At 39.1% G+C, this 144,179-nt stretch overlaps 1 protein-coding gene across 4 annotated transcripts; it reads right to left on the bottom strand.

The window, feature by feature from the left end:
- Positions 1-64,062: 64,062 nt before the first annotated feature.
- On the bottom strand, positions 64,063-126,175 carry LOC110612851 (indole-3-acetaldehyde oxidase). Of its 4 annotated transcripts, XM_021753675.2 has the most exons (12): positions 125,591-126,175; positions 122,923-123,126; positions 122,615-122,828; positions 104,370-106,064; positions 81,885-82,144; positions 81,524-81,733; positions 81,160-81,378; positions 66,686-67,651; positions 66,258-66,353; positions 65,758-65,856; positions 65,376-65,565; positions 64,063-64,441 (listed from the first exon to the last, which is right to left on the bottom strand). In XM_021753675.2, exons 3-12 carry the CDS (start codon positions 122,769-122,771, stop codon positions 64,224-64,226), a joined length of 4,110 nt encoding a protein of 1,369 aa, XP_021609367.1. In that variant the 5' UTR covers positions 122,772-122,828; positions 122,923-123,126; positions 125,591-126,175; the 3' UTR covers positions 64,063-64,223. The 4 variants fall into 4 exon arrangements, with proteins under 4 accessions (XP_021609367.1, XP_043811841.1, XP_043811842.1 ...); XM_043955906.1 differs by lacking the exon at positions 125,591-126,175 and having other exon boundaries at positions 122,923-123,443; XM_043955907.1 differs by lacking the exons at positions 122,923-123,126; positions 125,591-126,175 and adding an exon at positions 122,479-122,547 and having other exon boundaries at positions 122,615-122,754.
- Between the last annotated feature and the right edge of the window lie 18,004 nt (positions 126,176-144,179).

Below are 144,179 nucleotides of genomic sequence, written 5' to 3'. Positions count from 1 at the left end.
CCTTCTAGACATCTATGAGCCCGACACTCTAGGTTCGACCATATGAACCTAGGGCTCTGATACCAATCTATAACGACCCGAAAATCGGACCGCTACCGGCGCTAGGATCCGGGTCGATTTAAGGCCGCCGGGACCCGTAGCATGCCTAACATAAAACCTGTATACATGTTAAATCCCATACATGATCAATATATAAATAAAAATTTTAAACTTTTCTTCTCATTCATTCACTAAACTCAACCTGTACATATACTATTCATAATCATAAACATTAACCCCACCTTGGAGTCCTCATCAATGCTCCAATGGGGTGACATAACATGTATTAAGTTTGGTTTACATAAAACATCATTAAACCATTACATTTAAAAAATCATGTAACCAAAGGGATAAACATACCAGCTAGGGTCAAGCACAACTCTAATCCTCAATATCACCATTATATTACATAATTGTTCAATACTGTTTATGACATTACTAAACAATACATTACATTCAATAATTTATCATGTCCACCACTAGCTATTTCACCAACATGACTTTATTCTAGCTGACCTCCTAGTCTGTCCCGTACCTGCAAACCTGGGATTAATGGAGTGGGGTGAGCTACTAGAGCCCAGTGAGCAGAATAATAAAACATTGTATTTAAAACATATGCTATCATGGAATGCATCACAACACAGACAAATCACATCAAGGATGAACTTGTCACCATTTAGCCCTCCATACTATCTAATCATGCCAGGGGCGTAGTGCAGGCACGCTTGGACTTCCATATCATAACATACATATCCAATAGTGCTGGGGGCGTAGTGCAGGCACGCCCGAACTTTCTCTTACATAGTGCCAGGGGCATAGTGCAGGCACGCCTGGACTTCCATATCATATCATCATGTCATAACATATGAGGGCTAATGGATCATCCAACATTCATCCACATCAACAACATAATATGCAATGCAACATATTCGTGAATTCTAATGCAAGCATCCTAATATATCTCATGGCATTCATGATGCGTGAATCATGTAAAACTTTCATTATTTCCTTTGAAACATAAAGAGTTATTTCACTCACCTCTGGCTAGCTCTGACAAGACACTGAAGCAGCTGACTCACTGCTGGGGTCCTCGGTTCCTCGGGTCCGAACCTACATAGGTGGACTCAAATGAGGGACCAAACATACATAAACATGACTCTAATATACTCCCCAAAAACCCCCTAAAACACCTTAAAATAATCATAGAAATCATGCAAAGGAAGGCTGGACAGGGCACTTTCGGCGGCAGGTTCGGCGGCTGAAAGTCCCTCCAGAGACAAAAGTCATGCACCTTCGGCGGCACTTTCGGCGCCCGAAGGTTCCTTCCAGAGACGAAACTCATGCATGTTCGGCGGCACCTTCGGCGGCCGAAACTCCCTTCCAGAGCCGAAAGTCCACTTTCGGGGGCAAGGTTCGGCAGCCAAAGGTTTGCCTCCAGAGGCAGGTTCGGCGGCCGAAAGTCCCTTCGGCTGCCGAACCTGAGTTCCTCCCAAGGGCAGAAACTCAGCCTCTAACATGCACAAAGCCTCTCAACTCATTCAAACATGCATTTACCTATTCTACAACATGCAAACTCAAGCACATAAGCTCCTAGGGGCTTCAAACTATCCTAAACCCCAACTACAACACATCAAACATACATAAACATCATACATTGCTCAATAACTCAACAAAAACCCATAAACTCAAAAATAACCTAAACATGCATTTCTACCCCATAAAACTTCATGAAACTTACTTAGAACATAAAATGAGTTAAAGATCTACTCTTACCTCTTGAAGATCGAGAGGGGAGGCGATCTAACTCGGAGATGGGAGAGATCTCGCTCCTTTGGTCCCCAAGTTCCAAAATTTGCTCTTTTGCTCAAAAATCTTCAAACCAAGTCAAAACTCATAAGAAATCATGAAAACTCGAAGGAAGAAGCTCAAAATCAACAAGGGACGGCGGAGAGCTCACCTTGGCCGAAAATGGAGAGAAAAGCTCGCCCGTTTCGGACAAGGGACCCTTTTATAGGTGGCTGGCCAGGCCACTTTCGGGGGCCTAACGTGCCTCCGCATGCATGCCATGTTCGGCGGCCGAACATAAGGTTCGGCGGCAGAACCTGGACTTCCCTCACTTATGCCTTCGGGGGCCTAAAGCACTCCCGAAGCGCATGCTCGTTCGGCGGCCGAACCTGGGTCTTCCTCCAAGGTTGTTTTCATACAAAAACTCATTTTCTTATTTGCTTAAGAACATAAAATACATTAAAACATTTCATGAAAACATAATTTTACCCTTCTAGAGGTCTCCGACATCCGAGATTCTACCGGACGGTAGGAATTCTGATACCGGAGTCTAGCCGGGTATTACACTATGATTCAGTTATTACCAGCTTGGAGTTATGCTAGTAGTTCCTCTAAGTAGCTCGGGGTAACCTAGCACCTCCTCTAATGCCACTTGCTCTAATAGTGAAATAACCTAACTCATATCTAGTCATGTCACTATTCCTGACTATGGGTTTCAGGATGTTACACATTCATTCTGAATACTACATTAGAAAGATAAGAAAAAGAAATAGTTTTATTTTTCTTAAAATTTATGGGTCCAATTTCAGCCATCATTTTTTTTTTATGTCTTTTATGGTCTTATATGGATTAGGAGTCAAATTGACATTATTGACTAATAAAATTTTTCTATATGAAAGAAGGATTTTGGCATGCTAGAAGGATGGATAAATTTCACTATCCTATATTAAGTAGAAGACCTTCAACATTTCTCTATCCTTTCAAAAGTGGCAATTATGGAAGGAAGTGGATTTTTATTTATATTCTAGTTAGATTATGATTTATTATTATTATTATTCTTTTATTAATAGTATTAGATTTAGTTTTTCTTATTCAAATATGATTACATTATATTTTTCTATTTTAATTAGGATTTATTTTATATTTCTATTTCAATTAAGATTTGTCTTGTTTTCCTATTCCAACTAAGATTAGAAGATATTTGACTATAAGTAGTCTTTATTTTCTACGTAGGAGGAAGTTAAAATAATAAGTTATAATTTGATATTTTTCTTCATAATTAGAATTTATTCTTAGAACTATATTTCTTTGTTTGGAAACTTATTAAAGTTCAACTTTGTAGCGTTCTAATATGGATTTTATTATTTCATGCTTAGTTAATTTATCAAGAATTTCTTGTGGCTGTAACGACCCGGAAATCGGACCGCTACCAGCGCTAGGATCCAGATCGGCTTAAGGCCGCCGGGACCCGTAGCAAGCCTAACATACATCCTGTATACCTGTTTAATCCCATATATGACCAATCATTTACATAAAAATTTAAACTTTTTCTTTCATTCACCAAGCTTAACCTGTGCATACACAACTCATAAGCATAAACATCAAACCCCACACTGGAGCCCTCCTCAAATGCTCCAATGGGGTAACATAACATACATTAAGCCTGGTTTACATAAACATTGATAAAACATTTTATAGATCATGAACAAAGGGATTAACCAACATACTAGGGTCAAGCACAACTCTAAACTTCAATAAACATCATTACATTACATTATTGTACTGTACTTTGCATTACAATGTCTTTCTCATGTCCACAGTTAGCTATTACATAAAACATAACTTTACTCTTGTTGACTTCCTGATCTATCCCGTACCTGCAAACCTGGGGGATTTAGGGAATGGGGTGAGCTACTAGAGCCCAGTGAGCAGAATAGTAAAAACATTATATTAAAATTCATGCTTTCATGACATGCACCACGTCACAAACAAATCACATTAAGGATGGACTTATCACCAATAGCCCTCTACATAATCCAATCATGCCAGGGGCGTAGTGCAGGCCACACCTGGTCTTTCTCTTACACATAACATATCATACATATCAAATCGTGCCGGGGGAGTAGTGCAGGCCACACCCGGACTTTCTCTCACACTGTGCCAGGGGCGTAGGGCAGGCCACACCTGGACTTCCATATCATATCATATTCCATCTCATCATATCGAGGACTAATGGGTCATCCAACATCCATCCACATCAACAACATAACATGCAATGCAATATATTCATGAATTCTAATGCAAGCACCCTAATATATCTCATGGCATTCATGATGCGTGTGTAATACCCGGCTAGAGTCCGGCATCAGAATTCCTGTCGTCCGGTGGAATCCAGGATGCCAGAATTCTCTAGAAGGGTAGGATTTATGTTTTTCTAAAGTCATATAGTATGTTTTAATGTTTCAAGTTAAACTACAATGAGTTTTTGAAAGAAAAGAACCAAGGCAGAAAAGCCAGGTTCGGCCGCCGAACATGCATGGCTTTCAGTTTCACGATAGGCCACCGAAGGTGGTCTGGCCAGCCACCTATAAAAGGCCCTCAGTCGGTTGAAAGGATAAGTATTGCCGTTTCCTTTCACTTTCTGGGGTGAGACCCTGTCCTTTTGAAGTTCTCTTCATGTTTTCATCAAATCATGCAAAGGTTTGATTGATTTTTATGTTATTTTGAAGGTTTTGAGCTAAAAACACAAAGTTTTGACGTTGGGCGAGTTTGAAGGAGAGTTGCTCCAAAACTCCACGTTAAGATCATTCATCTTCTTGGTTTCAAGAGGTAAGTGAAGATCCTGAGCTTGTTTTCATGAGTTATGGAAGATTTTTGAGGTTTTGGGGAGAGGTGCATGATTAGGGTAAAAGAGAGGTTTTTTTTATACTTTTGTGAGAAAGCTTGTATATGTGTTATATGTTTTGTGTTGTTGGGGTTTTTAGGTAGGTTCTGACCCCTTTGAGCATATACTTGGGTGTATGCATGTTGAGGAGTTGAGGTGTTTACGTTTGGAAAGCTTTGGTGCATATTGGCGTGAGGCAGAGCAAGGTTCTGCCTTGCTGATGAACCCAGCTTCGGCCGCTGAAGAATGGTTCGGCCGCCGAATGTGCTGAGGAGGTGGCTTCGGTTGCCTAAGCTTGCCCCCGAGCCTTTGGACTTTCGGCTCTAGAGGGGAGTTTCGGCCGCCGAAGATGCCCCCGAAGGTTAGAGACTTTCGTCTCTAGAGTGCCTTTCAGCCCCCGAAACTTGCCCCCGAAAGGGTTCGGCTGCCGAAAGGTGAGATTCGGCCGCCGAAGGTGCATGAGTTTCGGCTCTGGAGAGGACTTTCGGCCGCCGAACCTGCCGCCGAAAGTGTTCTGTCCGGCCTTCCTTTGCATGCTTTGCATGGATGTTTGAGTGAGTATAAGGGGATTCTTGGGGAGTTTAATAGAGTTGTTCATAAGCTAGTTTGGCCCTCATTTGAGTCCATCTGTGTAGGCACAAACCAGAGGAACCAGAGAGAGCAGCAGTGAGTACTGCTCCAGAGTTTACAGAGCCTGCAGAGTCAGTCCAGATAGCCAGAGGTGAGTGGAACTAAACTTAATTCTTTTAATTGAGAACGGAAATGCTTTTAGCATCATTCATGCATCATGAGTATGCAGTAGGTTGTTTGCATTAGAATCCACGAATATGTTGCATTGCATAGTTATTTGTTAATGTGGGTGAATGCTGAATGATCCAATAGTTCCAGACAGGAAGTCCAGGACCCCATTCTACGGCCTGGCAGGTATAGTAAAGACCAGGTGCCCAGTCTACGCCCTGGCAAATGGTAAGTACAGGTGTTATATACACATATACATGTACAGTATAGGAAGACCAGGACCCCAGTCTACGGCCTGGCACGGAACAGTTACTGGGACTATGTGGTGACAGGTTTACCCGTGATGTTAATTGTCTGTGATATGATGCATTCTATAAGATCATGTTTTACCGACCTGTTTTACTATTCTACTCACTGGGCTATAGAGCTCATCCCACTCCCTTAACCCCAGTCTTGCAGGTTCAGTGTACAGTGTACAAGGGAAGTCCAGCAGAGTACAGGAAGAGAGAAGGGTGTTGTAATAGACGATTGTGGACATGTAATATTAAAGAGATGTAACAGTTGTGTATAAAGTTAGAATTGTGCTTGACTTAGTTATGTTTGTGTTGTAAATCTTTTGTATACATGGTCTGTTTATATAACTATTTTACAGAATATGTGAAAAACCAGACTTAACAGGTATGAATTAACCCATCTAGAGCAAGCTCTAGTCAGGGGTACAGAGTACAGAGATAGTGCATGCACAGGTTAAGTCTTGGTCTAGAGAAAAGTTTTATTTTCACAGAAAATGTATGACCATGTATGACATTTTACAGGTACTCAGAGAGTATAGCAGGCTTGCTACGGGTTCTGGCGGCCTTAAGCCTATCTGAATCCTAGCGCCGGTGACGGTCCATTTTGGGGTCGTTACAGATTGGTATTAGAGCCCTAGGTTCACATGATCAGACCTATAGAGAGAGTGTTGGGCTCATAGAGGTTAGAGGAAGTCAAGCACAATAGGGAATCATGTCCACTAAGATAGGATGTTGCGTCCTGTCTATTTGATGTTATGCAATGCCATGATATTGAGATATATGAGTTTACTATATGTTGATATGCTATGTTATGTGTTGATTTCCAGAGTTAAAATGCGAGGAACTCGTCGATCAGCTCGATTGACTGGAGTCCCACCAGATAGTGAGAGAATAGCTGCTCGTCCTCCTCCATTGCCAAGGGCAAGGTCACAGAGATCTAGCAGGGAAGGTACGTCAATAGACCCTAGAAGGTCTGTAGACGAGAGCAGAAGAGGTACAGTGAGAGGAGGAAGATCAGAGGAAGTGAGAGAGGCTATGGAGATTGACCAGTCTATAGATGAAAGCATGAGTGTAGGCAGATCTGAAGAAGGTATGGGAGAGTCGCAGGGAGGCGCTCAGGCCTCAGGTTTTGACTATCCATCCTTTCCTCAGGACCCAGGGTATCCGATGGGAGGTATGTCGGAGTACTCTAGTTTTTCCCCATATCCTACTTACATGCCATATATGCCTTATCCTCATTATTACCCACCATATCCTATGTATCCACCTTCACCTAGTCATCCAAGTGCAGCACACCCAGAGCTAAATGAACCAGTACCTCCACCACCACAACCAGAACCAGTAGCTCCTGTTGTTGCAGCACAGCAACCTAGCTCATCTGGAAGTAAGGTGCAAATGACAGAGTACTTGAAATTGGATGCTCCTAAATTCAATCCAGGAGATGATCCATTTGAGTATCTTAGAACTGTGAAGATGATCACTGATGAGTTGGGAGCAGATGATAGCAGAGCCATAGAAATGGCAGGGTTTACACTTAAGTGTAAGAAAGCTCGAGAATGGTTCAAGAACTATATGGAGCCCAGGATGGACAGTATGTCATGGGGAGAGTTCGCCAATGAGTTTGCAGGGTGGTCTTTTCCTGACAGTTCTAGGGAGATGAAAGTAATAGAATTTGAGTAGTTGAGACAGACAGATGAGATGAGTGTTGACGAGTTTACAGATAAGTTCCTGGATTTGCTTCAGTATGTGGGTCAAGCCTATGATACTGATCAAAAGAAGGCAAGGAGATATACTATTAGATTGCATCCCAGGTATTATTCCTTGATTCTTCTAGCAGAAAAGGAGAGTTTACGTTTGGGAAGCTTTGGTGCATTTCGGCATGAGGCAAAGTAAGGTTCTGCCTTGCTGATGAACCCAGCTTCGGCCGCCGAAGAATGGTTCAGCCGCCGAATGTGTTGAGGAGGTGGCTTCGGTTGCCTAAGCTTGCCCCCGAGCATTTGGACTTTCGGCTCTGGAGGGGAGTTTCAGCCGCCGAAGATGCCCCCGAAGGTTAGAGACTTTCATCTTTGGAGTGCCTTTCAGCCCCCGAAACTTGCCCCCGAAAGGGTTCGGCTGCCGAAAGGTGAGATTCGGCCGCCGAAGGTGCATGAGTTTCGGCTCTGGAGAGGACTTTCGGCCGCCGAACCTGCCGCCGAAAGTGTTCTGTCCAGCCTTCCTTTGCATGCTTTGCATGGATGTTTCAGTGAGTATAAGGGGATTCTTGCGGAGTTTAATAGAGTTGTTCATAAGCTAGTTTGGTCCCTCATTTGAGTCCATCTGTGTAGGCACAGACCAGAGGAACCAGAGAGAGTAGCAGTGAGTACTGCTCTAGAGTTTACAGAGCCTGCAGAGTCAGTCCAGATAGCCATAGGTGAGTGGAACTAAACTTAATTCTTTTAATTGAGAACGAAAATGCTTTTAGCATCATTCATGCATCATGAGTATGCAGTAGGTTGTTTGCATTAGAATCCATGAATATGTTGCATTGCATAGTTATTTGTTGATGTGGGTGAATGCTGAATGATCCAATAGTTCCAGACAGGAAGTCCAGGACCCCATTCTACGGCCTGGCAAGTATAGAAAAGTCCAGGACCCCGTTCTACGGCCTGGGAGGTATAGTAAAGACCAGGTGCCCAGTCTACGCCCTGGCAAATGGTAAGTACAGGCGTTATATACACATATACATATACAGTACAGGAAGACCAGGACTCCAGTCTATGGCCTGGCACGGAACAGTTACTGGGACTATGTGGTGACAGGTTTACCTGTGATGTGAACTGTCTGTGATATGATGCATTCTATAAGATCATGTTTTACTGACCTGTTTTACTATTCCACTCACTGGGCTATAGAGCTCATCCCACTCCCTTAACCCCAGTCTTGCAGGTTCAGTGTACAGTGTACAGGGGAAGTCCAGCAGAGTACAGGAAGAGAGAAGAGTGTTGTAATAAACGATTGTGGACATGTAATATTAAAGAGATATAACAGTTGTGTATAAAGTTAGAATTGTGCTTGACTTAGTTATGTTTGTGTTGCAAATCTTTTCTATACATGGTCTATTTATATAACTGTTTTACAGAATATGTGAAAAACCAGACTTAACAGGTATGAATTAACCCATCTAGAGCAAGCTCTAGTCAGGGGTACAGAGTACAGAGATAGTGCATGCACAGGTTAAGTCTTGGTCTAGAGAAAAGTTTTATTTTCACAGAAAATGTATGACCATGTATGAGATTTTACAGGTACTCAGAGAGTATAGCAGGCTTGCTACGGTTTCTGGCGGCCTTAAGCCGATCTGAATCCTAGCGCCAGTGACGGTGCATTTTGGGGTCATTACAGATTGGTATTAGAGCCCTAGGTTCACATGATCGGACCTATAGAGAGAGTGTTGGGCTCACAGAGGTTAGAGGAAGTCAAGCACAATAGGGAATCATGTCCACTAGGATAGGATGTTGCGTCCTGTCTATTTGATGTTATGCAATGCCGTGATATTGAGATATATGAGTTTACTATATGCTGATATGCTATGTTATGTGTTGATTTCCAGAATTAAAATGCGAGGAACTCGTCGATCAGCTCGATTGACTGGAGTCCCACCAGATAGTGAGAGAATAGCTGCTCGTCCTCCTGCATTGCCAAGGGCAAGGTCACAGAGATCTAGCAGGGAAGGTACGTCAATAGACCCTAGAAGGTCTGTAGACGAGAGCAGAAGAGGTACAGTGAGAGGAGGAAGATCAGAGGAAGTGAGAGAGGCTATGGAGATTGATCAGTCTATAGATGAAAGCATGAGTGTAGGCAGATCTGAAGAAGGTATGGGAGAGTCGCAGGGAGGCGCTCAGGCCTCAGGTTTTGACTATCCATCCTTTCCTCAGGACCCAGGGTATCCGATGGGAGGTATGTCGGAGTACTCTAGTTTTGCCCCATATCCTACTTACATGCCATATATGCCTTATCCTCATTATTACCCACCATATCCTATGTATCCACCTTCACCTAGTCATCCAAGTGCAGCACACCCAGAGCTAAATGAACCAGTACCTCCACCACCACAACCAGAACCAGTAGCTCCTGTTATTGCAGCACAGCAACCTAGCTCATCTGGAAGTAAGGTGCAAATGACAGAGTACTTGAAATTGGATGCTCCTAAATTCAATCCAGGAGATGATCCATTTGAGTATCTTAGAACTGTGAAGATGATCACTGATGAGTTGGGAGCAGATGATAGCAGAGCCATAGAAATGGCAGGGTTTACACTTAAGTGTAAGAAAGCTCGAGAATGGTTCAAGAACTATATGGAGCCCAGGATGGACAGTATGTCATGGGGAGAGTTCGCCAATGAGTTTGCAGGGTGGGCTTTTCCTGACAGTTCTAGGGAGATGAAAGTAATAGAATTTGAGCAGTTGAGATAGACAGACGAGATGAGTGTTGACGAGTTTACAGATAAGTTCCTGGATTTGCTTCAGTATGTGGGTCAAGCCTATGATACTGATCAAAAAAAGGCAAGGAGATATACTATTAGATTGCATCCCAGGTATTCTTCCTTGATTCTTCTAGCAGAAAAGGAGAGTTTACGTTTGGAAAGCTTTGGTGCATTTTGGCATGAGGCAGAGCAAGGTTCTGCCTTGCTGATGAACCCAGCTTCGGCCGCCGAAGAATGGTTCGGCCACCGAATGTGTTGAGGAGGTGGCTTCGGTTGCCTAAGCTTGCCCCCGAGCCTTTGGACTTTCGGCTCTGGAGGGGAGTTTCGGCCGCCGAAGATGCCCCCGAAGGTTAGAGACTTTCGTCTTTGGAGTGCTTTTCAGCCCCCAAAACTTGCCTCCGAAAGGGTTCGGCTGCCGAAAGGTGAGATTCGGCCGCCGAAGGTGCATGAGTTTCGGCTCTGGAGAAGACTTTCGGCCGCCGAACCTGCCGCCGAAAGTGTTCTGTCCAGCCTTCCTTTGCATGCTTTGCATGGATGTTTGAGTGAGTATAAGGGGATTCTTGGGGAGTTTAATAGAGTTGTTTATAAGCTAGTTTGGTCCCTCATTTGAGTCCATCTGTGTAGGCACAGACCAGAGGAACCAGAGAGAACAGCAGTGAGTACTGTTCTAGAGTTTACAGAGCCTGCAGAGTCAGTCCAGATAGCCAGAGGTGAATGGAACTAAACTTAATTCTTTTAAATGAGAACGGAAATGCTTTTAGCATCATTCATGCATCATGAGTATGCAGTAGGTTGTTTGCATTAGAATCCACGAATATGTTGCATTGCATAGTTATTTGTTGATGTGGGTGAATGTTGAATGATCTAATAGTTCCAGACAGGAAGTCCAGGACCCCATTCTACGGCCTGGCAAGTATAGAAAAGTCCAGGACCCCATTCTACGGCCTGGCAGGTATAGTAAAGACCAGGTGCCCAGTCTACGCCCTGGCAAATGGTAAGTACAGGTGTTATATACACATATACATATACAGTACAGGAAGACCAGGACTCCAGTCTACGGCCTGGCACGGAACAGTTACTGGGACTATGTGGTGACAGGTTTACCTGTGATGTGAATTGTCTGTGATATGATGCATTCCATAAGATCATGTTTTACTGACCTGTTTTACTATTCTACTCACTGGGCTATAGAGCTCATCCCACTCCCTTAACCCCAGTCTTGCAGGTTCAGTGTACAGTGTATAGGGGAAGTCCAGCAGAGTACAGGAAGAGAGAAGAGTGTTGTAATAGACGATTGTGGACATGTAATATTAAAGAGATGTAACAGTTGTGTATAAAGTTAGAATTGTGCTTGACTTAGTTATGTTTGTGTTGTAAATCTTTTGTATACATGGTCTGTTTATATAACTGTTTTACAGAATATGTGAAAAACCAGACTTAACAGGTATGAATTAACCCATCTAGAGCAAGCTCTAGTCAGGGGTACAGAGTACAGAGATAGTGCATGCACAGGTTAAGTCTTGGTCCAGAGAAAAGTTTTATTTTCACAGAAAATGTATGACCATGTATGAGATTTTACAGGTACTCAGAGAGTATAGCAGGCTTGCTACGGGTTCTGGCGGCCTTAAGCCGATCTGAATCCTAGCGCCGGTGACGGTCCATTTTGGGGTCTTTACAGATTGGAATCAGAGCCCTAGGTTCACATGATCGGACCTATAGAGAGAGTGTTGGGCTCATAGAGGTTAGAGGAAGTTAAGCACAATAGGGAATCATGTCCACTAGGATAGGATGTTGCGTCCTGTCTATTTGATGTTATGGAATGCCATGATATTGAGATATATGAGTTTACTATATGCTGATATGCTATGTTATGTGTTGATTTCTAGAGTTAAAATGCGAGGAACTCGTCGATCAGCTCGATTGACTGGAGTCCCACCAGATAGTGAGAGAACAGCTGCTCGTCCTCCTGCATTGCCAAGGGCAAGGTCACAGAGATCTAGCAGGGAAGGTACGTCAATAGACCCTAGAAGGTCTTTAGACGAGAGCAGAAGAGGTACAATGAGAGGAGGAAGATCAGAGGAAGTGAGGGAGGCTATGGAGATTGACCAGTCTATAGATGAAAGCATGAGTGTAGGCAGATCTGAAAAAGGTATGGGAGAGTCGCAGGGAGGCGCTCAGGCCTCAGGTTTTGACTATCCATCCTTTCCTCAGGACCCAGGGTATCCGATGGGAGGTATGTCGGAGTACTCTAGTTTTGCCCCATATCCTACTTACATGCCATATATGCCTTATCCTCATTATTACCCACCATATCCTATGTATCCACCTTCACCTAGTCATCCAAGTGCAGCACACCCAGAGCTAAATGAACCAGTACCTCCACCACCACAACCAGAACCAGTAGCTCCTGTTATTGCAGCACAGCAACCTAGCTCATCTGGAAGTAAGGTGCAAATGACAGAGTACTTGAAATTGGATGCTCCTAAATTCAATCCAGGAGATGATCCATTTGAGTATCTTAGAACTGTGAAGATGATCACTGATGAGTTGGGAGCAGATGATAGCAGAGCCATAGAAATGGCAGGGTTTACACTTAAGTGTAAGAAAGCTCGAGAATGGTTCAAGAACTATATGGAGCCCAGGATGGACAGTATGTCATGGGGAGAGTTCGCCAATGAGTTTGCAGGGTGGGCTTTTCCTGACAGTTCTAGGGAGATGAAAGTAATAGAATTTGAGCAGTTGAGATAGACAGACGAGATGAGTGTTGACGAGTTTACAGATAAGTTCCTGGATTTGCTTCAGTATGTGGGTCAAGCCTATGATACTGATCAAAAAAAGGCAAGGAGATATACTATTAGATTGCATCCCAGGTATTCTTCCTTGATTCTTCTAGCAGAAAAGGAGAGTTTACGTTTGGAAAGCTTTGGTACATTTTGGCATGAGGCAGAGCAAGGTTCTGCCTTGCTGATGAACCCAGCTTCGGCCGCCGAAGAATGGTTCGGCCGCCGAATGTGTTGAGGAGGTGGCTTCGGTTGCCTAAGCTTGCCCCCGAGCCTTTGGACTTTCGGCTCTGGAGGGGAGTTTCGGCCGCCGAAGATGCCCCCGAAGGTTAGAGACTTTCGTCTTTGGAGTGCTTTTCAGCCCCCAAAACTTGCCTCCGAAAGGGTTCGGCTGCCGAAAGGTGAGATTCGGCCGCCGAAGGTGCATGAGTTTCGGCTCTGGAGAGGACTTTCGGCCGCCGAACCTGCCGTCGAAAGTGTTCTGTCCAGCCTTCCTTTGCATGCTTTGCATGGATGTTTGAGTGAGTATAAGGGGATTCTTGGGGAGTTTAATATAGTTGTTTATAAGCTAGTTTGGTCCCTCATTTGAGTCCATCTGTGTAGGCACAGACCAGAGGAACCAGAGAGAACAGCAGTGAGTACTGTTCCAGAGTTTACAGAGCCTGCAGAGTCAGTCCAGATAGCCAGAGGTGAATGGAACTAAACTTAATTCTTTTAATTGAGAACGGAAATGCTTTTAGCATCATTCATGCATCATGAGTATGCAGTAGGTTGTTTGCATTAGAATCCACGAATATGTTGCATTGCATAGTTATTTGTTGATGTGGGTGAATGCTGAATGATCTAATAGTTCCAGACAGGAAGTCCAGGACCCCATTATACGGCCTGGCAGGTATAGTAAAGACCAGGTGCCCAGTCTACGCCCTGGCAAATGGTAAGTACAGGTGTTATATACACATATACATATACAGTACAGGAAGACCAGGACTCCAGTCTACGGCCTGGCACGGAACAGTTACTGGGACTATGTGGTGACAGGTTTACCTGTGATGTGAATTGTCTGTGATATGATGCATTCCATAAGATCATGTTTTACTGACCTGTTTTACTATTCTACTCACTGGGCTATAGAGCTCATCCCACTCCCTTAACCCCAGTCTTGCAGGTTCAGTGTACAGTGTACAGGGGAAGTCCAGCAGAGTACAGGAAGAGAGAAGGGTGTTGTAATAGACGATTGTGGACATGTAATATTAAAGAGATGTAACAGTTGTGTATAAAGTTAGAATTGTGCTTGACTTGGTTATGTTTGTGTTGTAAATCTTTTATATACATGGTCTGTTTATATAACTGTTTTACATAATATGTGAAAAACCATACTTAACAGGTATGAATTAACCCATCTAGAGCAAGCTCTAGTCAGGGGTACAGAGTACTGAGATAGTGCATGCACAGGTTAAGTCTTAGTCTAGAGAAAAGTTTTATTTTCACAGAAAATGTATGACCATGTATGAGATTTTAGAGGTACTCAGAGAGTATAGTAGGCTTGTTACGGGTTCTGGCGGCCTTAAGCCGATCTGAATCCTAGCGCCGGTGACGGTCCATTTTGGGGTCGTTACAGCGTGAATCATGTTAAAACTTTCATTATTTACTTTGAAACATAAAGAGTCATTCTACTCACCTCAGGCTAGCTCTGAAAAGACTCGGAAGCAGCTATCTCACTACTGGGGTCCTCGGTTCCTCGGGTCCGAACCTACACAGGTGGACTCAAATAAGGGACCAAACATATACTAACATGACTCTAAACTACTCCCCAAAAACCCCCCTAAAACACCTTAAAACAATCATAGAAATCATGCAAAGAAAGGCTGAACAGGGCACTTTCGGCGGCAGGTTCGGTGGCCGAAAGTCCCTCCAAAGCTGAAAGTCATGCACCTTCGGCGGCACTTTCGGCGGCCGAAGGTTCCTTACAGATCCGAAACTCATGCATGTTCGGCGGCACCTTCGGCGGCCGAAACTCCCTTCCAGAGCCGAAAGTCCAACTTTCGGGGGCAGGGTTCGGCAGCCGAAATCTTGCCTCCACAGGCAGGTTCGGCGGTCGAAAGTTCCTTCGGCTGCCGAACCTGAGTTCTTCCAAAGGGCAGAACTCAGCCTCCACAATGCACACTTTGCCTCCCAAACCATTCAAACATGCATTTAGCTATTCTCCAACATGCATACATAAGCAGATAAGCATTTAGGGGTCTCAAACTATCCTAAACCCCAACACAAACACATAAAGCAACTCAAACAATATACATTACCCAAAAAATTCAACATTTACCCTAACAACAAACAACTAACTTATACATGCATTTCTACCCCATAAACTTTCATAAAACTCGTTTAAAACATGAAATGAGCTAAGGATCTACTCTTACCTCTTGAAGATCGAGAGGGGAGGCAATCTAAACTTGGAGGTGGGAGAAATCTAGCTCCTTGGGTCTCCAAGCTCCAAAACTTGATCTTAGCTCCAAAACTCTTCAAAACCAAGTTAGAACTCGTTAAAACTTGAAAGATTTGAGGAAAATCATCAAAACCAACCATGGGAGAGCATGAACTCACCTCTAGCCAGAAATGGGAAAGAAAACTCGCTCATTTTCGACCATGGGGCCTTTTATAGGTGGCTGCCAGACCACCTTCGAAAGCCTAAAGTGCCTCCAAAACTCATGCAAGTTCGGCGGCCGAACCTGGATTTCCCTCCATGGTCTTTTTCATTCAAAACTCAATTTCTTTCTTACTTAAAACCATAAAATACATGAAAACATTTTATAAAAAACATGGTTTTACCCTTCTAGAGGTTTCCGACATCCGAGATTCCACCGGACGGTAGGAATTCCGATACCGGAGTCTAACCGGGTATTACAGTGGCGTTCTCTAATTGGAATTTCCTGATTATCTATATTTCTAATCACATTAGTTGGTTAGAGGTATAGTAGAGTAATTTTTGGAAGATATTTTAGTCTTGTTCTTTGTCAAGTTGTGTGATGAAATTTTTTAATCACGAGTTAATCTTGGAGTTCCATATCAATTAATATCAATATTAATCTCAACATTTGCATTAGTATAAGTATTAACATCAACATCAATATTAGCATTATCATTAGCATTAACACCAAATCATTAAATAGTCGTTTCATGTTATCAACATTTGCTCTTCTAGGAAGATGCAAGCTTATTTGCCTTTTGGGGCCGCTCTGTGCATTGTGTATGACCAACATATTGGTTCCATAAATTGGAATGCCAACATTTGCTCTTTTGGAAGGGGCATGTCATCAATGCAACCCAAAGATGCCAGTAGATCTAACATAATACATACTTGAGTGTATGAGAAATGATGTTGTAATATTCAATTCTAAGGATATGAGAAAATTTGTTGTTGGTAATTATTAAGGATTAGACAATGAAATTGTTAGTTGGTTTAGAAAATAGAAGATACTTCAAGATAGTCTATATTAGTTATTGGAATTATATGTTTATTGTAATATGTATTAGGATCTTTATAATAGATTGGTGATTATGAATGATGAAAGTTAAGAAGTAGAATCTATAAAGGATAGGATATATATATATGGATGTATGTGTAAGTAGAGTTTAGCAATATACATAATAGATTTAAGTTATATGAGTTATTTTTTGTAGTACATATAAGATTATAAAGTGAACTCCAGTAATCAAAGTATTATATTTTATCTTATTTATTAGGTCAGGAAGTGATCGATATATGATAATTATTTGGAGTATATTGTAAAATAAAGTGTAATTCAGAGGAAGAATGGAGCTTCAAATTAGACATTTTGCTTCTTCAATTTATGAAATTTCGAGAACGAAATTCTTTTAAGAATGAGAGAAATTATAATGCACGAACTTTAGAAATTTAAGAAATAGAAAAAAAAAATAAATTATAAAATTTTAAGGATGAAGTTAGTTTGAATTTAGACTAAAAAATAATTAAATGATTAAATTGATTTGTGGTTTAAAATTGAGGGATTAAAATGTAAATTTATTTAAGAGGACAAGTGGTTAGTTGTCCACTTTAAATCCACATGAAAACTTCAAAAAGAAAAAGGGTAAAAGAAAAGAAGAGCCTAGAAAAGGAGTAGCGGCCATCGGGAAGAAGGGAAAAAGAAAAAAAAATGGAGATGAGGAAGTCTTATCCAGTCAATTTCTTAAAATACTGCACCTTAAGAAAAAAAAAAAAAAAAAAAGAACTTCTTCCCAACTCATCATTTTGTAGCCCATCACTATCATTGGATTTCACCTAAAAAAAGCACCATATATGAGCAAGGAATAAAGACTTCTGCATTGTTCCCAAATTTTTTACATTTGTTACTATCTATTGATTTCTTTTATATTTCTTGATTTAATCTTGGGTAAGAGAGAGAGAAGTATATAGAGAGAGAGCATTGATGATGGCAAACTCTTGGCATTACTCACAGTCATTGGATGGATTTGTTTTCTTTATGTGAGTTGTCTAAGATTTTCAAGTTTGAAATTTCAATAGACACCCATATGTGTATCGTCTTTATATTTAAGATACCTCAAAATTTCCTTCTCTTTATATAGTTTTCATCATCATCATCTTCCTTCTCTTTATATAGTCATCAATAATCATCATCATTATCATCGTGTCTTTTTTTTGGCTAATTCTAAGGCTTTAGACTTTAAAATGTGCTACCATTATGATAATCATTTTTTTCTTAGCTTGCTTCAAATCCTTTAGGCAACTAATTGAGTTATTAACTTAGATATACATGTATCAATTTTTATTTTTTATTTTTAGAGTACTTATATTTAGGAGAAAAAAGAAAACTTCAGCTGTTGCCGTAGCTCTAATTTCTTGCTGCAGAATTTACATATTGGGTATTTGGCAGCGTGGTTGCTACTCGAATAGTCTTTTTGTTGCTTTTGCTGCTCTAATCTCTCTTCTTATTGCAAAATTTACAGGTTGAGACAATCTGAGGGATGCAGTGTTTATATGACAGTGTCGTGCAAGAGTAGAGTCTTTTTTATGCTTTTAAATTGTTTTGTGAATAGTTTGGGATGATTGTGTTATTATAGCTAGGTATTAAATTTTTTTAGTTTTGTTGGTTGTATACGCTTATAAGTGAGATTTTAGATTCTGAAGGGGGATTATATACACGTATGTATGTATAGAAATTGTTATCCCATTTTCTATTAGGAATTGGATTGAGTAACATGTGTATACTTTTCTTTCACGTGACATATAATATTAATTAGGGTAAACTGCAATTTAGTCCCTCTGATTTAGTGAAATACAACATTTCGTCCCTCTGTTTTAAAAAACCTTCAATTTAGTCACTGTGATTTTTAAAAACTATACCATTGGTCCCTCCCGTTGGATTTTCAGTTAAATCATCGTTAATTTTAATTAAAAGACTAAAATACCCATAACAGCTTCTTCACTCCTGACATCACCTGCTTCCTCCCAAATGGTCACCATGTAAAAATGCATTCTTAATATCTAATTGGTGTAAAGGCCAATGCTGAGAAGCAGCTAGGGAGATGAACAAGTGGACTGAGGTCATTTTTGCCACAGGAGAAAAAATGTCAGAATAGTCAACGCCATAGGTTTGGGCATAACCTTTGGCGATAAGATGGGCCTTAAGCCTCGCTATGGAGCCATCTGGATTGACTTTGATGGCAAAAACCCATTTACAGCCCACAACCTTCTTGCCAAAGGGTCAATAAACTAATTTCCAAGTATGATTTTCATCTAGAGCCTTGATCTCCTCAAACATTGCATCAAGCCATCCAGAATGAGACAGGGCCTCTTTAACTGTCTTAGGCAAAGAAATGGAATCTAGAGATACAATTAAGGAGGTAGAAGAAGGAGACAGATGATCATAAAATAGAAAATTAGCAATAGAATAGATAGATTTACACTGTCGTTTACCTTTACAAAGACTAATGGGGAGGTCAAGGTCAATCGATGATGGATCTGATGGTAAAGAAGATTCTGGTGCAGGACATATATCATCAGGTACTGGTCTCTGAAAGTAAACTTGAATAACTGACGGGTTAATAAGAGGCTAAGTATTAGGGGGAGTATTACCATCAGATTGTGCAGCAGAAGGCATACTCGAAGAGGTCCCACCATCAGATATGGTTCTATAGATGAGCTACTCATCATCATCCTCTTGATTAGGAGAGATTTATGATAAGAGTATTTTTGAGATTATATTTATTCTCTTTCCTTTGACCAAGTGGAAATCATTGACTTAACATAAATTTTTGATAGAGGGATCTTGAATTTTGACGGAATTAAACTTCAAGAACGAAAGTGTTGAATTCTAAAAATAGAGGACAAATTCGTTAATTATGCTATACCTCAGGGACTAAAAAGTAATTTTTCCTTTAAAATATAGCTAACTATATAATTAGTAATACAATAATAAAGAAAGATGATAAAAATAACATAAAAATTTATGTGTTTCAGCTAGAGAGCCTATTTAAAAAAAAAAAAAAAAAAAACTTACAAACAAAAAAATCCTTTATAGAACATGAATTTCTATTTGTAATTCAATTTATTGCGGAATTATAAACAAAAAAAGTCTGTTTTTATATAACTTTTGCGCAATTTTGTTTTAAACGGATTAAAACGATCATTTATATTGCAAATTGATTTGCAAAAAAGAAAATCTATTAGTGTTGCTTACAGACGTAGTCGTCTGTTTGTAATTTCTATTTAGATTTTCTCACCCATTCACAAGCAGATCTCACTTCCAAATGGATTATGCCAACTTTGAATTCATTTATGAGATGTCATCCACAATCAATCCATTCGGTTATAATGCACAATAAATTATTCTAATTTAGGCATCGCACAAAAAATTCTACCTTTTCTAATGTTTGGAGCATTTACCTTTTCTAGTGTTTTGAGCATTCAGAAAAATTAGTCGATAAAAAATATTTTTCTAATTAAAAGAAAAATTAAATTATTTTTAAAGAAAATAACTTTTCCTTTTCCAAACAAGAAGTTATTCTCTGAACTTCGAAAATGTTATTAAGACCTTCATATATAAATGTATTAATATATTTTATTTTAAATTAAAATTTAATAATAAAAAATAAGTTATTTTATTGGAAAATACTTTTCATGAAAATATTTTTTACATAAAATATTTTTTAAATACAAATGATTTTTTTATAAATAAATGAAGGCTTAAAGTTAAACATAAATAATTTAGCATAATGACAAAGTAAAATGTAGTGTTAAAAGTAGTTTTTTAAAATAAAAATTTAAAATATCACAAAATATATATAATAAAATAAAAAAAAATAATCTAACAAAAATACTTAATGTTTTCATCATATCCATCTTCATTTGAGGTATGCTGGAAAGAACCTGATGGGGAACTATTGTACCATGTTGAGCCTGTAAAGTAATCATTGCAGGAATACTTACCTAATCTTGATGCGATGCACGATACTGAATTTATATGAATTTTCTTTAATCCATTAGTTATACATTTATATTAAGTTTATAAATCAACAATAATTCACCCAAACTATTAATACTAAATAAAATTCAAATCTAATTGAACTTGAGTAAAAATAAATTACTGGGTATAGAGTTTACTTTTGCAAAAATTGCAATTACTTCAAATATATGAGTATTATCTTAAATAAGTTTTCACGAAACTTGAATGATACATAACAGATATAAGCCTAGATAAGTTTAATTGCTGTAAAACTACTAGGTTATTTGTTGTAAAAATAAATCCCAAATAACACTACAAACTAGTTGTAAAAAGCCTACTAGATTGCTTTATAAAGTTGTAAAAGGCCTACTAGATTGCTCTATAATCTTAAAAATTATATGAATAAGATAAAATAAATTAGTAAAGTCTATCAATATTAATATCTTCTCTCGTTTTTGCTCTCTCCTTTTCCAGGGTTCTTCCTTGTTTAATTGCTGTGCACTAGCCTCCCCTTCCCTCTTCCTTTCCTTTCTCCCGATAATGGGTTTCCCTTCCCACTGTCAGGTGGGACTGTGAATAGTATTTAACTTTATTTTATGGCAACCGTTGCTTGATTTGAGAGGGTACGAGAGTTGCCTTTCATTTCTCTATTTTGTTTTTAGATCTTACTGTGGCTCTATTCTTGCTTGGGTTTTTGCATGTTAGAAGGAAGCTATGTCTTCAATATGCAAGCCTAGCTTAGAAACCATGATGGATGGTGCTTTTCTTCATTTCTCAGCAAACGGTTTCATCTAGCCTTTTTTGGGCATGGCTCCTACTATGATGCCCGCTGTTTCCAGCTTGCCTTCATTTCTCTTTCGTACTTTACCTCTAGTTCTCCTGAGCTGCTTGGTAACTGACCGACTATAATCAATTATGTGACACACTCTACTTGATTACAATATAGAACCGAGTAGAGAATGCTACATTTTATACTATAACTCTTATGTCTATAATTTTGTGGTTACTTACACTATTAAATTTACTATTGAGAAAATATGGTTTAACTAATCCTAATTATCATAGAATGCAGTTCATAGTGTTATTTAATTGAATATTCCTACTTTTAACATGTGATCAGACCTGCAAGTTAATTTAAACACAGTTAAATTTTTAAGCTAATTAATACTTCGCACTAAAGCCAAGTTTCTAACTCGTTTATAATAAAAGAAAATAAGTTTCACTACATTTATAAAATAAGAACTAAATTTTTTTAATGCAATGCAAAAACTTTTAGTTACTATTCACATATTTATATGTATATACCATCTATTCACAAATTTACACACACAAAAAAAAAAATACAAATTAGCAACCCTATAAGCTTTATTGATGTAATGCTGTGCAGATATCAAATCATTGTCTCTCCTTGAGAACAACTGTCTTTAATTTGTGTGAGGAAAGGAAGATATTCTACACACTAAGCTACTTTGCTTATTTATACTAAATGGGACATATAACAATTATATAGTAGAAGGCATGTTTAATAGTATATTAACAATAAATAAATCCAAATATTAAAATACATTTAGTCATAAATACACCACACGATAAATTAAGTTATAGAATCATCAAAATAAATTATGCATAAGTTAAAACTTAATATTTCAATATTATTATTTAAATATCAGCCCCTATAAGTTTAATAGACTTAACTAGCTAAATAAGAAATATATGTGTCCGTATGCACTAAGTGTTAACTGCAGGGCACTAAGTGTTAACTGCAGGGCATGAAGGCCAATTTCCATAATTATAGTGATAGGCATTGTTGTCATGCTGAATGATACCTCAATGTGATACTGTAATCATGTAAATTGTAGTGCAGTACTATTAACATATATAGTATACTACATCTTTATACTTATTCTTAATTTCTATCAAATTCACTAGGCCAATAATATTTTTTTAAAATATTCACTCATATTAGCATAATTGCACGTTTAATACTTTGCATTTTTCATCTATAATTATCATGCCAATTTCTTCCATCAATTTTCATGATAAAGATACTTGTATATACATTTGAAATTACAACCAGCATTAGCCATACTCTAATAATTTATATTGGTACATTATGCTTACATACTTTTTAACAACCAACCACAAAACAAATAATACTTTTTGAGTTTTCGTTCAAAGTTTAGCATTATAAATAATGTCATTATAGCTTTAAACAGTAAGAATATGATTCATAATGCATATACTAAGAGTATATGCATAAAAACATAGTAATTAAATATGTTCAATAAGTCAATTTTATACTTTCACTCATAGAAAGATTTTTTTTACCAATTTTGTAGCCAAGATTTGGCAAGGTTTGGGACATATGTAGGCTCATGCTTTCTCCATGAAAGTTGTTCCTCTATGTCTTAACTTTCTAAAGAGCTAAAGGTCATTTCACTTGGATTACTAGAACTCAAGTTATGATGAGTTTTCTCCAGACTACCAGTAGTGCAACTAGCAGCCATGGTTTAGGTTTTGTATTGGTTTGATTTTGAACAGTTTTAAACCTAAAGGTAACAATGTAATTTGGCAAAATGGCCTTCTACAAGCTTTTACTTCTATGTATTACTTTTATTTGAGATAAATTTCAAGTTAACACATTTTTAGCTCTGGTTATATTCATCTCTTAACTAGACATTATCACTCGAACTTAATTTTTAGTTTTAGTATTGTTCACTTGCACTGTACATTCTTATTTGAAGGGTAATTTTTATTAAGAACTAGGCCAAATTTCCTTCTACAAAGTTGTAGCACAATATCTTTTTGATTCATTTGGCACACGTTTCAGACTATGTAGAAACTAGTGCAAATTATTCTTTATTGTCCAATCACTATTTACAGGTTAAAAATACAACACTAGCAGCAAATTAAATATAACATATCTAATATTTGGTATATAATTGGACTTAACTCCCATCATAAACCTTTTTCCTTATTGTCTTAATTTTCTAATTTATTAAGAATCACTCAAATTTGATATTTATAACTTGACTTATAAGTAATTTAATCCAAACTGCCAGAAAATTCAAAACCGTTCCAGCAATGACATAGTAGTTCTTTAAGTCAACTTTAACTTTATTTTAAGATAGCTTAAACCCAGAATTTGACACTATGGTCCTCATGAACCTTTTAGTCTTATATCTCAAGATTTTTAGTATAAAGTTCACAGCCATCGGACACTTCTAGCACTAGTTAAAGTAAGCACAGTACAGACTGCCCAAAATAGATTCACCAATTTCAGCAACTTAAATTTATGTATTCTTGCCATTTTCATTCTAATTCAATACCAATCACTCAAGCACAATTAATTACAGCATAATTGTAACAGCCCGGAAACCGATACCCCTCTGTAACGGCCCGAACCGCCACCGGCGCTAGGATCCAGATCGGCTTAAGGCCGCCGGGACCCGTAGCAAGCCAAACATACATACTATTACCTGGTCAAATCCCATACATGATTAAAACTTAACCATAAAAACATGAAAATTGAACATCTGATGAACCCAAACCTGACCTGTGCATGTATCCTGACATGAAACATACATCATAAAATCATAAAACCTCCACTGGAGTCCTCATCATATACTCCAATGGGGTAACATTACATGCCTCAAGTTTGGTTCTCAACTCAACATAAAAACATTACATAACCATGCATCAACAGGGACTAACCAGTCTGTAGGGCCAAGCACAACTAATCCATAAACATTAACTCTACTATCAGTTACATACATCATCTCAAATTACATTACATCAACTTATATTACATGTCCACTTCTAAAACTACTAAACATAAACATAATCTAAGCTATTACAACATGCATATCTTAACCTTGACTTTACCCTGCAGCCTCTGGACTCTGACTTAAACCTGCAACACTGGGGTTAGGGGAAAGGGGTGAGCTAAAAAGCCCAGTGAATAGAAATAGCGAAAACAGTTCATTAATTACATGCTTTCATGAAATGCGTCATAACACAAGTAAATCACATCACTTTGTCCGTCTCGGGGCTCATGCAGATAACTATTCCCCACGGAGTGTTTTTAGAGAGTTCCTTTGAATTGCTAGCATCTTTACTCTCAAGGATCGGACATGACCCCAAAAATCCCTCTGTCGGTGCCCGGCTCCCCCAAAGGAGCTCACACAGGACTTTCACATACATGACGGGGTACCTAGTCCACAGAGAGCTCACAGTGACTTTCCTATATGTACTCGTCCGGCTCTCACAGGACTTACCCAAGACTCAATGACAGATATGGGCTATTGGAGTCGCCTTGGTCCAAACCTACCTCAACATCAACATGAAATAATGCAATGCAACATATTCGTGAACTAGTGCAGTCAGCCTACTATACATAATTATGATGCATGAACATGCTTTAGGCATTAGATTTTGTGCATAAAATATTAAGTTTAGTTCTACTCACCTCCTGGCAGACGCCGACTGACTCTGCACCTGCTAGCACTAATGGCCTCCTCGGTCTCTCGGGTCCGGTCCTACACAGGTGGACTCGAATGAGGTGCCAAACATACTCTAACAACTCATAAACATACTCCCCAAAAACCCTCTAAAACATCACTTAAACATGCATAGGAAACACCCAAGAAACGGCTGGACAGGGCACTTTCGGCGGCACCTTCGGCGGCCGAAAGTCCCCTCCAGAGACGAAACTCGGGCAGGTTCGGCGGCACCTTCGGCGGCCGAAACCTCAGGACAGAAACGAAAGTCCCTCCTTCGGGGGCATGTTCGGCAGCCTAAAGACTGCCTCCCATGCAGGTTCGGCGGCCGAAACTCCTTTCGGCGGCCGAACCTGGTCCCCTCTGGACGACAGGTCCGATTCTGCCAAGCCAAAAACCAAACTCAAATACCCCAAATCCTCACATACTCTCTCCCAAACATGCATACGCACTCCCACAAGCATAAAGGAGCATAAACTAACATAAACTCCTCAACACAAACATCACATAACATACATTGGGTATAAAACCCACATAAACCTTAAACATGCATTTCCACTCAAACTCAACCATCAAACTCTATAAAACTTACTTAAAACTTCATGAAAACACTAGGGAAGCAAGGATCTACACTTACCTCTTGAAGATCGAGGGTGGCGTGACCCCTAACTCGGAGGTGTGGAGAATCCAAGCTCCAAAAGCTCCAAGCTCCCAAAACTCCTTTTTAAGCTTTAAATCTTCAAACACAAGAGTAGAAATCATGAAAAACTTGAGAGATGGGTAGAGAAAACACGAAAACGACCAAAGGGAGGCATAAACTCACCTGAGCTCGAGAATGGGGAGAAAGCTCACCCATTTCCGATCTGAGGGCCCTTTATAGGTGGCCTGGTCAAAGACCTTCGGCAGCCTAACGTGCCCCCTAAACTCATGCATGTTCGGCGGCCGAACTTGACTTTCGGCGGCCGAACCTTGGCTCGTTTAAACAAGACTTTCGGAGGCCAAAGGCGCTCCCGAAGCCTTCCCATGTTCGGCGGCCGAACTTCACTTTCGGCGGCCGAACTTCACTTTCGGCGGCCGAACCTGGCAAACGCCTCCTTGGTCTTTTCTTTTCAAAACTCAATTCTTTTTCATTTAAAACCATGAAATCATGTGAAAAACATTTTAGAAAACACATTTTACCCCTTCTAGAGAGATCCAACACCCTAGATTCCGCCGGAAGGCAAGAATCCCGATGCCGGATTCTAGCCGGGTATTACATTCTACCCCCCTTACAAAAACATTCGTCCCCGAATGTTAAAACAACAAACACAAGCATGCAAGCAAGCAAGCGAATCCTAAAGCTTCTCTCCAAAGAGAGACACCAAACGCTGGAGTAAGAACTCCCAGGTTCCTAAACTCCACGAGCTTCTGCTGCGCTACTCTGATCCTTCTCTATCTTCCTCCTTCTCTGCTCTTACTCTTCTTATCTCATCTTTACTAACTGGCTTCTTCTCACTACTAACCCAAAGCTAACTCTAACTCTCACAGGTAGTACCCGAATTTCCGATCTACCTTGGAAAACAACCAGCTCTTACTAGCTGTCCCAATAGATCATCCATCCTACATGGGAATACCTGCCCTTGGTAGTGACCTTGTTTAACCGCTACAGTCGTTACAAAGTCTCAAGGATTCACCCTTCGTTTCCCACAACCACACTGGAACACACCAGGGTGAGGTACTAGGTCGGACAAAACCCCTTGTCTACCAAGTCTCGCCTCTACTCTACTGCTACCTCTCTCTATGCAGGCGCCATCCTATAGGGAAGGGTAGAAATGGTTCTGCGTCCAGACACCACTCCTAAACCAAACTCTAACTCCCTGACAGATGGTAAACCTGACAACTCGCCTGAGAAGACATCTAAGAATCCTCTCTAACAACTGGCACTGAGGCTGGTTCCCCGACCTGACTGCTGAACTCTCAAACAAGAGCTAGAATCCTCTGACAACCCCTCCTACGCACCCTACGAACCTTACAGGCTGACATCAAACCTCTAGGCGTCCCTACTGTGTCCCCTCAGAAGAAAATCTTTGACCCATCCTGTCCTCTGAACCTGGCCACCTAGTCTCTACGGACCAAAGTAGTACCACAAGTAGAAACCCAATCCATTCTGAAAGTGACGTCTGAACATTCAAGTCCAAGACCTCAAAATCGGGTGGATGGATTCTACCCTCAGCTGACACCTGAACTGAACCGGCAGACTAACTCTGCCTCAGATGGATCACACTTGGGTCCACTGACCCTGAGAGAACACTCTAGCCTAGAAGTTATCAACTCAACCTCTCGACGGCTCCTAGAGCAACTAAAGAAAGAGAAAAACACTAGGGTTCACAAAAACACACACATCAGAACATCTAAAAGTGAGCATACCTGGCACCACTGTGTTCGATGTGTCTGCCCCTTGCTGAGCTTGGGTGAAGATCCGAGCTGGAGCTGACGGACCTTCTCCACGGGAACCTGAAGAATGAGGGGCTGACCCTCTTCCTCTGCCTCGACTACTAACCTGAACCATGGCTGGAGCTGCTGGCTGGAACTGAGCCAACCTGGGCACAGTGGGACACTCACGTGCTATGTGTCCTTCCTGTCCACACCGAAAACAAGCTGTCGTCCCTACTCGACAGACTCCTTTGTGCGGCCTTCCGCACCTCATGCATCTTGGACTGCCTGAGCCAGAGCTTGAGCCACCAAAACCCAAACTAGCCTTCAAATTCTGCCAAAACTTCTTCTGCGACTTCCTGAGACCTCTCTTCCATTTCTTACCTCTCGTGGCAGCTGTACTCAGAGTGGAGGGATCAATCCCTCCTGAACCCGAGATTCTAGAATCCTGGGTCTGAGCATCTTCCTGAGAATCTCCCATGCCTTCTCCAAACATAGCCACATCCAAACTCATATCTCTCCTCTGAACATCCATCTCAGGCTCTCTCATACTAGCTGACATCCTCCTTAGATCCATACCTTCTCTGCTTGCATCAAAAGACCTCCTAGGGTCCCTTGATGTCCTCCATCTACTGACTCCCCACGACTGCGCTCTCGGCAGGGTAGGGGGAAAGGTGTCCATACCTTCCCTCTCTGACGGAACTCCTGTCGATTCCACAGATCGACGAGGACCCCACATCCTGACTCCTCTGAAGCACACACACAAGCATGCAAACAACATCAGCATCATACGGTCCATGTGGAAACACATGAACCTACATCATACATACATAGCATACATAACATGACATCATGGCATTACACATCATCAATCAAGACAGGACTCAACATCCTATCCTAGTGGACATGATTCTTCCTATTGTGCTTGCCCTTCTATGACATCTAAACCAACCTCTTTCCGATGTGGGATATCTCTAATCCTTGAGCATCTTTGCTCAACACACCGTACTTATGAGGCCCAAAGCTCTGATACCATTCTGTAACAGCCCGGAAACCGATACCCCTCTGTAACGGCCCGAACCGCCACCGGCGCTAGGATCCAGATCGGCTTAAGGCCGCCGGGACCCGTAGCAAGCCAAACATACATACTATTACCTGGTCAAATCCCATACATGATTAAAACTTAACCATAAAAACATGAAAATTGAACATCTGATGAACCCAAACCTGACCTGTGCATGTATCCTGACATGAAACATACATCATAAAATCATAAAACCTCCACTGGAGTCCTCATCATATACTCCAATGGGGTAACATTACATGCCTCAAGTTTGGTTCTCAACTCAACATAAAAACATTACATAACCATGCATCAACAGGGACTAACCAGTCTGTAGGGCCAAGCACAACTAATCCATAAACATTAACTCTACTATCAGTTACATACATCATCTCAAATTACATTACATCAACTTATATTACATGTCCACTTCTAAAACTACTAAACATAAACATAATCTAAGCTATTACAACATGCATATCTTAACCTTGACTTTACCCTGCAGCCTCTGGACTCTGACTTAAACCTGCAACACTGGGGTTAGGGGAAAGGGGTGAGCTAAAAAGCCCAGTGAATAGAAATAGCGAAAACAGTTCATTAATTACATGCTTTCATGAAATGCGTCATAACACAAGTAAATCACATCACTTTGTCCGTCTCGGGGCTCATGCAGATAACTATTCCCCACGGAGTGTTTTTAGAGAGTTCCTTTGAATTGCTAGCATCTTTACTCTCAAGGATCGGACATGACCCCAAAAATCCCTCTGTCGGTGCCCGGCTCCCCCAAAGGAGCTCACACAGGACTTTCACATACATGACGGGGTACCTAGTCCACAGAGAGCTCACAGTGACTTTCCTATATGTACTCGTCCGGCTCTCACAGGACTTACCCAAGACTCAATGACAGATATGGGCTATTGGAGTCGCCTTGGTCCAAACCTACCTCAACATCAACATGAAATAATGCAATGCAACATATTCGTGAACTAGTGCAGTCAGCCTACTATACATAATTATGATGCATGAACATGCTTTAGGCATTAGATTTTGTGCATAAAATATTAAGTTTAGTTCTACTCACCTCCTGGCAGACGCCGACTGACTCTGCACCTGCTAGCACTAATGGCCTCCTCGGTCTCTCGGGTCCGGTCCTACACAGGTGGACTCGAATGAGGTGCCAAACATACTCTAACAACTCATAAACATACTCCCCAAAAACCCTCTAAAACATCACTTAAACATGCATAGGAAACACCCAAGAAACGGCTGGACAGGGCACTTTCGGCGGCACCTTCGGCGGCCGAAAGTCCCCTCCAGAGACGAAACTCGGGCAGGTTCGGCGGCACCTTCGGCGGCCGAAACCTCAGGACAGAAACGAAAGTCCCTCCTTCGGGGGCATGTTCGGCAGCCTAAAGACTGCCTCCCATGCAGGTTCGGCGGCCGAAACTCCTTTCGGCGGCCGAACCTGGTCCCCTCTGGACGACAGGTCCGATTCTGCCAAGCCAAAAACCAAACTCAAATACCCCAAATCCTCACATACTCTCTCCCAAACATGCATACGCACTCCCACAAGCATAAAGGAGCATAAACTAACATAAACTCCTCAACACAAACATCACATAACATACATTGGGTATAAAACCCACATAAACCTTAAACATGCATTTCCACTCAAACTCAACCATCAAACTCTATAAAACTTACTTAAAACTTCATGAAAACACTAGGGAAGCAAGGATCTACACTTACCTCTTGAAGATCGAGGGTGGCGTGACCCCTAACTCGGAGGTGTGGAGAATCCAAGCTCCAAAAGCTCCAAGCTCCCAAAACTCCTTTTTAAGCTTTAAATCTTCAAACACAAGAGTAGAAATCATGAAAAACTTGAGAGATGGGTAGAGAAAACACGAAAACGACCAAAGGGAGGCATAAACTCACCTGAGCTCGAGAATGGGGAGAAAGCTCACCCATTTCCGATCTGAGGGCCCTTTATAGGTGGCCTGGTCAAAGACCTTCGGCAGCCTAACGTGCCCCCTAAACTCATGCATGTTCGGCGGCCGAACTTGACTTTCGGCGGCCGAACCTTGGCTCGTTTAAACAAGACTTTCGGAGGCCAAAGGCGCTCCCGAAGCCTTCCCATGTTCGGCGGCCGAACTTCACTTTCGGCGGCCGAACCTGGCAAACGCCTCCTTGGTCTTTTCTTTTCAAAACTCAATTCTTTTTCATTTAAAACCATGAAATCATGTGAAAAACATTTTAGAAAACACATTTTACCCCTTCTAGAGAGATCCAACACCCTAGATTCCGCCGGAAGGCAAGAATCCCGATGCCGGATTCTAGCCGGGTATTACAATAATATACATTTGAACACTATTAAGACGATTAATTAGTATATACAAAAATATATATTGAGTACAAATCAAAGTAGCTAAATACTCTTAGTTGACTTCTTTCTCCTTCTCCTTCCCCTTTGCCTTAGAGCTTTGGAAAGCTTATCTCTCTACAGTTTCAGCAACCAAAACAACACATTTAAATATAATTAAACTCCATTCAAGTCTTTTCTAAATTTATGCAAGACTAGGGAACAATTCCTACTTACTCTCCACACAAATTTCAATTACCCAAAGTTGTTTCTTTTACAATTGTTACACTAGACTTCCAATTCTACCTTGCTTGATCTTTAGCTTTCCCTAACCTTTTCTATATTTCTTCTCCATCTCTAAAACACCCATGGAAGAGAAGAAAGGAATTGAAGGAAGGTTGGAAGTCTTAGTCTTTGCTAGCCAAATTTCCCTCTCCTCCAAAAGCTTCAATTTCCTTTCAATTCTTCCTTCCTTGCTCTCTTAATTGCTACCGCACCTTCACTTGCTCTCTTTCTCTTTGATCTCCACTAATTTTTGGGTGTTGAATGAAGAAAAGTTTGCTGAAGACGTGAGGCTACGGCTGGCTGAAATTTGAAGGTGAAAGAAGGAGAAGAGAAAGAAATGTGGAGAAGAAAAAGGAAATGAAGATGGTGGAATGGTGATGTTCTCCACTAAGCATTAAACTAATACATTCTCATATTTAGTTTCTTCTTTCTCTTCTTTTTATAATTAATTAACAATTTTATTTATATTTATATACTATAAATTTTTGAAGTCTTAGTTTCACTATTCTAATTATTCCTTAGTCTAAACATGTGTATATACATATAACTTATCTTTTCTTTTTTTTTTTATTTAATTTCTTTGTCTAATTAATTATTTTATTAATATAAAATTTAATTCTGTATGACTAATATTCATTTTTAATTTAGTTTTCTTTATGAATCATTTTCCGAACTCCAAAATATTCTCTCAACTCAGCTAATGGATCTTTGGAATTTAAGGTGGTTACATATTCACCTTTTTGAGTCCTCTCTTGGGTAGTTGTTTCTGAGTTCTAGGCTGATGATTGTCTCTGCCTTTGATGAAGTTTGGACACACTAACTAGTTGGTGCAAAGGAGGGTGCTAGTTAAAGGTTTTGTCTAGGTCGGTTTGCCAGGTCAAGTTTTTAGGGTTCTAGGACTATGGATTGTTCTCCGGCAGACTTCTTTTGTGGGCCTAGAGCTTAGGTAGATGTGGCCCTATTTAGATGGGCTTTGTTTTTTTTTCAGTGTCTCTTGAGCCTCTGGCCTGTTTGTTGTTGTAGGCTTTGGGCTTTTTTTACCTTAATGAACTTTATCTTGGAAAAAAAAAGTTTAATTGCAAAAGGCCAGTTTAACTAATTGTATCAGCCAAACTAGTGCCAATCTGGATAGTCATCGATTGCCGATTTGAATTTCATATAATCAATCTTATGGATGTTCTTTCAGCATGGCCTTAATGAATAGAATTTGAATGACTTCGAGGAAAAAAAATTCAAGTTTAGCCAAACTACTAGCTTAGCCAGAAAAGTTGTCTCAACACTCAAATTTTCTAGCATGAACGGAGGAAATAAAAGAGTGGGAAGCGGAGGAAATAAAAGAGTGGAAGCGAAGGAACAAAAGATTACAAAATTTTCAGTGTTGGCCTTACTGCAGTATATGGTGGGATAGAAAATTAGGGACTATTTGGTTTAGCTAGTTATTACTATTGCTGATGATTCTCGCTGATATAATTTAGGTATTTAATAAATTATGTTTAATTATTACTATTGGTATATAAAATGACTATTAAAAATATATATCAATTTATTATATTTGTGAAATAAATATGAAAATATTAATTTATTTTATAATATATACCTAATTAATTAAAATATAATTATTTATTTAAAAAAATAAGAAAATAACTGCAGAAATTCATTAGTAAATGGTTGGTAATTTAATTGTCGATATTTTAGATGGTGGATAAATGATTAGTAATTTACTCTATCAACTACTTTTTTCACTGTTTATTTGATAAATTTCATCATTAATTTTTACTTTTCTTATAGTAATTTTTTTATTCTCATGTGTAATTTTTATCATGTAATAATGATTATTATAATTAGTTTAACTGATATTTATAGTATTTTTAATTTATGTATTATGTATTGTATATTTTAAATAATTTATTAATGGAAAAAATTTATTTTTAAAATATTATAATTAATGAATTGAAAAGGGTAATATAGTTTAAATAAAAAAAAATAAAACAACTATCGATTGTTAAAAACTCTAAAATTAGAGTTTATCAAATACAACTCATAGATCTCATATTGGTTGTTTATCGGCTATTCTTTACCTTTTGGAAAGTTTACCAAACACTTAATTTATAAGTGCATCTAACTGTTAAACTAAACATCCTTTAATCATTGTCATAGTTTCTAAATTTGGAAATTCTGAGCCCTTCTCCGTCTAAGTCACTAATCCTTATACATTGTACAGAATAAGACATGAATAGCAGATACTGCAATTTTCAACTTTTTAAAAGCACACAAGGATGTTAGGTTAAGTAAAGATTATAAGAGGAACTGACTTGATTCACTTAAATTGTTCAAAGCAGAAATAGTTTACTACAAGGAATAGGCCCTTCAAAACTACTAGCTTGAATCTCTCAGTTAGTATACCATTCAAAAGTATTTAGATTTCCTCTAGAATTTGAGATAGAAAAGTGCATAAAATTTCTGAAGATTTTTCCAGCTTTGATAAAACTGAGTATTTTCCAATAAATTCTACTGCATGTGACCCAATGCTAATCCTACTATTATATCAGTTGCAATAATTGAAGATTAGAATGCTCATCACAAGTAAATTTTTCCTAGCATAATCTGCAGGTCCTCAACTCTAACCTTTTGGGAGGATAATGTGCAACTTAGAGCATAGTTAAAATCTTATTACAGAGTATGCATTCAAAAAAACAAGTTAACAACTCAGTGTATGAGTAAGCTATTTCCTAGCACTAACGTATCTGTTGACATCAAATTATAATAAAAATAATGGGACATATTCTTATTGTTATATAATCCAAATAATTTAAATGTGCACTACTCACATGGAGATGATCCTTGTAGGATTAATATTTTTAAATTAACAATAAATGCATAAACAACATCCTATTACCTGTAAACCCTCAATTTTCTAGCTTTAAATCTCAAAAATAATAAACTTCTTTCAATCAAGGAAATGGTAAAAAATTAATATATTTATCATTTATTAAAAAAATGAATGATTTATTAAATGCAAATTGCAGGAAAGAAGACTATGGAGCTAAGAGAACAAGGTATGCTTGTTTGCAAAACAACATGAAATTAAGCCTTCTAATCATGTTGAAGAGCTACTCCTTTTCTCAAAAAGTCCTAAAGGGCCCACGGACAAGCAAGAAAACAATTCTATGCACACCCAGAAAATGATATTGTTGACCAACATAAAAAGTTCGTAATTAAGTTTGATTATAAAAATTTTATTCTTATTATAAATATTCCTAATTTAGGTTGATTCTTTATATATAAATACTCAAATCTTGTAAATATCAATTGAATTGGAATAGAATAAAAAATTTTCCTAAAATTCTTCATGGTATCATAGTTTTGTCAACATTATTTGATATAAGGATTCCTAGTACTGTTCACAGAGTTAGGATTTTTATAGATCAAGCTTCTAGGCGACTCTATAGAGGGAGTTAATCGACACCGCCTATATCAGGAGAATACCCATTGGATTTCTGGCCTTTTTTCGGCAATGCGCTTCCATTCCAGCCACGTGCATGATCTCACGCACCATCATAGTCTCGGCGTCATTTTCACACGCCGGCGCGTAGGTCCTTCTTTGGTGCCCTTTTCTGACGACGCTCCTTTCCGGCAACCTCCCCTTCACGTCATGCCTCTGACTAGTCCAGTCCCATGCTTTTTCGCCTCTGCTTCTTCAGTGAACAGTAGTTCTTTACCTATTTTGATTAAAAAAAAAAAAGGTTGTTTTTTCTTCTCCTTGAAATGGTAGACAAGAAAGTAACTAGTGTGAAAAATGTAAGGGTTTCTAATAATGCTTTCGTTTCATCTATTAATTTTACTCCATGGATTATTGATTCTGGCACAAATAGACACATGATGGGCTCTTCTAAGGGCTTCCTTAATTATCTTCTACGTCTACAGAAGAATACTGCCAGAATAACTGATGGTTCTTTCGCTCATGTCTCTGGAACCGATTCTATTGTTTGTACTCTAAATATTAAGCTATCCTTTATTTTTCATGTTCCTTATTAATCTTTTATCTATTCGTGTTCTCACCAAAATACTTAACTATAAAAGTGAATTCTTTTTTATGACCATTATGTTATTTAGGACCTTCAAACTCGGAAGTAGATTAACAATAGTAGACTGCATGATGGCTTATATATGTTGGAAGAGAATCTGAGTTTAAATTCATCTCGGGCTCTTTTTGAAAGAAATCAGGATGTTAACCAGGAAATCATACTGTGACATCGATGATTAGGATACTCATCCTTCTTTGTTTTAAAGAAACTTTATCCTAATTTATTTTTCAAGGCTCAATGTGTTTATTTAGTTTGTGATGCTTGTGAGTTGCTAAGCATATAAGAACCTCTTATCCCTCCAGTAACAATAAGAGTATGATCTCTTTTGTGACCATCCATTCTAATATTTAGGGACCTACTCAAACGGTCTTACTATCTGGTAATCGTTGGTTTGTTACTTTTATTGATTGCTGCACTCACATGACTTGGGTTTGTTTGATAAAGGCAAAGAGTGATGTTGTTTCTTTCTTTCAATCTTTTCACAAGATGATCTGTACTCAATTTGATATTAAGATAAAAGTTTTGAGAATTGATAATGGTATAGAGTACATGGATGGCCATTTTTCTGCTTATCTTGAGTCTAATGGGATAATGTATCAAACTAGTTGTCCTTACACTAGTGTCCAAAATGGTGTTGCCGAAAGAAAAAATAGGCACATGTTGGAAGTAGCTCAATTTTTCCTTTTCACCATGAATCTTCCAAAAACCTATTGGAGAGATGCAGTCTTAGCTGTAGCTTATCTCATTAATAGAATGCCTCTCAAAGCTCTTGCCTTTAAAAGCCCTTTAGAGGTGTTACAAGGGAAAAATGCTTATACTGTTCCACCAAAGGTGTTTGGATGCATGTGTTTTGTTCATACTAGGTCAGGTGGGAAATTCGATCCGAAAGCTCTTAAATGTGTGTTTGTTAGGTACTCTCTCACACATAATGGTTATAAGTGTTATCACCCTCCATCTAGAAAATACTTTGTCAATATAGATATTATGTTTAGAGAGACTGAACCTTACTTCAGTACTACCCATCACCTCTTCAAGGGGAGAACAATGAGAAAGAAGTGATAATTCCTAGTCCTATAACTCTAGAGCATTTTATTCTAGAGGAGACTACTATACAGGGGAAGACTATTGGTGATCAGGAAAAGATAATTGGGTGTGTGGATAAACTAGATTTAAGGAGATACTCAAGAAAATATACAACAGAAGCAGAAAAAGACATTATATGTAATATCTGGCTAGACTCCGGAGTCGAAATTCCAACCTTCCGACGGAATCCCCGTTGGAATCCAAAATCTCGGATGCCGGAACCTCTTAAAAGGGTAAAACAAGGTTTTTATAAAATGTTTTGGAAAATTTTAAGGTTTTAAGAAAGAAATAAAAGAGTTTTTGAAGAAAAAAAATGTTTTGGAAGGAAAACCCAGGTTCGGCCACCGAACATGGTGCTGCCGCGGGAGCTCTCCTTTCGGCCCCCGAAGGTGGTCTGGCCAGCCATCTATAAGAGACCTCTAGTCCGAAAATGGGAGAGTTTCTCTCTCCATTTTCGAGCAAAAGTGAGTTCTTGCCCTCCCATCGTTGATTTTGTTACTTTTCCTTAAAATCCTTTAAGCTATTCATGAGTTTTCTCTTGTTTTTGAAGTTTTAAGTTTGAATCCAAGATTTTAAAGTTTGGAGACCGTTTCTCCTCAACTCAAAGCTTGGGTTGCATCTACCTTAGATCTTCAAGAGGTAAGTGTAGATCCTCGCCTTTCTTATGTTTTAAGTAAGTTTTAAAAAGGATTAAGGGTTAAAAATGCATGAAATGGTTAGATATAATGTTATAGGGTTTGAGTTGGGTTGTTTATGGATGTTTGCTCTTATGATGTTTTAGTTGTTGTTTATTGGGATTTAGGCTAGTTTTTAACTCCCTTATGCTTAATGAGTGTGTATGCATGTTTTGAGGGGTTAGATGTGAGGTTTTGGAGAGTTTTGGTGGCTAAGTGCATAAGGCAGAATCGGGTTCTACCATTCTAGAGAACCCAGGTTCGGCCGCCAAAGCAGGGTTCAGCCGCTGAACCTGCCTATGGAGGCAGCCTTTGGCCGCCTAACCTGCCCCCGAAAGGATGGACTTTCGGATCTGGGAAGGCTTTGGGCCGCCGAACCTACTCCTGAAGGTTGGTGACTTTCGGATCTGTGGAGACCTTCGGCCGCCTAACCTACCCCCGAAAGTGTCTGACTTTCGGATCTGTTGGGACCTTCGACCGCCAAACCTACCGCCGAAAGTCCTCTGCCCAGCCTTCCTTTGCTTGATTCCTATGCATGTTTTGTTATGTTTTAGGGGGTTTTTGGGGAGTTGTTTAGAGTCATGTATTAGCTATGTTTAGTCCCTCATGGGAGTCCATCTGTGTAGGATCGGACCTGAGAGACCGTAGAGGCCAGCAGTGAGTCAGCTGCTATAGTATTAGGCAAGCGTCAGCTAGAGGTGAGTAAAACTAAACTAATCTATTGTTTTAAAATAATCAAACTTTTGAGCATGTTCATGAATTACAAATGTCATGTTATGTAATAGGTTGTTTGCATTAGAATTCACGAATATGATGCATTGCATAATTTACTGTTGTTGTAGATGGATATTGGATGACCCACTAGCCCTCGAGCAGGTTATGTTATGACAGATACGGAAGTCCATATGAGGCCCATTCTACGCTCCTGGCATTATGTAAGAGAAAGTCCAGGTGAGGCCCATTCTACGCCCCTGGCATATTGGATATGTTATGTTATGTTTAAGCGAAAGTCCTGAGGAGCACCCGTAGTGGGCCGGGCACATTGAATTATGTAGAGGGTTACTGGTGACAAGTCCATCTTGATGTGAATTATTTGTATTGTGACGCATTTCATATGAGCATAAGTTTATTAAACTGTTTTCATGTTCTGCTCACTAGGCTCTTGTAGCTTATCCCTTTCCCCTAACCCCAGGTTTGCAGGAGTGCAGATAGCTTGGGAGAGTCAGCATAGCTTTTGGTACAGTTTTAATGTAATAGAATAGTAGTGGACATGTAATATCTTATGGATTAGAATTGTGCTTCGCCCTAATGATAATTTTATAATCCCAGTTTACATGATCTTTATGTAATAGTTTTATGTTTATATTATGTTGAACCAAGTTGTGGCATGTATGTTGACCATACTGGAGCATTTGATGAGGGCTCTAGTATGGGTTTTATGTTTTCAATTTATAATACATGCACAGGTTAAGCTTGGTTTCATGAAAGGTTTAAGTTTTTATGTTGATGTATAATCATGTATGGGATTTTATCAGGTACACAGGATGTATAGTAGGCTTGCTACGGGTTCTGGCGATCTTAAGTCGATCTGAATCCTAGCGCCGGTAGCGGTCCGGTTTTCGGGTCGTTACATTGTACAGCCTACTCAGTATTATGAATCTTTCTTTTCTCCATCTAGTGAGTCATCCCTAAACCTTGAACCCATTGATGATTTAAATAAACCAATTGCTTAAAGAAAAGGAGTTAGGTCTTGCACAAAGTACTCTATTTCTAATATTCTCTCTTATGATTGTTTGTCTCCATCCTATAGAGTCTTTGCCTTATCGATTTCCTCCATGTCTATCCCACAGGATCGGAAGAAATCTCTCAAAGATTCTAATTGGAGTGGAGCAATGATTAAAAAAATAAAAGCCTTAGCTAAAAATGAGACGTGGGAGTTGATGTCTCTTCCACCTAGAAAAAAACCAGTTGGTTGTAAATGGGTGTTCACTGTGAAATACAAAGCAGATGGATCAATTAAAAGATTTAAGGTCAGACTAGTTGCTAAGAGATACACTTAAACCTATGGAGTGGATTACCATGAGACATTTGCCTCTGTTACCAAAATGAACTCAACCAGAATATTGCTACCTTACGCTGCCAATCTTGACTGAGACCTACAGCAATTTGATGTGAAAAATATATTCTTCCACGGAGACTTGGAGGAGGATGTGTATATGAAAATCCCTCATAGATTTGTTGATGAAAAAATATAAGAAAAGGAGACTTGGAGGAGGATGTGTATATGAAAATCCCTCAGATTTGTTGATGAAAAAATATAAAAAAAGGTGTGCAGGCTAAAGAAAGCTTTATATGGGTTAAAGCAATTACCCAGAGCTTGGTTTAATCGATTCAGCAGAGCTATGATTTCCTTTGGCTATCAATAGAGCAATGCCGACCATACCCTATTTATCAGACATCACAAGGATAAAATTACTCTTCTCATATTTTAAGTTGATAACATAGTAATGACAGGGGATAATCCTAAAGAGATGACTCAGCTAAAAAGGCTTTTGGCTTAGGAGTTCAAATTAAAGATCTAAGAAAACTTCAATATTTTTTAGGAATCGAGGTTGCTACAAGCAGGGATTGATGAATCAGTGGATATTGGTAGATATCAGAGGTTGGTAGGCAGATTGATTTATCTTTCGCATACTTAACCAGATATACCATATACAATCAGCTTAGTTAGTCAGTTTATGCATGATCCCCATGAGTCTCACATGCAAGCTATTTTTTGCATTTTGCGATACTTGAAGTCTGCTCCTAGAAAATATCTCCTATTCTCTAAACACGGTCATTTCCTCAACACATATTCACAGATGCAGATTGGGCTGGATCTCTTAATCATAGGAGGTCGACTAGTGGTTATGCACACTTGTAGGTGGAAACCTTGTCACTTAAAAAAGCAAAAAGCAAAGTGTTGTTGCTCGATCAAGTGCTGAGGCGGAATATAAAGCAATGGCACAAGGTGTTTGTAAACTCTTATGGTTGCAGAGATTGTTGGAATTGAAACTGTTGGAGAGGACAAACTCCTCTTGTACTGTGACAACAAAGCTGCCATCAGTATAGCTCACAATCCAGTTCAACATGACTGAACGAAACACATAGAGATTGATCGATATTTCATTAAAGAGAAGTTAATAAATGGTATCTTGACATTAGATCATGTGACTTTCGATGAACAACTAGCTAATGTGTTTATCAAAGGGCTCAGCAACAAGACCTATCACACCTTGGTTTGCAAGTTAGGCATGTGTGATATCTATGCACTAACTTGAGGGAGTGTTGATCACCATAGAAGGTTCTTAATTAGGATGATTCAGATTTTTGAGATCCTAATTAGACTTGATTATAAGGCTTGGTTATAGAGATTTTATTCTTATTATAAAAATTCATAATTTAGGTTGATTCTTTGTGTATAAATACTTAAATTTTGTAAAGATAAATTCAATTGAAATATAATAAAAAATTTCTCTCAAAATTCTTCAAATTCAATCCTCGCAAGAAACAAACCGAGATTGAACTAAATCTAATCAAGATTTGAAGAGTTTAAACTTACCTTATCAAAATTCTTGAGGTTGAGGTTGAACTAAAATCAAACTCAACCTTTTTTTCTTTCCATACTTGAACTTAAAATTTCGCCCGTTTGATGATACAAATTGCGTTTTTATAAAACTAAGTTTAGAATAACTTGCTATTAGCTTAACTTATTTATACTCCTAATAAATTTTATTTTTGGAAAAAATATATAATTTAATAATTTTAATCTAATAAGCCTGTTCATGAAATAATCATAAATTGAATAATTTAATAATTTTAATCCAATAAGCCTGACGCAAGTTTTCCTCTGTGGTCCCTGTGTGGCTCGATACTCTCGCCTTTTGCTCTTTCTTAAACCTAACATCTTCTTTCCCCTTCCCTATGGAAGACGATCTGCATCAATTGACTATCGATGAAGAAGAAAATGTTGTCCCTATTAAGAGTTTCAGAGATATTTCGATCGTCACTTATGATTTTTGTATGGTGGGGATATTTCTCACATACAATCCAATCAATTTTCAGAATATATAGACCTCTTTGACAGATTTATGGCATACTTTAGAGGAGTATCTATTATGGAATTAGAGGCAAAAAGATATTTGTTTTGGTTTTTTAATAATGTTGATTTTGAAAATATAGGGAATGGAGGCCCTTAGTTATACAATTGATTCCTGCTTGTTTGGAAGGAGATACAAGGTAATGAAAATTCTCCATATCCCTCTAACTCATTCTGATTTTTGTGTTCTGATTAAAGACCTCCCTTCTAGTTATTATAATGAGACGTTGGCTAAATTGGTCGGGGATTTTATTGGCTATTATAAAGAGTATGATATGAAAAATGCTTCAGCTATGTCGTCGGGCCTTATGAGAGTTAAAGTTTATTTGAACATTTGGCAACCTTTGAAACAGCGAAAAAAGTTTGTTGGAGATGATGGTATTGTGTTTACTATAAAGTTTCAATACGAAAAGCTGACTATTTTTTGCTATCTATATGGGAAACTGGATCATGTGTAGGCTTTATGTGACCTACAGTTGAGATTGAAGAAAGAAGATATCAAATTTGGTTGGAATGATTTCCTCAAATCACCTGTTCGTTGGAACCAGAGATCGATAAGCCTGTGGCTGTGTGATTCCGGCAATTCTGCTCTACCGGAATTTGTGGCAGGATTGGCATCAACTAGCAATTTTGAAAATACTATTTTGGCAGCACATAATAGACAATTCTTCTTATTTGGCAAAAATCATAATGCTACTCTAACTGCTCATACTTTGGTTAGAGAATCTATTAGATATAATCGTCTCTCTGTTTGGGATGATATCCCTTTTTGTTTGATGGAATTTTATTAATACAATCAGTAGTTTTGTTTTAAAAAAAAATCCAATAAATCTGTTCATGAGATAATATAAATTGAATAAATGAATCAAGCCACAAGTCTTTAAAAAAGAAATATGGAGATAAATTTGTTTACTAACACAATCTAATAGCGTAGGGAAGCACATAAAAATTCAAATAAATTAGAATTAACAACTAAAACTGAGACGTTCTTACGGCAAAATGAAATTATATAGCACGAAATTATTAAATAATTTGAATTAATTATTTTGAGTTAAGTAGAAATTGGACCCAAAAATTATTTGGATCAATTTGAACCAAATTGTTACCATTAGTATCAGAGTCACTCTAGATCAAAAAAATTATGTGAAACTAGTGAGTCTGTGAGGAAAGTACTATCCGTGCGAGAAGAAGTGAAGCAGTTGAGACACTAGCAAACCACAATACTCGAGTGTTCGATCCTAATTTAGTAATTGTATCCAACGTCACAAAATTTAACAAGGGAGAATGAAATGTCCCACATCAAGAAATTATGGAAAAATGCAATTGTATATAATAACTGGTATTGTAATACCCGGCTAGACTCCAGTATCGGAATTCCTACCGTCCGGTGGAATCTCGGATGTCGGAGATCTCTAGAGGGGTAAAATCATGTTTTCATGAAATGTTTTAATGTTTTTGATGATTTTAAGTAAAGAGGAAATGAGTTTTTGAATAAAAACAACCTTGGAGGAAAGCTCAGGTTCGGCCGCCGAAACTCAAAGTTCGGCCGCCGAAACTCAAAGTTCGGCCGCCGAACATGCATGTGTTTCGGGTGAGCCTTAGGCCCCCGAAGGCATAAGTGAGGGAAGTCCAGGTTCGGCCGCCGAACCTCAAGTTCGGCCGCCGAACATGGCATGCATGCGGAGGCACATTCGGCCCCCGAACGTGGCTTGGACAGCCACTATAAAAGGGTCCCTTAGCCGAAAACGGGCGAGCTTTTCCCCATTTTCGGCCAAGGTGAGCTCTCCGCCGTCCCTCACCGATCTTTGATGTTTTTCCTCTAGATCCTTCAAGTTTTTCATTTGTTTTAATGCTGTTTTGAAGATTTTCGAGTTTAAAGCAAGTTTTGGAGCTTTGAGGTTCAAGAACTCAAAATCTCCCACCTCCGAGTTTAGGACGTCTCTCCCTCGATCTTCAAGAGGTAAGAGCCGATCTTAAGCCCATTTCATGTTTAAAGTAAGTTTTATGCAAGATCTATGGGGTAGAATGCATGTTTAGCTCATAGTTAGGTTTTTGAGTTAATGTTATGTTTTGAACAATGTATGTTGGATTTGTGTTGCTGTTGTGTGTTGTAGTTGGGGTTTAAGTTAGTTTGAAGCCCCTAGGAGCCAATGTATGTATATTTGCGTGTTTTGGTTGAGCTAAATGTATGATTGGAAGTTTTGGAGGCAAATGTGCTTGAAGGAGCCGAGTTTCTGCCCTTTGGCAGAAACCAGGTTCGGCAGCCGAAGGAACTTTCGGTCGCCGAACATGGTTGGGGAGGCAGGCCTTTCGGCTGCCGAAGTTGCCCCCGAAAAGAGACTTTCGTCTCTGTCTGGGACTTTTGGCCGCTGAAGGTGCCGCCGAACTTGCTTGGGTTTCGGCTCTGGAGGGACTTTCGGCCGCCGAAGGTGCCGCCGAACCTGCCCTGTCCAGCCTTCCTTTGCATGTTCTTGCATGGATGTTTTGAGATGTTTTAGGGGGGTTTTTGGGGGATGTTTTAGAGTTATGTTCTAGTATGTTGGTCCCTCATTTGAGTCCACCTGTGTAGGTTCGGACCCGAGGAACCGAGGACCCCAGCAGTGAGTCAGCTGCTTCAGTCAGTGTCAGAGCTAGCCAGAGGTGAGTGGAATGACTCTTATGCTTTTAAATAAATCAGTTTTGAGCATGTTCATGCACCACGGATGCCATGTGATATTTTAGGTTGTATGCATTAGAAATCACGAATATGTTGCATTGCATAATATGTTGTTGATGTGGATGAATGTTGAATGATCCGTTAGCCCTCATATGTTATGACATGATGATATGATATGGAAGTCCAGATGTGGCCTGCACTACGCCCCTGGCACTATGTAAGAGAAAGACCGGATGTGGCCTGCACTACGCCCCCGGCACTATGGAATATGTATGTTATGTTATGTTATGTATAAGAGAAAGACCAGGTGTGGCCTGCACTACGCCCCTGGCATGATTGGAGTATGTAGAGGGCTAAATGGTGACAAGTTTATCCTTGATATGATTAGTTGTGATGTGATGCATTTCATGTTATCATATGTTTTAAATGCTTTACTATTCTGCTCACTGGGCTCTAGTAGCTCACCCCTCTCTCAAATTCCCCAGGTTTGCAGGTACGGGTTAGACAGAGAAGTCAAGAAGAGTAATGAAGTCTTATGTATGTAATAGTTAGATAGTGGACATGACAGATTGTATAATGATGTATAGATATGTAATGTAATGATATTGAGGATAGAAGTGTGCTTGACCATAGTTTAATGTAATCCCTTTTGAAACATGATCTTAATGCTAGTGATGTCCATGTTTAGCCAACTCAACTCTTGTTATGCCACCCATTGGGGGGGGGGGGCTTTGATGAGATCCCACAGAGGGATCAAGTTTATGATTATGTATATGTTCAGTGCATGCACAGGTTGAGTTTGGTGGATGATAGAATGTATGAAAGAAAAATTTTAAATTTTTATGTATGTTGTTGATCATGTATGGGATTAAATAGGTTTACAGGTTGTATGTTAGGCTTGCTACGGATCCTGGCGGCCTTAAGTCGACCCGGATCCTAGCGCCGGTAGCTGTCCGATTTTCGGGTCATTACAGAATGGTATCAGAGCCCTAGGTTCATATGGTCGGACCTAGAGTGTCGGGCTCATAGATGTTATAGAAGGTCAAGCACAGTAGGAAAGGTCATGTCCACTAGGATAGGATGTGGAGTCCTGTCTTACATGATGATGTGATATGCTATGATATGTGATGCGGGTTCATGTGTGCCCACATGAACCATATGATGCTAATGTTTATGTGATGTGTACTGTTTTTTAGAAAACAGGATGAGAGGAACTCGTCGATCAGCAAGATTGACTGGAGTACCACCTGAGGATGAGGGCACGAGCGCCCGTCCTCCAGCATTGCAGAGGGCAATGTCTAGTAGGTCTAGCAGAGAAAGAGCAGTGAGAGACCCTAGAAGGTCTTTGGATTTGGGTAGAAGCAGATCAGTCAGAGGAACAGTTCAGGGAGAAGCGTCAGAGGACATGGGGGATGATATGGATGTAGAGCAGAGGAGGGATGGCAGTTTGGGAGTCAGTATGTCAGAAGAAGGAATGGGAGAATCCCAAGGAGGCACTCAGGCCTCGGGATTTGTTCAGCCACCTCACTACCCACCCTTCTCACAAAACCCTGGGTATTCGATGGGAGGCACATCGGACTACCACAGCTTTAGCCCTTATCCCACACAGATGCCATACCCACCCTACTACCCACCATATTCACAGTACCCAATGTATCCACCCCCACCTTACTATCCAAATCCAGCAAACCCTACCTCAGAAAATGTTGCACCACCTCCACCACCTACAGAACCAGCAGCCCCAGTTGCTCAACCTTCTAGACCTAGCTCAGCCAGTGGGAGCAAGGTTAAGATGACCGACTACATGAAGTTGGGTGCTCCCCAGTATGAAAAAGGGGATGACCCATTTGTGTATCTTGAGAGGGTCAAAGTGATCACAGATGAGATTGGGGCTGATGATAGTAGAGCCATTCAGATGGCTGTCACACTTAAGTGCAAGAAGGCACGAGAGTGGTTCAAGAATTATGTGAACCCGAAAGTGGATAGCATGTCTTGGGAGGAGTTTGCAAATGAGTTTGTAGGATGGGCTTTCCCAGATAGTTCAAGGGAGCTGAAGATGATAGAGTTTGAGCAAATGAGGCAGACTGATGAGATGGGTGTAGAGGAGTTCACAGACAGATTTTTGGAGCTGTTGCCTTTTGCAGGGCAAAGCCTTGACTCAGACCAGAAAAGGTCAAGGAGGTATATCATGAAACTCCACTCCATATATTCCTCCTTGATCCAGTCAGCAGATAGGGAGAGCTTCCATGCCATAGTAGATATGGCCCGGAAAATGGAGGCCAGTGCCATCGTTCAGGGGACAGTTAAACAGTCAGTGGCACAGCCTTCTGGTTCTAAGACCCCAGGCTCTTCTTCTATGAGTGCAGCAACTTCAGGTAGCAAGAAGTGGGACAGAGGTCCCAGGAAGTCTAAGAAGAACAAGTTCTGGAACAAGGTTAAGTCCAGTCTGGGACTAGGGAGTGGCTCAAGCTCTGGTGCGGATAATGCAGTTTGTGCAAGGTGTGGTAAGCCACACAGAGGAGTATGTCGGTTTGGGACGACGGCCTGTTACAGATGTGGTCAGGAGGGGCATATGTCTCGAGAATGTCCAAGAGCAGCCCCGATGGCACAGTCCCAGCAGACAGCTTCAGGCAGTGTAGCGCAGCCAGCAGCTCCAGCCATGACTCAGGCTAGTGGTAGAGGCAGAGGGAGAGGGACAACCTCTTCTTCAGCGGGTTTCAGAGGTGAAGGTCCATCAGCTCCAGCACGGATCTTCACGATGACTCAGCAGGAGGCAGATGCATCTAACACCGTGGTGGCAGGTAACTTAGTCATTGGTTGTTCATATGTGTATGCCTTAATGGACCCGGGCGCATCTCATTCTTTTGTTACACCGAGAGCCGTCCAGAGGTTAGGGTTGATGATCTTTGAGTTAGAGTGTCCTCTCTGGGTCAGTGGACCCAAGTGTGATCCATCAGTGGCAGAGTCAGTCTGCCAGTGTAGTCCTGTTTTTGTTGAGGGGAGATGCTTGTCCGCCGACCTTGTGGTTCTAGACTTGACAGATTTTGACGTCATTCTAGGGATGGACTGGTTATCTACCCATGGTGCTACCTTGGACTGCAGGGACAAGGTAGTCAGGTTCAGAGGTTCGGATGGGTCTGAGGTTGTCTTCAGAGGAGACAGGAGGGGTACACCTAGAGGTCTGATATCAGCTCTTCAGGCTCGTAGGTTGCTTAGGAGGGGATGTCAGGGGTATTTGGCTCATGTGAGAGAGCTTAGCAGTCAGGTTAGAGAGCCCGCCTCGGTGCCAGTGGTTAGAGAGTTTCTAGACGTCTTCCCAGACGAGCTGCCAGGTTGACCACCTGCTAGGGAGATAGAGTTCGAGATAGAATTGATGCCTGGAACCCGACCGATCTCTATCCCTCCCTACAGGATGGCGCCAGCAAAATTGAAAGAATTGAAAGAACAGTTGCAAGAGCTGGTAGACAAGGGCTTCATCCGACCGAGTACCTCACCCTGGGGTGCTCCAGTTTTGTTTGTCAGAAAGAAGGATGGATCCCTTAGACTTTGTATCGACTACAGGCAGTTGAACAAAGTCACTACCAAGAACAAGTACCCTTTGCCAAGGATCGACGATCTATTCGACCAGCTAGCAGGAGCGGGTTGTTTCTCCAAAATAGATCTGAGATCTGGGTACCATCAGCTGAGGATCAGAGATGAGGATGTGCCAAAGACGGCTTTCAGGACCAGATATGGGCATTTTGAGTTCCTTGTAATGCCGTTCGGGTTAACTAACGCCCCTGCAGCATTCATGGACCTCATGAACAGAGTGTTTAGCCAGTACCTGGATCACTTTGTTATCGTCTTCATAGATGATATCTTAGTGTATTCCAGGAATGCAGAGGAGCATGCCCATCATCTGAGGTTGGTTCTGCAGACCTTGAGGGAACATGGCTTATACGCCAAGTTCTCCAAGTGTGAGTTCTGGCTGAGAAGCATTTCCTTCTTGGGGCATGTAGTGTCAGAAAATGGAATAGAGGTGGACCCCAAGAAGACAGAAACTGTGGCTAACTGGCCTAGACCCACTTCAGTGACAGAGATCAGGAGTTTCTTGGGTTTGGCAGGTTACTACAGGAGGTTCGTTCAGGACTTCTCGAAAATAGCAGCTCCTCTGACCAGACTAACCAGGAAGAATCAGAAGTTTCTGTGGACCGACCAGTGCGAAGAGAGTTTTGCAGAGCTTAAAAAGAGGTTGACTTCAGCGCTAGTTTTAGCTCTGCCATCTAGTGATGAGGACTTTACAGTCTTTTGTGATGCGTCCCGTGTGGGACTGGGTTGTGTACTGATGCAGAATGAGAGGGTGATTGCTTATGCTTCTAGGCAGCTGAAGAAGCATGAGTTGAATTACCCCACACATGACCTTGAGATGGCAGCAGTAATCTTTGCACTCAAGATGTGGAGGCACTACCTCTATGGGGTAAAATGTGAGATCTTCACAGATCATAAAAGCCTGCAGTACATCCTAAGTCAAAGAGACTTGAACTTGAGACAGAGGAGATGGGTAGAGCTGCTGAGTGACTATGATTGCAAGATTCAGTATCATCCGGGTAAGGCGAATGTCGTGGCAGACGCCCTAAGCCGGAAGTCACTAGGCAGTCTATCCCACATCACGGCAGAGAGGAGACCAGTGGTGAAGGAGTTTTACAAGCTCATTAATGAAGGTCTACAGTTGGAGTTGTCTGGTACCGGTGCTTTAGTGGCCCAGATGAGAGTGACACCTGTGTTTCTGGAGCAGGTGGCTCAGAAACAGCATGAGGACCCAGAGTTAGTAAAAATTGCCAGGACTGTTCAGTCAGGCAAAGACAGTGAGTTCAGATTTGACAGTAAGGGGATCCTCCGCTATGGGAGTCGATTGTGTGTACCAGATGACATAGGGCTAAAAGGAGACATTATGAGGGAGGCTCATAATGCAAGATACAGCGTTCACCCCGGAGCCACCAAGATGTATCAAGATTTGAAGAAAGTTTATTGGTGGCCAGCGATGAAGAAAGAAGTGGCACAGTTCGTGTCAGCCTGCGAAGTGTGTCAGAGGGTGAAGCTGGAACATCAGAAGCCGGCTGGAATGCTTAACCCACTACCTATTCCAGAGTGGAAATGGGAGAATATAGCTATGGACTTCGTAGTGGGGTTACCGGCGGCGTCCAACAGATTGGACTCCATATGGGTGATTGTGGACAGACTCACCAAATCTGCTCACTTCATCCCTGTCAGGAGTGGCTACTCTGTGGACAAGTTGGCGCAGGTATATGTGGATGAGATCGTCAGGCTGCATGGGGTTCCTGTTTCTATAGTGTCAGATAGAGGGCCCCAGTTCACCTCCAGGTTTTGGCGGAGTCTGCAGAATGCCATGGGTACTAGGTTGGATTTCAGCACTGCCTTCCACCCCCAGACTGACGGACAGTCAGAAAGGACCATCCACACTATCGAGGATATGCTTAGAATGTGTGTGCTGGACTTTGGCGGTTCTTGGAGGCAACATCTACCATTGGTGGAGTTTGCCTACAATAACAGCCATCGTGCTAGCATCGGGATGGCTCCATATGAAGCTTTATATGGGAGGAAGTGCAGGTCACCTGTTTGCTGGGAGGAAGTTGGAGAAAAGGCCTTGGCAGGGCCTGAGCTAGTAGAGATCACCAGCAGGGTGGTACCCATAATCAGAGAAAGAATCAAGACTGCTGCAAGCAGACAGAAGAGTTATGCAGACATCCGCAGAAGACAGGTAGAGTTTCAGGAGGGGGATCTGGTATTGCTCAAGGTGTCTCCAATGAAAGGAGTGGTTCGCTTTGGGAAGAAAGGTAAGCTAGCCCCACGATACATCGGACCCTTCGAAATCTTGCAGAAGATTGGGAATGTGTCGTACAAGCTAGATTTACCTGCTTCAATGGCAAGAATCCATCCGGTTTTCCATGTTTCAATGTTGAGGAAATTTGTGTCAGATCCGGGCAAGGTTCTTAGTGAGCCTGATGTGGAGATCCAAGAGGATCTCACCTATGTTGAGCAGCCAGTGCGGATCATAGACACCCAGATCAGAAAGCTAAGAAACAAGGAAATCCCGATGGTGAAAGTCCTATGGAACCACCACAATTTGGAAGAATGCACTTGGGAGACACGGGAGTCCATGCTCCAGCAATACCCTTATCTTTTCTAAGGTTAGTTTCTTATATGTTTCATGTGTTATATGTGTATGATATGATGTATGCCATGCTATGTGCTAGTTGAGGAACATTCAGGGACGAATGTTCTTAAGGGGGGGAGAATGTAATACCCGGCTAGACTCCAGTATCAGAATTCCAACCGTCCGGTGGAATCTCGGATGTCGGAGATCTCTAGAGGGGTAAAATCATGTTTTCATGAAATGTTTTAATTTTTTTGATGATTTTAAGTAAAGAGGAAATGAGTTTTTGAATAAAAACAACCTTGGAGGAAAGCTCAGGTTCGGCCGCCGAAACTCAAAGTTCGGCCGCCGAACATGCATGTGTTTCGGGTGAGCCTTAGGCCTCCGAAGGCATAAGTGAGGGAAGTCCAGGTTCGGCCGCCGAACCTCAAGTTCGGCCGCCGAACATGGCATGCATGCGGAGGCACATTCGGCCCCCGAACGTGGCCTGGACAGCCACTATAAAAGGGTCCCTTAGCCGAAAACGGGCGAGCTTTTTCCCATTTTCGGCCAAGGTGAGCTCTCCGCCGTCCCTCACCGATCTTTGATGTTTTTCCTCTAGATCCTTCAAGTTTTTTATTTGTTTTAACGTTGTTTTGAAGATTTTCGAGTTTAAAGCAAGTTTTGGAGCTTTGAGGTTCAAGAACTCAAAATCTCCCACCTCCGAGTTTAGGACGTCTCTCCCTCGATCTTCAAGAGGTAAGAGCCGATCTTAAGCCCATTTCATGTTTAAAGTAAGTTTTATGCAAGATCTATGGGGTAGAATGCATGTTTAGCTCATAGTTAGGTTTTTGAGTTAATGTTATGTTTTGAACAATATATGTTGGATTTGTGTTGCTGTTGTGTGTTGTAGTTGGGGTTTAAGTTAGTTTGAAGCCCCTAGGAGCCAATGTATGTATATTTGCGTGTTTTGGTTGAGCTAAATGCATGATTGGAAGTTTTGGAGGCAAATGTGCTTGAAGGAGCCGAGTTTCTGCCCTTTGGCAGAAACCAGGTTCGGCAGCCGAAGGAACTTTCGGCCGCCGAACATGGCTGGGGAGGCAGGCCTTTCGGCTGCCGAAGTTGCCCCCGAAAAGAGACTTTCGTCTCTGTCTGGGACTTTCGGCCGCCGAAGGTGCCGCCGAACCTGCCTGGGTTTCGGCTCTGGAGGGACTTTCGGCCTCCGAAGGTGCCGCCGAACCTGCCCTGTCCAGCCTTCATTTGCATGTTCTTGCATGGATGTTTTGAGATGTTTTGGGGGGGTTTTTGGGGGATGTTTTAGAGTTATGTTCTAGTATGTTGGTCCCTCATTTGAGTCCACCTGTGTAGGTTTGGACCCGAGGAACCGAGGACCCTAGCAGTGAGTCAGCTGCTTCAGTCAGTGTCAGAGCTAGCCAGAGGTGAGTGGAATGACTCTTATGCTTTTAAATAAATCAGTTTTGAGCATGTTCATGCACCACGGATGCCATGTGATATTTTAGGTTGTATGCATTAGAAATCACGAATATGTTGCATTGCATAATATGTTGTTGATGTGGATGAATGTTGAATGATCCGTTAGCCCTCATATGTTATGACATGATGATATGATATGGAAGTCCAGATGTGGCCTGCACTACGCCCCTGGCACTATGTAAGAGAAAGACCGGATGTGGCCTGCACTACGCCCCCGGCACTATGGAATATGTATGTTATGTTATGTTATGTATAAGAGAAAGACCAGGTGTGGCCTGCACTACGCCCCTGGCATGATTGGAGTATGTAGAGGGCTAAATGGTGATAAGTTCATCCTTGATATGATTAGTTGTGATGTGATGCATTTCATGTTATTATATGTTTTAAATGCTTTACTATTCTGCTCACTGGGCTCTAGTAGCTCACCCCTCTCCCAAATTCCCCAGGTTTGCAGGTACGGGTTAGACAGAGAAGTCAAGAAGAGTAATGAAGTCTTATGTATGTAATAGTTAGATAGTGGACATGACAGATTGTATAATGATGTATAGATATGTAATGTAATGATATTGAGGATAGAAGTGTGCTTGACCATAGTTTAATGTAATCCCTTTTGAAACATGATCTTAATGTTATTGATGTCCATGTTTAGCCAACTCAACTCTTGTTATGCCACCCATTGGGGGGGCTTTTGTAATACCCGGCTAGAATCCGGCATCGGGATTCTTGCCTTCCGGCGGAATCTAGGGTGTTGGATCTCTCTAGAAGGGGTAAAATGTGTTTTCTAAAATGTTTTTCACATGATTTCATGGTTTTAAATGAAAAAGAATTGAGTTTTGAAAAGAAAAGACCAAGGAGGCGTTTGCCAGGTTCGGCCGCCGAAAGTGAAGTTCGGCCGCCGAACATGGAAAGGCTTCGGGAGCGCCTTTGGCCTCCGAAAGTCTTGTTTAAACGAGCCAAGGTTCGGCCGCCGAAAGTCAAGTTCGGCCGCCGAACATGCATGAGTTTAGGGGGCACGTTAGGCTGCCGAAGGTCTTCGACCAGGCCACCTATAAAGGGCCCTCAGATCGGAAATGGGAGAGTTTTCTCCCCATTCTCGAGCTCAGGTGAGTTTATACCTTCCTTTGGTCGTTTTCGTGTTTTCTCTACCCATCTCTCAAGTTTTTCATGATTTCTACCCTTGTGTTTGAAGATTTAAAGCTTAAAAGGAGTTTTGGGAGCTTGGAGCTTTTGGAGCTTGGATTCTCCACACCTCCGAGTTAGGGGTCACACCAGCCCTCGATCTTCAAGAGGTAAGTGTAGATCCTTGCTTCCCTAGTGTTTTCATGAAGTTTTAAGTAAGTTTTATAGAGTTTGATGGTTGAGTTTGGGTAGATATGCATGTTTAAGGTTTATGTGGGTTTTATACCCAATGTATGTTATGTGATGTTTGTGTTGAGGAGTTTATGTTAGTTTATGCTCCTTTATGCTTGTGGGAGTGCGTATGCATGTTTGGGAGAGAGTATGTGAGGATTTGGGGTATTTGAGTTTGGTTTTTGGCTTGGCAGAATCGGACCTGTCGTCCAGAGGGGACCAGGTTCGGCCGCCGAAAGGAGTTTCGGCCGCCGAACCTGCATGGGAGGCAGTCTTTAGGCTGCCGAATGTGCCCCCGAAGGAGGGACTTTCGTTTCTGTCCTGAGGTTTCGGCCGCCGAAGGTGCCGCCGAACCTGCCCGAGTTTCGTCTCTGGAGGGGACTTTCGGCCGCCGAAGGTGCCGCCGAAAGTGCCCTGTCCAGCCGTTTCTTGGGTGTTTCCTATGCATGTTTAAGTGATGTTTTAGAGGGTTTTTGGGGAGTATGTTTATGAGTTGTTAGAGTATGTTTGGCACCTCATTCGAGTCCACCTGTGTAGGATCGGACCCGAGAGACCGAGGAGGCCATTAGTGCTAGTAGGTGCAGAGTCAGTCGGCGTCTGCCAGGAGGTGAGTAGAACTAAACTTAATATTTTATGCACAAAATCTAATGCCTAAAGCATGTTCATGCATCATAATTATGTATAGTAGGTTGACTGCACTAGTTCACGAATATGTTGTATTGCATTATTTCATGTTGATGTTGAGGTAGGTTTGGACCAAGGCGACTCCAATAGCCCATATCTGTCATTGAGTCTTGGGTAAGTCCTTTGAGAGCCGGACAAGTACATATAGGAAAGTCACTGTGAGCTCTCTGTGGACTAGGTACCCCGTCATGTATGTGAAAGTCCTGTGTGAGCTCCTTTGGGGGAGCCGGGCACCGACAGAGGGATTTTTGGGGTCATGTCCGATCCTTGAGAGTAAAGATGCTAGCAATTCAAAGGAACTCTCTAAAAACACTCCGTGGGGAATAGTTATCTGCATGAGCCCCGAGACGGACAAAGTGATGTGATTTACTTGTGTTATGACGCATTTCATGAAAGCATGTAATTAATGAACTATTTTCGCTATTTCTACTCACTGGGCTTTTTAGCTCACCCCTTTCCCCTAACCCCAGTGTTGCAGGTTTAAGTCAGAGTCCAGAGGCTGCAGGGTAAAGTCAAGGTTAAGATATGCATGTTGTAATAGCTTAGATTATGTTTATGTTTAGTAGTTTTAGAAGTGGACATGTAATATAAGTTGATGTAATGTAATTTGAGATGATGTATGTAACTGATAGTAGAGTTAATGTTTATGGATTAGTTGTGCTTGGCCCTACAGACTGGTTAGTCCCTGTTGATGCATGGTTATGTAATGTTTTTATGTTGAGTTGAGAACCAAACTTGAGGCATGTAATGTTACCCCATTGGAGTATATGATGAGGACTCCAGTGGAGGTTTTATGATTTTATGATGTATGTTTCATGTCAGGATACATGCACAGGTCAGGTTTGGGTTCATCAGATGTTCAATTTTCATGTTTTTATGGTTCAGTTTTAATCATGTATGGGATTTGACCAGGTATTAGTATGTATGTTTGGCTTGCTACGGGTCCCGGCGGCCTTAAGCCGATCTGGATCCTAGCGCCGGTGGCGGTTCGGGCCGTTACAGAGGGGTATCGGTTTCCGGGCTGTTACAGAATGGTATCAGAGCTTTGGGCCTCATAAGTACGGTGTGTTGAGCAAAGATGCTCAAGGATTAGAGATATCCCACATCGGAAAGAGGTTGGTTTAGATGTCATAGAAGGGCAAGCACAATAGGAAGAATCATGTCCACTAGGATAGGATGTCGAGTCCTGTCTTGCTATGATGATGTGATATGCCATGATTTCATGCATGTGCATAAATGCTATGATGTATGACATGTTATGTATGCTATGTATGTATGATGTAGGTTCATGTGTTTCCACATGGACCGTATGATGCTGATGTTGTTTGCATGCTTGTGTGTGTGCTTCAGAGGAGTCAGGATGTGGGGTCCTCGTCGATCTGTGGAATCGACAGGAGTTCCGTCAGAGAGGGAAGGTATGGACACCTTTCCCCCTACCTTGCCGAGAGCGCAGTCGTGGGGAGTCAGTAGATGGAGGACATCAAGGGACCCTAGGAGGTCTTTTGATGCAAGCAGAGAAGGTATGGATCTAAGGAGGATGTCAGCTAGTATGAGAGAGCCTGAGATGGATGTTCAGAGGAGAGATATGAGTTTGGATGTGGCTATGTTTGGAGAAGGCATGGGAGATTCTCAGGAAGATGCTCAGACCCAGGATTCTAGAATCTCGGGTTCAGGAGGGATTGATCCCTCCACTCTGAGTACAGCTGCCACGAGAGGTAAGAAATGGAAGAGAGGTCTCAGGAAGTCGCAGAAGAAGTTTTGGCAGAATTTGATGGCTAGTTTGGGTTTTGGTGGCTCAAGCTCTGGCTCAGGCAGTCCAAGATGCATGAGGTGCGGAAGGCCGCACAAAGGAGTCTGTCGAGTAGGGACGACAGCTTGTTTCAGGTGCGGACAGGAGGGGCACATAGCACGTGAGTGTCCCACTGTGCCCAGGTTGGCTCAGTTCCAGCCAGCAGCTCCAGCCGTGTTTCAGGTTAGTAGTCGAGGCAGAGGAAGAGGGTCAGCCCCTCATTCTTCAGGTTCCCGTGGAGAAGGTCCGTCAGCTCCAGCTCGGATCTTCACCCAAGCTCAGCAAGGGGCAGACACATCGAACACAGTGGTGCCAGGTATGCTCACTTTTAGATGTTCTGATGTGCATGCTTTTGTGAACCTTGGTGTTTCTCTTTCCTTAGTTACTCTAATGAGTCGTCGAGGGGTTGGGTTGATAACTTCTAGGCTAGAGTGTTCTCTCAGGGTCAGTGGACCCAAGTGTGATCCATCTGAGGCAGAGTTAGTCTGCCGGTTCAGTTCAGGTGTCAGCTGAGGGTAGAATCCATCCACCCGATTTTGAGGTCTTGGACTTGGCTGTCCGGACGTCAATCGAGGGATGGATTGGGTTTCTACTTGTGGTACTACTTTGGTCCGTAGAGACTAGGTGGCCAGGTTCAGAGGACGGATGGGTCAGAGATAGTCTTTTGAGGGGACAGTGTAGGTTGCCTAGAAGTTTGATGTCAGCCTGTCAGGCTCATAGGGTGCGTAGGAGGGGTTGTCAGAGGATTCTAGTTCTCGCTGGAGAGTTAGTAGTTGGGTCGGGAACCAGCCTCAGTGCCAGTTGTTAGAGAGAGTTCTTAGATGTCTTCCCAGGCGAGTTGTCAGGTTTACCATCTGTCAGGGAGTTAGAGTTTGGTGTAGGAGTGGTGTCTGGATGCAGAACCAATTCTACCCTTCCCTATAGGATGGCGCCTGCATAGAGAGAGGTAGCAGTAGAGTAGAGGCGAGACTTGGTAGACAAGGGGTTTTGTCCGACCTAGTACCTCACTCTGGATTGCTCCAGTATGGTTGTGGGAAACGAAGGATGAATCCGTGAGACTTTGTAACGACTGTAAGCAGTTAAACAAGGTCACTACCAAGGGCAGGTATTCCCATGAAGGATGGATGATCTATTGGGACAGCTAGTAGGAGCTGTTTGTTTTCCCAGGTAGATCGGAAATTCGGGTACTACCTGTGAGAGTTAGAGTTAGTTTTGGGTTAGTAAGTGAGAAGAGAAGAGTAAGAGCAGAGAAGGATCAGAGTAGCGCAGCAGAAGCTCGTGGAGTTTAGGAACCTGGGAGTTCTTACTCCAGCGTTTGGTGTCTCTCTTTGGAGAGAAGCTTTAGGATTCGCTTGCTTGCTTGCATGCTTGTGTTTGTTGTTTTAACATTCGGGGACGAATGTTTTTGTAAGGGGGGTAGAATGTAATACCCGGCTAGAATCCGGCATCGGGATTCTTGCCTTCCGGCGGAATCTAGGGTGTTGGATCTCTCTAGAAGGGGTAAAATGTGTTTTCTAAAATGTTTTTCACATGATTTCATGGTTTTAAATGAAAAAGAATTGAGTTTTGAAAAGAAAAGACCAAGGAGGCGTTTGCCAGGTTCGGCCGCCGAAAGTGAAGTTCGGCCGCCGAACATGGAAAGGCTTCGGGAGCGCCTTTGGCCTCCGAAAGTCTTGTTTAAACGAGCCAAGGTTCGGCCGCCGAAAGTCAAGTTCGGCCGCCGAACATGCATGAGTTTAGGGGGCACGTTAGGCTGCCGAAGGTCTTCGACCAGGCCACCTATAAAGGGCCCTCAGATCGGAAATGGGAGAGTTTTCTCCCCATTCTCGAGCTCAGGTGAGTTTATACCTTCCTTTGGTCGTTTTCATGTTTTCTCTACCCATCTCTCAAGTTTTTCATGATTTCTACCCTTGTGTTTGAAGATTTAAAGCTTAAAAGGAGTTTTGGGAGCTTGGAGCTTTTGGAGCTTGGATTCTCCACACCTCCGAGTTAGGGGTCACACCAGCCCTCGATCTTCAAGAGGTAAGTGTAGATCCTTGCTTCCCTAGTGTTTTCATGAAGTTTTAAGTAAGTTTTATAGAGTTTGATGGTTGAGTTTGGGTAGATATGCATGTTTAAGGTTTATGTGGGTTTTATACCCAATGTATGTTATGTGATGTTTGTGTTGAGGAGTTTATGTTAGTTTATGCTCCTTTATGCTTGTGGGAGTGCGTATGCATGTTTGGGAGAGGATTTGGGGTATTTGAGTTTGGTTTTTGGCTTGGCAGAATCGGACCTGTCGTCCAGAGGGGACCAGGTTCGGCCGCCGAAAGGAGTTTCGGCCGCCGAACCTGCATGGGAGGCAGTCTTTAGGCTGCCGAATGTGCCCCCGAAGGAGGGACTTTCGTTTCTGTCCTGAGGTTTCGGCCGCCGAAGGTGCCGCCGAACCTGCCCGAGTTTCGTCTCTGGAGGGGACTTTCGGCCGCCGAAGGTGCCGCCGAAAGTGCCCTGTCCAGCCGTTTCTTGGGTGTTTCCTATGCATGTTTAAGTGATGTTTTAGAGGGTTTTTGGGGAGTATGTTTATGAGTTGTTAGAGTATGTTTGGCACCTCATTCGAGTCCACCTGTGTAGGATCGGACCCGAGAGACCGAGGAGGCCATTAGTGCTAGCAGGTGCAGAGTCAGTCGGCGTCTGCCAGGAGGTGAGTAGAACTAAACTTAATATTTTATGCACAAAATCTAATGCCTAAAGCATGTTCATGCATCATAATTATGTATAGTAGGTTGACTGCACTAGTTCACGAATATGTTGTATTGCATTATTTCATGTTGATGTTGAGGTAGGTTTGGACCAAGGCGACTCCAATAGCCCATATCTGTCATTGAGTCTTGGGTAAGTCCTTTGAGAGCCGGACAAGTACATATAGGAAAGTCACTGTGAGCTCTCTGTGGACTAGGTACCCCGTCATGTATGTGAAAGTCCTGTGTGAGCTCCTTTGGGGGAGCCGGGCACCGACAGAGGGATTTTTGGGGTCATGTCCGATCCTTGAGAGTAAAGATGCTAGCAATTCAAAGGAACTCTCTAAAAACACTCCGTGGGGAATAGTTATCTGCATGAGCCCCGAGACGGACAAAGTGATGTGATTTACTTGTGTTATGACGCATTTCATGAAAGCATGTAATTAATGAACTATTTTCGCTATTTCTACTCACTGGGCTTTTTAGCTCACCCCTTTCCCCTAACCCCAGTGTTGCAGGTTTAAGTCAGAGTCCAGAGGCTGCAGGGTAAAGTCAAGGTTAAGATATGCATGTTGTAATAGCTTAGATTATGTTTATGTTTAGTAGTTTTAGAAGTGGACATGTAATATAAGTTGATGTAATGTAATTTGAGATGATGTATGTAACTGATAGTAGAGTTAATGTTTATGGATTAGTTGTGCTTGGCCCTACAGACTGGTTAGTCCCTGTTGATGCATGGTTATGTAATGTTTTTATGTTGAGTTGAGAACCAAACTTGAGGCATGTAATGTTACCCCATTGGAGTATATGATGAGGACTCCAGTGGAGGTTTTATGATTTTATGATGTATGTTTCATGTCAGGATACATGCACAGGTCAGGTTTGGGTTCATCAGATGTTCAATTTTCATGTTTTTATGGTTCAGTTTTAATCATGTATGGGATTTGACCAGGTATTAGTATGTATGTTTGGCTTGCTACGGGTCCCGGCGGCCTTAAGCCGATCTGGATCCTAGCGCCGGTGGCGGTTCGGGCCGTTACAGAGGGGTATCGGTTTCCGGGCTGTTACAGAATGGTATCAGAGCTTTGGGCCTCATAAGTACGGTGTGTTGAGCAAAGATGCTCAAGGATTAGAGATATCCCACATCGGAAAGAGGTTGGTTTAGATGTCATAGAAGGGCAAGCACAATAGGAAGAATCATGTCCACTAGGATAGGATGTCGAGTCCTGTCTTGCTATGATGATGTGATATGCCATGATTTCATGCATGTGCATAAATGCTATGATGTATGACATGTTATGTATGCTATGTATGTATGATGTAGGTTCATGTGTTTCCACATGGACCGTATGATGCTGATGTTGTTTGCATGCTTGTGTGTGTGCTTCAGAGGAGTCAGGATGTGGGGTCCTCGTCGATCTGTGGAATCGACAGGAGTTCCGTCAGAGAGGGAAGGTATGGACACCTTTCCCCCTACCCTGCCGAGAGCGCAGTCGTGGGGAGTCAGTAGATGGAGGACATCAAGGGACCCTAGGAGGTCTTTTGATGCAAGCAGAGAAGGTATGGATCTAAGGAGGATGTCAGCTAGTATGAGAGAGCCTGAGATGGATGTTCAGAGGAGAGATATGAGTTTGGATGTGGCTATGTTTGGAGAAGGCATGGGAGATTCTCAGGAAGATGCTCAGACCCAGGATTCTAGAATCTCGGGTTCAGGAGGGATTGATCCCTCCACTCTGAGTACAGCTGCCACGAGAGGTAAGAAATGGAAGAGAGGTCTCAGGAAGTCGCAGAAGAAGTTTTGGCAGAATTTGATGGCTAGTTTGGGTTTTGGTGGCTCAAGCTCTGGCTCAGGCAGTCCAAGATGCATGAGGTGCGGAAGGCCGCACAAAGGAGTCTGTCGAGTAGGGACGACAGCTTGTTTCAGGTGCGGACAGGAGGGGCACATAGCACGTGAGTGTCCCACTGTGCCCAGGTTGGCTCAGTTCCAGCCAGCAGCTCCAGCCGTGTTTCAGGTTAGTAGTCGAGGCAGAGGAAGAGGGTCAGCCCCTCATTCTTCAGGTTCCCGTGGAGAAGGTCCGTCAGCTCCAGCTCGGATCTTCACCCAAGCTCAGCAAGGGGCAGACACATCGAACACAGTGGTGCCAGGTATGCTCACTTTTAGATGTTCTGATGTGCATGCTTTTGTGAACCTTGGTGTTTCTCTTTCCTTAGTTACTCTAATGAGTCGTCGAGGGGTTGGGTTGATAACTTCTAGGCTAGAGTGTTCTCTCAGGGTCAGTGGACCCAAGTGTGATCCATCTGAGGCAGAGTTAGTCTGCCGGTTCAGTTCAGGTGTCAGCTGAGGGTAGAATCCATCCACCCGATTTTGAGGTCTTGGACTTGGCTGTCCGGACGTCAATCGAGGGATGGATTGGGTTTCTACTTGTGGTACTACTTTGGTCCGTAGAGACTAGGTGGCCAGGTTCAGAGGACGGATGGGTCAGAGATAGTCTTTTGAGGGGACAGTGTAGGTTGCCTAGAAGTTTGATGTCAGCCTGTCAGGCTCATAGGGTGCGTAGGAGGGGTTGTCAGAGGATTCTAGTTCTCGCTGGAGAGTTAGTAGTTGGGTCGGGAACCAGCCTCAGTGCCAGTTGTTAGAGAGAGTTCTTAGATGTCTTCCCAGGCGAGTTGTCAGGTTTACCATCTGTCAGGGAGTTAGAGTTTGGTGTAGGAGTGGTGTCTGGATGCAGAACCAATTCTACCCTTCCCTATAGGATGGCGCCTGCATAGAGAGAGGTAGCAGTAGAGTAGAGGCGAGACTTGGTAGACAAGGGGTTTTGTCCGACCTAGTACCTCACTCTGGATTGCTCCAGTATGGTTGTGGGAAACGAAGGATGAATCCGTGAGACTTTGTAACGACTGTAAGCAGTTAAACAAGGTCACTACCAAGGGCAGGTATTCCCATGAAGGATGGATGATCTATTGGGACAGCTAGTAGGAGCTGTTTGTTTTCCCAGGTAGATCGGAAATTCGGGTACTACCTGTGAGAGTTAGAGTTAGTTTTGGGTTAGTAAGTGAGAAGAGAAGAGTAAGAGCAGAGAAGGATCAGAGTAGCGCAGCAGAAGCTCGTGGAGTTTAGGAACCTGGGAGTTCTTACTCCAGCGTTTGGTGTCTCTCTTTGGAGAGAAGCTTTAGGATTCGCTTGCTTGCTTGCATGCTTGTGTTTGTTGTTTTAACATTCGGGGACGAATGTTTTTGTAAGGGGGGTAGAATGTAATACCCGGCTAGAATCCGGCATCGGGATTCTTGCCTTCCGGCGGAATCTAGGGTGTTGGATCTCTCTAGAAGGGGTAAAATGTGTTTTCTAAAATGTTTTTCACATGATTTCATGGTTTTAAATGAAAAAGAATTGAGTTTTGAAAAGAAAAGACCAAGGAGGCGTTTGCCAGGTTCGGCCGCCGAAAGTGAAGTTCGGCCGCCGAACATGGAAAGGCTTCGGGAGCGCCTTTGGCCTCCGAAAGTCTTGTTTAAACGAGCCAAGGTTCGGCCGCCGAAAGTCAAGTTCGGCCGCCGAACATGCATGAGTTTAGGGGGCACGTTAGGCTGCCGAAGGTCTTCGACCAGGCCACCTATAAAGGGCCCTCAGATCGGAAATGGGAGAGTTTTCTCCCCATTCTCGAGCTCAGGTGAGTTTATACCTTCCTTTGGTCGTTTTCGTGTTTTCTCTACCCATCTCTCAAGTTTTTCATGATTTCTACCCTTGTGTTTGAAGATTTAAAGCTTAAAAGGAGTTTTGGGAGCTTGGAGCTTTTGGAGCTTGGATTCTCCACACCTCCGAGTTAGGGGTCACACCAGCCCTCGATCTTCAAGAGGTAAGTGTAGATCCTTGCTTCCCTAGTGTTTTCATGAAGTTTTAAGTAAGTTTTATAGAGTTTGATGGTTGAGTTTGGGTAGATATGCATGTTTAAGGTTTATGTGGGTTTTATACCCAATGTATGTTATGTGATGTTTGTGTTGAGGAGTTTATGTTAGTTTATGCTCCTTTATGCTTGTGGGAGTGCGTATGCATGTTTGGGAGAGGATTTGGGGTATTTGAGTTTGGTTTTTGGCTTGGCAGAATCGGACCTGTCGTCCAGAGGGGACCAGGTTCGGCCGCCGAAAGGAGTTTCGGCCGCCGAACCTGCATGGGAGGCAGTCTTTAGGCTGCCGAATGTGCCCCCGAAGGAGGGACTTTCGTTTCTGTCCTGAGGTTTCGGCCGCCGAAGGTGCCGCCGAACCTGCCCGAGTTTCGTCTCTGGAGGGGACTTTCGGCCGCCGAAGGTGCCGCCGAAAGTGCCCTGTCCAGCCGTTTCTTGGGTGTTTCCTATGCATGTTTAAGTGATGTTTTAGAGGGTTTTTGGGGAGTATGTTTATGAGTTGTTAGAGTATGTTTGGCACCTCATTCGAGTCCACCTGTGTAGGATCGGACCCGAGAGACCGAGGAGGCCATTAGTGCTAGCAGGTGCAGAGTCAGTCGGCGTCTGCCAGGAGGTGAGTAGAACTAAACTTAATATTTTATGCACAAAATCTAATGCCTAAAGCATGTTCATGCATCATAATTATGTATAGTAGGTTGACTGCACTAGTTCACGAATATGTTGCATTGCATTATTTCATGTTGATGTTGAGGTAGGTTTGGACCAAGGCGACTCCAATAGCCCATATCTGTCATTGAGTCTTGGGTAAGTCCTTTGAGAGCCGGACAAGTACATATAGGAAAGTCACTGTGAGCTCTCTGTGGACTAGGTACCCCGTCATGTATGTGAAAGTCCTGTGTGAGCTCCTTTGGGGGAGCCGGGCACCGACAGAGGGATTTTTGGGGTCATGTCCGATCCTTGAGAGTAAAGATGCTAGCAATTCAAAGGAACTCTCTAAAAACACTCCGTGGGGAATAGTTATCTGCATGAGCCCCGAGACGGACAAAGTGATGTGATTTACTTGTGTTATGACGCATTTCATGAAAGCATGTAATTAATGAACTGTTTTCGCTATTTCTACTCACTGGGCTTTTTAGCTCACCCCTTTCCCCTAACCCCAGTGTTGCAGGTTTAAGTCAGAGTCCAGAGGCTGCAGGGTAAAGTCAAGGTTAAGATATGCATGTTGTAATAGCTTAGATTATGTTTATGTTTAGTAGTTTTAGAAGTGGACATGTAATATAAGTTGATGTAATGTAATTTGAGATGATGTATGTAACTGATAGTAGAGTTAATGTTTATGGATTAGTTGTGCTTGGCCCTACAGACTGGTTAGTCCCTGTTGATGCATGGTTATGTAATGTTTTTATGTTGAGTTGAGAACCAAACTTGAGGCATGTAATGTTACCCCATTGGAGTATATGATGAGGACTCCAGTGGAGGTTTTATGATTTTATGATGTATGTTTCATGTCAGGATACATGCACAGGTCAGGTTTGGGTTCATCAGATGTTCAATTTTCATGTTTTTATGGTTCAGTTTTAATCATGTATGGAATTTGACCAGGTATTAGTATGTATGTTTGGCTTGCTACGGGTCCCGGCGGCCTTAAGCCGATCTGGATCCTAGCGCCGGTGGCGGTTCGGGCCGTTACAGAGGGGTATCGGTTTCCGGGCTGTTACAGCTTTGATGAGATCCCACAGAGGGATCAAGTTTATGATGATGTATATGTTCAGTGCATGCACAGGTTGAGTTTGGTGGATGATAGAATGTATGAAAGAAAAGTTTTAAATTTTTATGTATGTTGTTGATCATGTATGGGATTAAATAAGTTTACAGGTTGTATGTTAGGCTTGCTACGGGTCCCGGCGGCCTTAAGTCGACCCGGATCCTAGCGCCGGTAGCGGTCCGATTTTCGGGTCGTTACAGGTATAATACTACTAAAAAACTTAAATTAACCATTTTGGACTGAGTAAAAAATCAACACAAAAGTTATTTGAATCAATTTGAAAAATGGACACAAAAGTTATTTGAATCAATTTAAGCCGAGCTATTACAAATACTTCAAGCCTACATAACATTTAAAATTTTCTATTCATTTGTTTTTCAATAAAATGTTAAAATTTTTCATGTAAATCCTAAAACTTTAATTCCATAATCGAACAATAATAATAAAAAAAACTCTATTTCTTTTCATTTCAGTCCTAAGAGATATTACATCTAAGTCCTATTTTTTTTTAAACTCCAGTATGCATATAAAATAAATAAAATTAATAATTGGCCATATCCATAAAATATAAAAATCAACCACAAACCGTGGAAACTTTGCCATAACATTTCTTACTTCCACAACAACTCATACATTTAAATAAACTATAAATATGAATATTGTTTCCATTCATTAATAAATATCAATTGCTGCCCACTTTACACAACAAGTACCTCTCCACACCGTCCAGCCCACAAAGCTCCTTTACTATAGGCATGGTGGCAGGAACCCCTAACTCGAACGTTGAATAAGAGCTATCTAAGCCACCCCATGAATGAAGTTGTTTCCTTGCTTCTCTAATAGCAGCTCTTGTAGCACAGTGGACAGAGGCTGCCAGTAGTAGTGGTGGCTCACCAGAAGCTGCACAAAAAAAGATATGATTCAAAAACAATATTTTTCAAATTGCACTACAATTGATAGTCTAAAAGGATTTGCTATCCAGGGTTATTCCTTAAATTCTGATAGTAGCATGAACTCGAACACATCATTTCTCAACATCAATTGCTATCTAAAGCATCTCGTAGCCTGTCATTTTTTTCTGAAGGAGCTCGACAATAAAATGTGATTCGGTTATTGTAATTTGTGACACATATTAGAGACCTCCCAAAAAATGCATTCTTATGTTTGACCTCCCTTTATTGGAATATGTTGAATCCCATGTCGGTCGTGGAAAGGGTAATGTGCCTCTTGTATGGGTTATAGGCACTCCTCCCCTTGAGCTAGCTTTTGGGGTGAGTTAGGCCTATTCTAAATTTAACACGGTATCAGAGCCTCCCATCTGATTGAGCCTCCCATAAATATGTCTCGCACCAGTAAAAATTCTGGACGTGAGGGGTGCATTGAATCCCAACATGGAAAGGGGTAATCTGCCCCTTATATGGGCCATAGGCACTCCTCCCCTTGAGCTCACTTTTGGAGTGAGTTAGGTCTGGCCTAAATTTAACAGAATCAAACAAAACAAACATAGAAATAAAATCTGCCAGCTAACTTTATGTTGCAAATTATTGGACTCATAACTCAGTTCAGCAGAAAAATATCAACTTCATGCAGATGGCTTGGTGTCCCATATGCTCATTTGTTATGCCTCAAAAAAGCTCCTCTTAAAAATAAATGTCATCTGATTCATTTGTAATCAAGCTCAGATAAGAGCATAAGTTATATTATGAGTTGAGGTATACATTTTTCCCACTTAATGTGCATCCAAAAGGCTTGAAAGAAATACTGAACACTTGATAATGAGGAGAAATTTCCATTTGTGCATGCATGGAGAAATTATCATAGACTAATGATCTACCTTTTGAAGAGAGAACACGTTTCGAGTTATATCCACTGCTAAGTAATTCGACATTGAACTGCTTTGGTATGGTGTCAATTGTAGGGATCTTGTACGTCCATGTGCCTTCTATGTCGACTAATCCATCTGAGTTTGTTGTGTATTCTTCAAGCATGAAAAACCCAATTCCTTGGACAAAAGCTCCTTCAATCTGCAAACACCAAGTCCTACTTCTCAATAAAAAATACCATGAAGCAACCACATAAAGGTTCCCTCTCTTTTTAAGTCCATTGAGGCCATAGACAGCATTGCCCCTCAATTTGATAAAGAGATTTTAAGCAAAAATAACTACACTTTGAAAAAGGCCATAGTTTAAGAAATTATACAGAAGGGAAGAGCTAACCTGTCCTAAATCTACAGCAGGATTGAGACTTTGTCCACAATCATATAAAATATCAGATCTCAAAATTGTTGTTTGCCCTGTCAGAAGGTCTACTTCCACCTGTCTCGTCAGTCATATCAAGTGCAAAATAATTAATTCTGAAAAATGTTAACTGCACTGGATTATCATCCTGAATAATATATATCATGATAAATGTTTGAACATGCAAGCTTGCTTTTTTGCTTTTTGCCATTTCAAAAACAAAAGACAAGCTTATGTTTAGTTTGAAAATTTAAAATAAAAGTAAAGAAGTTAATTTGTTAATGTAATTGCCTTTTATCTTCTAAAATTTAAATTAGAGTTCATATATTTACCGTATTTTCTTATTATTGCATTTTCTTCCTAAAACAATTCAACAAAAATTACAAGTACTCAAACAGAGATAAGAAGTACTACAGTTGCAAGTCGCTCACTGCGGTACTAAAGAAAGGATAATAAGAAAGCATTGAATAAAAACTTGCCTCACTCACTGCAGCACCATAGTTTAAGTAACACTCCGATGCAAAATCAGGAACAAAGTAAGAATTCACTGATAAGTTCACAGCTTCCAAATATGCCTGCATTTATGTTGCGCACAAGTGAGATAGCAAAGAGCTTCCAAATCTAAACAATAAAATATATATGAAAAAAATCAAGTTCAGTAGTACTCTCTCTCCATACTAATCAGTCTACAAAAGCAAACTTCTCTCAAAATTCACTATTCAAATGTAAAAAGTAAGATCCAAAAAATTCAATAAAGGGGTTCTTGATAAGAGGGAGGTGAAAGTGTACAATAATAGTTGACAGTGAAAAATCACTAAGGAAATTTTCAAGTGATCAAGATTTCAGCAAAAAGGAACTGTAAATAGAAGGATGATGAGTAGAATATTCCAAACATGCGAATAGCCACCTTTTGAATAAGCATCTCCCATCTTATTGAATCTGTTTGCATCAGCAGCCTTTTCTTTAGAGGCATCAGTCTCTCAACCAGTACTTCACAGCAAAGTCTGATTGCTTCACAGCTTGACTCAGATGTAGTGCTCCCACCAGTGATCCCTCCTTGAATTAAACTCAAAGTATCAGCTTGTATGACTCGTACTTTATCCAAGAAATCTGCATCTCCATCACATTTTATTGAACTGAGAGTGAATGCAGCCATCTGTTTTACCTTCGTCCAAAGCCCCTGCCCTAGCTCTATTCCTCCAACTTCAACAACAATAGACCCATCCCTTAGAATGCTTACTTTTCCAGGAGTTGGTCTCAAGGACACAGCATACACACAAGGTATTCGAGAAATACCTCTTTTCTTCCACATATTATACCTATTAAACTCTTTTATCATTTTAGTCCTTTGGTTAAAGCTCGAAGATGTGGCCAACTTATCCCATATTGTAATTAAAGTATATTCTAGAGGATCACCTGCACTAACATCATAGAATAACTTAAGGCTATTATATGTGTGAAAATTTATGGCTCTCAAAGAATCTGGATCCATGGAAAGAAAGGATGCTACTTGTTCAATTACAGCTTCTGCAATATATGATCCTTGTAGGTCTCCAGGAGCCCGCATTGCTGATTTGCTTGAAAGGTTTGTTTTGCATAACTTTATATCAAAAGATAAAGCACCCCAATCATACTTTTTAAGTGAAGTCAATATGGCATTTGGCATCAATGGACTTATATCTAGAGATATGCCAGCATTAACTAGTATATCAAGGTGCAAGGCAGTAATTTTCCCATTAGATTTGAATCCTACACTGTATGTTATTTTCATAGGATGCCTTCCTCCTACCATTATCATATCAGTCTTGCGGTCCATATATATCCTAACAGGGCGCTGACACTTATGTGCTGCAAGTGCACATGCAGTAGCAACCTAAAACATCACATCCCGTAGTTAGTATTTGCAACAATTATTAAAAGATAGGTAAAACTAGAACATCACTCATTAAATAATGCAGAAAGCACACATCTATTATAATATGATGGATCACAATGTCTGCAAAATTGAAAAAAATATTTCTTAATATAAATTATTTTGAACATCCAGTCTGCATGCCATGTCTTGAATTTGTTTGAGCATTATTCCCTATTGTGTACATTACAACAAGGAGATTTGTTTTTTCGATGGAAGTGTCATGACTAAGGAGTCGAGTAGTTAGTTAGGGAGAGGAAATATAAGTATCAATAGAGAGAAAGTAGTTATAGAACTGTTATGGAATCTGTTGTAATTAGTTGAGTGTGTCTGTGACAGTTACCGAGAGTAGATCAAGTATACAATGAAGGGAGGCGTATGTATTCCTCATTCAAGCATCAAATACAAGAATTATATCTTCACTATTTTTTCTCTAAATCTTCTCCCCTTTTTATTTCTTTTCTCAGCCCAGTCTATTTCTCTCTCGCTTTCTCCCTCTTTCTTGTTTCAAAGGGCATTGCAGGTCTAACACATAACCCCCTTGTTTGGAATCTGTTTGACTTATTTGCTAATTTTTAGTGATATGATTTGATTACGGATTTTACGCATAAATAAGGATTCTTAATTATTTCTGTAATTGTTTTAATTATTTGCTTCCTGTTTAATTGTAATTCTTTATTTATAAATAGTCATGTAAATTACTTGTAAAGATTAAAAATGAAATATAAGAATACTCTATAATTCTCCAAAATTCTTCATGGTATCATAATTTTTTCCTGATTTTAGGATTTAAATTCAATTTTTCATCTTTAGGTTTTCTAAAATTCTAGATCTACCTTTTTGGTACTACCTTAGGTCGCTAGACTGTCGCCGGCCAGCCATCCAATTCTAACGCTAAAAAGCCACGCACATGAGGCTCACGCGCCTTTTCTTCCCAACGTGTGAGATTCTGTCTGACACTGCTATGTTGCCCAATCCACTCTGGCATTGTTTTTGACCTCTTTCCGGCCATCTCGTGCCTCAACCTAGTCTATTGATGATTTAGTTAGGCTCTCTTGTGTGTACAACTTTGGATACCTCCTATTCTTTAATGGTTCATTTATTTTTATCATGGCAAAAGATAAAAAGGTCTCGTGTTCTAACATCGATAACCTTTCCTTGTAAATTAGCTCCGTAAAACTTGATGGAACCAATTATCTTGCTTGATCAAGGTTAGAGGACTGTAAGACTATGTTACTGGTAATAAGAAACAACCGGATGAGAGTGATCCAGATTTTTCTCAATAGGACTCGAATAATTGTCTTTTTACGATATGGTTATTTAACTCTATGCAACCTCATATCTCTAAGTCTTCTTTATTACTTGATACTGCTATAAAGATATAGAAGATTTTGTCCGTAACTTATTGCAAGATTGAGAATGATGTCCAAATTGATGATATTTGGAATAAGATCCATATTACTAAGTAAGGAGAAATAACTATCTCCTAATTTTATTCTAAGCTATGTGGCTTATAGTAGGAGCTTTATTACTATCAGGACTTCCAGGCAGACTGAACTGGAGATGCAGTCAAATTTCGAAAATGATTGAAAAGGAGCAGATTTATGATTTTCTTGTAGGGTTTGAATAATGAATATGATCTAATTTGGGTCCAAGTATTGGGGAAAAACCCTTTTCCTTTACTAGAAAAGGCACATGCCTATGTTCAATAAGAGAAAAGTCGCTGACATACTACGCTTTATACTGCACCATTTGAAAAGACTGGGTTGGCTATTAGTTTGAGCACACTGCAACCTCCTAATTCTGAGAAAGAGGAAAATGAGGCATACCAAGGAGACTTGTTGAAAGTTACATGGTCATTCCACTAGAGGCTGTGGGGGGAAACAAGGTACATCTAGAGTTCAAGCTAATTTAGCAGAACCTGTGGAGGAGCCCTTTAAGGAGACAACAGCTGCTGAGTTCCTTTCCTTTAATGAAATTCAGAGTCTCAAGCGCCTCCTGTCTCATATTGAAACTTCTTCCTCCTCAAGTGCCACATCTAACTTTGTAAAGTCAGGTAATGCTTCATCCCTTGATATTGTTCCATGGATTATTGATTCTGTTGCGAAAAGATACATGATAGGCTCTTCTAAATACTTTCTAAATTATTTTCCTTCTCTAACCAAAGACAGTGTCAGAATTGCTGATGGCTCTTTACTCCTATATCCAGAACATGCTCTATTATTTGTGCATCCAATATTAAATTATCATTTGTCCTTCATGTTCCCCGTTTTCCTGTTAACCTTTTATCTGTTAGAGCTATCACCAATGCTCTTAACTGTTAAATTGAATTCTTTCTTAATCATTGTGTTATTCAAGATCTTTTCATAGGAAAGAGGATTGATAATGGTAGACTACATGATAGCTTATACATATTGAAAGGTGATCTAAGTTCTTAGATATTTCAAACCTGTTTTGAAAAAAATAAGGATGTCAATAAGGAAATAATACAGTGGCACAAGCGGTTAAGGCATCAATAATTTTTTGTCTTAGAAAAACTTTATCCTAGTTTGTTTGCTAGAACTTAGTTTGATTCTTTATTTTATAATGATTGTGAGTATGCTAAGCATACTAGAACCTCCTATCCTTTGAGTCATAATAAAAGCCAAATTCCTTTTGTGACTATTCATTCTGATGTTTGGAGGCGTACTCAAATTGTCTCCTTATCTAGTAATCGATAGTTTGTCACTTTTATTGATTGTTGCACTCGAATAACTTGGGTATATTTTATTAAAGTTAAAAGTGATGTCTTTTCTTATTTTCAACATTTCACAAGATGATTTGTACTAAATTTGATACTAAGGTGAAAATTTTGAGAACTGACACTAGAAGAGAATATATGGATAGTATGTTTTCTACTTATTTGGAATCCAATGGGATAATATACCACACAAGTTATTTTTATACTAGTACACAAAATGGTGTTGCTAAAAGAAAAAACAAATATCTATTGGAGGTAGCTCAATATCTTATGTTCACCATGAACCTACCCAAAGCATATTAGAGAGATGCAGTCTTTGTATCTGCTTATCTTATCAATTGAATGCCCCTTAAAGCCTTGATTTTATGAGTCCTTTGGAGATTCTACAAGGAAGGAATTCATACATTGTTCCACCAAAAGTATTTGGGTGTCTTTACTTTGTCCATACTAGGACGGTGGGAAAGTTAGACCCTAAGATCCTTAAATGTGTATTTGTTGGGTATTCTTCGATACAGAAGGGATACAGGTGTTATCACCCTCCGTCTAGGAAATATTTTGTCAGTATGGATGTTACCTTTAGAGAAATTTAACCTTACTTCAGAACCACCCAGTTATCTTTTCAGGAGAAGAATAATGAGCAAGAGAAAGTAATATCAAATTTTGTGATTCTGAATGATATGGTTCAGAGGAAGAGTTCTAGTGGATAGGAAGAGACGTCTAATCAGGGGGAGAGAATTAAACGTTTGGACAAGTTAGATTTAAGAAGGTATTCGAGGAGAGACAAGGCAGAAAAAGCCATTATGCAGCGTTCTCAGAGTCAATAATCTTTTTCTAGTGAATTAACAACAACTCTTGAATGCTCCAATGATTTAGATAATCCTATTGCACAAAGAAAAGGTGTTAGATCTTATACCAAACACCCTATTTTTAACTTTATTCTTATGATTCTTTATCTCCCTCCTATAGAGTCTTTGCCTTGTCTATTCCACAGGATTGGAAGAAAGCTCTCGCAGATCTTAAATGGAAGGAGCAATGATTGAAGAGATGAAAGCACTGGAAAAAAATGAGACATAGGAGCTTATCTCTCTCTCACCAGGGAAGAAACTTGTTGGCTGTAAGTGGGTATTCATAGTGAAACACAAAGCTGATGGCACAATTGAATGGTTTAAGGCCAGATTGGCTATTAAAAGTTTCATCCAAACCTATAGAGTAGATTATCAAGAGACATTTGCTCTAGTTGCAAAAATGAACTCAATCAGAGTCCCGTTATCTTGCAGCCAACTTAGACTGGGATTTACAACAGTTTGATGTGGAGAATGTATTTCTCCATGGAGAATTAGTTGAAATGGTGTTCATGGAGATCCCTCCTAGGTCTGTTGATGAGAAGACACAAGAAATGGTGTGCCAATTAAAAAAGGCTTTATATAGGGTAAAATAATCTCCCAGAGCTTGATTTGACAGGTTTAGCAGAGCTACGATATCATTTGGTTACTAACAGTGCAATACTGATCACACTGTTTATTAAACATCATGAGAGTAAGATCACCCTTCTTATTGTATATGTTGATGATATAATAGTGACAGGTGATGAAAAAGAGGAAATGGCTCAACTATAAAGGTTGTTGGCTCAAGAATTTGAAATAAAAAATCTAGAAAAGCTTTAATATTTCCTAGGTATTGAGGTGGTGAAGAATTTTAGGAGGAATTTTTTATTCTATTCCAATTAAATTGATCTTTACAAGGTTTGAGTATTTATACACAAAGAATCAACATAAATTAGTAAAATTTACAATAAGAATAAAATTCTTAAATCAAGCCTAATTAGGATTCCAAAGTTTTGAATCTTCCTAATTAGAAACCTTCTATATTGGTCAAACACTCCCCCTTAAGTTGGTGCATAGATATCACACATGCCCAACTTGCAAACCAAGGTATAATAGGTCTTGTTGCTGATCACTTGGTAAACATATCAGCTAGCTGTTCATTAGAAGTCACATGATCTAACCTCAAGACACCATTTATTAACTTCTCTTTAATGAAGTGTTGATCAATCTCTATGTGCTTCCTTCGGTCATATTGAACCGGATTGTGACCTATACTGATAGCAGCTTTGTTGTCACAGCACAAGAGGAGTTTGTTCTTCTCCAATAGTTTCAATTCCTCCAGCAATCTTTGCAACCATAGGAGTTCACAAACACCTTGTGCCATCTCTCGCCTTAGGACTTGATCGAGCAATAATACTTCGCTTTATGCTTCTCCAAGTGATAAGGTTTCCTCTCATAAGTGTATAGTAACCACTAGTCGACCTTCTATCATCAAGGGATCCAATCCAATCTGAATCTGTGAATGAATGTATATGAAGATGACCGTATTTAAAGAATAGGAGATATTTTCCAGGAGCAGACTTCAATTATTGCAAAATGCGAACAACAGCTTGCATGTGAGACTTACGAGGATTATGCATAAACTGACTGGCTAAGCTGACTGCATATACTATGTCTGGTCAAATATGCGAAAGATAAATCAGTTTGCCTACCAACCTGTGATATCTCCCCATATCTACTGATTCACCAATCCTTGCTTGTAGCTTGTGATTGCTCTGAATGGGAATTTCTGCTGGTTTGCAACCTAACATATCAGTTTCTTCTAAAAGATTTAGAATGTATTTTCCCTGAAAAATAAAGATTCCCTTCTTTGATTTGCCAACCTTGATTCCCAAAAAATATTGTAGTTTTCCTACATCTTTAATTTGAAAATCCTAAGCCAAAAGCTTTTTCAGCCGAGTTATCTCTTCAGTGTCATCCCCTGTCATTACTGTGCCATCAACATAGATTATAAAAAGAGTAATTTTACCCTTATGACGTCTGATAAATAGGGTAAGGTCAACATTGCTCTGTTGATAGCCAAATGAAATCATCGCTGTACTAAATCGATCAAACCAAGCTCTAAGTGACTGCTTCAGCCCATACAAAGCCTTCTTTAGCCTGCACACCTTTTCTTGTGTTTCTTCATCAGCAAATCCAAGAGGGATTTCCATATACACTTCCTCCTCCAAGTCTCCATAGAGGAATGCGTTTTTCATATCAAATTATTGGAGATCCCAGTCAAGGTTGACAGCACAAGATAGCAATACTCTGATTCAGTTCATTTTGATAATAGGGGCAAATGTCTTTTGGTTAATCCACTCATAGGTTTGAGTGTATCCCTTAGCCACTAATCTAGCCTTGAGTCTTTCAATTGATCCATTTTCTTTGTATTTCATAGTGAATACCCATTTGCAGCCAACAAATTTCATCCCAGGTGGGAGAGTGACAAGTTCTCAAGTCTCATTTTTTGCTAGTACTTTCATCTCTTCAATCATTGCTCCCTTCCATTTAGAATCTGCAAGAGCTTCCTTCCAATATTGTGAAATAGACGCAGAGGAAATAGACAAGGCAAAGGCTCTATAAGATGGAGACAAAGAATCATAAGAGAGAAAGTTAGAAATGGAGTGCTTTATGCAAAATCTAACTCCTTTTCTTTGAGCAATTGGTTTATTTATATCATCAAAGGGCTCAAGGTTTAGGGATTACTCACCAGATGGAGAAGAGGAAGATTCATGACATTGAGTAAGCTGCACAATGACTTTTTCTGCTTCTATTTTGTCTCTTCTTGAGTATCTCCTTAAATCTAGTTTATCCAAACGCCCAATTTATTCACCAATAGTCTCTCCCTGTATAATAGTCTCCTCATCACCAATAGTCTCTCCTGTATAGTAGTCTCCTCTAGAGTAAAACGTTCTAAAGTTATTGGACTAGGAATCATCTCTTCTCTCTCATTGTCCTCCCCCTGAAGAGGTGATGGGGTAGTATTGAAGTAAGGTTCAGTCTCTCTAAATGTAACATCCATACTAACAAAGTATTTTCTAGATGAAAAATGATAACACTTGTAACCCTTCTTTGTGGGAGAGTATCTAACAAACACACATTTAATAGCCCTCGGATCGAGCTTCCCACCTGTCCTAATATAAATAAAACACGTGCATCCAAACACCTTTGATGAAACAATATAAGCATTTTTCCCTTGTAGCAGCTCTAAAGGGCTTTTAAAGGCAAGAACTTTGAGAGACATTCTATTTATGGGATAAGCTGTGGCTAAGACTGCATCTCCTCAATAGGTTTTTGGAAGGTTCATGGTGAAAAGGAGAGATCAGGCTACTTCCAACAGGTGTCTAATTTTTCTTTCAGCAACACTATTTTGGGTAGAAAAACAGGCATCCATGTACTCTGTACCATTATCTGTTCTCAAAACTTTTTATCTTAGTATCAAATTGAGTACAAATCATCTTGTGAAAAGATTGAAAGCAAAAAGGCACATCACTCTTTGCCTTTATCAAATAAACTCAAGTCATACGAGTGTAACAATCAATAAAAGTAACAAACCAACGATTACCGGATAGTGAGACCATTTGAGTAGGTCCCTAAACATTAGAATAGATAGCCACAAAAGGAATTGTACTCCTATTGTTATTGGAGGGATAAAGGTTCTTGTATGCTTACCATATTCACAAGCATCACAAACTAAAGAACCACATTGAGCCTTGAAAAATAAATCAATATAAAGTTTCTCTAAAACAATGAAGGATGGGTGTCCTAACCGTCGATGCCACTGTATGATTTCCTGGTTGACATCCTGATTTCTTTCAAAAAGAGCCCAAGGTGAATTCAAACTCAGATTCCCTTCTAACATATATAAGCCATCATACAATCTACCATTGCCAAGTCTCTTCCCAGTTTGAAGGTCCTAAATAACACTATGGTCAGAAAAAAAATTTAATTTTATAGTTAAGTACTTTGTTGAGAGCACTAACAGATAAAAGATTAACAGAAAAACAAGGAACATGAAGAACAGAGGATAGCTTGATATTTAGAGTACAAACAATAAAACCGGTTCCAGATAAAAGAATGGAAGAACCATCTGCAATTCTGACATTGTCTTTTTGTAGACATGGAAGATAATTAAGGAAGTCTTCAGAGGAGCCCATCATTTGTCTATTTGCACTATAATCAATAATCCATAGAGCAGATCAAGAGACGAAACAAAAGCATTATCAGAAGCTCTTATATTACTCATATAAGTCATTGCCATTTCGAGAAAAACCACCATTTTTCTGTAAAAAATAGTGAAAAATTATTGTTATTGAAGAAAGAATTACGTTCACCGGCAAAAAAGGCACAGGTCCAGTAGATTAGAAGCATAACTTAAAGGCGAGTCTGCTGGAAAGGATCACTGTCGGAAAAACCACCAGAAAACGTCTCCTACGTCGGAAAAAGGTGATCCAAGTCACGGGTTCACACAGGTCAGAGGCGCAACTTGAAGGCAAGTCTACAGGAAAGGATCGTCGTCGAAAAAGACCACTGGAAAATATCACACGCACTGGCGCATAGAAAAGATGTAGAATCTTGCGAGAGCGCGTGAGCCTCACGCGCGTGGCTTTTAAGCGTCGGAGCTGGATGACTAGCCGGCGATGGTCCGATGACCCTGCTGGTGGCGGCAGTGAGATGAAAAAGATTCTTGGATAGTATAGTACCAAAAAGGTAGATTTAGAGTTGTTGACTTATTTGCTGATCCTAACTGATTCTAGGGATATGATTTGATTTGATTAGGATCCTTAATTATCTCTGTAATTATTATTTGATTATTTGCTTCCTGTTTAGATATAATTCTTTGTGTATAAATAGTCATATAAACCAATTGTAAAGATTAAGAGTGAAATCCAAGAATTCTCCAAATTTTCCCAAAAATCTTCATGGTATAAGAGCTTTTTCCTGATTTTAGGATTCAAATTCAATTTTTTCCTCTTTAGGGTTTCAAAACCCTAGATCTACCTTTTTTTTTGTGCTAACCCATCTAGGAGTCTTTCCTCCTCTCACCGCCAGTACCAGGACCGGGTAGCGACAGTCCTGGTTATTTGGAGAGTAATGGGATAGTACACCAGACTAGTTGTCCTTATACTAATGCTCAAAATAGCGTTGCTGAGAGGAAAAATAGGCATCTATTGGAGATAGCTCGATCTCTTATATTCACCATGAATCTACCCAAAGCATATTGGGGAGATGCAATCCTTGCATCTGCTTATCTTATCAATAGAATGCCTCTCAAGACCCTTGACTTTATGAGTCTTTTGGCGGTTCTACAAGGAAAGAATTCATACGTTGTTCCACCAAAAATATTTGGGTGTGTTTGCTTTGTCCATACTAAGACGACAGGGAAATTGGACCCTAAGGCCCTTAAATGTGTGTTTGTTGGGTATTCTCCAACACAGAAGGGATACAAGTGTTATCATCCTCCCTTTAGAAAATACCTAGTCAGTATGGATGTTACCTTCCGAGAAACTGAACCCTACTTCAGTACCACCCACTCACCTCTTTAGGGGGAGAATAATGAGCAAGAAGAGGTGATCTCGAATTCTGTGATTCTGAATGATATGGTTCAACTAGAAAGTTTGAGTTTTAGTAGACAGGGGGAGATGTCCAATCACGGAGAGAGAATTGGTCATTTGGACAAGTTAGATTTGAGAAGGTATTCGAGGAGAGACAACGCAGAAGAAGCCATTATGCAGTCTACTCAGAGTCAAGAATCTTCTCCTGGTGAGTTACCCACAACTCTTTCTTCTGGTGAGTTACCCACAATTCTTGAATGCTTCAATGACTTAGATAAACCTATTGCACAAAAAAAAGGGGTCAGATCTTGTACTAAACACCCTATTTCTAACTTTGTTTCTTATGAATCCTTATCTCCTTCCCATAGAGCCTTTGCCTTGTCTATTTCCTCTGTGTCTATTCCACAGAATTGGAAGAAAGTTCTTGCAGATCCTAAATGGAAGAAAGCAATAATTGAAGAGATGAAATCATTGGCTAAAAATGAGACTTGGGAGCTTGTCACTCTCCCACCTGGGAAGAAACTCGTTAGCTGTAAATGGGTGTTCACAGTGAAACACAAAGCTGATGGCACAATTGAACGGTTTAAGGCCAGATTGGTTGCTAAAGGATTCACCCAAACCTATGGAGTGGATTACCAAGAGACATTTGCCCCAGTTGCAAAAATGAACTCAATCAGAGTTCTGTTATCCTGCGCTGCCAACTTGGACTGGGGCTTACAACAGTTTGATGTGAAGAATGCTTTTCTCCATGGAGATTTAGAGGAAGAAGTGTTCATGAAAATTTCTCCTGGGTTCGCTGATGAGAAGACACAAGGAAAGGTATGCATGTTAAAAAAGGCTTTGTATGGGCTCAAACAATCTCCCAGAGCTTGGTTTAACAGGTTTAGCAGAGCCATGATGTCCTTTGGTTACCAACAAAGCAATGCTGATCACACTTTATTTATCAAACATCACAAGGGTAAGATCACCCTTCTTATTGTTTATGGTGATGATATGGTGGTGACAGGCAATGACAAAGAGGAAATGGCTGAACTAAAGAGGTGTTAGCTCAGGAATTTGAAATCAAAGATGTAGAAAAATTGCAATATTTCCTAGGTATCGAGGTGGCTAGATCAGAAAAAGGAATTTTTATTTCCCAAAGAAAGTACATTCTGGATCTTTTGGAAGAAACTGGTATGATGGGGTGTAAACCAGTAGAATCTCCCATTGAAAGTAATCACAAGCTGGAAGCAGGAACTGGTGAGTCCGTGGATATTGGAAGATACCAAAGATTGGTAGGAAGGTTGATTTATCTCTCACACACTCGACCGGATATAGCCTATGCTGTTAGCTTAGTCAGCCAATTCATGCATGACCCTCGCAAGACTCATATGTAGGCTGTACTTCGCATCTTAAGATACCTAAAGTCTGCGCTAGGGAAAGGGCATCTTTATTCCAAACATGGTCATCTCCGAGTTGAAGCTTTTACAAATGCAGATTGGGCAGAATCTCTCGATGACAGGAGATCCACCTCTGGCTACTGCACAGTTGTGGGAGGGAACCTTGTCACCTGGAGGAGCAAAAAACAAAGTGTTGTTGCTCCGTCAAGTGCTGAAGCAGAATACAGAGCAATGGCCCAAGGTGTGTGTGAACTCTTATGGTTACAGAAGTTATTGGAGGAGTTGAGGTTGCTCAAGAGAGGCAAGATAACTTTGTATTGTGACAATAAACCTGCTATAAGTATAGTACAAAATCCAATCCAACATGACCAGACGAAACACATTGAAATTGATCGGCACTTCATTAAAGAAAAATTAACAGACGGTGTCTTGAGCCTAGTTCATGTAACTTCTACTAGGTAACTTGCAGATGTGTTTACTAAAGGGCTCAACAACAAGATCTACCATAATTTGATTTGCAAGTTGGGCATGTGCGACATCTTTGCACCAACTTAAGGGGGAGTGTTGACTTATTTGTTGATCCTAACTAATTCTAAGGATATGATTTGATTTGATTAGGATCCTTAATTATCTCTGTAATTATTATTTGATTATTTGCTTCCTGTTTATATATAATTCTTTGTGTATAAATAGTCATATAAACCAATTGTAAAGATTAAGAGTGAAATACAAGAATTCTCTAAATTTTCCCAAAAATCTTCAAGGGTTTTAGAAACCCTAAGAGAAATATTGAATCTAAACCATAAAATCAGGAAAAAATCTCTGATACCATGAAGAATTTTGGGAGGAATTTTTTATTCTATTCCAATAGAATTGATCTTTACAAGGTTTGAGTATTTATACACAAAAAATCAATCTAAATTAGAAATCTTTATAATAAGAATAAAATCTCTTAAATCAAGCCTAATTATAATCTCAAACATTTGAATCTTCCTAATTAGAAACCTTCTATATTAATCAATAGGTGGCCATATCAGAAAAAGAGATCTTTATCTCTCCAAAAAAGTATATTCTGGATATTTTAGAAAAACTGGTATGTTGAGGTGTGTTGAATCTCACATCAGTTGTGGAAAGGGGTAATGCGCCTCTTATATGGGCCATAGGCACTCCTCCCCCTTGAACTAGCTTTTGGGGTGAGTTAGGTCTACCACAAATTTAACAGGGTGTATACCAACAAAAAATCTCCCATTAAAAGTAATTACAAGATGTAAGCAAGAACTGGTGCGTCTGTAGATATTGGAAGATACCAGAGATTGGTAAGGAGGTTGATTTATCTCTCACAAACTCAACCAGATATAGCCTATGTTGTTAGCCTAGTCAGTCAAATTCATACATGACCCTCGTAAGACTCATATACAGGCCGTCCTTCACATTTTAAGATACTTAAAGTCTACACTAGAGAAAGGGCTTCTTTACTCCAAACATGGTCACCTCCGAATTGAAACTTTTATAGATGCAAATTGGGTAGGATCTCTTAATGACAAGAGATCCACCTCTGGCTACTACATAGTTGTGGGAGGGAACCTTATCACCTATAAAGGAGCAAAAAACAAAGTGTTGTTGCTCAACAAAGTGTTGTTACTCTGTGATATGATTTGCAAGTTTGGCATGTTCGATATCTATGCACCAACTTAAGGAGGAGTGTTGACTTATCTGCTGATTTCTAGTGATATGATTTGATTACGGATTCTAGGCATAAATTAGGATCTTTAATTATCCCTGTAATTATTTTTATTATTTGCTTCCTCTTTAGTTATAATTCTTTGTATATAAATAATCATGTAAATTACTTGTAAAGATTAAGAGTGAAATACAAGAATACTCCAAAATTCTTCAGAATAAAAAATTTCACAAAAATTCAATTCATTTCTTTTTTATCAAATTTCTTGTTTGTATTGATGAATTCATTTAATTTTTAACTGACAATTTTATTTTTAAAGGAAACGAAATCATATATGATTTTATTAGAATTCATTTGAAATTTTTCCTTGCTAAATGAATCATGCGAAATAGAGGGAAGAAATGTTGCTCCAACATAGCATAATAATTCGGTTCACATGTGGTTTTCATTTTTCACCTTTCTTCTAGGAAGAATAGAGGATACGAGATGTGTTAATCAAATCAAGGAGTCCAACATTGATTGCCACTAAAAGTTTGAACCAGGACCATGCAAAACAGTAAGTTAATTAGATGACAGATGCAAAAAGGAAGAAAATTTACTCCAACAAAAAGATTTCTCCAGACCTATTGCAGGCCTTAAACAAGATTCAAAATTTTAAATTGGTAAGTTCTCTATAAATGAATATTGTACTCAACTCAACTAATTAGTATTCCAATCTAGTTGTGGTTAACAATATGGATCCTTGTCTGTCATTCCACTGGGTAAAGGATACAGGGAGACAATTAAACAATATTCTATCAACAACAGTAGAGAGAAGCTCAGTCAATCCTCCCAACACATATCTGAATGCATCTATTAAACCAGCAGTGAGTATTTGCTTTCAGTGTCAAAGCAAATACAATATACTGTTTATTATCAGCATTAAAAGAAAAACATTTTGGATGGAAAAGAATTTAAGGGGTAGGCCACTTTATATCACCATCTGTCTTGTTCAAAGCTTGTGTAGGAAGTGAACTCTCAGTTTTAACTCGAGCATTTAGAAAATTTCAATTTCAGACTGAAAACTGTGGCAAGACTAGTAACAAAACTAGTAAGCTCAATTCCACTGATAGATCCATATGGCTCTTTACAAAGACGATTTATACACAATTCCATCATTGTGAAATTACATGAAGAGATTGTATGCTTCTTTTATAATGAAGTAATTATCATGTTGAAATATGGAGAAGTGTACAAAAAGATACTTACCAACATAGATTTCATGACCTTTCCACCAAAACCTCCTCCAACCCTTCTTGTAAGCACACGCACATTGTGTTCAGGGACACCAAGACATTTTGCAATCGCAACCTGTGCATGCTCAGGGCATTGAATTGAACTGTAAACCACCATGCAATTGTCTTCATCAGGAACAGCAAGAGCAGTCTGATTCTCCATATAGAAATAATATTGTGACCCAAGTTTTATCTGAATGGCATAGATCAGTAGGAAGTGCAATAAGTATAATTCCCAGTGCTGAAAGATAATACTAGAAAGTAATTAATTAAGCAATTTTAGTTGTGCCTCCAAAATGAGAGGAATCTTTTTAGGCCTTCTAGGGGTGAAAAAATACCTCCGCAGAGTGAACCCTGTGATCAGCTTCAGCCATTCCCTTTGAGAAATCACCAACCTGTTTGGGATAGAGCACTGGAGGTATCTCAAAAAGGCTAGACCTCTTCACAGCCTCTTCTACAGTTAAAATGGGAGGTTCTAGATTTTCCAAGTCATAATCGACCACTGCAAGCTTCGCTGCTATATCTGCATGTTTTTGTGTATCTGCAAGCTATTTCAGAAAATCATTTGATACTAGATTAGGAAAAACGGACACCATATCCAATCAAATGAGAATTTACATAATGGCCAAGGAAATCATTACAACCAAAAGAAATATGGTGGATGTTTGTAAAAACACGAGTAATGGATGAGGATGTTACCACGAATGCAACTGGTTCTCCGGCATACTGAGTAAGCTCCTCAGCAAACAATGGTTCAGGACCAAAAGAAAACTCTAAACCAACATTCTGCCCACCTTTTGGAATGTCCTTGAAAGAAATTACTGCAGTCACTCCATCTGGGAGTGATTTAGAACTAAATTTTATACCCTTTACCCTAGCAAAAGGCTTTGTGCTATAAATGAATGATCCATACAGACAATTTCCAGGGGATGGAATGTCATCCACATAAACAGCCTCACCTACACAAGTTGTTATATGAGTAAGTTAGTTCTTATCCGTAGCTTTTATTACTCACAGCTAGTCCGAAAAGTATTTCAAATTAGGTACACCTCCAACACAACTAGTGTTTGTTTAGTACTTTTCTTATGTTTAGAATTCCAAATCCTATTAGTACTAGGATTAACACTTCTACTATTAATATCTATGTCTTTTAAGTATGTTGGTAGACTTTAATTATTGACAAATTGAGAATTGATTTTAAAGATTTTAAGAACTGTTTATCAACCCTTTGAGTATTCTATTATGTTTTTGTTGACTTATTTGCTGATTCTAGTGATATGATTTGATTTAATTATGGATTTTAGATCTTGTTTATTGTTTATCAAGGTTAAGAGGACTGTAGGGCTATGTCACTAGTAATAAGAAGCAACCGGATAAGAGTGATCCATATTTTCTTCAATGGGACTCAGATAATTGTCTTATTATGACATGGTTACTTAACTCTATGCAACCTCATATCTCTAAATCATATTTGTTAATTGATACTGCTGCAAAGATATGAAAAGTTTTGTCCTTAACTTATTCTAATATTGAGAATTGTTATAGATTATAGGAAGTAAATATATTAATATAGGAAGTAAATATTGATAAATGGGTTAGTTGCTTAATCTTAGGGATTGTATAATTATAGACTTGATTTTCTTTCCTGTTTAGATACCGTCTTTTATATATAAATAGGTTGTAATCTTTATTATGAAATACAACATCAAATATTATATTTCTACATGGTATCAGAGCCAGGATAATATTTGTCTCTCACCATTCACCTAAAGAGGATGCTAAAGTCGCCTTGCAGCTCCCTTGTCAAATTTGCAGTTCGTTTGGGTGTTGGGTGGAGGCTTTTTTTTTATACTATTCATTTAGGTTACTAACTTTTGGAGACTTAGGGCTCTGTTTATTTGGGTTACCCATAAAAGGTAACATTTGGAGAACTAGGTCTCTGTTCATTTGGGTTACCCATAAAAGGGTAACATTTGGAGACCTAGGACTCTGTTCATTTGGTTACTCATTAAGGGTAACATTTGGAGACCTAGGGCTCTATTCATTTGGGTTACTCATAAAAGGTAACATTTGGAGACTTAGGGCTCTATTCATTTGGTTACTCATAAAGGGTAACATTTGGAGACTTAGGGCTCTGTTCGCTTGGATTAATTACATTTGGAGACTTAAGGCTCTATTCATTTGGATTATCCATAAAGGGTAACATTTGGAGACTTAGGGCTCTGTTCATCGGGTATTGTTCACGAGTACTGTTCATCGGCACTGTTCACGAGTACTGTTCATCGGGCACTGTTCATCGGGTACTATTCACGAGTCACGAGTACTGTTCATCGAAGTACTGTTCACTGATTCGAAATTCTATTCACAGTAAGGTGATTAGTCTTATTAATCATTTTGAATTTGTTAAAGAATTAATGGAGCATTTGGAATTTCTATATTCTGGCAAATGGAATATTTCTCGTATTTATGATGTGTGTAAGACGTTTTACCAAGCTGAGAAAATATGGTCTCTCGTTCTAGTGCTGAACCTGAATGTTGAGTCATGGCAAAAACCGTTTGTGAAGTTTTGTGGGTACGTCAATTATTGGAAGAAGTTGGGTTCACAAATTCGGTGTTTGTTAAGTTGTATGGGACGAGTTGATTATATATGTAATAAGTTGGACATGATTAACATTTATGCTCGAACTTGAGGGGGAGTGTTATAGATTATAGGAAGTAAATATATTAATATAGGAAGTAAATATTGATAAATGGGTTAGTTGCTTAATCTTAGGGATTGTATAATTATAGACTTGATTTTCTTTCCTGTTTAGATACCGTCTTTTATATATAAATAGGTTGTAATCTTTATTATGAAATACAACATCAAATATTATATTTCTACAAGAATGATGCCTAACTTTATAATATTTAGAATAAGATCCATGGTTCTAAGGAAGAAGAAACGACTATTTCCCAATTTTATTCTGAACTATGTGGCTTATGGCAGAAGCTTAATTACTATCAGGACTTCAAGGCAGACTGTACTGGAGATGTAGTTAAATTTCAGAAATGATTGAAAAGGAGTGAGTCTATGATTTTCTTGCAGGGTTGAATAATGAATATGATCCAATTCGGGTCTAAGTGTTGGGGAAAAACCATTTTCTTTCTCTAGAAGAGGCCCACGCCCATGTTCAACAAGAAAAAAGTCGCTAACATGCTATGCTCTATGTTGCACCAGTTGAAAAGGTTAGGTTGGCTATTAGTTTGAGCACATCGTAACCTCCTAATTATGACAAAGATCACCTCCATTGTAACTATTGTGGAAAACCGAGACATATAAGGAGACTTGCTGGAAGTTACATGGTCGTCCCATTAGAGGCCGTGGGGGGAAATGTGGTACTTCTAAAGCTCAAGCTAATTTAGCAGAAACTGTGGAGGAGTCCTTTAATGAGACAACAACTGCTGAGTTCCTTTTCCCTAATGAAATTCAGAATCTCCAGTGCCTCCTGTCTCATATTGACACCTCTTCCTCCTCTGATGCCACATCTAACTTTGTAAAGTCAGGTAATGCTTCCTTTCTTAATACTATTCCCTGGATTATTGATTCTGGTGTGAATAGACACATTATAGGCTCTTCTAAAGGCTTTCTCAATTATTTTCCTTCTTTAATCAAAGAAAGTATCAGAATTACTGATAGCTCTTTTACTCTCATATCCGAAACAGATTCTATTATTTGTACACCAAACATTAAATTACCATTTGTCCTTCATATTCTTCGTTTTTCTGTCTACCTTTTACATGTCAGTGCTATCACTAATGCTTTTAACGGTAAAATTGAATTCTTTCCTGATCATTGTGTTATTCATAATCTTTTCACAAGGAAGGGGATTGGCAATGGTAGACTGTATAATGGCTTATACATGTTGGAAGGTGATCCAGGATCTCCGATATCTAAAGCCTATTTTGGACAAAATAAGGATGTCAATCAGGAAATAATACAATAGTACAGGCGGTCAAGGCATCCATCATTTTTTGTCCTAGAAAAATTTTATCTTAGTTTGTTTGCTAGAATTCAATTTGGTTTTTTATTTTGTGATGCATGTGAGTATGCTAAGCACACTAGAACCGCCTATCCTTTGAGTCAGAATAAAAGCCAAATTCTTTTTCTAACTATTCATTCTGATGTTTGGGGGTCTACTCAAACTATCAATAGTTTGTCACTTTTATTGATTATTGCACTCGAATGACTTGGGTCTATTTGATTAGAGCTTAAAGTGATATCTTTTCTTGTTTTCAATCATTTAACAAGATGATTTGTACTCAATTTGATATTAAGCTGAAAATTTTGAGAATTGACAATGGAAGAGAATATGTGGTTAGTAGGTTTAGTGCTTATTTAGAGACCAATGGGATAGTATACTAGACAAGTTGTCCTTGTTCTAGTGCACAAAATGGTATTGCTGAAAAGAAAAACAAACATCTATTGGAGATAGCTCGATCTCTTATGTTCATCATATGAACCTACCCAAAGTATATTGGGGAAATGCCCTTGTATCTGCTTATCTTATCAATAGAATGCCCTTTAAGACTCTTGACTTTATGAGTCCTTTGAAGATTCTACAAGAAAAGAATTCATACATTATTCCACCAAAAATATTTGGGTGTGTTTGCTTTATCCATACTAGGGCGGCGGAAAAATTGGACTCCAAGACTCTTAAATGTGTGTTTGTTGGGTATTTTCCGACACAGAAGGGATACGGGTATTATCATTCTCCATCTAGGAAATACTTTGTCAGTATGGGTGTTACCTTCTGGGAAATTAAACCCTAATTTAGTACCACCCACTTAACTCTTTAGGAGAAGAATAATAAGCAAGAAGAGGTGTTCCCGAATTCTGTGATTCTGAATGATATGTTTCAGAGAGAGAGAGTTCTAGTAGATAGGGGGAGATGTCCAATCAGGGGAAGAGAATTGGATGTTTGGACAAGCTAGATTTGAATAGGTATTCAAAGGGAGATAAAACAGAAGGAGCCACTATAGAGTCTACTTAAAGTCAAGAATTTTCTTCTGGTGAGTTACCCACAACTTTTGAATGCTCTAATGTTTTAGATAAATTTATTGCACAAAGAAGAGGTGTTAGATCTTGTACCAAAGACCCTATTTCTAACTTTGTTTTTTATGAATCCTTGTCTCCCTCCTATAGAGCCTTTGCCTTGTCTATTTTCTCTGTATCTATTCCACATAATTGGAAGGAAGGTTCTACAAATCCTAAATGGAAGGGAGCAATGATTGAAGAGATGAAAGTACTAGTAAAAAATGAGACATAGGAGCTTGTCACTCTCCCACCTGAAATGAGCCTTTGCCTTGTCTATTTTCTCTGTATCTATTCCACATAATTGGAAGGAAGGTTCTACAAATCCTAAATGGAAGGGAGCAATGATTGAAGAGATGAAAGTACTAGCAAAAAATGAGACATAGGAGCTTGTCACTCTCCCACCTGAAATGAAACTTGTTGGCTATAAGTGGATATTCACAGTGAAATACAAAGCTGATGGTGCAATTGAATGGTTTAAGGCCAAATTGGTTGCTAAAGAATTCACTCAAACATATGGAGTAGATTATCAAGAGACATTTGCCCCAGTTGCAAAAATGAACTCAATTAGAGTCCTATTATCTTGTGCAACCAATTTGGATGGGGACAACAGTTTGATATGAAGAATGCTTTTCTTCATAGAGATTTAGAGGATGAAGTGTTCATGGAGATCCCTCCTCGGTTCGCTGATGGGAAGACACAAGAAAAGGTGTGCAGGTTAAAAAAGGCTTTGTATGGACTAAAACAATCTCTCAGAGCTTGGTTTGTCAGGTTTAGCAGAGCCATGATGTCCTCTGATTACCAACAGAGCAATGCTGATTATACTTTGTTTATTAAACATCACAAGGGTAAAATCACTCTTTCTATTATGTATGTGGATAATATAGTTATGACAAGTGATGACAAAAAGGAAATAACTCGACTAAAAAGGTTGTTGGCTCAAGAATTTGAAATCAAAGATCTAGGAAAGGTTTAATATTTTCTAGGCATTGTAATGGCTAGATTAGAAAAATGAATCTTTATCTCCCAAAGAAAGTATATTGTCGATCTTTCGGATGAAACTAGTATGGTGGGGTGTAAACCAGTAGAATCTTCCATTGAAAGTAACCACAAGATACAAGCAGGAACTGATGAGTCCGTGGATATTGGAAGATACCAGAGATTGATAGGGAGGTTGATTTATCTCTCACACACTCAACTAGATATAACTTATACTATTAGCTTAGTCAGCCAATTCATGCATAATCCTCGCGAAACTCATATGCAGACTATTCTTCGCTTCTTGAAATACCTAAAGTCTATGCCAGGAAAAGGGCTTCTTTACTTCAAATATAGTCACCTCCGAGTTGAAGATTTTACAGATGCAGATTGGGCAGGATCTCTTGGTGACAGGAGATCTACCTCTAGCTACTTCACAGTTGTGGGAGGGAACCTTGTTACCTAGAAAAGCAAAAACAAATAAGGTGTTGTTACTCGGTCAAGTGTTGAAGCAAAATACAGAGCAATGGCCAAGGTGTGTATGAACTTTTATGATTGCAGAAGTTATTGGAGGAGCTGAGATTGATCGAGAAAGACAAGATAACTTTGTATTGTGACAATAAAACTGCCATCAGTATAGCATACAATCCAGTTCCATATGACCAAACGAAGCATATTGAGATTGAATGTCACTTTATTAAAAAAAATTAACAGACGGTATCTTGAGCTTAGTTCATATGACTTCTATTGGACAACTTGCGGATATATTTACTAAAGGACTCAAAAATAGAATCTACCATAATCTGATTTGCAAGTTTGGTATATGCGACATCTATGCACTAAATTGAGGGGGAGTATTGACTTATTTGTTGATTCTAGTGATATGATTTGATTTGATTTGATTACGAATTCTAGGCATAAATTAGAATCCTTAATTATTTTTGTAATTATTCTTACATTATTTGCTTCCTGTTTAGTTGTAATTCTTTGTGTATAAATAGTCATGTAAATCACTTGTGAAGATCAAGAGTAAAATACAAGAATACTCTAAAATTATATTTTTATCACTAAATTAAGATGAAAGATAAGCCAATTTCAATACCATTAGTCTTATAAGATAAGACAATTTAATAAAGAATTTTGAGAGAAATTTTTTATTTTATTCCAATTGAATTTATAAGGTTTGAGTATTTATACACAAAGAATCAACCTAAATTAGAAATATTTATAATAAAAATAAAAACCCTATAATCAAGTCTAATTAGGATCCCAAAGATTTTAATCCTCCTAATTAGGAACCTTTTATGTTGATCAACACTCTCCCTCATATTGGTGCATAGATATTACACATACCCAACTTACAAACCAAGGTGTAATAAGTCTTGTTGCTAAACCCTTTGGTAAACACATCAACTAGTTGTTCATCGGAAGTCACATGATCTAACCTTAAAATACCATTTATTAACTTCTCTTTAATAAAGTGTCGATCAATGTTTATATGCTTCGTTTGGTCATGTTGAACCGAATTGTCAGCTTTGTTATTACAGTACAAGAGAAGTTTGTCCCTCTCTAATAATTTTAATTCCTCCAACAATCTCTGCAACCATAGGAGTTCACAAACACCTTGTGCCATCACTCTATATTCCGCTTCAACACAATTTGTTTTTTGCTTTTCCAAGTGATAAGGTTTCTTCCCACAAGCGTACAGTAACCACTAGTCGACCTTCTATCATCAAGGAATCCAGCCCAATTTGCATTTATAAATGCATGTGTGAAGATGACCGTGTTTAAAGAATAGTATACCTTTTCCAGGAGCAGACTTTAAGTATCACAAAATGTGAAAAATAGCTTGCATGTGAGACTCACGAAGATCATGCATAAACTGACTTACTAAACTGACTACATATGTTATGTCTAGTTGAGTATGCAAAAGATAAATTAGTCTGTCTACCAACCTCTGATATATGTCAATATCCACTAATTTGTCAATCCCTCCTTGTAGCTTGTGATTGCTCTCAATGGGAGTTTCCACTGGTTTGCAACCTAACATACCAGTTTCTTCTAAAAGATCTAGAATGTATTTTCTCTGAGAAATAAAGATTCCCTTCTTTGACCAGGCAACCTCGATTCCCAGGAAATATTGTAGTTTTCCTAGATTTTTAATTTCGAACTCCAGAGCCAAAACCTTTTTCAGCCAAGTCATCTCTTCTGTGTCATTTTCTGTCATTACTATATCATCAACATAGACTATGAGAAGAGTAATTTTACCATTGTGATGTTTGATAAATAGGGTATGGTCAATATTTCTCTGTTGATAGCAAAAAAAATCATATGCTGAATCGATCAAACCAAACTCTGGGTGACTGCTTCAATCCATACAAAGCCTTTTTTAGCCTGCACACCTTTTCTAATATTTTTTCATCAGCAAATTCAAGGGGATTTCCATATGCACTTCCTCCTCCAAGTTACCATGCAATAATATATTTTTCACATCAAATTACTGTAAGTCCCAATCAAGGTTGACTGTGCAAGATAACAATACTCTGATTGAGTTCATTTTAGCAACAGGAAAAAAGTCTCATGGTAGTCCACTCCATAGATTTGAGTGTATCCCTTGGCAACTAGTCTAGCTTTGAATCTTTCAATTGATCCATTTGCTTTGTGTTTTATAGTGAACACCCATTTGCAGCAAACTATTTTTTTTTTTTTTTGTAGAATGATAATAGTTGTTCTATTTCACAATGGAGATTACAACCTATTTATACCTGAGAGACAATATCTAAACAGGAAGGAAAATCAAGTCTATGATTATACAATCCTAAGATTAAGCAACCGATTCATCTATCAATATTTACTTCCTATATTAATATATTTACTTCTTGTAGAAGGATAATATTTGTTATATTTCACAATAGAGATTAAAACCTATTTATACATGAGACACGGTATCTAAACAGGAAGGAAAATCAAGCCTATGATTATACAATCCCTAAGATTAAGGGACTGACCCATCTATCAATATTTACTTCTTATATTAATATATTTACTTTCTATAACTTATAACACTCCCCCTCGAGTTGGATCATAAATGTTAATCATACCCAACTTGTTACATATATAATCAACTCGAATCCCATTTAGAGCTTTAGTGAAAATATCTCCTAATTGTTCTCCAGTTCGGATATGTCCTGTTGATATTATCTTTTGTTGGACCTTTTCACGAACAAAATGACAATCAATATCGATGTGTTTAGTCCTCTCGTGAAATACTGGATTGGAGGCAATGTGGATAGTTGCTTGATTATCACACCACAACTTAGCAAGCACCGAATTTGTGAATCCAACTTCTTCCAACAGTTGACGTACCCACAAGATTTCACAAACGGCTTGTGCCATGGCTCAATATTTAGATTCAGCACTAGAACGGGAGACCACATTTTGCTTCTTACTTTTCCATGAGACCAAGTTACCTCCCACAAAAACACAATACCCAGTAGTTGACCTCCTATCAACTTTCGAGCCTGCCCAATCAGCATTAGAAAAGCATTCAATATTTGAGTGCCCATAGTTACCATAGAATAGGCCTTGCCCTGGGGCCCCCTTAAGGTAACAAAGAATCTGTCCCAGAGCATCCCACTGGACAACAGTAGGAGAGGATATAAACTGACTTACCACACTCACTGAATATGCAATATCAGGACGAGTCACCGTCAAATAATTCAGCTTGCCAACTAATCTTCTATACCTTCCAGGATCTACAAATGGCTCACTGTCTTCTGTGGTAAGTTGAAGGTTAGGGATCATTGGGGCACTACAAGGCTTAGCACCCAATTTTCCTGTTTCTGCCAACAAATCAAGAACATATTTTCTTTGAGATAAGAAGATGCCTTTCTTACACTGCATAACTTCGATTCCCAAGAAATATTTCAAGGAACCCAAATCCTTTATATGAAACTGTATTTTAAGAAATTTTTTTAGGGATGTGATGCCAGCAATGTCACTTCCTGTAATGACGATATCATCCATATATACTACAAGCAGAATTACTCCACTATCAGAATTTCTATAATACACTGAGTGATCACACTTACTCATCTTCATTTCAAACTATTGGACCACCTCACTAAACCTGCCAAACCATGCCTGAGGACTCTGTTTCAAGCCATAAAGGGATTTTCGAAGTCTACAAACCTTACCTAACTCCCCCTGAGCAACAAAACTAGGTGATTGCTCAATATAAACCTCCTCTTGAAGATCACCATGAAGAAAAGCATTTTTAATATCCAGTTGATGCAAAGGCCAATCGTGAGTAGCCGCCAAGAAAATAAACAATCGGACAGATGCGAGCTTGGCAACTGGGGAGAATGTATCAGAATAGTCAACTCCATAAGTTTGTGCATAACCTTTGGCCACTAAACGGGCCTTGAGACGAGCAATAGATCCATCATGGTTTACTTTCACTGCAAAACCCCATTTGCACCCAATAGCTCGCTTTCCTGGGGGCAAGAACATCAACTCCCAAGTACCATTAGTGTCAAGGGCCATCATTTCCTCTTCCATTGCAGCACACCAACCAGGATGGGACAAAGCCTCAATAATAGTTTTGGGAATTGAAATAGAATCTAAAGCAGTGACAAAACAACAAGAAGAGGAGAATAATTGATCATAAGAGACATAAGATGAAATAGGATAAGTGCAAGTACGTTTACCTTTGCGAAGAGCAATGGGCAAATCCAAATCAGACAATGAAGGATCAGTGAGAGCAGGATCAGTCGATGAAGAAGCGGATAGCGGAACGGAGTCAGAGTCCTCTAAGCTTCTGGAATATACATGAAAGATGGGAGGGCGACCTGGCACATGAGCGAAAGGTGTAGGAGTAGTCTGAGGAGACAGAGAGTGAACAGTGTATAACAAGAGGTCATCTTCCTCCTCCTGGGTATTATAAACAGATGATGGCGGAAAAAACGGAGTGGACTCGAAGAATATTACATCCGCAGACACAAGATACCGATTCAGATCAGGAGAAAAACAACGATACCCTTTCTGACGTCGAGAGTAGCCAAGGAAGACACATTTGAGTGATTTGGGATCCAATTTAGTAACCTGTGGACGAACATCACGAACAAAACAAGTACAATCAAAGATACGTGGCTCAATAGGAAACAAAGATTTAGTAGGAAACAAAATGTTATAAGGGATATCACCATGAAGGATGGAGGAAGGCATGTGATTCATCAAAAAACAAGCAGCGGATACAGCATCAGCCCAAAAACATTTAGGTACCTTCATTTGGAATAAGAGGGCTCTGGCTACTTCAAGAAGATGCCGATTTTTTCTTTCAGCAACTCCATTTTGTGAAGGAGTGGCAACACAAGAAGACTGATGAAGAATCCCTTTTTGTAACAAATAAGATTGAAATTCCCCAAAGAGATACTCTTTAACATTATCACTTTGCAATATACGGATGAAAGTATTGAATTGGGTTTGGATTTCAGCATAAAATGCACAAAAAATAGAAAATAATTCTGAACGACTCTTCATTAAAAATAACCAAGTAGTACGAGAGAAATCATCAACAAAAGTAACAAAATACTTAAAGCCAGACTTAGACACAACAGGACAAGGACCCCAAACATCTGAATGGACTAACTCAAAGGGGGATGAAACTTGTTTATTGACTCGAGACAGTGTAGGTAAACGATGATGTTTGGCAAATTGACAAGACTCACAATCTAGAATAGACAAAGAATGAAACTGTGGATATAACTTCTTTAACGCCGAGAGAGAAGGATGCCCCAAACGACAATGAACATCAAAAAGTGTTAAACGCGTGGAGCATACTAAAGATCGAGGAGATCGAGGTAGTTGCTGATCCAAGACGTAAAGACCCTCTAACTCACTCCCTCTACCAATAATCTGCTTCGTCGAAAGATTCTGAAAAATACAGTGATCAGGAAAGAATGAGACACAACAATTCAATGCACGAGTGAGTTTACTAACGGAAAACAAATTAAATGCGAACTTAGGGAGACATAACACAGAGGATATAGGAAGAGAAGGGGTTAAGTTGACATGACCAGAACCCATGACAGAAGATATAGTGCCATCAGCAAGAGTAACATAAGAGGCAATGTATGAGACTCAAGATTGGACAAAAGGGTAGAATTACCTGACATATGATCGGTAACACCAGAATCAATAACCCATTTGGAGAATGAAGACACAAGACATGCAGTAGAGTTACCTGACTTGGCAATTGCAGTGATAGAGGAGGAATTAGAGGATTTTATAGATGTCTAGTATTGGATGAATTGTGCATACTCATCTGCAGATATCAAAATTCCCTGATCGGAAGATCCATTCAATCTGTGTTCCGTGATTTTAGTCATCATAGGAATCACATCAGTTACGGTGGTGGTTTTAACTTCAGCCATAAGGACAACCAACCCAAAACGATAGCAACAAAGGAAACACAAAATCAGAAAACAGTACTGATGTGAACAGTACCGCATGAACAGTACCGACGAACAGTACTCGTGAACAGTATCCGTGAACAGCAACGATGAACAAAACCCGAACGGCAAACAAACCTCACATCTGACAAGGGAACGATGTGGCGACTCCAGTGATGGTGAGATCCAAATGTTACCCTTTATGGGTAACCCAAATGAACAGAGCCCTAAGTCTCCAATTTTTTTTTTTATTTAAACTTGACTAGAGAAAAAAAATTAAATCTCTACGAGAATGGCTCTGATACCATGTAGAAGGATAATATTTGTTATATTTCACAATAGAGATTACAACCTATTTATACATGAGAGACGGTATCTAAACAGGAAGGAAAATCAAGCCTATGATTATATAATGCATAAGATTAAGAGACTGACACATCTATTAATATTTACTTCCTATATTAATATATTTACTTTCTATAACTTATAACACTTCTTATAACCTATAACACTCCCTCTCAAGTTGGAGCATAAATGTTAATCATGTCCAACTTGTTACATATATAATCAATTTCAGCCATAAGGACAACAAACTCAAAACAATCAAAATAAACAAAAGATCAGAAGAACAAAATCCGTGAACAGTACTCGTGAACAGTAACTCGTGAACGGTACCCGATCCCTAAGATTAAGGGACTGACCCATCTATCAATATTTACTTTCTATATTAATATATTTACTTTCTATAACGTATAACACTTCTTATAACCTATAACACTCCCCCTCAAGTTGAAGCATAAATGTTAATCATATCCAACTTGTTACATATATAATCAATTTCAGCCATAAGGACAACAAACCCAAAACAATCAAAATAAACAAAAGATCAGAAGAACAGAACCCGTGAACAGTACTCGTGAACAGTAACTCGTGAACGGTACCCGATGAACCATACCTGATGAAGCCGAATGTCTCCAAATGTTACCCTTTATAGGTAACCCAAATAAATAGAACCCTAAATCTCCAAATGTTATATGGGTAATCCCGATGAACAGAGTCCTAAGTCTCCAAATATTACCCTTTATGAATAACCCAAATGAATAGAGTCCTAAATCTCCAAATGTTACCTTTTATTGATAACCCAAATGAACGGAACCCTAAGTCTCCAAGTGTTACCCTTTATGGGTAACCCAAATGAATATAGCCTAAGTCTCCAAATATTACCTTTTATTGGTAATCCAAATGAACAGAGGCCTAAGTCTCCAAGCGTTACCCTTTATTGGTAACCCAAATGAACAGAGGCCTAAGTCTCTAAATGTTACCTTTTATTAGTAACCCAAATGAATAGAGTTCTAAGTATCTAAACGTTACCCTCCAAATGTTACCCTTTATTGGTAACCCAAATGAACAACCCAAATGAATAGAGCCTAAGCCTTCAAATGTTACTATGGATAACCCAAATGAACAGTATCAGAAAACGCCTCCACCCAACACCCAAACGGCAAACGAACCACAAATCTGACAAAAGGCTGCAAGACGACTTTAGGTGGATAGTGAGAGACAAATATTACCCTAGATGGATAACACAAAAGAACTGAAGTCCTAAGTTTCCAAAAAAATTTAAATATCTAATGAGACTCTGATACCATGTAGAATGATAATAGTTGTTGTTCTATTTCACAATAGAGATTACAACTTATTTATACCTGAGAGACAATATCTAAACAGGAAGGAAAATCAAGTCTATGATTATACAATCCTAAGATTAAGCAACTGATTCATCTATCAATATTTACTTTCTATATTAATATATTTACTTTCTATATTAATATATTTACTTCTTATAACCTATAATATTTTTCAAGTGGAAGATACATCAACTCCTAAGTCTTATTTTTAGCCAAGACTTTTATTTCTTCAATTATTGCTCCCTTCCAATTAGAATCATTGAGAACTTCCTTCCAATCCTGTGGCATAGACACAGAGAAAATAGACAAGGCAAAGATTCTATAAAATGGAGATAAAGAATCATAAGAGAGAAAATTAGAAATAGAGTGCTTTGTGCAAGATCTAACTCCTTTTCTTTGAGCAATTGGTTTATTTAGATCATTAAAGGGCTCAAGGTTTAGGGATGGCTCATCAGATGGAGAAGAGGAAGATTCATGACACTGAGTAAGCTGCACAAAGGCTTTTTCTGCTTCTATTTTGTCTTTTCTTGAGTATCTCTTTAAATCTGATTTATCAAAATGCCCAATTTGATCACCAATAGTCTCTCCTTGTATAATAGTCTCCTGTTCACCAATAGTCTCCAACTGTATAGTAGTCTCCTCTAGAGTAAAATGTTCTAGAGTTATAGGACTAGGAATCATTTCTTCTCTCTCGTTGTCCTCCCCTGAAGAGGTGATGGGGTAGTATTAAAGTAAGGTTTAGTCTCTCTAAATGTAACATCCATATTGACAAAGTATTTTCTAGATGGAGGGTGGTAACACTTGTAACCCTTCTGTGTGGGAGAGTACCAACAAACACACATTTAATAGCTCTCGGATCGAGCTTCCCACCTGTCCTAGTATGATCAAAACACGTGCATCCAAATACCTTTGGTAGAATAATATAAGCATTTTTCCCTAGTAGTACTTTTAAAGAGCTTTTAAAGGCAAGAACTTTAAAAGGCATTCTATTAATGAGATAAACTGTGGCTAAGACTGCATCACCCCAATAGGTTTTTGGAAGGTTCATGGTGTAAAGGAGAGATCAGACTACTTCCAATAGGTGTCTATTTTTTCTTTTAGCAGCACCATTTTGCACACTAGTGTAAGGACAACTAGTTTGATGTAGTATCTGATTAGACTCCAAATAAGCAAAAAAAACGGCCATCCATGTACTCTGTACCATTATCAATTCTCAAAACTTTTATCTTAGCATCAAATTGAGTACAAATCATCTTATTAAAAGATTAAAAATAAGAAATCGCATCACTCTTTGCCTTTAACAAATAAACCCAAGTCATGCGAGTGTAATAATCAATAAAAGTAACAAACCAACGATTACTAGAAAATGAGACCGTTTGAGTAAGTCCCCAAACATCAAAATGGATAATCATAAAAGGGATCGTACTCCTACTATTACTGGAGTGATAAGACGTTCTTTTATGCTTAGCATACTGACAAGCATCACAAACTAAAGAACCACATTGAGTCTTGGAAAATAAATCATGATAAAATTTCTCTAAAACAAAGAAGAATGGGTGTCCTAATCGTCAATGCCACTGTATGATTTTCTGGTTGACATTTTGATTTCTTCTAAAAAGAGTCTGAGGTGAATTCAAACTCATATTCCCTTCAAACATATATAAGCCAATTTGCAGTCTACCATTGCTAATCATTTTCCTAGTTTGAAGGCTTGAACAACATAATGGTCAGGAAAAAATTCAATTTTACAAATAAATCATTTGGTGAGAGCGCTAACAGATAAAAGATTAATAGGGAAACAAGGAATATGAAGAACAGAGGATAGCTTGATATTTGGAGTACAAATAATAGAATTGGTTCCAGATATAGGTGTAATACCCGGCTAGAGTCCGGCATCGAAATTCTACTTTCTGATGGAGTTTCGGATGTCGAAAGTCTCTAGAAGGGTTAGAGTGATGTTTTTCTAACATGTTTTGGTATGTTTCATAGTTTTAAAGTATAAAGGAAATGCGTTTTTGCGTGAAATGAACCAAGGCAGAAAAGCCAGGTTCGGCCGCCGAAGTTGAGGTTCGGCCGCCGAACATGCATGGCTTTCGGTTTCACGTGTGGCCGCCGAAGGTGGTCTGGCCAGCCACCTATAAATGGCCCTCAGTCGGTTGAAAGGATAAACATCACCGTTTCTTTCACGTTCTGAGGTGAGACCCTGTCCTTTGTGAGTATTCTTTCATGTTTTCATTCAATCTTGCAAAGATTTGATTAGCTTTTATGGTATTTTGAAGGTTTTAAGCTAAAAACTCAAAGTTGTGAAGTTTGGAGAGGTTGAAGGAGAGTTGCTCCAAAACTCCACGTTAGGATCGTTAATCTTCTTGGTTTCAAGAGGTCAGTGAAGATCCTGAGCTTGTTTTTATGTTTTCTGAAGGTTTTATGTGGTTTTGGGGGAGAGTTGCATGAATAGGGTTATTTGTGAGGTTTTGATGATTTTGTGAGTAAAACTTGTTTCTGTGTTGTTTTTGTTGTGTGTTTGGGGTTTTAAGGTAGTTTCTGACCCCTTTGAGCATATACATGAGTATATGCAAGTGGAGGAATTGAGGTGGTTGAGTTTGAGAGGGTTTTGGAGCTTTTGGTGAGAGGCAGAGCAAGTTTCTGCCTTGCGGATGAACTCAGGTTCGGCCGCCGAAGGTACATTCGGCCGCCGAACCCATGAGGAGGTGGCTTCGGCTGCCCAAGCTTGCCCCCGAGCTTTTGGACTTTCGGCTCTGGAGGGGAGTTTGGCCGCCAAAGGTGCCGCCGAAGGTTAGAGACTTTCGTCTCTGGAGTGCCTTTCAGCCTCCGAAACTTGCCCCCGAAAGGGTTCGGCAGCCAAAAGTAGAGATTTGGCCGCCGAAGGTGCTTGAGTTTCGTCTCTAGAGAGGACTTTCGGCCGCCGAACCTGCCGCCGAAAGTGTCCTGTCCAGCTTTCCTTTGCATACTTTGCATGGATGTTAGAGTGAGTTTAACAGGATTCTTGGGGAGTTTAATAGAGTTGTTCATAAGCTAGTTTGGTCCCTCATTTGAGTCCATCTGTATAGGTACAGACCAGAGGAACCAGGGAGAGCAGCAGTGAGTACTGCTCCAGAGTTTTCAGAGCCTGCAGAGTCAGTCCAGTGAGCCAGAGGTGAGTGGAACTAAACTTAATACTTTTAATTGAGACATAAACTGCTTTCAGCATAGTTCATGCATCATGAGTATACAGCAGGTTGTTTGCATTAGAATTCACGAATATGCTGCATTGCATAGTTAATTGTTGTTGTGGGTGAATGCTGAATGATCCAATAGTCTCTGAGAGAAGTCCAGGAGCCTTTGACTACGCCTTGGCAGGTATAGAGAAGTCCAGGAGCCTTTGACTATGCCCTGGCAGGTATATAGTAAGTCCAGGAGCCTTTGACTACGCCCTGGCAATGGTAAGTACAGAGGTGTTATATACACATATACATATATGACAGGAAGACCAGGTGCTCGATTCTACGCCCTGGCACGGCAGAGTTACGGGGACTATGTGGTGACAGGTTGACCCTTGATGTGAATTGTTTGTGAGATGGTGCATTCCATGAGATCATATTTTAATGAGATGTTTTATTGTTCTACTCACTGGGCTATAGAGCTCATCCCACTCCCTTAACCCCAGTTTTGCAGGTTCAGTGTACAGTATACAGAGGAGATCCACAGAGTACAGAAAGAGTAAAGAGATTTGTAATAGCTTAGAGTGGACATGTAATATTAAAGAGATGTAATAGTTGTGTATAAAGTTAGAAAAGTGCTTGACTTAGTGATGTTGTTCTTAACATGATCTGTATATGTATATCTGTTTTACTATATGTGAACACCAGGCTTAACAGGTATGAGTTAACCCATCTAGAGCAAGCTCTAGTCAGGGGTACAGAGTACAGAGTACAGAGATAGTGCATGCACAGGTTAAGCCTTGGTTCAGAAAAGAGTTTTTATTTTCACAGAAAATATATGATCATGTATGAGTTTTACAAGTACACAGAGAGTATAGCAGGCTTGCTACGGGTTCTGGCGGCCTTAAGCCGACCTGAATCCTAGCGCCGGTGACGGTCCATTTTGGGGTCGTTATAGATTGGTATCAGAGCCCTAGGTTCACATGATCGGACCTATAGAGACAGTGTCGGGCTCATAGAGGTTAGAAGTGGTCAAGCACAATAGGAAATCATGTCCACTAGGATAGGGTGTTGAGTCCTATCTGTTTACTGCTATGGAATGCCATGAGTTTTGCATGTGCATTCGTGATATGTGTTTATGTGCGAAAGTGTTATATTCTGTGTTGTTTTCCAGAGAGAGTAAAGATGAGAGGAACTCGTCGATCAGCTCGATTGACTAGAGTCCCACCAGATAGTGAGAGACCAACTGCTCGTCCTCCTGCATTGCCACGGGCAAGGTCTCAGAGATCTAGCAGGGAAGGTACGTCAATAGACCCTAGAAGGTCTGTAGACGAGAGCAGAAGGGGAACAGCTAGGGGAGGAAGATCAGAGGAAAGGAGGGAGGCCATGGAGATTGACCAGTCTAGAGATGATAGCATGGGTATAGGCAGATATGAGGAAGGTATGGGAGAGTCGCAGGGAGGCGCTCAGGCCTCAGGTTTTGGCTATCCAGCCTTTCCGCAGGATCCAGAGTATCCGATGGGAGGTATGTCGGAGTACTCTAGTTTTGTCCCATATCCTCCTTACATGCCATATATACCTTATCCTCCTTATTACCCACCATATCCTATGTATCCACCTTCCCCTACCCATCCAAGTGCAGCACACCCAGAGCCAAATGACCCAGTACCACCACCACCAGAACCAGTAGCCCCTGTTGTTGACAGACATCAACCTAGCTCATCTGGAGGTAAAGTGCAAATGACGGAATACTTGAAATTGGATGCTCCTAAATATAACACGGGAGATGATCCATTTGAATACCTCAGATCAGTTAGGATGATAACTAGTGAATTGGGAGCTGATGATAGTAGAGCCATTGAGATGGCAGGGTTTACACTTAAATGCAAAAAGGCCAGAGAATGGTTCAAGAATTATGTGGAACCCAGGATGAACAGTATGTCTTGGGGAGAGTTCGCCAATGAATTTACAGGGTGGGCTTTTCCTGACAGTTCTAGGGAGATGAAAGTAATAGAGTTCGAACAGTTGAGACAGACAGACGAAATGAGTGTTGATGAATTCATGGATAAGTTCCTGGATTTGCTTCAGTATGTGGGTCAAGCCTATGATACTGATCAGAAGAAGGCAAGGAGATATACTATGAGACTGCATCCCAGGTATTCTTCCTTGATTCTTCCAGCAGAAAAGGAGAGTTTCCACACTATAGTGGACGCAGCCAGGAAAATGGAAGCTAGTGCCAATATTCAGAAACAGTCAAAGGCACAGGCTTCAGGTTCTAAAGCCCCCAGTTCAGGCACTTCAGGCAGCAAGAGATGGGATAGAGCAAAAGGAACAAAGAGTAAGTTCTGGAATAAAGTCAAGTCAGATCTGGGAATAGGTAGTGGCTCAAGCTCTGGCACAGTTCCAGTATGCAGAAAATGTGGAAGACCACATGGAGGAGCTTGTCGGTTGGGATCTACAGCTTGTTTTAGATGTGGACAGGAAGGGCATATTGCTCGGGATTGTCCTCAGGTGACTTTTGCACCATCCCAGCAGATGAGTTCAGGCAGTGTGGTACAGCCAGTTGTACAGCCAGCAGCTCCAGTCATGCCTCAGAGTAGTGGCAGAGGTAGAGGGAGAGGGGCAGCCTCTACTTCAGCAGCAGGTTCCCAAGGTGGAAATCCGGTAGCCCCAGCACGGATTTTCACTGTGACACAGGAGGAGGCGAACACGTCGAACACAGTGGTGTCAGGTAATCTCATCATTGGGTGTTCAGATGTGTATGCTTTGATGGACCCCGGTGCTTCTCATTCCTTTATTGCTTCGAGAGCCATAGAGAGGTTGGGTTTGATCAGTTCTGAGTTAGAGTATCCTCTCTGGGTCAGTGGACCTAAATGTGACCCATCAGTGGCAATATCAGTCTGTCGTTTCAGTCCAGTGTTCATAGAGGGTAGATGCCTTCCAGCTGACCTTGTGGTTCTAGACTTGACAGATTTTGATGTCATTCTAGGGATGGATTGGCTATCTGCATATAGTGCTACTTTGGACTGTAGAGAGAAGATAGTTAGGCTCAGAGACCAGGATGGGTCAGAGTGTGTCTTCAGAGGAGACAGGAGAGGTACACCCAGAGGTTTGATTTCAGCCCTTCAGGCTCGTCGTTTGATTAGGAGGGGTTGTCAGGGGTTTCTAGCTCATGTGAGAGAGCTAGACAGTCAGGTGAGGGAACCAGCCGCAGTACCAGTAGTTCGCGAGTTTTTCGATGTTTTCCCAGACGAACTTCCAGGACTACCACCTGGTAGGGAGATAGAGTTTGAAATAGAATTGCTGCCTGATACCAGACCTATCTCTATTCCTCCCTACAGGATGGCGCCAGCAGAGTTAAATGAGCAGTTGCAGGATTTGGTAGATAAGGGTTTCATCCGCCCTAGTACTTCACCTTGGGGTGCTCCAGTGCTCTTTGTCAGAAAGAAGGATGGATCCCTCAGACTTTGTATTGACTACAGACAGTTGAACAGTTGAACAAGGTCACTACCAAGAATAGGTATCCTTTACCTAGGATTGATGATCTATTTGACCAGCTAGCTGGAGCAGGTTGTTTCTCGAAAATAGATCTGAGATCCAGGTATCATCAGTTGAGAGTCAGAGAGGCAGATGTGCCAAAGACAGCTTTCAGGACCAAATATGGGCATTATGAGTTCTTAGTGATGCCGTTCGGGTTGACTAACGCCCCTGCAGCATTCATGGATCTCATGAACAGAGTTTTCAGTGAGTTTCTGGATCACTTTGTCATTGTTTTCATCGATGATATTTTAGTGTATTCCAGAGATGCAAAGGAGCATGCCCAGCATCTGAGGATAGTTCTGCAGACACTGAGAGAGCATGGTTTATATGCCAAGTTCTCGAAGTGTGAGTTTTGGTTGAGGAGCATTTCCTTCTTGGGACATGTAGTATCAGCAGAGGGTATTGAGGTAGATCCCAAGAAGATAGAGGCTGTAGCTAACTGGCCCAGACCCACGACAGTGACTGAGATTAAAAGCTTTCTGGGACTGGCAGGTTACTACAGGAGGTTCGTTCAGAACTTCTCAAAGATAGCAGCTCCTATGACCAAACTGACTTAGAAGAACCAGAAGTTTGTATGGTCAGACCAGTGCGAAGAGAGGTTTGAGGAGCTCAAGAGGAGATTGACAACAGCACCAGTGTTAGCTCTGCCTGTCAGTAATGAGAATTTCACAGTGTTCTGTAATGCATCTCGAGTGGGATTGGGCTGTGTTTTGATGCAGAGTGATAGGGTGATAGCTTATGCTTCAAGACAGTTGAAGAAGCATGAGTTGAATTACCCCACCATGACCTAGAGATGGCAGCAGTTATTTTTGCACTCAAGATGTGGCGGCATTACCTCTACGGGGTTAAATGCGAGATCTTCACGGATCATAAGAGTTTACAGTACATCTTGAGTCAGAGAGAGCTGAATTTGAGGCAGAGAAGATGGGTAGAATTGCTCAGTGATTATGATTGTAAGATCCAGTATCATCCGGGTAAGGCGAATGTTGTGGCAGACACCCTAAGCCGGAAGTCACTAGGCAGTTTATCCCATATAGCAGCAGAGCGGAGACCAGTCGTGATGGAGCTTTACAAGCTCTTAGAAGAGGGGTTACAGCTAGAGTTGTCTGGTACAGGTGCATTGATAGCACAGATGAGAGTGACACCTGTGTTTCTGGAGCAGATAGCTCAGAAACAGCACGAGGACCCAGAGTTGATGAAAATTGTCAGGACCGTTCAGTCAGGCAACAGTGCAGAGTTCAGATTTGACAGCAAAGGGATCCTCCGTTATGGGAGTCGACTTTGTGTACCAGATAGGAGCAGTGTGAAGGAAGACATTATGAGGGAAGCTCATAATGCGAGGTATAGTGTTCACCCAGGAGCCACCAAGATGTATCAGGATCTGAAAAGAGTGTATTGGTGGCCAGCCATGAAGAAAGAAGTGGCGCAGTTTGTGACAGCCTGTGAGGTTTGCCAGAGGGTGAAACTAGAGCATCAGAAACCAGCCGGAATGCTTAACCCATTACCGATTCCAGAATGGAAATGGGAGAACATAGCTATGGATTTTGTAGTGGGTTTACCAGCAACGTCCAACAGGATAGACACGAAATCTGCTCATTTTCTTCCAGTACGGAGTAACTATTCTGTGGATAAGTTGGCACAGGTATATCTGGATTAGATAGTGAGATTAGTGGCACAGGTATAAGTTGGCACAGGTATATCTACCGGAAAGAATCACGGCCGAAAGAAACAACCAAAAAACGTCTCCCACGCCGAAAAAGACCAGATAGCGGCGGGAGATGGCTGGAAAAGGGATCGAAAATAGTGCCAGAATGGACTGGACAGCGCTGCAGAATCGAATAGTGTCTCACGCGCATGGCTTTCTAGCGTTGGAGCTGGACAGCTGGCTGGCGGCAGTTTGACAATCCTTCTAGTGGCGGTGGTGAGATGTGAAAAGGTCCCTAAATAGGATAGTACCAAAAAGGTAGATCTAAAGGTTTTAGAAATCCTAAAGAGGAAAATTTAAATTAAATCCTAAAATCGGAAAAAAGTTCTGATACCATAAAAAATTTTGAGAGAAATTTTTTATTTTATTCCAATTGAATTGATCTTTATAAGATTTGAGTATTTATACACAAAGAATCAATCTAAATTAGGAATATTTATAATAAAAATAAAATTTCTATCACATCTATAACACTAGAAAATAGCACATGCAAGTAAAACAATTATAAATTACTAAATTTCATACAGGAAGCAAGTGCAACTCATAATGATGATTTGATGTGCTGAAAACCAATAACTTTACAACTGACCAGAAGCTTGAAGGGCTGATCCAGATTTGGTAATTGGCCTTCCAATAGGATGATACTCTTGGTTCAATGGGATCACCTGTTTGGATGATGACAGCAAAGCAGGGTATTTAACATGATCCAGATTGTCAGATTTCTCCTTTAATTTGACATCCTCAAATATTGAATTACTGCTGTACCCATTCAATCGACCATTAGAATTGCTCTCCACTAATTGGCCAAGAAAATCAAAAAGAAAACCAACAGCCAAACTTGATCTATATGCAGGATGCAAAGTCCCATCCGCAGGTACCACAATAGCTTTAACTAATTTAATAGCTTCATACAGCACAACAGTAGTTAACAATTTTCCTGTTAAAAACTCCTCAACTTCCCTAGCTCTAATTGCATGTTTGGTTCCAAAAGCACCAAAAGCCAACTTACAGCTATTCAACATACTTCCACTAGATGATTTTGAGTAGGAAACTTCTGCCAAGAAAGCAGCATTCATAAAAGGCAAAGCATTTCCAAGGGGCCGTGGTGCAGCTCGGTAGGTTTCAAATAACAGCTTACTATCTCTTTCAGGATATACATCCTCAATGGATCTACAATTAGGGATTCTAACACTTACGAGTACACTTTTGGAATCCAAGGGAGGCCTTTCCAGAAACTCCTCTAAGGAAAGCTTTTCATGTAAAGAACCAGTTATTATATGAACAAATGAACTGGCTGCAAGAAGTACTGTGGCAATATCCGAAGGAAAATGTTTTCCTTGTGCCATTACCAAATTTCCTCCAATACTGCCTATATTTCTAATAAATTTGGCAGCAATTTTTTCCATATGGTCTGCAATTTTTTCAAATGCCAGCTTACTTGCAGCTGCAGAGATAAATTCAGCTTTATTTTCTTCCCTCAAAGCTTCAATAGCCTTAGAAATAGTAACAGCAGCCCCAATTTCAATCCCAGTGTGATCCCTCCTAATCATTGAGAGTTCAGGAATATACCTAAGATCAATGTATCGGTCATAGTGTTCTAGTTCCCTATGATAACCCATGCTTGTGTTACCAACCACCAACTTCATCCGAACTAAATTATCGGCATCACAACATTTCAATAAACTCTGAAGCTCCTCGAAGCTGGAAGGTTGGTGCCAAGAACATCTTTTAGAATTTATAAGCATGAAAGGTGGTGTGATTTCCCTTTTCAAAAAAGCAGGGAAAGTGCAAATCTCATGATTGTACAAAGGTATCCCACTTATATTTACTTCCTGCCTCTCTCCCTTTTTCCAAAAGGAATTAAATCCCAAATCCTCTATATCAACATTAAATGCAAAACTTTTGCATGCATCAGCAATGGGTCGATATCCAGTACACCGACAAAGATTTCCTGCAATAGCTTTTTCAGCTTCAACAACTGTCATCTTGGAAAATCTGGGAGAGGGTTCAGGTCGATCAGTCTTTTCAGCATTAACAAGGGCCCCGAAGAGGGACATGCACATTCCAGGAGTGCAAAAGCCACATTGAGAAGCATGAAATCCAGAAAACCTTTTGTGAATTGAATGGAAGCCAACTTTGCTATTTCCCAGGCCCTCAGTTGTGGTAATTGAACATCCATTTATACTGCAAAGTAGTGTGAGACATGAACTTGCTGTAAAATCCTCAACTTGGTCAAGTAATGGATCATACTTGGAGAGCAGAACAGTACAAGCGCCACAACCGCCTAAAATCATAAATTAGAATTTAAAATATATATTAAAAGAAATAACCTAATTTTCAACAGTTTCAACAACCTAACATAAAATCAAGGAAGGCATCATTATGTCATACTTGGCCACAAAGAAACTGAAGAAAAACAAACCAAAAGAAAAGAAATGATGCATCTAAAATATATAGACTACCGAATATGAAGATTTCAACCCAAACATTACTAGTTCTTTTCTTTCTTTGTTTTTCTAACATTGTTCCATCTTTCTAAGAAATGAACACATGGATAGCTATTGTAAAAGAATATGACATTAGACAGCCTTAGCTTGCAACAAAAATATGAGCATACGCCAATAACAATCTGAAGAATTTTGGGAAAATTTTGAGTATTTTTGTATTTCACTCTTAATCTTTACAATTGGTCTACATGACTATTTATACACAGAGAATCATATCTAAACAGGAAGCAAATAATCAAATAATAATTACAGAGATAATTAAGGATCCTAATCAGATCAAATCAAATCTCTAGAATCAGCTAGGATTAGTTAAATAAGTCAACACTCCCCCTCAAGTTGGTGCAAAGATGTCACACATGCCCAACTTGCAAATCAGATTATGGTAGATCTTGTTGTTAAGCCCTTTAGTAAACACATCCGCAAGTTGCCCCGTAGAAGTCACATGAACTAAGCTCAAGACACCGTCTGTTAATTTTTCTTTAATGAAGTGCCGATCAATTTCAATGTGCTTGGTTCGGTCATGTTGGACTGGATTTTGTGCTATACTTATAGCAACTTTATTATCACAATACAAAGTTATCTTGTCTCTCTCGGACAATCTCAACTCTTCCAATAACTTCTGCAACCATAAGAGTTCACATACTCCTTGGGCCATTGCTCTGTATTCTGCTTCCGCACTTGACCGAGCAACAACACTTTGTTTTTTGCTCCTCCAGGTGACAAGGTTCCCCCCCACAACTGTGCAGTAGCCAGAGGTGGATCTCCTGTCATCGAGAGATCCTGCCCAATCTGCATCTGTAAAAGTTTCAATTAGGAGGTGACCATGTTTGGAGTAAAGAAGCCATTTCCCTGGCGCAGACTTTAGGTATCTCAAGATGCAAAGTACAGCTTGCATATGAGTCTCGCGAGGGTCATGCATGAATTGGCTGACTAAGCTAACAGCATAGGCTATATCCGGTCGAGTGTGTGAGAGATAAATCAACCTTCCTACCAATCTCTGATATCTTCCAATATCTACGGACTCACCAGTTCCTGCTTTCAGCTTGTGATTACTTTCAATGGGAGATTCTGCTGGTTTACACCCCATCATACCAGTTTCTTCCAAAAGATCCAAAATGTACTTTCTTTGGGAGATGAAAATTCCTTTTTCTGATCTAGCCACCTCGATACCTAGAAAATATTGCAGTTTTTCCAGATCTTTGATTTCAAATTCCTGGGCCAACAACCTCTTTAGTTGAGCCATTTCCTTTTTGTCATCACCTGTCACCACTATATCATCAACATACACAATAAGAAGGGTGATCTTACCCTTATGATGTTTGATAAACAGTGTGATCAGCATTGCTTTGTTGGTAACCAAAGGACATCATGGCTCTACTAAACCTGTCAAACCAAGCTCTGGGAGATTGTTTTAGCCCATACAAAGCCTTTTTTAACCTGCACACCTTTCCTTGTGTCTTCTCATCAGCGAACCCAGGAGGAATTTCCATGAACACTTCTTCCTCTAAATCTCCATGGAGGAAAGCATTCTTCACATCAAACTGTTGCAAGTCCCAGTCCAAGTTGGCTGCGTAAGATAACAAAACTCTGATTGAGTTCATTTTTGCAACTGGGGCAAATGTCTCTTGGTAATCCACTCCATAGGTTTGGGTGAATCCTTTAGCAACCAATCTGCCCTTAAACAGTTCAATTGTGCCATCAGCTTTGTGTTTCACTGTGAACACCCATTTACAGCCAACGAGTTTCTTCTCAGGTGGGAGAGTGATAAGCTCCCAAGTCTCATTTTTAGCCAATGCTTTCATCTCTTCAATCATTGCTTTCTTCCATTTAGGATCTGCAAGAGCTTTCTTCCAATCCTGTGGAATAGACACAGAGGAAATAGACAAGGCAAAGGCTCTATAGGAAGGAGATAAAAATTCATAAGAAACAAAGTTAGAAATAGGGTGTTTAGTGCAAGATCTGACCCCTTTTTTTGTGCAATAGGTTTATCTAAGTCATTGAAACATTCAAGAGTTGTGGGTAACTCACCAGAAGAAAGAGTTGTGGGTAACTCACCAGGAGAAAGAGTTGTGGGTAACTCACCAGGAGAAGATTCTTGACTCTGAGTAGACTGCATAATGGCTTCTTCTGCCTTATCTCTCCTTAAATACCTTCTCAAATCTGGCTTGTCCAAACGACCAGTTCTCTCTCCCTGATTGGACATCTCCCCCTGTCTACTAGAACTCAAACTTTCTAGTTGAACCATATCATTCAGAATCACAGAATTCGGGATCACCTCTTCTTGCTCATTATTCTCCCCCTGAAGAGGTGAGTGGGTGGTACTGAAGTAGGGTTCAATTTCTCGGAAGGTAACATCCATACTAACGAAGTATTTCCTAGAGGGAGGATGATAACACCTGTATCCCTTCTGTGTTGGAGAATACCCAACAAACACACATTTAAGGGCCTTGGGATCCAGTTTTCCTGCCGTTCTAGTATGGACAAAGCAAACACACCCAAATACTTTTGGTGGAACAACATATGAATTCTTCCCTTGTAGAACCGTCAAAGGACTCATAAAGTCAAGGGTCTTGAAAGGCATTCTATTGATAAGATAAGTAGATGCAAGAATTGCATCTCCCCAATATGTTTTGGGTAGATTCATGGTGAACATAAGAGATCGAGCTACCTCCAATAGATGTCTATTTTTCCTCTCAGCAACGCCATTTTGAGCACTAGTATAAGGACAACTAGTCTGGTGTATTATCCCATTACTCTCCAAATAAGCAAAAAAGCTACTATCCATGTATTCTCTTCCATTGTCAGTTTTCAAAATTTTCACCTTAGTATCAAATTGAGTACAAACCATCTTATGAAAGGATTGAAAACAAGAAAAGACATCACTTTTAGCTTTAATCAAATAGACCCAAGTCATTCGAGTGCAACAATCAATAAAGGTGACAAACCATCGATTACCATATAAGGAGACTGTTTGAGTAGGCCCCCAAACATCAGAATGAATAGTTGCAAAAGGAATTTGACTTTTATTATGACTCAAAGGATAGGATGTTCTAGTGTGTTTAGCATACTCACAAGCATCACAAAATAAAGAGCCAAACTGGGTTTTAGCAAACAAATCAGGATAAAGTTTTTCTAAGACAAAAAATGATGGATGCCCTAACCGCCGGTGCTACTGTATTATTTCCCGATTGACATCCTTATTTTCTCCAAAACAAGCTTGAGATATCGAAGAAGCCGGATTACCCTCCAACATGTATAAGCCATCATGCAGCCTACCATTGCCAATCATCTTCCCTGTGCGAAGATCCTGAATAACACAATGATTAGGAAAAAATTCAATTTTACAGTTAAGAGCATTGGTGATAGCACTGACAGATAAAAGGTTGACAAGAAAGTGGGGAACATGAAGGACAGATGATAATTTAATGTTGGATGTGCAAATAACAGAACCTGTTCCGGATATGGGAGTAAAAAAGCCATCAGCAATTCTGACACTATCTTTGGTTAGAGAAGGAGAATAATTGAGAAAGCCTTTATAAGAGCCTGTCATATGTCTATTCGCACCAGAATCGATAATCCATGGAACATTATTAAAAGAGAAAGCATTACCTGATTTTACAAAGTTAGATGTGGCACCAGAGGATGAAGAGGTGTCAATATGAGACAAGAGGCGCTTGAGACTCTGAAGTTCATTAGGGGAAAGGAACTCAGTCGTTGTTGTCTCCTTAAAGGGCTCCTCCACAGTTTCTGCTAACTTAGCTTGATTTCTAGAGGTAGGGACGACCATGTAACTTCCAACAAGTCTCTTTGGTATGCCTCGGTTTCCCACAATAGTCACAGTGTAAGTGATCTTTCTCAGAAGTAGGAGGCTGTGGTGTGCTCAAACTGGTAGTCAACCCAGCCTTTTCAACTGGTGCAGTATGGAGCATAGCATGTCGACGACTTTCCTCTTGTTGAACATGGGCATGGGCCTCTTCTAGGGAAGGAAAAGGATTTCTTCCCAACACTTGGACCCGAATTGGATCATATTCGTTATTCAACCCTGCAAGAAAATCATAGACCCGCTCCTTTTCAATCATTTTTCGAAATTTGACTGCATCTCCAGTGCAGTCTGCCTGGAAGTCTTGATAGTAATCAAGCTCCTGCCATAAGCCACATAACTCAGAATAAAATTGAGAGATAGTCATTTCTCCTTGCTTAGTACTATGAATCTTATTCCGAATATCATAAATTTGGGCATCATTCCCAATCTTCGAATAAGTTAAGGATAAAGCTTTCCATATTTTTGCAGCAGTATCAATTAACAGATAGGACTTAGAGATATGAGGTTGCATAGAGTTCAGTAACCATGTCATAACAAGACAATTATCCGAGTCCCATTGAGGAAAATCTGGATCACTCTCATCAGGTTGCTTTTTATTACCAGTGACATAACCCTGCAGTCCTCTAGCCTTGATAAACAACAAACAAGACCTTGACCAAGCAAGATAATTGGTTCCATCAAGTTTTATAGGACTAATTTGCAAGGAAGGATTATCAGAGTTAGGAATCGAGACCCTTTTACCTTCTGCCATAGTAAAGATTTATGAACAGTGAAAGAATAGGAGGTATCCAAGGTTGTACACACAAGAAAGCCCAATTGATTCACCAAAAGACCGGGTAACAGCACGGGAGGGCCGGAAAGATGGTCGGAATCATCGCCGGAGTGATCGGAGCGGCGAAACAGTGACAGACGATGGATCACGCGCCGGGAAGGAGTGGCGCGTGAGCCTCACGCGCAGGCTTTTCCGACGTCGGAGCTGGTCGATCGGCCGGCGGCAGTCCGGCAGTTCTCCTGGTGCCGGCGGTGAGAGAATAAGAGGCTCCTAGATGGGTTAGTACCAAAAATGGTAGATCTAGGGTTTTGAAACCCTAAAAATGAAAAATTGAATTTGAACCCAAAAAATCAGGAAAAGGCTCTGATACCATGAAGAATTTTGGGAAAATTTTGAGTATTTTTGTATTTCACTCTTAATCTTTACAATTGGTCTACATGACTATTTATACACAGAGAATCATATCTAAACAGGAAGCAAATAATCAAATAATAATTATAGAGATAATTAAGGATCCTAATCAGATCAAATCAAATCTCTAGAATCAGCTAGGATTAGTTAAATAAGTCAACACAATCAAGATCGACTCAATCTCTAAGGTTAGTGATGAACAGACTACAAGCTAAGATGCGCGAATAGCCTTGTTTATTTATGTTGTGCTATACAGTTGTAAGATAAAGATAATCAAGATAATTACCTTACCTTGTATCGAGTCCATAACCATAGGAAGATTCATAGGATCAATTATAGGATTAAATGTAAGATCTCTAGCTTTTTAAGGTCTTTTCTATATGTGTATAAATAACACCATTCAGAATAGAATAAACACATCAACTATTTTCTACGAATCTAGTTTGTTACATGGTGTTGAGATTCTTTATGTAAATAGACTAAATCTGTAGTGATAATTAGAGATATGATTATGTGATATGATTGGGATATGATTAGGTTATAATTAGGGAATTAATTTATTTTCTTACCTAGTATGTACTCTTGTAAGTAGTATATATACCCCAATTAGTTTGAGGGGAATAATCAAGTATTTTCTTTCAAAACTTCTGCTTTCTTCTTCTTCTTTTCATCATTGGTTTCATGGTATCAGAGCCAAAAAACTTAGTTCATCTGTGTTATAGGTTATAGGAAGTAAATATGTTAATATAGGAAGTAAATATCGATAGTTGTGTTAGTTGCTTAATCTTAGGGACTGCATGATCATAGGCTTGATTTCCTGTCCTTTCTAGATACTGTCTCTCATATATAAATATATTGTAACCTCTATTATAATAGATAACAAAATATTATCTATCAGAGCCATTCATGTAGATATTTTTTTCTCCCCCGTTGAGTTTTAAAATTTTTTTTAGAGACTTAAGACTCCTGTTCTTTTGGGTTACCCATCTAGGGTAATATCTGTCTCTCACCGCTCACCTAGGGAGGACGCCGGAGTCGCCTTACAACCCCCTTGTCAGATCTGTGGTTCGTTTACGGTTTGGGTGTTGGGTGGAGGTATTTTTTGTACTGTTCATGCCGGGTACTGTTTTTTGATTCTGTGTTTCTTTTGTTGCTATCGTTTTGGATTAGTTGTTCTCATAGCTAAAGTTAAAATCACCGTTACTGATGTGATTTTCTGTGATGACTAAAATCACGGAGCACAAATTAAATGAATCTAATTTTTTGGATTGGAGTAAGACTATCCATATTTATTTACGAAGTATCGGAATGGATGATCATCTTATCAAGGATCCTCCAATTGATGAAACTAGGAGAGATTGGATGAGGGATGATACTCGATTATTTTTGCAGATCCGAAATCCTATTCACAGTGAGGTAATCAGTCTTATTAATCACAGTGAATTTATTAAAGAATTAATGGAATATTTGAATTTTTTATATTTTGGCAAAGGGAATATTTCTCGTATTTATGATGTGTGTAAGGCGTTTTATCGAGCTGAGAAAAATGATAGAATTCTGATCTACTATTTTATGGATTTTAAAAGAGTGTACGAGAAACTTAATGTCTTGATGCCTTTTAGTACAGATGTGAAAACTCAACAAGTTCAATGAGAGCAAATGGTTGTTATGAGCTTTCTTGCAAGTCTCCCTCCAGGGTTTGAGACAGATAAATCTCAGATCCTTTCTAATTCTGAAATATCATTGTTACATGATGTGTTCACTAGGGTGTTGCGTACGGAGTTCCAAGTCCTTTACACACCCCTAGTGCTCTTGTTAGTCGTAATGATAGTGGCAGACAGCATAACAGAGATGGGCACAGGGGAGATTTTAATGGTAGTAGAGGATTTCAGCATCCTGGGAAGCAGTTCCTATTTTTGACTCCAGTGGAATCATTTGTTATAACTGTCGTGAACCTGGACATACAAAGAAGACATGCCAGAAACTTCAGAATAAGAATTAGCGGTCAAAAATGGCGCATATGGCAATTGAGGCCTCTTTTGATTAGGAAATTTTAATATCTGCAGATGAGTATACACAGTTCATCCAATACTAAGCATCTTTGAAATCCTCTAACTCCCTATCACTGCAATTGCCGAGTCAGATAACTCTACTGCATGTCTTGCGTCTTCATCCTCCAAATGGGTTATTGATTCTAGTACTACCAATCATATGTCAGGTAATTCTACCCTTTTATCCAATCTTAAGTCTCATGCATCGTCTTCTTATGTTACTCTTACTGATGGCACTAAATCTTCTGTTATGGGTTCTGGACATGCCAACTTAACCCTTTTCCTTTCTGTATCCTTTGTGCTATGTCTTTCTAAGTTCGCCTTTAATTTGCTTTCCGTTAGTAAACTCACTTGTGCATTGAATTGTTGTGTCTCATTCTTTCCTGATCATTATATTTTTCATGATCTTTCGATGAAGCAGATTATTGGTACAGGGCGTGAGTCAGAGGGTCTTTACATCTTGGATCAATAACTACCTAGATCTCTTGTATGTTTCACGCGTTTAACACCTTTTAATGTTCATTGTCGTTTGGGGCATCCTTCTCTCTCAGCTTTGAAGAAGTTGTATCCATAGTTTCACTCTTTGTCTGTTTTAGATTGTGAGTCTTGCCAATTTTCCAAATATCACCGTTTACTTACAGTGTCTTGAGTCAATAAGTGGGCTTCGTCCTCTTTTGAGTTAGTACATTTCGATGTTTGGGGTCCTTGTCCTATTGTGTCTAAGTCTGACTTTAAGCACTTTGTTACTTTTGTTGATAATTTCTCTCGCACTACCTTGTGTCTGCTGATACAATATTTTTTGAGTCCACTCCGTTTTTTCTGCCATCATCTGTTTATGACACCCAGGGAGAGAAAAATGACCTCTTGTTATACACTGTTCGCTCTCTAACTCCTTAGACTATTCCTGCACCTTCCGCTCATGTGCCAAATCGCCCTCCCATCTTTCATGTTTCTTCTCGACGCTTAGAGGACTCTGACTCCGCTCCACTATCCGCTTCTTTATCGACAGATCCTGCTCCCACTTCACCATCTGATTTGGATTTGCCCATTGCTATTCGCAAAGGTGTTTGTACTTGCACTCATCCTATTTCGTCTTTTGTCTCTCATGGTCAATTATCCTTTTCTTTTTGTTATTTTGCCACTGCTTTAGATTTTATTTAAGTCTCCAAAACTGTTATCAAGGTTTTATCCCATCCTGGTTGGCGTGTTGCAATGGAAGAGGAAATGATGGCCCTAGAAGCTAATGGTACTTGGAAGTTGATGTCCTTGCCCCCAGGAAAGCAGGCTATTGGGTGTAAATGGGTGTTTGCAGTGAAAGTAAACCCTGATGGATCTGTTGCTCGCCTCAAGGCCCGTTTAGTGGCTAAAAGTTATGCTCAAATTTATGGAGTTGACTATTCTGATATATTCTCTCTAGTTGCCAAGCTCGCATCTGTTCGACTGTTTATTTCCTTGACAGTTACATATGATTGGCTTTTGCATCAACTAGATATTAAAAATGCTTTTCTTTGTGGTGATCTTTAGGAGGAGGTTTATATTGAGCAACCACTTGGTTTTGTTGCTCAAGAGGAGTTAGGCAAGGTTTGTAGACTTCGAAAATCCCTCTATGGCTTGAAACAGAGTCCTCAGACATGATTTGGTAGGTTTAGTGAGGTGGTCCAATAGTTTGGAATAAAGATATGTAAGTGTGATCACTCAGTGTTTTATAGAAATTTTGATAGTGGAGTAATTCTGCTTATAGTATATATGGATGATATCGTTATCACAAGAAGTGACGTTGCTGGCATCACATCCCTAAAAGAATTTCTTAAAACACAGTTTCATACAAAGGATTTGGGCTTCTTGAAATATTTTTTGGGTATCGAAGTTATACGGTGTAAGAAAGGCATCTTCTTATCTCAAAGAAAATATGTTCTTGATTTGTTGGCAGAAACGGGAAAATTGGGTGCTAAACCTTGTAGTGCTACAATGGCCCCTAACCTTCAACTTACCAAAGAAGACAGTGAGTTATTTGCAGATTCTGAAATGTATAAAAGATTAGTTGGCAAGCTAGATTATTTGACGGTGACTCGTCCTGATATTGCATATTTAGTGAGTGTGATAAGTCAGTTTATGTTCTCTCCTATTGTTGCTCAGTGGGATGCTCTGGGACATATACTTTGCTACTTGAAAGGGACCCCAGGACGAGGCCTCTTCTATGGTGACTATGGGCACTCAAATATTGAATGCTTTTATGATGCTGATTGGGCAGGCACGAAGGTTAATAGGAGGTTAACTACTGGATATTGTGTTTTTATGAGAGGTAACCTGGTCTCATGAAAAAATAAGAAGCAAAATATGGTCTTGCATTCTAGTGCTGAATATGAATATCGAGCCATGGCATAAGTCGTATGTGAAGTCTGGTGGGTGCGTCAACTGTTGGAAGAGGTTGGATTCACAAATTCGTTGTTTGCTAAGTTGTGGTGTGATAATCATACAGCTATCCACATTGCCTCCAATCCATTATCTCATGAGAGGACTAAACATATCAAGATTGACTGTCACTTTGTTCATGAGAAGGTCCAACAAAAGATAATCTCAACAGGACATATCCAAACTGAAGAACAACTAGGAGATATCTTCACTAAGGCTCTAAATGGGACTCGAGTTGATTATATATGTAACAAGTTGGGCATGATTAACATCTATGCTCCAACTTGAGGGGGAGTGTTATAGGTTATAGGAAGTAAATATATTAATATAGGAAATAAATATTGATAGATATGTTAGTTGCTTAATCTTCGGAATTGCAATGATCATAGGCTTGATTTCCTTTCCTTTCTAGATACGGTCTCTCATATATAAATATGTTGTAATCTCTATTGTAATAGATAACAAGAGATTACCTTTCTACAACATGTGAGTGGCAGATCTGCTACCTTGCTTTGGAGACTTTCTGAAAATCAGTTGGTCTCATTACCTAGCCCATCCTCCTCGCAGGCTTCCCCGTGAAGCACCGCCGCCAGAACCATGCCTCCATGCACCGGTCAAAGCAATCTGTCTCCAGTACATGCACCGGCGCGTGAACCGTCCTCTGGCGACCATTTCATGCCGGAGACATTTCCTCCAACATCGCCCGGCGCCGGCGACTCTAGCCCAGTAGGTCCAGTCACCTGCCCAGCCTGTCTTCACACGCCCCTTGCACAAATTCTCCTTGTTTCACAGATTCAGGTCCCTATTCAGTCCCTTGTTATTCAAGAATCTCTCTCGACATATCTGAGAAGCAGCACACCCTCGATAGAGGTTCTGAGTCCCTTAAACCTTTCTTTCCAATTGCTACGGTGAAGTTATAAGGAAGTAATAATTATGTGTCTTGGGTTGCATCCATAAAATTATGGTTTTTAGGACAGGGGTATGATGATCATTTAATAAAAAATGCCATTAATATCACTGCCACTGATAGAACCAACTGCGTTAAGATTGATGCTCAACTATATAGTCTTCTGTGGTATTTGTTAGATCCAAAATTGTTTGCTTTATTTCAGTCTTGCAAAACTTGTTGTAAGGTTTGGACTAAGGTCAAAACATTATATACTAATGACATACAATGTATCTATAAGGTTGTATCAGATATGGTTCACTTACAACATAATCATCAGAATATGGCTAGTTACTTGGGTCAAGTAGAAACTCAAAAGATGAATTTAATTCTCTTATGCATTTTACTAATGATGTTGATGCACAAGAGGAACAACCTGATAAATTCTTTATGGTTTTGGCATTAATTGGATTGCGATCTGACCTTTGTACTGTGAAAGATCAAATTTTGACTGGTTCAGTTATTCCAACTTTAGAAGATGTGTCAGCTACACTCTTACGTATTTCCCTTAGTAAGAGTGATGCTACAGATACGGAATCCTCAGTTTTGGCTGTGCAGCAAGGGAATCAAGGACAAGGAGGAAATCGCAAAGGTAAAGGGTGCTCCTATTGTGATAAGAAAGGTCACACACAGGATGCATGTTGGGCATTGCATGGCCGGCCACCACGGCCCAATCAACCCGATAATATTGGCAAGTTAGCAGCTCATCTTGCCCAATCTAATGAAGAAGGCCTACTTCCACAACCTACCAATAAATCTCAAGAACTAGATTCAATCACTTTAACTGGAGAAGACAATAAAGAATACCTGCAGTTCCAAACAACTAAGCAACATCCTCCATCTTCCAGCATTGCTCACTCCGGTAATTCCTTTGCTTGTCTAACTAAATCTTTACCTGTTGATCCATGGATCCTAGACTCTGATACTTCTAATCACATCTCTGGTAATCACAATCTTTTCTCTACTTTTGTTTCACCTTCTACACCATCTAAAGTCACCTTAGCTAATGGTTTACAAACTCAAGTTAAAAGAATAGGAAAAGTACAACTTCTTCCTTCTATTTCCTTAACTACTGTCTTGTTCACTCCGAATGTCCATATAATTTAATCTCCATTAGCAAATTGACCAAAAATCTTAATTGTTCAGTAACCTTTACTTCTGATTCTGTTGTGGGGCAGGATCGGAGTATTGGGAGAATGATTAGAATAGGATCTGAGTCACAAGGATTGTACCACCTCTCCAGTTGCTTTTGTTTCTACCACTTCCGCTGAGCTTATTCATAACTATTTGGGATATCCTAGTCTTCTCAAATTGCAGAAAATCGTCTCTAGTCTTTCTTCTTTGTCTTCTTTAGCATGTGAGTCATGTCAACTTGAAAAATAAACTTGGGCTTTATTTCCTAAGCGAGTCAATAACAGGGCCACCTCGATATTTGACATTTTTTATTCAGACATTTGGGGTCCAAATCGTGTCAGTACAACTTTGGGATTTCAATATTTTGTTACTTTATTGATAATTATTCTCGTTGCACTTGGATTTTTTTAATGAAAAATCGCTCTGAGTTATTCTCCATTTTCCAAAAATTTTGTACTACGATACATAATCAATTTGATGTTCACATTAAGGTTTTGCATAGTAATAATGCACGAGAATATCTTTCGTCCTCTTTTTCTCATTTCTTATCTACTAAAGGTATTACTCACCAGACTTCTTGTACCCATACTCCTCAATAAAATGGTGTTGCCGAGTGAAAAAAGTGGCATTTGATTGAAACTGCCCGCACCTTACCCATACATCATAATGTTCCACCACGTTTTTGGGGCGAGGCGGTCCTTACTGCCTGCTGTTTGATCAACCGATTGCCTTCTTCTGTTTTGCAACATTAGAGTCCTCATTCGGTTTTCTTTCCTAACCAGACCTCCAACCAGTTGTCTCTATGTGTTTTTTGATGTATATGTTTTGTTTATAATCATACTCCTAGTAAAGACAAACTCCAGCCTAAATCAGTTAAATGTATGTTTCTCGGCTATTCTCGGCTTCAAAAAGATTACAAATGCTATGATCCCACTATTAACAGATCTCTGTCATCTTTTTTAAAACCTCCTTTTACTTTTCTTCTAGTCCAATGCACAAAACTTTTGTTCCTAGAGCTTTGCCTATACCTGCAACTCTTATCTCTCCTTAGCCTCACGTCAGTCCATCTCCCACTCCTACAACACCTCTTCAGGTCTACACACGTCGGCCTCAAACATCTGCTACTAACAATGATACTTCTCTCCCTGATGCAGGTACTTCTAATGACTCACCTTCAGTTCCATCATCACCTACTTCGGTCATGCCTTCAGTAGCAACAGCTACTCCTCCTCTTGCTTTCCGAAAAGGTATTCACTCTTCTCAAAATCCTCATTCCATTTATAATTTTGTGAGTTCCCATCGTTTGTCTTCTTCGTATTATACTTTTATTTCCACCAAGTCTACTATTTCAATACCCAAGATAGTTAGAGAAGCATTGGATTATCCTGGTTGGTGTAATGTAATGGTTGAAGTGATGACTGCTCTTCATAATAATGGAACTTGGAAACTAGTCTCTTTACCGCCTGGCAAGTCTACTGTTGGTTGTCGATGGGTTTACACAGTCAAGATGGGACCTAATGGCAAAATTGATGGCCTTAAAGCTCGCTTTGTAGCTAAAGGTTACACACAGATTTTTGGGCTTGAGTACAGTGATACTTTCTCTCCAGTAGCCAAAATAGCTTTTGTTCGCCTCCTTATCTCACTGGCTGCAATTAATCACTGGACCCTTCATCAACTGGACATTAAAAATGTCTTTCTTCATGGTGAGCTCACCAAAGAAGTCTATATGGAGCAACCTCCAGGGTTTGTTGCTCAGGGAGAGTTAGACTTAGTATATCATCTTCAATGCTCCTTGTATGGTCTAAAACAGTCTCCAAAAGCATGTTTTGAACAATTCAGCACTGTAGTTCAACAGTTTGGAATGTCTCGAAATAATTCTGATCATTCCGTATTTTTTCGTCATAATGGCAATAGATGCATATACTTAGTGGTCTATATTGATGATATTATCATTACAGAAAATGAGCATGATGGAATCTCTCAGCTTAAGCAACATTTATTCAGTCATTTCCAAACTAAAGACTTGAAAAAATTGAAGTACTTATTGGGGATTGAAGTGGTACAGTCTAAAACAGGTATTACGATTTCTCAACGAAAATATGCTTTGGACATATTGGAAGATACAGACATGTTAGACTGTAGATATGTGGACACTCCCATAGGTCCAAATATTAAACTGGTTCCTGAACGGGGGTAGTCACTTAAAGATTCTGCTAGATACAGAAGATTAGTTGGCAAGCTCAATTATCTCACTATCACTCAACCAGATATTTCCTTTGTTGTAAGTGTGGTTAGTCGGTTTCTTCAAACCCCATGCAATAGTCACTGGGATGCAATTATTCGCATTCTTAGATATATCAAAGGAGTTCCAAGACGGGGACTACTCTACAAGAACAAGGGTCACTCATAAATTGTTGGCTATTCTGATGCAGATTGGGCAGGTTCCCCTTCAGATAGACGATCTACTTCAGAATATTGTATTATGATTGGAGGGAATCTTATATCCTGAAAAAGTAAAAAACAGGGTGTGGTAGCAAGATCAAGTGCAGAAGCAGAATGTCGAGCTATGGCTTTAGTAACATGCGAACTCATTTGGCTGAAACAACTCCTTCAAGAATTGAAATATAGCGATAGTGGCCAAATGGAGCTGATATGTGATGATCAAGCTGCCCTCTGAATTGCATCAAATCCAGTTTTTCATGAGAGGACGAAGCATATAGAGGTGGATTGCCATTTTATTAGGCAAAAGGTTGAGTCGGGATGCATTTCTACTAGTTTTGTCAACTCAAATGATCAATTAGCTTATATTTTCACAAAATCTCTTTGGGGTTTACGAATGGAGTATATTTGTAACAAGTTTGGAGCATATGATATGTACACTCTAGCTTGAGGGGAGTGTTGAGATACTTTCTGTAAATAGCCTAGATTTGTAGTAATTATGTACATAATTAGGAATATGATTGTGTGATATAATTGAAATGTAATTAGGCTATAATTAGAGAGTCAATTTATTTTCTTACCTAGTATGTATTCTTGTAAGTAGTATATATACGCCAATTGGCTTGAGAAAAATCATGAAGCATTTTTCTCTCAAAATTTTTGCTTCTCTCTTTTTCTTTTCATCTCTTTTTCTTTTCATCATCGTTTTCAAGGTTCAACCGACAATATTTTGGAATTACATTTAAATTAATAAAATAACCTTAGTTCAAATGAAAGAATTAACTTGATTTCACCGAAATTAAAAAATAAAATAGATTGATTGAGCTGTCAACTGGTTGACCAGATAACCTGTTTGACCAATTCAAAATTGGAATTTGAATCCACAATTTGAGTACCCTACAAAGGACCCATTAATCGTAGTACCCCAGCCTATAATCCCATTTTGGTGAAAAGATGGGAAGTAAAGAACAAAAATACCCCAAAATACAGCTACTCCAATTACTTGGATTAACTACTTTAGAATTTAACTTTTACATCTATTTAGACCAATTGGTTTTGGCTAGAACAAAGGTTGCAGTCAGGTTGACTTAGGCTATTGTAACTTTGTAAGGCTCTTGCAGTTGGTCATGGACTTGTGGACTTGTGGACTTGTGGGCCTCGGCTCTTGGCTATAACAAGGTTACAATTGTTAACAATTAGCATACAAAATACTACTTTTGATAGTCTGAGCATGTTGAATCTCACATCGATTTGGGTTTGGAAAAGGGTAATGTATCACTTATATATGGATCATAAACTATACTCTCTTTGAGCTACCCAACTACCTCTTGGGTGAGTTAGACCTCTGACCCAGATTTAACCTGGTCGCAGAACCTCCCACCGATGTTGGGCCTCCCATGAATATGTCACGCTCCAGTGTGGTCGTAGGCGTGAAGGGAGTATGTTGAATCTCACATCGGTTTGGGAAAATGAGTAATGTGCCCCTTATATGGCCATACGCAATTCTTCTCTTAAACTAGTTTTTTGGGTGAGTTAAGCCTGGCCCAAAAGATTTCGTAAGTTTTATGGTGCCGTATTGCAAGGGTTGCAGTTGTCTAATTTATGTGCTTACATCATTACAAGATGCTGTAGTTTATAAAGTTGATGGTGGTTTAGTTTATTACAGGAGCTATATTTGGTGGCAGCCATAATACCTCAGCTTACCAGCTTGAATATTACAAAAAAATTCTAAACACTGTTGATTCAAATCCTAACACCCCAACCTTGAACTCTACATTTTTGGTCACTGCCAGTTCTCCTACAGGGACTTGAATAGCAGTAGGAAGTGAAATGAAGCAACTTCAGCTAACCAAAGTAAGAATTGGTATGAATCTAATTTCTGAAAGTTATTTTATGCAAGAAAATTCTGAAAGTTATTCAAGCAAATTACATTACAGTGAGCAGTATAAACTGAATCTACCCATTCTAAAATCTTCTGAACGTACTTGGACCCAATTTCCAACAAAAAGAAAGGGAACCAAATCATCAAACACTAATAACACATGTCATAGATTAAATTCTTACAACACAATAAAAATTCAGGGAAGAAACTCGAGAACAAATTCAGGGAAGAAACTCGAGAACTAACTTATTAACACATCAAAAGGAAATTTGATTTAAAAAATCTACAAGTCCATATGCCCAAAAATAGCATACCAATTACCTGAAATCTTGAAATGTTTATAAATTTAGGGGATGGTGATAGTGCCAATCAATTGGACAAGAAAAGTTCCTAAAGTATAAGAAAAACCCATCAAATTAACCCAAATTAAAATTAGAAAGTATGAGAAAGAGAGTACCTTCACCACAACCAAGCTTCACACTCTTGAAAGGAGTCTGAGTTCGAAGAAACTCGAGCAAAGTCATAGTAGGGTCCACTGTGGATAGCTCAAACCTCTGTCCATTAACAGCAAAAACCAGATAACTCTTCTTACCAAATTGAATGTCCTCTTCCATTTCTTTATGCGGGAGTATCCAGTCAAACCGAAAACCTGCACTGAGCTCATCCCGTTCCTGACAAGTATATAAGCAGACAATGAAGAGAAGTCACAATCTTACCAAAAGACTGTTTAAATTAGAAATACATCATTGCGTTTGTAATGCTCACCTCTTCTTGAAAAATTCTAAACCACTCAAAGCCGGATGAAAATCTGATGCGTCTGTGGACGGGTTACCTCAGTAGGACCATTGATGTCCACCTGTCACCCTCTCTTCTTCGTTTTCCTTCCAAACTATGATGTTTGGTTCAATCAATTATATCTTACACATAAATTCAATTCAATTCCCTTTAACATGTGGTGGAGAAAGCTGCCTAAAACATATGGCTGACAATAAGTTTATAGAAAATTCTATGTGCTGTACCATCTATAAACAGAGATAATCATGCTGTAAAAATTTGTAAAGCCACCTATACTATACTTCTTGTAAATTGAGAGCTAATAAAATTACTTTACCAAACTATCGCTATCTTTTTCTCTCTACCCTTTGAACCTAGGTGTCCTTGGTCAATTTCTTGCTGCCTTAGCAAGTTAATCAAGAGGTCTTAAGGCCTCATGAGGCTGACTAGCCTATTCTCGGGGAATTTGTTAATGCTGCATGAAAGCACTTGGGAAAATAAAATAAGTGAGCCCGTTATAAATAGAAAATTTAAAATATATAATTTAATTGAAGAGCTACTATATCAAAAAATTTTCATATTTAATAAATTTATAACAACCATTAAAAATATATTAATAAATTTAAAATAAATTTTCAAGATTTTGAGGTTTATATAATAAAATTAACAGTAGTAAAAAATAAATTTAGATATTATAAAATTAAAAAAATATATATTATATAATTATCTATATATATAATAGTTCTAATAAAGAAAATATATTATATAATTGTCTATATATAATAATAGTAGATAAATAAAAAACTAGCTTTATAGTTTTATTTTTTATGACCAATAAAGTATAAGAGATAAATTATTGAGAGAAAATTATTTAAGAAGAGCATTTTAGTCCAAAAGATGTGCAAGTTTTGTGAAATTCATTTCAAATTCCATTAAATTTAATATGAACTGATTTTAGTTGTAACCAATTCAATGAAAGTAAATTTTTATAATTGAATTTTAAATTTTATTCAAACCAAACACACAAAATAAGGAATTAATTTGTTAGTACCAAGTTCGGTCCAATTAATTTGTTAGTATCAAGTATGCTGCACAAGAATAGATTATTACTCATGATGAAAGTTGATCTACAAATGCAGAAATAATAATTATTAGTCTCATATATTTTTCTAATTATAATATAAGGTCTTTAATTTTTTAATTAGTCTCTTATTATTTTATTCAAATTAATAGCCCTATCTATTAATTTCAAAAATCCAGCGATAGATCTCCTAATAGGCTAGGATTCCATTTAATTTAAATAATTTTATATTTTTGTAACAAATTATTACAAATTAAATCAAGTAGATAATATAATTTATCAATTACATTTTTATGTGACTCCTAGATCAATTAGGTGACAACTCTTTGTCTTTATCATATTTTATATGTTATGTCTAACTCTTACCCTAAATTTACATGATCATGAGTTTGCCTATCCAAATCAAATAATTTAGTTAAGTAGAATAAATATTCAGAAACACCTAATATTTCATAACACTAAATATATTCGGGTGATATTAACTTTGAATTTTTCCAATAAATTAATAAATATCAAACTCTAATTTTATACTATAACAATGGATGGTAAGACATCATGTTCTTAATATGTACTTAAAATTTTAATTCTAAGATTTCTATTAAGGTCTCACGCATAGTCACTATTGTTGTATATCATATATATTACATATATAATGTAATTCTAATTGGATGATTATGAAAAGTTTTAAAAAATAATTCCTTTTGAGCCATAAAGAGAACTTGATGGTTTAAAATACAAGTGATAACTGCTTTAATTTTTAAAAGTCAAAAGAGCTCCTTGAATGCACCACGTTGAATGGTCTTTGTAATTTTTAAACGTCTTTTTTTCTTTGTAGGTTTATAAAAAATTTCTATCTACATATCCTAATTATATAACAATTACATAATTACATATTCTAATTATATAACAATTACATAATTAAAAGAAAAAATTAAATTACATTCTAGTGGAGATAGATGAGAAGAAAATTTTACAATCCAAAACCTAGAATAATAAAGAAAAATAAAACACACAGACTTTATTTAAAAATTACTAAAAATAAATCACTCATTCATTCAAACATATTGAACTTTTCAAAACTTGTTCATACCCATCTACCATGCAAATAAATCATATTAAATGTATATAAATTAATTATTAATTTATTTTATATTTATTATTAATTTTATATGTTAAAATTAAAAATTAATCAATTTAATATTTTAATGTTAGTGTTAACCAAAAATAATTTGTGAATAAAACAATTTTATTCAGAGTTTTAATCATATTAAAAAATTAATTTTAACAATAAATTATAAAATTAAATTTAATGTTATTAATTTTTAAAAATTAATTTAATGAATAAAATAATTTGTTCATGTTTCTAATCAAATTAAAAAGTACATTAAAATTTTTAATTACTGTTAAAATATTTAAATGGCCCAAATTAATAAAAAATTATTTTGAATTAAATAGCTGTTTAATTTATAGACTGAAAATAATTTTTAAAATTTATTTTCTGCCCAAAAGGATTATTTTGAAACTTTTCAAAAAGTACAGGACTCAAACCATAAGTTTGCTAGCAACTTCATCTTCTACCTTGAGAACATGCCCTAGCCGCCGCCCCTCTCACGCCGCACACTCGATGATCGCCAGATGCTGCCGACCCGAGTTCCGGCAGTTCGCGCAACGATTGCACTATCACTGGCGCTACGAACCATCTCCGGCCAGATTCATCGTTGATGGCTCACGAGAGGTTGCTTCGGTCTTCCTCGAATCGCCGATTCACACAGCAACTTCCTCCCCAGCAACGTCGAGGCTACTGGGTTCATCCTGCGATCGCTGTGTATGCTGTCCGTGCAACGTCGGTTGATAGCCCGTAAACCGGTGGATCGAGCAACGATAGCGCCTCCGCCGGCGCTGAGCCAACTCGGACCTCACCTTGTTGATGACAGCTCGCGACGGAAGCCCAAACCGAGACCATCTCGATCTCGACCTCCACGGACGTGGGGAACGACGTGCTCCATGTCCATGTCACGGCCGTTGCAGTCAGGCAAGCATCGCCGGGCAAGCATGCTGCAGGCAGATCAATCGCGCGTCCGCCAGCGACAGGCACTCATGCTCGCCGCGAGTGGTCCGCAACAGTGTTCTTGTCGATTTTTTTTTAATTATTATTTTAACAATTTAAAGAAAAAAATAACAAGTTAAAAGAATTTTGATTCCAGATTCTAAAATTTGTAATAACACTAACTTTTATTTAGCAAAATTTAACGCACAAAATTTAATCAGATTAATATAATAATAAATATAATTTTTTATTATACTCTAATCATTTAAATAGAATCTTAATACCACCATTGAATTTCAATTAGATTAAACTAACATAAATCAAATTTAAAAAAAAATAATAATTAAAAAAATATACATTTTATTTTTTTATAATAAAATACGAGATCATTACTTTGATTAAATTATCGCAAATCATAAACTGTTTTATTGTTCGGTTTCTAACGATATTCATACAGAATAGTAATCGAAAAACTTTAGAACAGTTTTAAGAGATTTTGAAAAGGGGAAAGATTCTGAGTGTTAACTCTCTGCCTTTTTTATGAATTCTGGAGGCTCTCTCTCAAAGGGATTTTTGCTAAACTCTAAATAAATTGAAATTATAATTCAGAATTTTAATAAATAAGCCATATAAATTTTATCTCATACAATTCTCTATGCGTGTGATTAGGTTCTAAATATGTTGACAACAAATATAATTAACTAACTAATTAATTTGAAGGTCAAGAACATTGTTTAACAACATGTCAAGACTACCCAAAAATTCAGAATGTCAAAAGTGATTTTGACTTAACCTTTCAGTACGTGATTTGTCAATGTAGTTAATATCCCTTCATCACAAATGTATCGATTTAACATTTGATGCATGAAGCATATCTATAATATTAAATCACATTAGTTCTCATTTATTAGTTATTGACTTATTGAATGAAATTTCAAATCTCATTTGCTAATTTCATTCCACTTTGTATAAGAATTTTATAATTAATACTAGCAGAGAACAAATGAGACATTTCCTAATTTAACTTAGGGTGATAAATCCTATCTCATGCACATAAATACTTTTATATAATTTCTAATATATCAAATTCATCATCATTTGTTACTCATGAACCAAGCAACATATAAGATGAATCAAAACATAAAAGTCCATATATAAGATTATTTATTAATTTAAAGTTAAAAGATCACTTATACAACCATACTTGAGTAATCTATAAACACATGTTATTTTCCATATAGATTTTTTAGGTGGATCAGTTTAGTGCACTTATTCATAAAATAAGTATTTACATATTAGTTCTAAATATCTCACATATCTCAATCTATGAGATCAGTTATTTCCTCTAAAATGAAAGAACATAATATATAATAGTTTCAGCAGCTCTAATCATTTTCTAATCATGATAATAATATAACATTTGGAGATGTTACTTAAATGTAATAGGAATCTCACAATTATAATCACGTTATAATTTTCTTTGTATAGTAATATAATCTAATAGACTTTATCTTTACTCGAGATTTAATTAAATTAACATTAAAAATAAATATCTGCCTTTATAAAATTGTATTTAAATACTTAAAATAAACGAACAATAATATCCAACTACAACCAACAGATTGGTTGTAAGGCATATTACTAATATATGGTTCATCACTCGGCATATATCACTACGAAGATGAAAGTAGAAGGAATGACCTTGTATAGTGCAACCTCAAGGTTTCTTTAACACAAGCTTGAAGATATGTTGGCTGTGTGATAGAGTATGTGAAATCCTTAAGATTAATCTGAAATGAAAAGAGAAGATTAGCTCCAAATAAGGTATGTATTTCAGAAATTTCAATGACCGGTTACAAGGAAATATGCACTCATTTCCCCTTTCCAAAAAGAGAATATATGTTCCTAAAGAAGAATAAGGAAAATTGTCTGCTCTCCCCCTATTATTTTGGCTATTTATAATGTGGAGGTACTCTAATCACATGCTCTTTACCACCTGTTATAACTAATTCCTATCCTGCCCTTCCGATTAGATTTTCGTCCTTCCAGAATATACTTTCCATGTGTTCTGAGCCTTTCATTGTGCAGGTTGCATGTTTGGGTTTCTGCTGAGTGCATGCTTCTGCTCATCAATACCACCCTCAGGAGAAATAGCCTTGTCCTCAAGGCTGAAAGCAGGAAATTGTCCACATAGATCTACTTCATCATGCCAAGTTGCTTCATAAAAAAAAATGGCCTTGCCATTTAACTAGCACTTGAGGAACTAAAACCCCTTGCTGGTTAATGCTTTTGCGCTGCAAAATAGGAATAGGTTCATCTATTGCCAATTCTGGCAGTAACTGAGCAATGACAGGGTGATCTCCTACTACTCGCTTTAACCGAAAAACATGAAAGACTAGATGAACTTTGGCATCTGCTGGAAAATGAAGTTTATAAGCTACTCGGCCAATGCGAGCCACAACCAGGAAGGGTCCATAGAAGCAAGGAGCCAACTTTGGATAGACTCAGGATTGAACAACAAGCTATCTATATGGATGAATTTTGAGAAAAACCTTATCTCCTACCTCAAAATCCACATGACGTCTTCTTTTGTTAGCATAGTAGGACTTGGAGTTCTGAGCCTTCTATATATAAAATTTCAACTGCCTTAATATTTCATTGCCATCTGACAAGGCATGTGATACTTCTTCTACTCTGGTTTCACCCAATAAATTGAAAGATAGTGGGAGGGGATTTGCCATAGAGTGCTTGAAATAGAGATTGAAAAATGGCATTCTAAAACCTGGTATTGTACCAGTATTCTGCCCAATGCAACCATCTAGCTGTTAGTGTATATGTCCTAGGTCATTATCTTGGACCTTTTTGTATGTCATTTTGGGTATTAATAAAAGAAGTTTTATTATCATTATTATTTGTTTGCATATTACATAATAATGATTAACATCCTTGGTTATTTACTATTATGGTGATAATAATAAAACATGACTAGTATGATTATTGATTGATAATCATGAGATGATTATGTATATATTGATATAATTCAATAATCATAGATACTTGTTAGAGAACAAAGCATTGGATGGACTTGCATTGAGATCACTACATGAGTTATTGTCATAAGTGAATCTCAAAGTAATTATGTCTTAATCCTTTGACTTGAGATTATCATAGTTTCTAATATAAGGACTGTTATGTTTTCATATAACCAAACATTGTCTTTAATCGGATAAACATAAAGGTTATGATTGAACATAATAAAAATTATATAAAAGATATTGAACAATCCAGATAGAATTTGTCCCTCTCTTTGATAGAGATATTTTCTGAGTCTCTCGATAAGTGAGATTGAGAAATACATGATTGTGCTCAAATGAATTGATAGTGTAATCAATATCATTTGGTTTTATCAGTCTACTTAGATTGAAAAATCATAAGTCTGAACATTATAAGTTTGACATTAACAATAACTTATGTTCAAACTAGATATCGCGTGACAAAGGGATTAATATATGTTCTATTTATTAGGCTTTATCGGACTATCGATTCTCATATTAATTGGGTAGTCATAATGTCTTGCTAAAGGCTGCTTATGATTTATGGGTCTTGTGAGACTAGACCTATTGTCAATTAATGTGAACCTATTGGATTACACACAAAAAAACATCGTCGATGTGTTATGTCATATTAATAGGCTAAAAGCCCATTAGTATAATTAATAATAATAAAGATGTTATTATTATTAATATTAATTATTTATTATTATAAGATACTAATATTTAAAAGTTCTGCAGTCTATTTGTAACTGTTACAGATAAATGATTTTTCCATTTTCCTTTTTGAAAAGGGACTTATCACATAGATATTTGAGTATTTGCGAGATTGTGATAGTTGGTGATGAACACAAGTCTTTTACAAAAAGAAGTGTGGAAAAAACAAAGGACTGAAAAACGAATAAAACTTCTTTTGCGAATTGTGGGAGTAAGGTTTTTGGAGTGATCGTTTTTCTAGGCAGCAGATTGGGGAGCACGTAACTTATCCTTTCGTTGAGAGAGTTAGCACTCTAGATGGAAAGTGTTCGTGTGGATACCATTGAGGGTGTTCGTTTCAGAAGCAGCACCATCAGTCCAGAACTGTATCTTCTCGTCGAGTCTAACAGGTTAGTCTCTTATCATTCCTTTCGAAATAAAGGAAGCATTCGAGAGATTTTTTTTTATTGAGTGTTTTTTGTTGTAGTAATCTCTAAGTTTCTTAACACTAGGCTAAGCTTTAGGTTGCTCAGAAGTGAAACAATGAAGGTACTCTTCAAGGCTGCAATTGAGGACCTCTGTGTTTGGCCATCCATTTGAGGATAGTAGCCTTAACTCATTCGTAAGATGGTACCCATGAGTCGAAAGACTTCTTTCTAGAAATTGCTTATAAAAATATGACCCCTATCATTGACCATGGATTGAGGCACTCTGGAGACGAATGATTTCTCGAGAAAAAACTTTAGCTACTGTCTTGGCAGTATAGGGGTGGCGCAAAGGAAGAAAATGCGCATATTTCGTCAATCTGTCAATCACCACTAAAATACAGTCTATCCCTCGAAACTTTGGTAATCCACAGATTAAATCCAATGAGATGTCTTCCCAAACTCCCTGTGGAATTGGAAGAGATTAAAGCAACCCTACAGGATATAATGCCTCCTTTATTCTTTATGCAGATAAGGCATGAAGAAATAAAGTCCTAGACTGATTTCATCATTCGCTCCCAATATAAGCTTGCTGCCAAATGATAATAAGTACGAAAGGCTCCGGAATAGCCACCAGTTGGTGTTGAATGAAACTCCTATAAGAGCTAAGGCATCCACTGGGATTTTGCTGGAATTACTTACCTCCCTTTATAATATAAATGTTGCTACGCTAGAGTAAAAGGAGGAGAACTAGTGGAGTCGCGTTCTAATGCCTCCAAGATGGGCTGTAAGTCAGGATCAGCTCTGATGGCAGCATCTATAGCATCAAAATCAATCCATCTCGAGCGTGTAATGGTAGAGAAATTCATTATATCTTCTTCTCTATGGGATAAGGAATCCGTTGCACGGTTGGAGTTGTCAGGTTTGTATTCGACCACAAATTGATACCCTAATAAGGAATCCGTTGCACGGTTGGAGTTGTCAGGTTTGTATTCGACCACAAATTGATACCCTAATAATTTAGAGACGCAATGTTGTTGTGCAGTAGTATTGATTGGCTATTCCAAGAGGTGGTGTAGGCTATACTGATCTATTCTCACCAAAAATTTCTTCCCTAATAAATAAGGTTGCCAGTGTTGGATCGCCTAGGCAAGAGCCATCAACTCCCAATCATAAGCTGATTAGAAGGCAGTTCTATTGGATAAGGCTTTACTGAAATAAGCCACAGGTCGACCAGTTTGCAAAAGTACCGCTCCAAAGCCATAGCCGGATCCATCACACTCCATCGGAAATTGCTTGGAGAAATCAGGCATAACTAAAACTGCAGTTGTACTGAGAGCAAATTTGAGAGCATCACAGGCAGATTCAGCAGTAGGGGTCCAACAAAAGTGATGTTAAGCTTCCTTTTTGGTTAATTATGTCAATGGAAGAGCTGTTTAAACCACGATAGTAGCCGGCCAAACCCAAAAATTCCCGTACAGCTCGTACTGTCTTTGGAATAGGCCATTGTAAAACAGATGAGACTTTGATGGGATCCGTAGCAACTCGATTGTTGATAATGACATGCCCCAAGTATTCTAATGCCTATTTGGCCAAAGAATATTTTTTCTTATTGCTCGAAACTGTTGATCTTGTAAAGTCTGTAGAACAACTACCAAATGGTTGAGATGCAATTTCTAGGTTTTGCTATAGACGAGAATATTGTCAAAGAAAACTAAGACAAAACGTACTAATTAAGCTATGAACACATCATTCATCATCGATTGAAAAGTAGCTGGGCATTGGTGAGCCCGAATGGCATGACCAGAAATTCAAAGTGTTTGGAGTGAGTTTGAAATGTCGTTTTCAGAATATCAGCTTCCCTGAGCCAAATCTGGTGATAGCCAGAATACAAGTCAACTTTTGAAAAATACTTAGCCCCATACAGTTCATCAAGCAACTCTTGGATCACAGGGATAGGATAGTGATCCGAAATGGTGGCTTTCTTGAGCTGACGGTAATCGATGCAAAATGGCCAACTACCATCCCTCTTGCGACTAAGAGCACTAGGCTAAAGAAGGGGCTGGAACTAGAGCACTAGGCTAAAGAAGGGGCTGGAACTAGGTCTGATAATACCATCTGCTAACATATTAGAAACCAACTTTTCAATTTCTTCCTTTTGATGATAAACATAACAATATGGCCGCACAAAGATGGCTGAAACTCCTAGTTGTACGGGAATGGCATGATCTGAGCTTCTATTGGGAGGAAGACCAATCGAGTCTGAGAAAATGGGAGTAAACTGGTCTAATAACCTTGACAATTGATGCGCCTGAGGAGCAAGCAAAGGAATTGCATCACAGGAAGGAGCAGTTTCAATTGCAGAGCAATCCCATAAGAAATAGCCCATGTCAATATTGGTCATCTTCGACAATGAATTGAGGGAAACCATCGAATTGACTAAAGAAGGATTCCCAATAAGAGTGACTGGTGCACCCTGATGTAAAAATTTAATAGATAATTTCTACCAATTCACCTCCACATCACCTAAAGTTTATAGCCAAGAAATGTCCAAAATAACATCCACGCCTCCCAGAGGAAATACATAGCAATCAGGGGCTATCTGTAGAGTGTTCAATGTAAGTGGTAATGCATTACAGATGCCGGAGGAATGTAAGCAATGGACATTGCCTAAACAAATAGTGAAAAGAGGAGTAGGCTGAACAGGCAGTTTGAGTTTGGCGACTAGAGTGTCCGAGATAAAACAATGGTTTGCACCACTATCAATCATGATTATGATAGAATTATCTCCGAGAGAACCTTGCAGTTTCATAGTACTAGGGTGAGTGATTCCACCTACAAAAATAATGGAAGATCCAACGATGAAATTTGAGAATCGATGACTTCTTCAGAAATGGAGACGGAGTGTAACCCCTCAATAACCTCCAATGCTATCTCCATGTTCCCATCTTCATCATCGGCAACAATGACCATTCTAAGGGATTTGTGAGGACATTGATGGAGAGAAGCAATGAAAACACAAACCACGAGAATGAAGATCATTGTATTCCTCTTGGACAGTTGACGAAATGGGCGAGTTTTTGGGTTTTCTGAAGAAGAACTGGTTTTGGTAGATGAGCCGGTAACAGAAAAATTGGGTCTAGTTGTTAAGGTGGGCTGTTTATCTGGATGTTTGGACTAGTTCGGAGATGGGCTTGGAAATTGAAATGTGGTGGGCGTAGGCTTGGTGTAAGTGGAACGGTGGCCAAACCCAAAGGATTTTTCAGTTTTCTCTGAAGAAACGGGAAGTTGGTATGTGAGGATAGGTGATAAGGAGTTTCCATTCAACTTTTCTCGCGAGTAACATAGTGCAAGAAATATCAGTAGTTTCATGGCTACGGAGTCTCACCCTTATGTCTTCTCGCAATCCATTCAAGAAAAAACCCAAAGAATGTGAATCAGAGAGTTTAGGTACCTGAGCTGCCCGAATCACAAAGTCGTTGATGTAGGCATCAACAGAACTGGTTTGTTTAATGGCCACTACTCAAAGGGGCTCATCATTACATCACAACTATAATGGTGTAGGAGTTCCGTCGAAAACTAATTCCACATTAAAGTGGGCTGGCGATGCCGAAGCCAATGTAGCCAATGGACTCTCTCCTCTATGCAAACCATAGCCATGAGAACCTTAAGCCCTTCATCGATACCATTTAATTCAAAGTATTGCTCGACTGTGGCGAGCCAACCAGTAGGGTCAGTGCCATTGAAGCTGGTTCTTTCAAGATTTTAGAGAATGGGGTAGTATCGATGGGAAAATGGATTGATAGGGAAGGGGTTGAAGGTTGAGTGACAGTGTTGGAGTTAGGAGATAACTGAGTGGAGACTTCTCCTTCCTCCATAATTTGTTTGCCACGGTTTAGCGTTTGGAGAAGGTTTTCAATGGAGGCTAATTTAGAATGGATTGATTCATTATCAGACTTCAATTTGGAAAACCCATCATCCACCAAGGTGAGATTCCTCTCTATCGATTCAATTCGAGAGTGCATCTTGGTGTTTAGCATTCCGGCGGTAGGTCAGACCAATAATGATAGAATAAGGGATCCTCAAGGTTAATAAAAAATGAAAAGAGAAGATGAGCTCTAAACAAGGTATGTATTTCAGAAATTTCAATGACTAGTTACAAGGAAATATGCTCTCATTTCTCCCTTCCAAATAGAGAATATTTGTTCCTAAACACGAATAAGGAAAATTGTTTGCTCTCCCCGTTATTCGAGTAAATTACACTCTAATTTTTAAGTTTTAATTTTTTTTAGAAAAAATTTTTAAAATTTAATATAATTAATTGATCTATTCTTATATTTTTAAAATTGAATATTTAAATTCTTATATAATCATTCCATCTAATTTAGAGGTCCTTCCATACATAATTCTGTTAATCAACCGGTCAAAGGAAAAATAAATATTTAAAATATTTAAAATAACCTCGTAAATACTTAAATCGATATTTTAGTCCACAAAATTTAGTGTAATTGACATATTAGTCCTTATATTTTTAAAATTAAATCCTTAAATCTCGTTATATTTAATCCATATAAAATTTGCATTCTTTTATTCAAAACTAGTAAATGGTCAATTTTTTTTTAGAAGTACAATTTCTTCCTAAAATACTCTTTATAAAAGTTTATAGTCTACTTAAAAGTTACTTGGTACCACTTAAAAATATCTAAAGTTATAAGTATTTTCTAAGAGTTTTAAAATTATAAGTATTGAAGTATTTTAATAAATGAAAACCGAAGAATAAAAAGTGTTAAAATTTAGTTAAATGAGATATTATAGACAACAGTTAATGAGGACTTAAGTATTATTTCAAATGAAAAATAAAGGATCAAAATGTTTAAATTGTAGTAGATGAGGACTGATCATTGAACGATTTAATTATACGATTTTAAAAATATAAGAATCGATTTATTAATTATATTAAAACACAAAGACTCAAGAGTAGTTTATTCATTAAAAAAGGGTAATAAAGACATTTCTAAACTTTTAACAGCAAAAATGGATGAAAAAACCTCTAATTTGAATGAACTGATTATAAAGAGATTTAAATATGCGGTTTTAAAAATACAGATATCGATCCGTTAATTATGCTAAAAATCAAGAATCAAAGTGTAATTTACTCTAAATTAAATTATTCAAATTAAAAATAATAATTACACTTTAGTCCCTGAATTTTAACATAATTAACATATTGGTCCTTATATTTTTAAAATCGAACACTTAAATTCCTATATAATTATTCCGCTCAAATTGGAGGTCCTTCCATCCATAATTCCGCTAATCATCCAGTCAAAGAGAGATAAACATTTCAAATACGTAAAATATTCTCATGAACACTTAAATCATTTCCAATATAGGTGATAATTTTATATTATATAAACTACATTTTAGTTTCTAAGTTTTAACGTAATTGACGGATCACTCCTTATACTTTTAAAACTAAATCCTTAAATTCCTCTATATTTAATCTGTCCAAAATCACAGTTTTTTCATCTATTATAGATATTAGTTTAATACTAGTGGATAGTCAAACTTCTTTTGAATGTACAATCTCTTCCTAAAATACTCTTTATTAAAGTTTACAATCTACTTAAAAGTTAATTGGTACAATTTAAAAATGGCTAAAGTCATAAGTATTTTCTGAAAGTTTTGAAGTTATAAGTGTTGAAATATTTTAATGAATAAAAATTGGCGAACAAAAAGTGTTAGAAATTGATTAAATGAGATTTTATAGACAAAAGTTAATAGGAACTTAAGTGCTCTTTCAAATAGAAAATAAACGATCAAAATATTTAAATTATATTAGATGAAGACAAACTGATCATATAAGGATTTAAGTAAATCATTTTAAAAATATAGGGATCAATCCACCAATTATGCTAAAAGTCAAGAACTCAAATGTAGTTTATCTATTTAAAAAGAATAATAAAGATATTTTCATACTTTTAACGGCAAAAATAGATGAAGATACCTTTAATTTTGACAGACTAATTAAGAGAGATTTAAGTGTTCAGTTCTAAAAATATAGGAATTAATTCGTTAATTATACTAAAATTTAGGGATCAAAGTAAAATTTATTCTTAAAAAATTATAGAGTGGGCAAAATAATTTAACTTGTAAAAATTTATGAATGTTAATTTTCTACCGTTATTCACTTGGTAATTTTATCTTTAATATTTATATAGATAATTTTTTTAAAAAAATAAATAAAATTAAAGACCTTATGAAAAAGATAAAATTGAGTCCCTCTACTTAAATTTATGGATCCGCCACTGATCGAAAGTGACATGATGAAATCCATTTTCTTCTAAACAAAAAATAAAAAGATGAATTATGCAACCGGAGATGAGTAGCTTCCTCTTTTATGGTAAAGTAAAATAGAAGGAAAAAGAATAAAGAAAAAAGATATTTGAAACCTAGGAAGATATATTCCTCACATGATACCAACCAAGAGTCTACAACTTAACAAGCTATCACTTGGGTCTTGGATGGATCGTTGAGTGCAATGATAAGTGGAAGAATTTATGTACCATATGCAAAACTGAACTTTTCTCATCCAAAGCATTAGAGTCCCAAGCGAGTAAAAGAGAAGAAAAGATCATGGAAATGGTTAGTTTTATCAAGAAAATGGAAGTGAATGAGGTCAAAATCAAAGATATCGCCACTATTTTTAACATGTTGAGTAGAATTTTGGTAGCAATAGAACTTATGAGCATAGATCAAGAAAATGAAAGAATTTAAAATGAATTCACTTCTACAAAGACAATGACAGAGCTGATAAAGGACCCATGATGCATGAAGAAAGTGCAAGAGGAATCACAATGAAAGTAGCTCAAAGGCATCTTAATAAACGAACCCCATATACCATAGTGATGAGCAGAAGCATGCACTCAGCAGAAACCCAAACATGCAATCTACACAATGAAGGGGTCAGAACACGTGGATAGTATATTCTAGAAGGACAAAAATCTTATCGCATGGGCACGACAGAAATTAGTTACTGCTGGTGGCAAGGAGCATGTGATTAGGGTACCTCCACATTATAAATAGCAGAATGTAAAATTACTTTTTATCCTGAGGTATAACAGAATTAATGGATTCGTCTCTCTATTTTTAAAACTCAACACTTCAGTCCCTGAAGTTTGATTCCGTTAAAATTAGAGGTTTTTCCGTAAAAAATGTTGTTAGTGAATGGAAAGATGACCGAATTACCATTTTTAAAATCCAATACTTTAATCTCTAAAATTTAATTCCTGCAAATTTATAAGTCTCTCTCTCAAAAAATCGAATCAACAAAACCATATTTATAAATTAAAGCAACAAACTGAAAAATTTCAACTCAATCTCCACAAACAAATAAAATTTCAATAAATTCAAGATTCAACTCAATAAATATAATAAAAATCAAGGAAAAAAAAAAACTTTTTTGTCCCTGATATATAACATAACTAATAAATTTGTTTATCTATTTTTTGAACCCAACACTTTAGTCCCTCAAGTTTAATTTTGTCAAAATTCTGGAAGAAAATCTCAAACTCAATTTCCACAAACAAATAAAAACTTTAATAAATTCAAAATTCAAACTCAAAAAAAAAATATATCAAAATATATAAAATTTAAATTATTAAAAATAAAAAATAAAAACTCAATAGAAGTTGCTTTTGTGATGCAGCTCGTTATCGATCACTACTCGCCATTTACTACTCCAGTTGCTTGTTGCTAGTTGTTCCCATTGCTTGCCACTCGATACGCCTCACGTTCGCGTTACTTTCTCCTTGCATCTTTGGCTACTCGCACTGCTCGCTGATCGCATCTCCAAGAACTCGCATTGCTCATTGCTCGTGTCTTCAGCCACTCACATCGCTCGTTGATTACATCTATAACAACTTACGCCGTTCGCTACTTGCATCTCTAGCCACTCACATCGTTCACTGCTATCATCTCCATCCTCTTGCATCACTGGCTATTCATTGCTTGCGTCTCTGACCACTTATGTCACTTGTTGCTTGCATCGTCGGTCGCTCATGTCACTGGCCAATCCTTCATCTCCTTCTCAACTACTGAAAAATGGATTCTTAACATACAAATTTTGTAGTTTTGGGTATGGATTAGACATGAATAATGAAAAGAGTGTAGGAAGTAGATGAAAGAAATATGAGAATTTAAAGGGTAGAAGTAATTTTTATAAGGGAAAATTACTAGTTAGAACTTATGGTATGGAGAAAGTCACTAATTGGTTCCTCGATTTTGAAAAATATATTAAAACTTCATTGACATTTTAAAAAGTCTATTAGTTAGTTATTCTGTTAATTTTAGTTGTTAAGTATTATAAAAAAAATTTAAAATACTCCTAATACGGACGGACTAATTAGTAACCTTTTTAATAATTTAAGGGACTAACTAATAAATTTTTTAAAAATATAGAGACTAAATAGTAAAATATTTAATGACAAAATTAATGGATGGAGTAACTAATAGACTTTTTAAAATTTCAGGGACGTTTTAATGTATTTTTCAAAACTAAGGGACTAATTAGCGAGTTTCTCCATACCATAGGGACTAAGTAGTAATTTTCCTATTTTATTATTGATAAGGGTATTTTTGAAATTATATTTATTATTTTTCCTTTGACCAGGTGTAAATCATTGACTTAATAGAAATTTTTTATAGAGAGATCTTGGATTTTGACAGAATTAAACCTCAAGGACGATAGTGTTGGATTCTAAAAATAGATGGACAAATCCGTTAATTATATTATACCTCAAGGACTAAAAATAAATTTTTTTTACTTTTAATTAATTAAATTAAAGAATTAATGCATATATATAATACATGAAAATTTTACTCTATCCTAAAATAATATTACACATGATTTAGAAATTATTTCGGGAGATTTTAAGGGTTAAGGAATTAAATTCCTAACTACTACCATCCATCCAACTCTATATAAAAGAGAGAGTTGAGGGGATGGAGAGCGTGAAGCTTCATTCTCTTCCCTCCACCAATCCACCAAATTGAGAGCTCTTCCTCTCATCTTCTTCCTCTTCTTTCTTGTTCTTAATTGAGAGAAAATTATATTATATCCACTGTTGAGAGAGTTAAATATTAACTCTGTAACTCATTTTACCTAGCTTGTGAGGAAAACCTCAGTCTCTTATTTTCTACTTTTAAGGGAAATTTGGAGAGAAAAATTTCGGTCATTAGCAATGAATCGTTCTGAGATTGATTCGTGCAGACGAATTAGAGCATCAACATTTGGAGACCTAAATTCTACCAAGCGAAGATTAGATCTCCGCTACAAGAGGTAAAATCCTAAAATTTTTTTTAGGATAGTTAATCTCTTTTTGTTTTTTCCATATTGGCTAATGGGCTCATTTTCTTTGACTCAAATATTATGTGATAGTTTTTAGGTTGATGCTTGAATTAATAAATAAAAATTAAGAGCATTAAATATGAAATTATAGTAATTAAAAAAAATTCAAAATTCCGTGATTTTATCCGAAGCCAAAATATTTAATCCTATGTTTCTTACGCGAAAATCATTTGTGAAAAACACTCCAACTGGCGGTAAAAGTTTACCATTACAGAAGTGGATCCTGAAGTTTCGAAACAAGTTTGCCAACTAAGTTCAGTTTTGATATTACCTAATGCCAAACTGTTCACTCATAAGTTTTTACACATAAATTATTTGTGAAAATGCTTTAAATGACGTTAAATGTACACCATTATAAAAATGGGTCTTGAAGCTCCATAACAAGTGATAACCGCCGGATTTCTTTGCCCCAGGCCCTGCCTTGGCCCATCAGGACGGCCCGCGACTCGAAGGCCCCTAGGCTTCCCGACTGAGCCCGATCCACCCCATTCAGCTTCGAGACCAGACTCCTATTAAACCTCCCCAATCAGACCTGCCCAGCCCATTCGGTCTCTTTCTCTCCAACCCTATCATGAGAGGAAAGGACAATAAGCCCGGTCACTTCGCAACCCTGTCCGCTCGCACGCCGGAGGGAATTAAATAGCCGCCTGACACAGGGAGGGTCACTGCATTATCCGTACGTACGAGCCCATACGACAAAAAATGTGGTCCTGTAGCAGAAAGGTCATGACACGCCACTGGAAAAGCAGAATAAAAGGAGAGACACCCTCCTCACAAACCAAGTTTTTCTTTAGTTCACAGAACCCTTGTAAAACCCTATTTTTCTGGATCTCAGATCATCAATTGGCGCCGTCTGTGGGAACGAAGGAGATCTTTTCGTCACCGGAGTTCCACTCTTATAATACCCACTGAGATCCACAATGGCCAACCATAATGAAAACAACATTGTTAACACTCCCAATGACCTGAGCTCTGTCTAAGAGGGGCAGCAGTTTTCTTTTTTCAGTCCCACAACTCCAAACAACCAAACACTAATCCCTTTCAACCCCTCGCCAAGCTTGGTAGGAAATATGTCCAGAGCTGCCTTATTCAACCAGGACCTCCAAACTATAGCCCTTCAACTACAAAACACTGCCCACTGGCTGAGGCAGGTGATGCAACAGAGGGGCCTTAGCACCCCGATGAATGTGTTGCCGGTGGTAGAAGAACCTCGAACCAACGAACCTCAGCCTACCTTCAACCATCCCCAAACGAACAGCAGAGAAACTGGAGAAAGGGGGAGAAGAGTCGGGGGAGAAGAACCAGAGGCTAGGGTTCATGGAAGAAGGGTGAGGGAGCTGATAGAAAACGATGAGGTCGACAGTTATTCTGCAGGAACAATCATAAGAACGGGAAGTGAAGCATGGGAGGAGGAATGCTGCCTGGAGAAAAGGCCCAAACAGGAGGAAGAGAGTGTAGACCAAAAGCTGCAAAAGATGAGAGAGCAGCTCCTGGCCGAGTTGGGGACGAAGGATCAAAATCAAGCTCTCCTGCCCACCTCTTCACCCTTCTCGAAGTGGGTGCAGCAAGAGACTATCCCCAAGAAGTTTATGATGCCACCTATGGCAGCATACGACGGAGCGGGCAACCCAAGGGAGCACGTTCTCAACTACAAGACTTTCATGGAGTTGCAGACTCTATCAGATGCCTTGATGTGCAAGGTATTCCCTACGATGCTAACAGGGCCAGCACGGGCGTGGTTTAACAGCCTGGAGGCTGGGAGCATCAGAAGCTTTGGGGACCTGGCTACCGCCTTCATTAGCCGGTTCATAGCCGGAGTGCCAGCAGATAGGAAGACCAGCTACTTGGAGACGGTCAGGCAGAGAAGAGACGAATCACTAAGGGAGTATGTTGCCCGTTTCAACACGGAGGCCCTACAGATCCCTGAACTGGATGAGGGCCAAGCGGTGGAAGCCATGCAAAAGGGGACGACCTCCCCCGAGTTTTTTGGCTCATTGAGTAGAAAGCCTTCCACTACGTTGGCAGAGCTGATGAAGAGGGCAGAGAAATACATAAGGCAGGATGATGCCTTGGTGATGAGTAGATTCGCCAAAGGGGTGGAAGACAGAGGAAAAGTGTAACGACCCGGAAATCCGAACCGCTACCGGCGCTAGGATCCAGATCGGCATAAGGCCGCCGGGACCCGTAGCAAGCCTACTATGCGTCCTGTACAGCTGGTATAATCCCAAACATGATCAAATATATCCATAAAACATTTAAAATTTTACCTTTAACCAGTATGACCTGTGTATGCACTATGACTGAACTCATAGAACCCCTAGGATCAGCATACTCTATGTCAAACTCAGTTCATCACATGTAACAACATAAAATAAAATTCATGTACAAAGTGATTATCCAACTCGGGCCAAGCACAATACTATAACTCTGAACATATATCATAAAATCATTATGCAATACATCTCTTTTTACATCAATACATAACCTTACATTACATCATGTCCACTACTATTCTATTACATAAACATGACCATGGACGTAACCTGCTGATCTCCTGACTATCTCTGACCCTGCAAACCTGGGGTTAGGGGAGAGGGGTGAGCTAAAAAGCCCAGTGAGCAGAAACCATAAAAGAAAACAGTTCATTTTAACATATGCTATCATGGAATGCGTCACATCACAAATAAATCACCTCAAGGATGAATCTGTCACCAATAGCCCCCTACATATCAATCTCGTACCATAACAAGTCAACAATGCTTTATGCCAGGGGCGATACGGCCACGCCTAGACTTCACACACTTTATGCCAGGGGCGATACGGCCACACCTGGACTTCTCATACTTTATGCCAGGGGCGATACGGCCACGCCTGGGCTTCTCATCTCATATCATATCGTACATGCCATATCATATCAATTCATATCATGTCATAACATACTGAGGGCTAGAGGATCATCCAGTATCCATCCACATCATTATCATCGTATTATGCAATGCATCATATTCGTGAATTCTAATGCAAACAACCTATTGCATAACATGGTATTCATGATGCATGAACATGCTTGAACATGCTGAAAACATTTGATTTAAAACATAAGGGTTAGTTCCACTCACCTCTGGCTAGCTCTGGACTAACTCTGAAGCAGCTAACACTGCTAAACACCTCGGTTTCTCGGGTCCGATCCTACACAGGTGGACTCTAGTGAGGTGCCAAACATACTCTAAACAACTCATAAACAACTACCCAAAAACCCCCTAAAGCATCACTTAAACATGCATAGAAAACACTCAAAAAAAGGCTGGGCAGGGCACTTTCGGCAGCACCTTCGGCGGCCGAAGGTCCCTTCCAGAGACGAAAGTCAGGCAGGTTCGGCGGCACCTTCGGCGGCCGAACTCTCTCTCCAGAGACGAAAGTCAGGCACTTTCGGCGGCCGAACATTACCTTCGGCGGCCGAAAGTCTGCTTTCAAGCCAAAACTCAACTTTCGGGGGCAAGGTTAGGCGGCCAATCCATGCGTCCTCTGGCAGGTTCGGCGGCCGAAACCACCTTCGGCGGCCGAACCTGAGTTCATCCAGAACTCAGCCTTTGTGCATTTCAAGCCTCCCAAACCTTCCATACACCCCAAAACAAGCACCCAACTTCTCAAACACATGCATACATCCTTAACCATGCACAAGGGAGCTCAAACAAGCTTAAACTCCCAAAAACAACATCTAAAGCATACATAGATAGTTTATGACCCACATAGGCCAAAACCATCAAAACAAACCAAACCTCACATACTCTCTCCCAATCATGCATACTCTCTCCCATATGCTCAAGGGGCTTGAAAACTGACCTAAACCCCAACACAAACATCACATGAACATACAATATCATACATTGGGCATAAAACCCACATAAACCCTAACATGCATATCTACCCATACTCAACCATCAAAACCTCTTAAATCTCACTTAAAACTTCATGAAACGTAAGGGAAAGCATAGATCCACACTTACCTCTTGAAGATCGAGGGTTTGTGCGAGCTCTAACTTGGAGATGGGAGGAAACTACTCCTTGGGTCTCCAAGCTTCCAAAACTTTGATCTAAGCTTGAAAACTCTTCAAAACAACCATGGAACTCATAAAAATATGAAGGAGATGAAGAGAAAACATGAAAATGACCAAAGGAGGACATGAACACACCTGAGCTCGAGAATGGGGAGAAATCTCGCCCATTTTCGGTCTGAGGGGCTTTTATAGGTGGCCAGCCAAACCTCCTTCGGCGGCCTAACATTGCATGCAAAACACCCCCATGTTCGGCGGCCGAACCTGGTTTGTTCAAACATAGCTTTCGGAGGCCAAAAGCGCTCCCAAAACCAACTCATGTTCGGCGGCCGAACTTTACTTTCTGCGGCCGAACCTGGCAAAAACCTCCTTGGTCTTTTCCTTTTCAAAATTCAAATCTTTTTCATTTAAAACCATGAAATCAATAAAAATCATTTTAGAAATCACATTTTACCCCTCTAGAAGACTCTGGCATCATCAAAATT

This window comes from Manihot esculenta, chromosome 4, assembly GCF_001659605.2.
Source record: "Manihot esculenta cultivar AM560-2 chromosome 4, M.esculenta_v8, whole genome shotgun sequence".
Taxonomy (NCBI): Eukaryota; Viridiplantae; Streptophyta; class Magnoliopsida; order Malpighiales; family Euphorbiaceae; genus Manihot; species Manihot esculenta.
The sequence above is the reverse complement of the archived record's forward strand: the minus strand, read 5'-3'. Positions and strand labels throughout refer to the sequence as shown.

What these genes read in the sequence shown, in the direction of transcription:
- LOC110612851 (XM_021753675.2), bottom strand. Translation starts at nt 122,771, where the DNA reads ATGGAAGAGGACATTCAATTTGGTAAGAAGAGTTATCTGGTTTTTGCT. An exon ending in ACAGGGTTCACTCTGCGGAG is followed by an intron (nt 81,379 to 81,523) that starts GTATTTTTTCAC and finishes TATGCCATTCAG; the next exon opens with ATAAAACTTGGGTCACAATA. An exon ending in ACGTGTTCTCTCTTCAAAAG is followed by an intron (nt 64,442 to 65,375) that starts GTAGATCATTAG and finishes TTTTTTGTGCAG; the next exon opens with CTTCTGGTGAGCCACCACTA.